The following is a 104,850-nucleotide window of genomic DNA, read 5'->3' as shown; positions in this document are numbered from 1 at the left end:
ACATATTTATTCCCTTTCGCAGGTTGCAAGTCTGAAGTCAAGGGCTATGCTCTTTCTGAAGGCTCTAAGGAAGATTTCTTTCTTTTTTTAATATTTATTTATTTTTTTAACATCTTTATTGGAGTATAATTGCTTTACAATGGTGTGTTAGTTTCTCCTTTATAGCAAAGTGAATCAGTTATACATATACATACATCCCCCTGGAGCTCCATTGGCGCAATCGGTTAGCGCGCGGTACTTATATAACATACATCCCCATATCTCCTCCCTCTTGCGTCTCCCTCCCACCCTCCCTATCCCACCCCTCTAGGTGGTCACAAAGCACCGAGCTGATCTCCCTGTGCTATGTGGCTGCTTCCCACTAGCTATCTATTTTACATTTGGTAGTGTATATATGTCCATGCCACTCTCTCACTTTGTCCCAGCTTACCCTTCCTGCTCCCCATATCCTCAAGTCCATTCTCTAGTAGGTCTGCATCTTTATTCCCGTCTTGCCCCTAGGTTCTTCATGACCTTTTTTTTTTCTTTTTTTTTTTAGATTCCACGTATATGTGTTAGCATACAGTATTTGTTTTTCTCTTTCTGACTTACTTCATTCTGTATGACAGACTCTAGGTCTATCCACCTCACTACAAATAACTCAATATCGTTTCTTTTTATGGCTGAGTAATATTCCCTTGTATATAAGTGCCACATCTTCTTTCTTGTCTCTCCCAGGTCTGGTGGATGCCGGTAGTCCTCGGCATTCTTCCGCTTGTAGACGCATCTCTCCAATCCCTGCCTTTGTCTTCACATGGCATTCTTCCCTGTGTGTGTACATCTTACAAAGGATACGAGTCATTGGATTAGGGCCCAACCCAATCCAGTGTGACCTCTTCTTAACTACCGAAAAGGTCCTACTTCCAAATAAGGTTACATTCTGAAATTTAACCCAGTACACCTTCTTTTTCTGTTTTTCTTCCTTCCCTTTCCCCCTCTATTATTTCTGATACTCTGCTAGGGATCCTATTTTGTTAGTTTAAAAAATAGTTTTAGGGCTTCCCTGGTGGCGCAGTGGTTGAGAGTCTGCCTGCCGATGCAGGGGACATGGGTTCGTGCCCCGGTCCGGGAAGATCCCACATGCCGCGGAGCAGCTGGGCCCATGAGCCATGGCCGCTGAGCCTGCGCGTCCTGAGCCTGTGCTCCGCAAAGGGAGAGGCCACAACAGTGAGAGGCCCGCGTACCGCAAAAAAAAAAAAAGTTTTATTATCCTAGGCATAATAAATGCTCATGCAAGAATATCCAAGCAGAATAAAAGAGTATGAGATGAACAAAATCCTCACACCATTCTTATCCTTCTTCAGGCTGGGGCAGCTACAGATGGTTTCTTGTGTACCCTTTCAGATTTTAAGAAAGCGCATATATCTCTCTATCCTTCTTAAAACATAAATATGATCATGTTAATTGTACTGCTTTGCAGCCTGCTTTTGTTAACATCAATGTGTTTAGGGTATCCTTTCACATCGTATATATAAATAGAGCTGACAAGATTTTACTGGTATGGGGAAACCTAAACATATTGTAGAGTTTATGGTTAATATTAGTAAATTAGTTTGGGGCATGTTAAGTTTGAGATGCCTGTTAGAAACCTCAGTGGTGTCATCAAATGGGCAGTGGGATGAACTAGTCGTGAAGTTCAGAGGAGCAGTCTAGGCTAGAGATATGAATTTGAGAGCCCTTCAGCTCTATTATTTTAAGGTATTGTTGGTCATTTTTATGTACCTTTTAGGTTCAGGCATCATTTGGGGGGGGATTGTTTCCAAAGTAATTAAATAAACTTGTATTGCTTATTAAAAAAATTTGAGGGCCTTCATCAAATAAATGCTATAAAAAGCCACAAAACTAGATGAGATCATCAAGGGAGATAGAAAAAAAAGTAAACAGGTCCAAGGACTGGAGCTTTGGTTACTTTAATATTTAGAATTTAGGGAGTTGAGGAGGAAGCATAAAGAAAGCTTAGAAGGAGCCAGAGAGATAAGAGGAAATCTGGGAGAGTGTGGTATCCTGGCAACCAAGTGAAGGAGGAGGGAGGGATCTATAGTAAATGGAATAAGAAGAGCTAGAATGAAGACCGAGATGAGTCATTAAATTCAGTAATGTGGATGCCACTGTGACCTTGTTAAAGGCAGTTCTGGTGGTTGGGTGGAAGCAAATTCTGATTGGGGTGGCATGAGAAAATAGAAGCAAAGGAATTAGAGTTTTGCTGAAATGGGAAGATTTGTGGTGAGAAAGTTGAAAAAGAAGTGGGATCAGAAATCTCTTTTAATAAAATGGGAGGGAAAGCCTCCTGCTTCTGTGCTGACTGAAATTACCTAATAGAGAAGGGACATCCACGATTCAGAAAAGAGAGGGGAGCATGGCTGGAGCAATGTCCTTGACTGGAGAGACGACGGGGTCTCGTGCACAAGTGAACAGTTTCACTTAGGACACAGATCGTTCTTCCACAATAAAAGGAAGAAGAGGGTACGGGGTCCAGACACGAGTAGGTGGAAAGATGTGATGGTGGGAGCCAGTGGGAGTTATCTTCTTTTTGATTTAATTTAATTTAATTTATTTTGGCTGCACCGGGTCTTAGTTGCGGCATGCGAATTCTTAGTTGCAGCACACATGCGGGATCTAGTTCCCCAGCCAGGGATCGAACCCAGGCCCCCTGAATTGCGAGTGCGGAGTCTTACCCACTGGACCACCAGGGAAGTCCCAGGAGTTATCTTCTGATTGCTTCTCTATTCCCCATGAAATAGGAAGTAAAGTTATCAGCTAAGAGTGGGATAGGGGAAGAGGTGTTGACGGCTTGAGGATGGAGGTGTGTGTATGACATATTCATATAGGAAAGCAGTAGAGTTAACAACTAGGGAAATGCAACATAATCACCAGGCAGTGTTAGAGGCCTGCCTGGGGTTAGTGATCATGAATTTAAAGTGAGACCATTGTGCATAGTTTTGCATGTTTTCCAGGTACCTTCGGTGGCTTGGGTGCAGGTTCAGAAGAGGTGGAGAGTTGGATTTATTCAACTTTGTGGGTTAGTCAAACACACTCAGAGAAGTGAGGGTCAGATAGGAAAGCTGAGCATGTCTACAAGAAACGGACTCTGATGACTGACCGTGGGAATGTAAGCTGAGTAAGGAGGGAAGTAGGGCCACGAGTTGAAAAACTGGAGTGACAGTGAAAAGGAATTGAGATCAATGGGAAAAAAATAAGATTCATGGATTATCCTGGTGGGGCTCTAAGGTTTGTTGGAATTGGAACATCAGAAGAAGCCAATGGGAAAACATAGGAGATGACGATTGGAAATGAGGTTGCTTGAAATTAAGATCATGGAGTAGTTCAGTTACTGGTTATGACAAGGTCTACTAGGGTATGACCACAGGAATTAATGGCTAAGGTAGAGCAGACAACAAGGTGGTGAGAGGAGAGGTCAAGAAACTGAGCAGCAAAGATACTGTTCGGTGTTTTGTTTTGTTTTGTTTTTTGATTTTTGAGGTTATTTTTGGCTGAGCTGCCAGCATGTAGGATCTTAATTCCCTGACCGGGTATCAAACCCATGCCCCCTGCAGTAGAAGCTTGTAGTCCTAACCACTGGACCACCAGAGAATTTCCGAACAGCAAGGATATCGGATGGATCATCTGAGTGGTTATTAGAACCATCAAGAATTAGAGCAGGGGAAGAGTTGGTGAGAAACATCGAGCCGGAAGCTAAAATCTGCAAGGAAAGAGGTGGTAGGACCCAGGAGTCGGCAGTAGGTAGTACTGAGATGGTGGGTAATAGAGTCTTATGACATTAGACTCAAATATGGGGCATTTTCAACAACGAGGAGCAAGGAGTATATTGTTCCACTTTAGGACCAGTGATACATGTTTGTGGCAGAAAACATCTGCCTCATTTTTATGTCCTTTAACAGTTTTAAAGTTTCCATGATGTAGATCTTGAATACTTCTCATTTTTTTATTCCTATGTTTATTATTGTTGTGTTACAATTATAAACTGGACCTTTCTTTTGGACTCTTCCTAAATTCTTTATACCTCCCCCCCTTAAACCCTGAACCTGAGGAAGCCAGTCCAGTGAGTCTCTGAGAGCTACTTCATCCGCTCTGTACCTCCTGCCCATCTCCACAGCCACGGCCTTAGTTTAGATTCTCACCATCTTTCACTCTGACTGTTGCAAACGAACTCCCTGCGTTCAGCCTCCCATTGGGAATCCATCCCCTACTCTGCTGCTTCAAGGAACTGTCGTATATTTGTTCAAACCCCATTTAGTAAGTAACCGCCAAGTGCCAGACACTGAGCTACACGCTTGTCTCTGATGTTCAAACCTGATCATGTCACTCGCCTACTTAAAAATGATAATGGCTTCTCAATTCCTAGAGGAAGTGCATACGAGTATCACCGTAGATCATGTGTGCCTCTCCCAGATCTTCTCCATTACCCCCCCTCTCACCCCATCCCTCTGGCCATCTACCTCCCACCGCCAAGCTGCCTTTTTTCTTTCACGTGTGGTGCTCTCTCTACTTCTGCACCTTAGCTCTTGCCATTCTCCACTTCCTTTTCCTGAAGTGCCCTCTCCCTTCCGTTCTCCACCTGCCAGGATTCCGTGCAGATCAGTGATGAGTGAAGCCCTCCCTGACTCTCCCAGGCCACTTGATTTATTCCCCTACCGTACAATTTAACATGTGATGTTTAAATTATTTCCTCCGTGATTAGCTTCCCCATGAGCTCCAAGTTCCCCTTAGGGAGCTGGAACTTATATCTGACTCATCTTTGAACCCTGGGTGCCCGACATAATGTGTAGCATAGCAGTTATTGTGAACTTACTATTGGCAGGGCTGTTCTAGGTGCTTTTCTCATTTAATTCTCCTAATAACCCAATAAATAGGTACTGTTACTACCCTCATTTTACAGATGGCGAGATGTAGGCACTGGGTGGTTAAGTGACTTGCCCAAAGTTACTTAAGTGGCTACTACATGGAGGATCCAGGATTTAAACTCAGGCTGACCATACACCGTGTGCCTGGTATACCACCTCTCTGTGAAAGACCTGCATCTGAGGATAGCAGAAGGCAGATTCCCCTGCCCCCACCCCACCGTTCTTATGCATAATTCATAATTCTAGTAACAGAATGACTTCTACAAGCACATGGCTGAGTGTAATCCACTGAGACCTCCAGATCTTTTTCTACCATTCTGTTTTCAGTTCCGAAATCCCATCGTACCTGGTACCTATCAGTATTAAACCTGCTGCTCTTTCCATTTGCTCATTTCTATAATTCCTGGACCTTTTGCAGTTTCAGGGAAGTCAGAAATGAACTCTGTTTTTTATCACTCTTTGTCTCAATTTCCCAGCCTCAGCCTCTCTCTCTCTCTCTCCCCCTCTCCCCCCTCCCTCTCCCTCTCTCTCTCTCTACGTGAGCATAAAATTCACAAAGGAAGAGACCAATTAAGATCTTCAAATCCCCTGCATCCAACAGAGGATGTCTCATTTTTCAATTAAAGAGAAATATTCCCGTGCCTCTAATGATTTACATTCAGAGGGAAATGTTTTTGCATTAAATACATATGTGAAAGGTTCTCCCCCTTACGTCACTGAGTCTTTAGTCTCTGTGTTCTTTGAGTTGCTACTTGTGTTCATAGATTTATTTGTATTCACCTTGAGTACTGGACCTATCTCCAGTGTCTTTCGGGACCCCTCTGCCCTGGAGTCCTTCTTTCCACTGCTCTACATTGAGCTTTGATTTTCTACACCATAAGGGGCTCCGTTTAACCGACATATCCTGGAGCTCCATTCCTGGGAGTGAAGATGACTCCAAGGTCTCTCTGGGCTTCCATGGTCTGACCTGGAAAAGCCAGCATCATTGTGACCGCATTCCCATCTACACATGTAGAGAAGTCATTATTCTGACAAGTCACGAGAACCTATTCTTCTTCTTCCTTCCATTCATGTGTCTCTCTCCTTTCCCCATAGCTTTTCTTCCATGTCTCTCTTTCTCCTTCCATCTTCCCTACCCCCATCCTGCTGCCTGTTTATTTTAAAGCCTTACCTCCTAGGTCCTGATTGCAAGGCTCATAAATATTCAACATTTCCTAGAAGCAACCTCTGAATGTTATTTCACCACTCAGTGTTGTTACCACATCCAATCAGAAATGGAGCTAGACTTTACTCAGGGTCACTTGCCTCCACCCCCTGAGCCCTGCACTATCGGCATGGGGTCCTTATTTTCCTCTCCAAGATCTTAATCATAAAGGGATGGCCCACTGTGACTTTGGAGCACTTTATGGATTCCAACCTTGACAAGTGCTGAGACCCCCATCCCAAATGTGAGAATTCCCAAATATTCCATCATGAGAGGGTTTACCTATTCCAGAGCAATAACCCTGGCATTAAAAGAGGAGAAGGATGGGCTTCCCTGGTGGTGCAGTGGTTGAGAGTCCGCCTGCCGATGCAGGGGACACAGGTTGGTGCCCCGGTCCGGGAAGATCCCACAGGCCGCAGAGCGGCTGGACCCGTGAGCCATGGCCACTGAGCCTGCGCGTCCGGAGCCTGTGCTCCGCAACGGGAGAGGCCACAACAGTGAAAGGCCTGCGTAGCGCCAAAAAAAAAAGAGGAGAAGGAAAGATAGGAACAGGTCTGGAGTTATAATCCAGGTAGAAAAACTATAAGCACTCTGCCTGATGCACAGAAGACATTCAGTAAATACTTTAGTTGTGTTGAGTGATTTCTAAGCATACGATAAAAGAAAAAAAGGAAAGAAAAATAAACCAAAATCTAAGCAATGGTTGGTTAGTTATGAGGGACTATATGCAATTTTTTCACCTTTCCTCCATTTAAAAATATTTTGATAATAATGGAAAATACAAAATTATCATTTTAAAGGTTTAAATAGAGGCAGGAGGGCAGGCAGATTACAGGCCGAGGACTCTCCTCAGGACAAAGTGTTCCTGCCTCGATGGGCACCCAAGCCCAGGCAGCAGCCAATCTCTTCTTTCCTCCATTGGTTTGGAAAAAGGGTCAGCAAACCCACAGCTCTTTATATTGGAGGGAAGGAAGGAAGAGAGATGTACGGGCAGGAAGCAAGTGCAGGGAATCAGAGAATGGTAGGTCCCTTTGCAAATATCCTCGCCAAACCTTTCTTCTCATCCAGGCTTGGCTTGAATCCTTCCAGATACAGGGAGCTCAAAACCTGGTGGGATGCCTAGGACAAGATGGGCAGCTCCAACAGAGAGAACGGCTCTGGTCTGTAGATACCCTCACCTTTGGGGCTTGGTTCTAGTTCTGCCTCTAAAGAATTGGTTGGGAAGTGGGTAGGAAGAAAAGTAGGATCAAAAACAGAGTTGGAGTCCAAGAATTAAGGAAGAGAAAATCACTTGGTGAGATTCCAACATTAGTCGAGTCATTGGAGACTGAAGGCCAAGCTCATCTTTCAACACAGTCCTGAGCCATCTCTGCCCAAAACCCACACGGGGACTTAGGTTGGCAGAGGTTGGGGGTAGAGTGGGCGGCAATGACTTGTGCCAGCATCCAAAGAAACAGCTTTCCAGCTCCCATTTCAGCACAGCTTAGGTGGGAGATGGAAGTGGGGAATATTCCATGGGGCTATTTCAAAAGGCCAGGGCTGCTGTCAGAGGAAGCTGTAAAAGTGTGTGTGTGTGTGTGTGTGTGTGTGTGTGTATGAGGGGGAGGGTCGGTGTGGGGACAGGGCCCATGTGTTTTGGGCTCTATTAACTAACTCCCTCCCATCCATCACAGCCTCCCCCTGGGCCTCCGAAGCCCTGGCAGCTGGGTCACCCCGGGGAGGCTGGGCTGAGGGTCCCTAAAGGGAACCAGGCTTCGGGCAGAGCAGCGGAGACACATGTGTGCCTGGCTGGGTTGGGGCTGGCGCCTCATTGAGAAGGGGGCTCTCCAAGCTGGGCTTCATTAGGGCAGTGGCACTAATAGGGGAGGGGGTGCAGGGGGCCGGGCTGACAGCCAATTACTTGCTCGTCTGCATTATGGATTAACCCATCTGGGTCTGGGAGATTGGCTCCAAAAGGGGCACAAAAGGGGGGGGCGTGACCACAATCACACACTGAATTATCCAGTCTGAGCACAATTGTCCACCAACAAACAGGGCCTCAGAATGGGTGACCCCCTTGGGTTCTCTCCATCCTCCACCCCTCGCCCCACAGGAAGAGCCAGAGATAAACCGCTGCCTGGTTAAAAGGCAGGGTGTGGGATGAAGAGAACAAGGATATGCCATTCCAGAGAGGCGGGGAATTCAGGGAACAGGGGCTGGATTTGAGGTTAAGCCAGAGAAGTCAGGAGCCAAGCAAAAGTTCTCCCAACAGACTTTTTAACTTCAGTTCCCTCTACTTCAGAGGCAAAACATGACTTAAACGTGCCCATCTGAAATACCGGACAGAGTCAGAGAGCAGAGGGTCTCAGCTGAGTCTAGGGGAAAGGAATGGAAGGACTCTCAGAATCGGGTGTCTCACACGTCACCCATCACCCTTTCTGAGGTTAATTGATTCCAGAAGTGAATAAGGGGCTTTCAGATGGGGTCCTGGAGGACCCCTGCCCTGCTCTGGCATCTCTGATGCTCTCCCAGTGGGAGTGCCCTGCACCCTCCCCCATAACTCCTCCTCTAGGAATAAGCCCACCGTGCAGGGTGATGGAGGAAGAATGGGAGGGGGAGGCAGGCAGGGGGCTTCTCTCCTCTGGCTAATCCCCTCATTACCATCTCATAATCAGAATCACGCTTTCAATGTAAATGGGGCTGTTAAATATTGGTTTCTCTAGACACAAGCTCCTTTGGAGAAAATTATTGATGCTCCCTCTTCTGCCATCCCTGGCTGGCTCCCACAGTGAGGGTGGGTGGTATGAAGTGTCAGTGAGGGCTGGGGGCTTCAGAGGCTGGTTGGTGGGGAAGGTGAAGGTGCCTGACAAGCAGGGGCAGACTCATTTGTTTTTAGTTGGCCCGGGCAGCCTCAATGTCCCTGGTTCAGCAGAAGAAACTCATCTGGCTCATTTTGAAGTCAAGAACTTCTTGACTGCAAGAAGTCAAGCAGATTGGCTTCTGGTACCAAATCACTTTAGACTGGAGAGCAACATGGAGCTGTAGATCCCAAAGTGAGATTCCTGGGAGAAGGGAGGTGTATTCATTGGGCAGCTCTGGCATCTCGCCCTTTGCCCATTGCTAGAAAGCCCTGGCGCGCCCCAGGGCAGTGACCTGGACTCCCTGGCCAGCCATTTCTAGATACAAAGCGCAACGTAAAGTTACGATGACTCTTCGCATGCGAAGCTTCATGCTTGTCCTGCTGTAGCAGGTCCTGCGAGACAGCTATGGTGGTTATCATCCCAACCGGCAGATGAAGCTCAGGCTCGTCAAGTGACTCACCAGGTCCACGTGGCTCGTCAACGGCAGATTCATATTGGAACGTGGTTCTTCCGAGTCCAAACTCAGCCCCATCCCTTTGTGCCAAGCTCTGCCCTTTAAAATCGAGGCTGCTACTCCTATGCCACTGTGCGGACATGGAGACCATTTGGTGTGTCTGTAGTATGACCGCAGAGGTGTGTGCCTTGAGAGGTGGGTATGCAGAGCAGAGCAGGTCATTTTCTGCTCTGTTCTCCCACTATGGTTAAGACCCAAGGCTGCAGACTGTTGGCGAGGTCACCACACCCCCTGTTGTCTCTCTCTGTTCAGGGGCCACATCCTTCCCAGCCATGTCTCGACCCTGGGTCCAAAACTGGGTATGAAAATAATAATAATAACGACAACAACAACAGTGGCTTCTCACATTTGCTTAGCATTTAACAGTTTACAAAGTCTTTTTCATGTGTTATATGATTAAATCCTCACAACCACCTTGCAAACTAGCACTGTTGCTTACTGCTAAGGACATGAGCTCTGGAATCACACCGTAGGTTGACGTCCCAGCACCCCTTAGTAGCTGGGTGGCCTTGGGTAAGTTACCTCACGTTCCCTGCTTCTATGTCCTTCTCTATGGAGTAAAGATGGTAAGAATAAAGCCTGCCTCCTAGAGTTTTGGGGAGCAATTAAGGAGATTATACATGCCAGCTGCTTACAGGAGTGTCTGGTACATATCAGTCAACCTTAGCCATTTTGAGGTGGGGTAAGGACTATGATCCCATTTTACAGATGCAGAAACTGAGGCTTAAAGGACTAAGTAACCTGTCTAAGTTTAGTCGGTTGGTAACGACAGAGCTGGTTATTAATTCGGGTCGGCAATGAAATCTGCAGGGGGGTCTGGGACTCCTGCCCGACAATGAAGAAGGCGGTCTCCTGAGGTCCTTTGTTGGGTTTTAGACGGGAAGGGCAGGTTCTTTCTCTGTTTAGCGAGTTTGGGCACACACGGAGGAAGGAGAAGCAAGTTCTCCACGGCGGCGAGTGTGAGGCGACCCCTCTTCTCCCCGGCCGGAGGCAGCTTAGTGGAAGCCCGGGCACCACGTGGCTCGCGCAGAGCCTTGGCTGAAAAGAGAGGGCGGGAGATGCCTTCGGAGGCCCCTCCCCCCCAGGGCCTGAGAGTGCTTCCGCTGCTCGGCTCCCTCCGTTTAGCTTTCTCCTCATTAACTCCCCGGCCTCATTAATCAGCCGCGATGAAATGCGCCCCCGGGAGCACTGCCCGCCCGCTCCGCCGTTTGGCGCTTTAATTATCGTCCCAGCGGGAAGAGGAGGGGTGGGCGACGTGCGCGCGCGTACACACACACACACACACACACACACACACACACACACACGTGTCCTCGGATGGACAAGACCAAGCCGGGCCCGGGTCGTGGCTCAGCCAGGGCAGCAGACACAGGCTTGGTCCCCAAGATGCTGCATCAGCCCCAGGCAACCCTAGCCAATACTTGGCATCTGTCAGTGAGTTTACTGTAGTGGTGTCATTTGCATCAAGCCCCCTCCCTACAACGGAAGGGAGGACTTCCTTCTGTCCAAAAAAGTCCACAAAGCTTCATCTCTCTGGTCTAATTTCATTTACTAACCAAAATCCTCGCTGACCCGCCTACTGTGTGCTGCGCTTCTAGGTGTTGGAGATACAGACATGGCACCTGTCAGGCCCCAGGAAGCTCCCACATTGTCCAGGTGGGAGACAAGTGGACGAGAAAAACGAACCTAACTTGAAAAAGAGAATACAAGAACAAAAACCCACACAGGAGGCCACAGAAGTGAAGAACAGAGCAGGGAATGCAGCCAGGGCCTGCCCAAAGCAGTTTTCCTAAGAAGATCAAAGCTTGAAGGGGACTTAAACTATAAGTGAGAGTTAGCTGGGGAAGGAGTGGGTGCTTAAAGAAGCAAATAGAAAGTACAGAGGACAAAATATAGACAGCACTGTGTGTGCAGAGTCCTGTGGGTAATTCAGTCTGGCTGGAGGACAAGCTCATGACAAGGGGACAGCATGTGGTAAGACGCAGGTCATGGGGAGCCTTGTCTGACGTGCAAAGGAGGCTGACTTAGATCTAACCTAAAGGCAATGAGAAGTTACTGACAGATTTTTAAGCCAGAGAGTGACATGATTAGACTTACGGTTTGGAACACCTCTTTTTGATGAGCAGGATGAATTGGAGGGGACAGGAATGGAGGCAGGGAGGCTAATTAGCAAGTAGGTGACTGATTGGGTGTAGAAGGCAAGAAAGAGAGAGAGGAATTTGGGATAGCCTCAAGTTTCCTCTGCAAAGTGTGTTTTGGGAACTGGGAGGAAGGTTGTCTTGAGGTGTTTCAAGGTCTCTGACTCAGCTCAAATTAAAGGTAAGGCAGAGTCCAGCTGGTTCTCTCCTCTGAGGAGGCGACCAGGAGACTTGTCTTCTAGTCCCAGGTAGGTAAATTACTTCACCAGTTCTCTCATCTGTAAGATGAAATACAGATTGAATCTGGTTTACGAACTCACACCTGCAGTGTCCAGGGAGGTAACAGAAAAGATCTGAGCAGACCAGGAGAAGAATATATGTCCACTAACAAGGGCAGTGCCCTTCAACAGCAGACTGCTCTAGCCATGTTGGAAAAGGGCTCAGGATTGCCAGATCATCTGCAGGAGAAACCAGAACTCAGAATTTTTAATATGGTGCCTCCTAATTTAACAATACCCATGTAATCCAAACATGCTTGGTGTGAAACGTATCTAATGTATTTAAATCCATGAGTTCATAATGATTTTTTTTTTTTTTTTTTTTTTTTGCGGTACGCAGGCCTCTCACTGTTGTGGCCTCTCCCGTTGCAGAGCACAGGCTCCGGACGCGCAGGCTCAGCGGCCATGGCTCACGGGCCCAGCTGCTCCGCGGCATGTGGGATCTTCCCGGACCGGGGCACGAACCCGTGTCCCCTGCATCGGCAGGCGGACTCTCAACCACTGCGCCACCAGGAAAGCCCCCATAATGATTTTTTTTTTTTTAAAAATCATTGCTTACCTTTAGAGGATGCTACGGAATTGGTTCATTATTTTGAGAAATAATAGGTAAAGGAAAAGAATCAAGCCTTTATCCTACCTTTTCTACTTGGATGTACCGAAGTGTAAACAAATAGTTGATGACAGGTTTTCTTTAGAAAAGTATTCCAGCTAATAAATGAAGATGGAGTCACAGAATTAGAATGCCACAATTTGGCAATCCCTAATGAAGTAATGGATCCAGGCAACAATCTTTACTGGAAACTGGATGCTGATATAACAACAACAAAAAACAGACAAGCAGACATTACTCCTGATACGATTACACAGTATTGCCTATGAAGTACTCTTGCAAAAAAAATATCAAGCATTCATTGATCAAGCCTTTATATCTAACAACCAATTTACAGGAAATATAGGGGCAGAAGAACGTGTTAGATGACACCGTGGGGATACATTCAACAAAATTCAGACTGTGGAAAATTCTACAGAACAAATGACCCAGTTTTGTCACTTGCAAAGAAAAAAAAAAGAGAAAGATTAGAGGGGAACATCCAGTTAACAGAGACATTGCACTGTACAGATTCATCTGGATCCTAATCTGAACAACAAGAAGGAAGAAAAATCATTGAAACAACTGGGGAAGTTTGAATATTGATTATGTATTGGGAGATATACTTTAGGCGTGACAATGTTATTACTCTTATTATGTTATTTAATGAGACCTTAACTTTTAGGACTACTTTGAAATATTTCCAGAAGAAATATGATTTCTGACATTTGCTTCAAAATCACGAGGGGAGAGAGGTGGGGACCGATGAAGGAAGATTGTTTTTGAATGGACACGTGCTGAAGCTGAGTGACGGATCCATGGGGCTCCTTCTATTACTCTAATTTTGTATATGTTTATTATCCAGAATATGCTATTATCCATAATAGAATGCTTAAAAATACTTAACGGGCCAAAATGTGTCTGTCGCCTGGATTTGGTCCACGAGCTGCCAGATTCTGGTGAGCTTCAGCTTCCACTCAACGCTACCCCCCCACCCCCACCCCCGTGAGTCCAAACCCTCAGTGGTGGGCGCTTTATCTCTAGACCTCGCTGTCCCTTTTCAGGTCCTTTCCCAGAGGTGCCCATTTCCCAGGGAACGTAAGAGTGTGGCAAAGAGGAGCATGAAACAAATCCATAAAGACCAGCGCGAGTTCCCTGGGACAGAAGACACCCCAGGATTAGGGAGCAGGGAGCTGGGTGTCAGGGGCCGTCACAACCTAGCACACTTCCTTTAGTTCCCTCCCTCCTCTATCCAAGTCTTCTACCTCAACGTCAAAAGTACACACACCTGTCCAGATGTCCCAGCTTTTATCTCAGCATTCCAAAGCCCAGACAAAGGCTTCCACTGCCCAGGAAAATAAAATAAAATAAAAAGGGGGCATCTCTCCCGGAACAGTTCGGGCTAGAGAAGAGAGTCGTCAACCTGGGGAGACGAAGCATTTGGGGCGCGGGAGGGGAGCGAGTGAAAGTCCCGTGATCCCCAGGCACGAGTGAGGGACGGTGTTGGAGGCCGGCTACTGCTTTTCTGTGCAGCCTCTGTTTCCTGCCTCCCCTTCTTCTCCTCCCCCCAGGCTCCCTCCTTGAAAGACCCTTTCCCCGGCACGCGCCGGCGGCGCTAGCTGCTCTTTTCGAACGGACGGGGCCAGCAGGGAGAAGGAGTTAACGCCAGGCGAGCGCGCGGGGCGGCGGCCGGGCTCCGGGCGTGGAGGGGACGTGGACAATAGGCAATCAGCAGCCCAGCAGGGCGCGCGCTCCCCGGGCGCCGCCCGTCCCTCCCCAGCCCCCTTAGGCCTCTTGTTGTTCCCTGGCTCCTCCTCCCGCCCGGCCTTGGGGGCCCAGATTGGCCCGGGCGTTGGGGGTTTGGCGAGGCTCGGAGCTCGGCCGCAACTGGACCTGTGTCCGCGGTGCAGGCCTCGCCCCTCCGCCCTCGCGCGCTCCGGCTCCGGGGTCTGCGCGCAGCGATCTGGCGGCCGGCCCTCCCCCTCTCCCCTATCCTTCAACACCCGCTCCCCGGCCCATCGGGGTAATGAGCCGCCCTCGGCCAGGCCCCGGCCCCATTGTGTGCACGTAGGGAACGAAACCGGGTCTCCGCGGTGCGATGGAGAGTGACCGCGCGCGCGGCTGCGACCCCCGCTTCACACCTGCTCCCCGCCCCCAGCCCGGGGCGGGCGCGGGTGTGTCCTCTCCCTCCCCGCGGGAGGGGTCTCAGCTGGGGCTGCACTTGGTAAAGAGGCCGTGGAGAGGCCGGCGGCCGCCCGAGGAGGAGCTATAAATTTGGAGCAGATGCGGCCTGACAGGCCCCGAGCCCGGGGAGGTGGGGGTAAGGCTCCGTTCCCGGCCCAGGCCCCATCTTCCCGTCTGCAGCGGAGTTAGACGGACTCCGGGCGGGGTGACCCGGGGCTTTGGATGTACAGAGCCCGTCCCCCCCACTGCCACCTCCGCTTCGGCTCTTTGTGTACCCACGCGTGGGGAGGAGGACTGGAAGGCAGGGAGGCGCCGGAATAAGCTTATTGCTTTCCCCTTAAAAAGAGTGGTTTCTTTGGAAGAGACTGGCAAAGTCTGAGCCCCTGGCTCTGGCCTGACACTTCTGGGCAGCAGCTAGAGAAAAAAAAAAAAAGCAGATAGTAGAAGCATGGTTCGGCCGTTCATTCCACACCATTTAAATGCCCATTTTGTGCTAAAAATGCAAGGTAGGGAGACACAGGCAGACGGGATGGGGGGAGGATGGGAACGGGTGACAGAAAAATACTAAGGAATAATGCCTGCCATGCTGTAAGTACTATAGGTGCTGCGATACTGTACATTTAAATAGCATTTCCCTTTAGTAAGTACAGTCCTCCCTGGGTATCCTCTGGGGATTGGTTCCAGGACCCCCATACCAAAAATCGGATACTCAAGTCCCTTATCTAAAATGTCCTAGTATTTGCATATAACCTATGCACATCCTCTTATATACTTTAAATCATCTCTAGATTACTTAAAACTCCTAATACAGTGTAAACACTATGTAAGTACATAGTTGCTCTCCCTCAGCAAATTCAAGTTCTGCTTTCTGGAATTTTTTTTTTCCTCAGTATTTTCGATCCACAACTGGTGGAATCTGTGATTGCAGAACCAACGGACCCAGAGGGCCCACTGTAGTATTCTCTCCGTCCAACAGAAGAGGGAGCAAGGTGCTGAGTGCTGCCAGGGGTTTGATGGTAACTCAAACCATCAAACCATTCAATCCAGGTATCCCAACCCCAAGTGGGAGGAGGTGGGAGGGTGTGCTAAGGGGGCTTTCCAATACACTACACTGCCAAGGAGGTGAGGCGGGCCTGTCATGGATCTGGAAGGGAGTGGAGAGGGTTGAAACTGAGTGTCGGTAGCAGTTAACACAGCCCTGATTGACCTTACCTGGATTCGACACTGTGCAGCTACTTCTCTGGAGTGGCACGAATTGAAGGCTGAGTCCGTGTCCCAAGTCTGAAGGTCGTGGTACGGTCACCATTCTAACCTAGGGCGAACTGGGGGGTTAGTGTCTACAACACTGGTGCCAAGCTGAGTTCGCAAAATCCACTGTGTGCAGTGTCATCTCCGTTTACAGCTGTTCTCTGCTTCCTCTGCTTCTAACACGCCACGGGGCTAACCAGATTGGCCTGCAGGAACCATTGCTTCTTCCCTTCCCTTCGCTTCCATTCCTACCAGTCTCCCTGGTCCATACCCACATAGTTTTGTAGACTAATGGTTCTCAAACTTTGGCAAGCATCAAAATTGCCTGGAGGGCTTGTTAAAAACACTCCCAGGGTTTCTGATGTATTTAGTCTGGGAAGTCGTAGGGCCTGAGAATTTGCATTTCTAAAAGTTTCCCAAGTGATGGCGGTGCTGAGGCCACAATTTGAGAGAGCTGACCTAGATGGAAGGAGAAATAAGGGCTGGTGAAAGAGGAAAGAACTGATGTGTGTGCAGTGCTGGAGAAGGTTATTGGAAGTTCAAGCTCCCCAGTGTCCTGGGGTATCTTCACTCTCTGTGAGGGATAGATAGGCTATATCCCCAAGCAACTGTGGGCATATTCCAGAATTAGCCTAGTGTGTGTGTTTCTTGTCTGGTGACTTAGCAGTCCCCCTAATGGACTCAGACGATTCTGCGCTCTCCTCAGCCTCCTAATGGAAACAAGAATTACCCTAATTTATTTTCCCAACCTATCTTGGTCATCCATTCATCTCTTTGTCACTAAAGGTGCAGGGATGTTGTCTTACACATTTCTGTTTGCAAATTCATTAGCATGTTTTTTTTCAAGGAAAGGCATTTTATTCTGATTAGCATGGTTTTGGGTGCTCAATGGTGACTCCGTGAATGAATGAATGCTTTCCTTCTTCTTTAGGAGAACCCTAACACCTACCAGTCCCCTCTTCCTCACCTTTGCTTCTCCCAGCTGCTCTAAAATACTCTACAGGTGATTTAAGATCCAGATATTTGCTGAAAAATTCTCCTCGACATGTCAGCATCATTATCACCAGTTACAAGACTTTGGCTGGGGGCAGGCAAGCCCAAGTCAGAGGCTGAGGATGGGTTTTGTAAAAATGTGACCAAAAAAAATATATATATATATAGCAAAAGATTAGATGAGAAAAGCAGGTGGAATTTTATTTCCTACCACCAGGTGGCAGACCTTGCCCCATTAATGAGAATTAACCCTGGACTTGAAGCCTGGCCTAAACTACTTTTTTCAAATCAGACAGAGGACAAAAGGCTGTTTCTCTACTTAAATGACTTGGGAGTTGAGGCAGGGAGAGCAGTTACTTGAAAATACCTTTGTAACTGCTGCTACTCAAGGTACTTGAGTAGATCCCTTGAGTTTCCTCAAGGGCTTGCTGAGACATGCTCGTTTTTCCTTCCGGAAAAGAGGTTCACCCTCTTGTAGATGGAAGAAAATGGGTTACTTAACTAAGAAAAATACCAAAAATGTAACTTCAAACCAGAGGTTTCTGGCGCCGCATACACACGTGGCAGCCCTGAACGGCTTTAAGCCCCAGTGCTTGGCTTCTTTTTCCCAGCCCCCATCTGGCAGTCAACCTCTATTTCCTACCACCCGACAGTTCTTTGTTCTCTTGCTTATACTGAATCTTCCTCAAACTAAAAATGAATGCTTTATTTTAACTCTAGAGTCCACTCCAGGGCCTTCTTACTGAATTCCAGTTTGCAGTCTAATGGGCACATGGATGGTCTCTAATCTACCCCTCCCTCAGAGGATCCTCAGTATGTTACAAAACCTAAATCATACAACAACTTGGGCAAGAGTTACAGGCTCACAGCAATAATATACATACATATGTGTTTGTGTGAAAAAAAATATATGTATATATATAATGTCTTACAGGAAGGCTCAATGAATGTTTTGGGAGACAAGCAGGTGAAGATTCGGTTTTATGCACCTTTTTCTATCTCAGTTGTATGTGCAACAGATATTGAGAATAGAGTAGTATCCACCACAGTGCCAGGGTCAGAGCAGATCTATACCTTACATAGAAAACAGGAAGTTGTCTATACCATTGTCAAGGGTCTCTAACACAGGTGAGCCATTACCTGTGCTCATCGGCTTGCAGCTTCCTCCCTCCCTTGGGGATGTGCAAATCTCAGGTAATACTGACCATCTTAGACTAAGTAAAACTCACAGCCCGGAGCGCTTCACTGGGCAGTTCCCTACCACTGCAGCAGGTCCCTACCACTGCAGCAGGTCCCTTGGTGGCCTAAAATGTTTATAGATATCTGTGCTAAAGACAGAGACTATGAGAAAAAAAATAATTGAAACAGTACATATTTGGTTGTTTTGGGTTTTTTTTCTATGTGGATTGTTAACAGAGTCAGTCAAAACATATTTACGGCATGCCTGCAGGGCACATAGCATGGTACGTCACCCCTCATTGAAAATCCATTAAAACAATTACCAGGCCATGCTAGGAAACTTTTCTTCACAAAGGAATTTGCTTTAGTTGCTGGATTAGCAGGAACTAATTTGAGATGCAAAACTAACAACCCCCTTTGTACTAGGAAGCCCTTATGTAAACTGTCACATACTACAAATAATATATGTGTATTTATTCGTACCTGTGTCTGAGTATATGGACTTAAAAGCTACAAACCTAATGGGATAGTGATATAAGGGGAAAATAATTTTAAAAGTTAGTGAATCATCTACTAATGCTGCAAAGTTAAATGTTTACCTGGGAGGTTGTGCCCTGGTTATAGGCCATTAACGACCATCAAAAAATAAAACCATGTTCATATCTATCACACTTACGGAATGTCATATTGTCTTGACTCTCATACGAAGAAGCTAGGTTCAAAAAACCCCACTTTTATTGAGATACTGTTGATCAATGCAAATAGTGAGACTCATTCAAACCAACATTTGGTCTTTGAAATTAATTTATAAACATAAGGAGATTTCATAAGTTTGTTTATTGCTTTTCCCCACTACTAACTGTAACAACCTTTATTAGCATATTACATACACACAGTTGGTTCTGTCTTCTTTCAAGTATTTGTTCAACAAGGAATTTTCATTACCTACTTAAGGCACTGAAACAGAACGTACCCCATATCTTGCAAAGCCCAAGTTATCTAGTAGAGAGATGCAGTTTGAGGGAGTTGCGGCATCTTGTTAATGGTGCCCAGTTGTAGTGGGAGCCCCACCATTGCTACTCCTGTCCCATGTTTCCAGTTCCAAATCTTCTCTGCAACCAGTGTCCAACCCAAGACCCTCTACTGAATCCCCTACCTACTTTAGGACAGAAGGAGAGAGAAAGAGTAGACTTGGGCAGAGGGCCTTACTCTTAAGAGAAGAACACACTTTCCATCAAATGGTAGAACTGTGGTGACTGACACAAGGAAAGTAATATAGGTTTAAAGCATAAGCTGAGGTCATACAGTCCCAGCATCAAAGTTTAGATTCATCATTTACCAGTGATCAGGTTTTGGGAAAGTAACTTAACTGCTCTGAGCTAAGGCTAAACATCTCACTTATAACGTGACAATAAGATAATGCATGTAAAATGCTTAGTATAGTGTCTACCAGAATGCGTCAGTGAATGGAAGTTCTTGGTATCCACCAAAGCTCTGTGAGAGTAGAAAACTACTTCACCTCTGATGCTTCAGGTGGCTTCTGGCCGACCTTCACCTGTGAGCAAGAGAGTATGTACGGGGAATTCCCTGGTGGTCCAGTGGTTAGGACTTGGCGCTTTCATTGCTAGGGCCTGGGTTCAGTCCCTGGTCAGGGAACTAAGATCCTGCAAGCTGCGTGGCCAAATTAAAAAATAATAATAAAATGTAAAAAGAGAGTGAGAGAGAGAGAGAGAATGTATGCACTTGCAGTACAGCAGAAAGCTCACTGATCTGTCAGTAAGCCAGGGAACTGCATCATGGGAACATTCGATTTCGGGAAAAGCTCTGTTTGGGGCTAGGAGTCATAGATGAGCAAGACTCTTTTCTTTTTTTCTAATTATTTTTCTAATTATTGGTAGGTTAGTTTGGAACTTCCAGAGATAGACGCTGAGACGAGGATTAGAGTGCAAGGAGTTTACCTGGGGAAGAGGACCACCAGTAGGGAAATAGAGAACATTCGATTTCGGGAAAAGCTCTGTTTGGGGCTAGGAGTCATAGATGAGCAAGACTCTTTTCTTTTTTTCTAATTATTTTTCTAATTATTGGTAGGTTAGTTTGGAACTTCCAGAGATAGACGCTGAGACGAGGATTAGAGTGCAAGGAGTTTACCTGGGGAAGAGGACCACCAGTAGGGAAATAGAGGTGTTTAAAAAAAAGGAAGGAGGGCAATAAAGGGTGAGCGTGGGCAACTGGGGTTTAATCCCGTCAGGGAGCCCTGGGAGATGGTGTAGGACACACCTCAGAGCTACCCCACAGGGAAGAGCAAGGATGTTGGGATATTTATTTACCAACTCTCCATCATCGGTTAAGATCTGCTTCTGGGAACATTAACTGTTACAGGCACAGCCATGCAGCAGAACCCTGGAGGTCTACACTACAGTTTTCCCAGTGGAGCTTGCAAAAACTCTACATGGCATATACATGTACAACTAACACCACTAGCACCAAGGAATCTACTGGTCATAGGGCCAGGCAGCAAGGCCACTTAAACGGTACCCAGAACCTGCTACAGAGTTTGCCCTTGCTCTGGCCCCCCTCATAATGTGTGACCTTTAAAGTCACTAATACATAGATTGGGGTGGTATTCCCTAACGTGGTATATGCTGTCTCCAAAATCCCAAGAACCCTACCAGATCTACACCTCCGTGTGGTAGGTGGAGCAAGGTACAGGAACTTGTCCTCAAGCTTGGAGTGGACCTCTTGGGCATGCCCCAGACAACCGGACCCTAATAGCTACCAGGCAGCCCCCCAATCATTTTAGGGTGTATATCCTCCCTGCTGGTATTCAAGTGATCCAATTAACTCAATGCTATCAAAATAGGGGAACTTTTTTTTTTTTTTGCGATACGTGGACCTCTCACTGTTGTGGCCTCTCCCGTTGCGGAGCACAGGCTCCGGACGCGCAGGCTCAGCGGCCATGGCTCACGGACCCAGCCGTTCCGCGGCAATGTGGGATCTTCCCGGACCGGCGCACGAACCCGCGTCCCTGCATCGGCAGGCGGACTCTCAACCACTGCGCCACCAGGGAAGCCCAAAATAGGGGAACTTTGTGGTGTTTCGTGTCACGTATACCAAGACAATCAAGGTCTCTGGGGGCAATAATTTGGAGCTACTGCGGGAAAGCATCCTGAAGATTCTCAGAAGCCCTTGCTGAGAGTCCTTTAGGCATTTACCTTAAATCATTCAGGAGTCTTACAAAGGTTCTCACAGCCACACCCTTGATTTGATTTTTGGCCTTGGACTCTTTCAATGCTGAGAAATATTAATGAGCTGGGAAAACAGGGGATAAGAGACAGTTATATCAGCCAAACCAGCAAATCCTTGTGCTTCTGCATCCCCTCCAGATTCTGCTTGTAAATTGCATGGTGCCTTCTTTCGCTCACCCTTCTCTTCCTGTGCGTTATTATGCTCCGTCAGAAGAAACCAAAGGGCACTTTCAACATTCTGTCTGGAGATCTCTTTATCGTATATTTTAAAGTTTATTACGTACACTTCTTATCTTTCAAGTTTCCACAGGCAACATTTTGGCAATTATTCCATCATACATAACACGTGTTGTCCTTTCTCCAGCCTCTAATAACTATTTTCTTACTGCTTTCTCAGCCTCCAGCAACTGTTTGTTCACCATTCCTCCAGGCTTTGCTAACAGCGTCTTTGGTGTTTTTCCAGCTTCTAACCACCAACTGGTCCAAGGGCAGAATTCCAAGAGCATGAGAGGTTAGGCTCTGGAACCCTTCTGCTACATTTTATTGCAAGCAAGCCCCAGGGCAATTCCAGATTCAAAGAGTGGGGAAAACAGATTCATCTCTTAATGGAAAGCATTGTAAAATATTGTGACAGTGTTTTTCAATATACAGCAGACATCTTTACACTAACCAGTGGATACATTTTTAGAATAAATTCCTAAAAGTGAACTTGCTGAGTCAAATGCAAATATGCATTTGTAAAATGTTGCCAAGCCCCCTTCACAGAGGTTATACCAATTTTGAATCTCCCCAGCAACATAAGAGGATGCCAGATGAGGTTTCCCCAGATCTCACAGCACCATGTGTTATCCAAATTTTTTTCTCTGCCAATCTGACAGGTAAATATGACATCTTCTTGTCGTTTTAATTTGTATTTTGCATATTATGAGTGAGACTGGGAATATTTTATTTGCTTAAGAGCCAATTGTATTTTTTTTCTTGAAACTGACTGTTCGTATGTTTGCCATTTTCCATTTGCTTTGTAGGCTTGGCTTACCATCTTTCAATGCACTCAAGAACTTTCATATGTTAGTAGTGTGATACAATTCTGGGACAGGCTCTCTCAAGTCTCTGAACTGAAAGTTTCCTTACCTACCTAATTTTGGTCTTTCTGAGAGTAATGAATTCTCTCCTCCCCTGGGAAAGGCCAATAGTATGAGACCATTATGAGCTCTAAGGGAATATGTGGTTCTCTAACTGGCGAAGACCTGGGTTTCTAGAGATTTTCCCCCAAATTTCACTGCCCCCAAAGAAGAAAGTCACATATGTGGAAGAGGATCCTGAGTCCTAAGTCTGGAGGAACCCAGTTGCCTTTAATTTCCTAACAAGGGCTTAGGCAGAACTGATCAGAAAGATACCCCTGCTTACGTGTTATAATTGACTTCTGTAGTTTGTGGGTGCTACTATAAAGAGTTCTGTGTTGAAGTAGAACACCTGTGTTTGAGTCTAGTGACCTTGGGCAAGTGTCTCCCCTTCACTTCAGTTTCTTTGCTTCTAAAAGGAAGATGATATTACCTGTTTAGAAACTCAGATTTGAAATTTGCCAAGGTAAGTTGTACAAATATGTGGTGTTATGATGTTCACCTAGAGCCACTGGGTACCATCCAGGATCTAATGCAGGCTGTGGAAACTCAGTAGTTCTAAACCATCATTGCCTGCGGGACACCACTATTTCTCGCAACCTGAGATACTAGATATTGTTGCCTAAATTCTTCTAATGCTACTGTTAGAGCCAACCGAGGTTAAGAGCACAGACCTCCAGACTGCCAAGTGTGCCTGAGACTAGGCACCAACTGCAAGTTCAGGGATCCCTAGGGCCACCCTTACTTCAGACCAGCTGGCTACAAATTAGGAAGCTTCCATGACCACCTTCAGGTTTCATCCTTTGCTACAATGACTCAACGGACTCAGGAAGTAGTTTTGTTACAATAAAAGGATACAAATTAGAACCAGTCAAAGGAAGAGATACATATGGCAGAATGTAGAACTGAGAGGGTTCCAAATGCAAACGTTTGTGTCCTCAAGAATGAGTTTCTCTCATGGCTTCAATGTGTGGTAATATGCAGAATATTGCCAACATAAGAAGCTCATCCACACCAGTCCCTCCCATCAGGAAGCTTGCACAAGCCTCTTAGATAGCCTCATCCACCAGAGGGCAGACAGCAGAAGCAAGAAGAACTACAATTCTGCAGCCTGTGGAAGGGAAACCACATTCACAGAAAGACAGACAAAATGAAAAGGCAGAGACTTTGTACCAGATGAAGGAACAAGATAAAACCCCAGAAAAACAACTAAATGAAGCGGAGATAGGCAACCTTCCAGAAAAATAATTCAGAATAATGATAGTGAAGATGATCCAGGACCTCAGAAAACGAATGGAGGCAAAGATCGAGAAGATGCAAGAAATGTTTAACAAAGACCTACTAGAATTAAAGAACAAACAAATAGACATGAACAATACAATAACTGAAATGAAAAATACACTAGAAGGAATCAATAGCAGAATAACTGAGGCAGAAGAACGATAAGTGACCTGGAAGACAGAATGGTGGAATTCACTGCCACGGAACAGAATAAAGAAAAAAGAATGAAAAGAAATGAAGGCAGCCTAAGAGACCTCTGGGACAACATTAAATGCAGCAACATTTGCATTTATAGGGGTCCCAGACAGAGGAGAGAGAGAGAGAGAAAGGACCTGAGAAAATATTTGAAGAGATTATAGTCGAAAACTTCCCTAACATGGGAAAGGAAATAGCCACCCAAGTCCAGGAAGTACAGAGAGACCCAGGCAGGATAAACCCAAGGAGAAACACGCCAAGAGACATAGTAATCAAATCGACAAAAATTAAAGACAAAGAAAAATTATTGTAAGCAACAAGGGAAAAACGACAAATAACATACAAGGGAACTCCCATAAGGTTAACAGCTGATTTCTCAGCAGAAACTCTACAAGCCAGAAGGGAGTGGCATGATATATTTAAAGTGATGAAAGGGAAGAACCTACAACCAAGATTACTCTACCTGGCAAGGATTTCATTCAGATGTGATGTAGAAATCAAAAGCTTTACAGACAAGCAAAAGCTAAGAGAATTCAGCACCACCAAACCAGCTCTACAACAAATGCTAAAGGAACTTCTCTAAGTGGGAAACACAAGAGAAGAAAAGGGCCTACAAAATAAACCCATAAAATTAAGAAAATGGTAATAGGAACATACATATTGATAATTACTTTTAACATGAATGGATTAAATTCTCCAACCAAAAGACACAGGCTCACTGAATGGATACAAAAACAAGACCTATATATATATGCTGTCTACAAGAGACCAACTTCAGACCTAGTGACACATACAGACTGAAAGTGAGGGGATGGAAAAAGATATTCCATGCAAATGGAAATCAAGAGAAAGTTGGAGTAGCAATACTCATATCAGATAAAATAGGCTTTAACATAAAGAATGTTACAATAGACAAGGAAGGACACTACATAATGATCAAGGGATCAATCCAAGAAGAAGATATAACAATTATAAATATATATGTACCCAACATAGGAACACCTCAATACATAGGGCAACTGCTAACAGCTATAAAAGAGGTAATCGACAGTAACATAATAATAGTGGGGGACTTTAACACCTCACTTACACCAATGGACAGATCATCCAAAATGAAAAAAAATAAGGAAACAGAAGCTTTAAATGACACAATAGACCAGATAGATTTAATTGATATTTATAGGACATTCCATCCAAAAACAGCAGATTACACTTTCTTCTTAAGTGCGCACGGAACATTCTCCAGGATAGATCACTTCTTGTGTCACAAATCAAGCCTCAGTAAATTTAAGAAAATTGAAATCATATCTAGCATCTTTTCTGACCACAATGCTATGAGATTAGAAATCAATTACTGGGGAAAAAATGTAAAAAACACAAACACATGGAGGCTAAACAATAACTAAATAACCAACAGATCACTGAAGAAATCGAAGAGGAAATCAAAAAATACCTACAGACAAATTATAATGAAAACACGACGATCCAAACCTATGGGATGCAGCAAAAGCAGTTCTAAGAGGGAAGTTTATAGCAGTACAAGCCTACCTCAAGAAACAAGAAAAATCTCAAATAAACAATCTAACCTTAAACCTAAAGGAGCTAGAGAAAAGAGAACAAACAAAACCCAAAGTTAGTAGAAGGAAAGAAATCATAAAGATCAGAGCAGAAATAAATGAAATAGATACAAAGAAAACAATAGCAAAGATCAATAAAATTAAAAGCTGGTTCTTTGAGAATAAACAAAATTGATAAAACTTTAGCCAGACTCATCAAGAAAAAGAGGAAGAGGACTGAAATCAATAAAATTAGAAATGAAAAAGGAGAAGTTACAATGGACACCACAGAAATACAAAGCATCCTAAGAGACTACTACAAGCAACTGTATGCCAACAAAATGGACAACGTGGGCTTCCCTGGTGGCGCAGTGGTTGAGAGTCCACCTGCCAATGCAGGGGACATGGGTTCATGCCCCGGTCCGGGAAGATCCCACATACCGCGGAGCGGCTAGGCCTGTGAGCTACGGCCGCTGAGCCTGCGCGTCCGGAGCCTGTGCTCCACAACGGGAGAGGCCACAACAGCGAGAGGCCCGCGTACCGCAAAAAAAGGAAAAAAAAAAAAAAAAAAGGACAACCTGAAAGAAATAGACAAATTGGTATAAACTTCCAAGACTGAACCAGGAAGAAACAGAAAATATGAACAGACCAATCACAAGTAATGAAATTGAAACTGTAATTTAAAATCTTCCAACAAACAAAAGTCCAGGACCAGATGACTTCACAGGTGAATTCTATCAAACATTTAGAGAAAAGCTAACACCCATCTTTCTCAAACTCTTCCAAAAAATTGCAGAGGAAGGAACACTCCCAAACTAAATCTATGAGGCCACCATCACCCTGATACCAATACCAGACAAAGATACTACAAAAAAAGAAAATTACAGACCAATATCACTGATGAATATAGATGCAAAAATCCTCAACAAAATACTAGCAAACAGAATCCAACAACGCATTAAAAGGATGATACACCATGATCAAGTGGGATTTATCCCAGGGATGCAAGGATTCTTCAATTTATGCAATTCAATTAATATGATGCACCATATTAACAAATTGAAGAATAAAAACCATATGATCGGGCTTCCCTGGTGGCGCAGTGGTTAAGAATGTGCCTGCCAATGCAGGAGACAAGGGTTTGAACCCTGATCCGGGAAGATCCCACATGCCTCAGAGCAACTAAGCCCGTGCCCCACAACTATTGAGCCTGTGCTCTAGAGCCCTCGAGCCACAACTACTGAGCCCATGTGCTACAACTACTGACGCCTGTGTGCCTAGAGCCCATGCTCCTCAACAAGAGAAGCCACCGCAATGAGAAGCCTGTGTACCACAAACGAAGAGTAGCCCCCCACTTGCAGCAACTAGAGAAAAGCCTGCGAGCAGCAGCGAAGACCCAATGCAGCCAAAAATAAATAAATAAATTTATTTAAAAAAAAATACAGGGCTTCCCTGGTGGCGCAGTGGTTGGGAGTCTGCCTGCCGATGCGGGGGACGTGGGTTCGTGCCCCGGTCCGGGGGGATCCCACGTGCCGCAGAGCGGCTGGGCCCATGAGCCATGGCCACTGGGCCTGCGCGTCCGGAGCCTGTGCTCCGCATCGGGAGAGGCCGTGGCAGTGAGAGGCCCGCGTACCGCAAAAAAACAAAAACAAAAACATATGATCATCTCAATAGATGCAGAAAAAGCTTTTGACAAAATTCAACACCCATTTACAATAAAAACTCTCCAGAAAGTGGTCATAGAGGGAAACTACCTCTACATAATAATGGCCATATATGACAAACCCACCGCAAACATCATTCTCAATGGTGAAAAACTGAAAGCATTTCCTTTAAGTTCAGGAACAAGACAAGGATGTCCACTCTCGCCACTATTATTCAAAATACTTTTGGAAGTCCTAGCCATGGCAATCAGAGAAGAAAAAGAAATAAAAGGAATACAAATTGGAAAAGAAGAAGTAAAACTGTCACTGTTTTACTATACATGGAGAATGACATGATACTATACATAGAGAATCCTAAAGATGTCACCAGAAAATTACTAGAGCTAATCAATGAATTTGGTAAAGTTGCAGGTTACAAAATTAATGCACAGAAATCTCTTGCATTCCTATACACTAATGATGAAAAATCTGAAAGAGAAATTAAGGAAGCACTCCCATTTACCATTGCAACAAAAAGAATAAAATACCTAGGAATAAACCTACCTAAGGAGACAAAAGACCTGTATGCAGAAAACTATAAGACACTATGAAAGAAATTAAAGATGAAAGCAACAGATGGAGAGATATACCAACAGATGGAGAGATATACCATGTTCTTGGATGGGAAGAATCAATATTGTGAAAATGAGTGTACTACCCAAAGCAATCTACAGATTCAATGCAATCACTATCAAATTACCAATGGCATTTTTTACAGAACTAGAACAAAAAATCTTAAAAATTGTATGGAGACACAAAAGACCCCGAATAGCCAAAGCAGTCTTGAGGGAAAAAAATGGAGCTGGAGGAATCAGACTCCCTGACTTCAGACTATATTACAAAGCTACAGTAATCAAGACAATATGGTACTGGCACAAAAACAGAAATATAGATCAATGGAACAGGATAGATAGCCCAGAGATAAAACTACACACCTATGCTCAACTAATCTACAACAAAGGAGGCAAGGATATACAATGGATAAAAGACAGTCTCTTCAATAAGTTGTGCTGGGAAAACTGAACAGCTACATGTAAAAGAACGAAATTAGAACACTCCCTAACACCATACACAAAAATAAACTCAAAATGGATTAGGGGCCTAAATATAAGACTGGACACTGTAAAACTCTGAGTGGAAAACATAGGAAGAACACTCTTTGACATAAATCACAGCAAGATCTTTTTTGATCCACCTCCTAGAGTAATGGAAATAAAAACAAAAATAAACAAATGGGACCTAATGAAACTTAAAACCTTTTGCAAAGCAAAGGAAACTAGAAACAAGATGAAAAGACAACCCTCAGAATAGGAAAAAATATTTGCAAATGAATCAATGGACAAAGGATTGATCTCCAAAATATATAAACAGCTCATGCAGCTCAATATTAAAAAAACAAACAACCCAATCCAAAAATGGGCAGAAGACCTAAATAGACATTTCTCCAAAGAAGACATACAGATGGCTAAGAAGCACATGAAAAGATGCTCAACATCACTAATTATTAGAGAAATGCAAATCAAAACTACAATGAGGTATCACCTCACACCAGTTAGAATGGGCATCATCAGAAAATCTACAAACAGCAAATGCTGGAGAGGGTGTGGAGAAAAGGGAACTCTCCTGCACTGTTGGTGGGAATGTAAATTGATACAGCCACTATGGAGAACAGTATGGAGGTTCCTTAAATAACTAAAAATAGAATTACCATATGACCCAGCAATCCCACTACTAGGCTTATACCCAGAGAAAACCATAATTCAAAAAGACACATGCACCCCAATGTTCATTGCAGCACTGTTTAAAATAGCCAGGTCATGGAAGCAACCTAAATGCCCATCGACAGACAAATGGATAAAGAAGATGTGGTACATATATACAATGGACTATTACTCAGCCATAAAGAGGAACAAAATTGGGTAATTTTTAGAGATATGGATGGATCTAGAGACTGTCATACAGAGTGAAGTAAGTCAGAAAGAGAAAAACAAATATCGTATATTAATGCATATATGTGGAATCTAGAAAAATGGTACAGATGAACTGGTTTGCAAGCAGAAACAGTGACATAGATGTAGAGAACAAACATATGGACACCAAGGGGGGAAAGGCGGGGGGATGAACTGGGAGATTGGGATTGACATATACACACTAATATGTATAAAATAGATAACTAATAAGAACCTGCTGTATAAAAAAATGAATAAAATAAAATTCAAAAAAACATTCAAACAAAAATAGAAGTTCATCCACATGCTTTGTATATTCAAGAAACAGGAATAAGGCTGGTGTGACCGGAGCTGGGAGCAGCAATAGGAGATGAGGTCAGAGAGGTAACTGGATGGAAGCAGGAAGACCACTTAAGCAGTTCTCTAAATAATCTAGGCAAGAGATAATGATGACTTGGAACTAATACTACTGATATATTATTTCACTAAACTCCGTAGTTTACATTAGAATTGGTTCTTTGTGCTGTAGAGTTGTATGGGTATTGACAAATGTATAATGTCACGTATGCATGTGTGTATGTCAGTATCATACAGAATCGTTTCACTGCCCTAAAAATCCCCCCTGCTCTATGTATTCTTCCTCCTTCCCTTCCCGCCCAACCTCTGGCTGCCACTGATTTTTTTTTTTTTTTTTACTGCTTCCATAGTTTTTCCTTTTCCAAAATATCATATAGTTGGAATCACACAGTATGTAGCCTTTCTGATTGGCTTCTCTCACTTAGCAATATGCATTCCTCCATGCCTTTTCATGGCCTTTATTCGTTGAATAGTATTCCATTGCATGGATGTACCACAGTTTGTTTTTCCATTAACCTGTCGAAGGACTTTCTGGGTGCTTCCTGTTTTTGACAATTATGAATAAAGCTATTATAAACATTCATTTGCAGGTTTTTGTGTGGACATAAGCACTATTGCTGGATTGTGTGGTAAGACTATGTTTAGCTTTGTAAGTGGTTGAACCATTTTGCATTCCCACCAGCAATGAGTCAGAGTTCCTGTTGCCCCACAGCCTTGTAAGCATTTGACCTTGTCAGTGTTTTAGATTTTAGCCATTTTAATAGTTGTGTGGTGGTATGTCATTGTTGTTTCAATTTGCAATTCCTCAATAACATATGACATTAAGCATATTTTAATATACATATTTCCATCCATATATCTTCTGTAGTGAAGTGTCCATTCAGATCATTTGTCTTTTTTTGTTTGTTTGTTTTTTCGGTACGCGGGCCTCTCACTGTTGTGGCCTCTCCCGTTGCGGAGCACAGGCTCCGGACGCGCAGGCTCAGCGGCCATGGCTCACGGGCCCAGCCGCTCCGCGGCATGTGGGATCTTCTCGGACCGGGGCATGAACCCGTGTCCCCTGCATCGGCAGGCGGACTCTCAACCACTGCGCCACCAGGGAAGCCCAGAGCATCTCGTTTTTGACTGGACTCAGACTTAGAAGTAGAAGCTGTCAGGGCGGACAGCCTCTGTCTCACGACAATCTGTTCCTGGCGTTTTTCTTCGGGCTCCTTCATTCTTTAGGCCAAAAGTTTAGCATATTCTGTAGCCTCTTCCTTATTCTTCTTAGTATGCTGTTTCTTCAGAGCAATACACCTGTGTTTATGTTGCAGAACACGTGGAGTAACAAGACGCTGAATTTTAGGTGCTTTGGTCCTAGGTTTCTTACCTTCTTTGTTTAGGGGCTTTCTCAAAACGTACGGATGGACATCATGCTCTTTAGAGAGATTGAAAAGTTTGCAGATTCTCCAAGTTCTTTTGGGCCCCAGGCGACGAGGCACAGTAGTATCAGTGAGTCCAAGAATATCCTTCTCCCCTTTTTTTACGCTGACCAAATTGAGAACACTCAGATTGGCATCCACAATGCAACCCCGTACAGATTTGTGCTTTCTTTCTCCAGTCCTCCTCGGTCTGTAACAGGAATGCCCCTTATTCAGTGGCAGGCAGACTCGGCCATTGGTCAAGACACACTGCTTCATGGGGGAAGCTTGTTTGTCGTTCCCCCCACTGATTCGGACCACATAACCCTTCCATTCTTCACCGAGAGCGTCAGCAGCAACTTCCGTGGCCATATGTTTCTCATAAAAGGTATGAAGTTTTCGTTCATCATCCACTTCAATGAGCTTCCGGCAGTCAGTGGCCGGGAAAGAGATGTTCAGCTTCATCCTGAAGCAGCCGACTGCCTCCAAGGTGCCACAAAAAGAGCAGTCTATTATTCTTGATTAACAAAAAATAGTGTAAACATCTCTCGAAGTTAATTCATTTACTACATCATTTTTCTTGTCAGAATAATATTTCATGGAATGAATATAACAGTGTTCATTTAACCGGTATCTTACTGCTGGGTTTATAGATCCATTCTAATTGTTGGTATTGCACACGGTGTAGAGGTGAACCATCTTGTAACTGAATCTTTGTGTGCAATCTTATTTTCTCAGTATACATTTCTAGAAGTGGAATAGCTAGATCAAGGAGTTCTTATGTTTTTTGAAGATTTTGTTATTTATTAAAATTGTTCTACAGAAAATTTCTCCCAGTTTACATTCTGATTAGCAGTACAGAGAAAGCATCTATTTCCCCAATCTCTTGAGTAGGTATTATAAAATGCTTTAGAAATGGAAATAGCTTTCTTTTTTCTTCTGAATACAAAAATAACTCATGCTTATGCTATCATTTAAAGCTGTTTGCAGATTGAAAGGTTAAAAACAATATTTCGTTCTTTTAATTTGTATTTCTTCGATTGTTAATGAAGTTAAACACTTTGTCAAGAAAAATAACTTTAGTCCCGTTTAAATAACATTAATATAATGGCTATGTAATAAATGTGCCATGATAGTATTCATAAAACATCATTTGAATATTTGGTATTCACATAGTACTTTGCTGGGTATTACCTAAATATGTATAGAAGAGTCAATCTCTAACCACTAAGAAATCACAGTCCAAGAAAATCAACAGTCAACAAATGTTTATTGAGTGTCTACTATTTGCCTGGAACTATGTTTTTTTATAACAACTTTACTGAGATATAATTAACATACAATGAACTGTACATAGTTAAGTGTACGATTTGATAATCTCTAACATATGCATGTACCTGTGAAACCATCACCACAATCACCTTGTTTCCTATCTCTTAGGTTCATTCTTCTTTGTTTTCTGATGTCCTTTGTCTTGAATACCACTGTTTCATATATTTTGTCTGGTTTTCTAGTTATTCAAGGGAGGAGGGTATATCTAGTCCCTACTGCTGCATCTTGGTTGATGATGAAAGCATGCCTGGACTATTCTAAGTACTGGATCTAGTAGAGGGAACAAAATGGACAAAATCCTTGGCTTCAAACAGCCTACATTCTAGAGGGGGGTGGCAGACAATAAACATATGAAAAAACTTAATTTGCATAAATAAATGATTTCAGAAAATGTGTGTCAATAAAATAAGATGGTAATGTGATAGAGATGCAGTAAAGGCATCTCTGGGGAGGTGACATTTGAGGAGATGACTTATGAGAAAGGGGCTGTCACTTGAAGAGCTAAGATAAGAGTGCTCCAAGATAAGGATATATGACAAGTCCAAGGGCCCCCAAACAGAAATAAGCTTGACTTACTTGATAGGACAGATACAAGGCCAGTGCAGTTGGAATGTATCTGAGACGGGAGATGAAGTTGGTGTCTTGTAGGTCAGTGCTCCAGTTACCAACTGCTGCATAGCACAGAACAACAACAATCGTGAACCATGCTCATGAAGCTGGGGGTGCCTGGGGTGAGCTAGGCGGCCCTTGCTAAGGGTCTTGTGTGGTTGCAGTCAGGTGGTGGCTCGGGCTGGGGTCATCTCAAAGCTTCTTCATCCCCCTGTCGAGAGCCTGGGCTGTTTAGACAAATAACTGGAGGATGGAACATTCCTGGCTCCTGGGCACCCTCTCTCTCTCTCTCTCTCTCTCTCTCTCTCTCTCTCTCTCTGGTATCTCCACATGGACTTAGGGTAGCCCAATTTTGTACATGGTGGCTAAAGGTTTTGAGAGCAAGTATATCAACAGAAACTGGAAGAAGCTTCAGGGTATTTCCAAACCTAGCTTTGAAGTCACACAATGTCACTCCCACCACATTTGGTTCATCGAGGTAGTCACAAAGATTCACCCAGGTCCAAGGGGAAGGAACATAAATTCTTCTTATTGGAAGAGCATCACATAATGTGTGGATATGTTCTTAAATCACCACACTCATGACAAAGAGTTTGGATTATATTTTTACAGTGGGAAGCCATTGGTGGGTTTTTAACGAGGGAATGATACGCAATGATTTACAATTTTAAAAGACCAATCTGTCAGGATTATTTAGATGCAAAATCAGCATTCAAGCATCGATTGCATTATTATATACCAGCAAAAACAATTAGAAAATAAAATATGAAAACATAATACCATTTACAAGAGTGTTTTAAAAATACCAACTACCTAGGAATAAATCCAACAAAAAAATGTGTAAGACCTTTATGCAGAAAACTACAAACATTTTTTGAGAGAAACTAAAGACTAAATAAATGGATATACTATTTTCCAGGATTGTAAGACCAATTACTATAAAGATGTCAGTTTTTCTCAAATTGGTCCATAGTTTCAATGCAATAGCAATCAAAATACCCACAGCTTTTTCTGTAGAATTTGACAAGCTAATTCTAAAATGTATATGGAAATGTGAAGGATTAAGAATAGCAAGCCACTCTTGAAGAAGGAGGAGGAAGAAAGAAAGAGGAGGAGGGACTTTCTGTACTTGATATAGACTTATCATAAAGCCAGTGTGACCCACTATTAAGGCAGTGTGATATTGCCACAAGGAACACAAATAGAAAAATGGATACATGGACCAATGTAACAGAAGAGCCCAGAAATAGACCCATGCACATATGGACACTTGATTTATGTCAAAGAGACATAAATGCCTTTTTTTGGCATTGCAAAAAAAGGAAGGAAAGGATGGTCTTTTCAGTAAATGGAGTTGGAGTAATTGTGTATCCACATGGAAAGGAGGAAGGAAAGAAGGGAGGGGGAGGCATATACTCCACAGAAGTACTTGCACATATGCACTGGGAGACATGTACAAGAATGTTTGTAGCAGCGTTATTCATAACATCCTAATTTAGAGACAACCCAAAGATTCAACAGTAGGATGGATAAATAAAATGTGATATGTTCATAAAACAGATTATTTTACAGCAACAAAAATGAATAAACTGCAGCCTCATAGAGAATAGATGAATCTTAGTTAAAAACATAATATTGAATGAAAGAAGCCAGACACAGAATACATGTGATTTCATTTCCAAAAAATTCAAAACCAGGGAAAACTTTTAGCGATGTATAATCAAGTGATAAAACTATAAAGAAAGGCAAGTCAGGATAGTGACTTTACGAGGGAGATAGGGGTTAACATTGGGAAGGGATTGTAAGGTAGGTCTTCTAACGTGCTGGCTATATTCTATTTCCTGTCTTGGGTGGTGATTATATAGTATTTGTTTCATAATTCATATAGTAGTTGTACACGTACGTTTTATGTACTCCCCTATATGCACGTTATATTGCACAAGAAAAAAGTTTTAAAATACCAAGTTCACTCTGGCTACTGTGTAAGCAGGCAAGTATGCAAGTGGGAAGTCCAGTTGTCCAGTAAAGACATGATGGAGGCTTGGACCAGGGTTGAGAAGTAGTCAGATTTAGGAAATAGTTTAGAGGTACAGGTAACGGGACTTGATATGGAATTTGAAGGGCAAAAAGATAAAGCAACAAACACACTGACAGTCATAAAACACAGCAAGAGAGTATGCAACAGAATTAACTAAGCTTCTGAAACAGAGAACATTAATGTGAAGTGCTAAGTCGTGTGAATGGGTATTAGATGGAGGACTTCTGTCCAACAGATTAGGGAAGGCTTCATAGAAAAGCTGGGAAAACAAACACTTGACTCAGATTGTGGAGGAAACGGATAAGGGGTGATACGGTTAAAGGGAGTAGCGTATATTTACAGGTGGAAGATTTGTATTGTTGTGCACTCTTTGGCCCATTATTATATTTTTGAGACGTTTCATATATTATCTCTCAAATAAGATTTTATCTACTTATGACTACCATTTAGATCCACAATAAAAGGTGTAGCATATTACTTCAATCAGGACTCATTCCATAAGTCCTGATTTTATCTACTTATGACTACCATTTAGATCCACAATAAAAGGTGTAGCATATTACTTCAATCAGGACTCATTCCATAAGTCCTGATTAAACCATGAAGTCTTGAACAAGTATATCGCACAACTTCTGGAACCCAGGAGCGGCCACAGGAAGCCAACACGATGATCACATGGTCCTGGTGGACTATATAGCAGTGCCTCTGTACTATGGAACACATATTAATAGCTTTTACATTATTGGCTTCGTTTGAACTTCAGGGTGTTAACGGAAATTTTATTATTTTATTTTTAAAATATTTTTTAATAGATTTATTTTTGGCTGCGTTGGGTTTTCGTTGCTGTGCACGGGCTTTCTCTAGTTGCGGCGAGCGGGGGCTACTCTTCGTTGTGGTGCGCGGGCTTCCCATTGCAGTGGCTTCTCTTGTCGCGGAGCACGGGCTCTAGGCGCGTGGGCTTCAGTAGTTGTGGCACGCAGGCTCAGTAGTTGTGGCTCGCGGGCTTAGTTGCTCGGCAGCATGTGGGATCTTCCCGGACCAGGGTTGGAACCCTTGTCCCCTGCACTGGCAGGCGGATTCTCAACCACTGCACCACCAGGGAAGCCCAGAAATTTTATTCTTTTTATTTTTATTTATTTATTTTTTTTGTGGTACCTGGGCCTCTCACTGTTGTGGCCTCTCCCGTTGCGGAGCACAGGTTCCAGACGCGCAGGCTCAGTGGCCATGGCTCACAGACCCAGCCGCTCCGCGGCATGTGGGATCCTCCCAGACCGGGGCACGAACCCATGTCCCCTGCATCGGCAGGCGGACTCTCAACCACTGCGCCACCAGGGAAGCCCAGAAATTTTATTTTTGATACAAGATTTTCTCATTGGATAGACTGATGGGTGTGGGAATAAAGGTGGGGTATATAGAAATAATGTCTAGAAACAGAAGTTTGTGGGAAGGGAGACTTCTCAGTCAACCCACTTCATCTAGGAAGGCTTCCTGAATGAGTCAGAGTTGATTTGAGAATCATCCAGAATTAACAGTAGAAGGAGGGAGGATTTTTTTTTCAGGCTTGTGGTAAAATGAGAGCGGGAGAAGCAATGATTTTAAAACTCCTTGCAGTTTCTGATTTCATTATGATTCTAGGCATGTCACTCCCGTTCATACACCTTATGACATTAAAAAACTTACTGTTGGGCTGAATGATAGTGAATTTTGCTTTGATAGGTGTTTGAGCTTCCACTAGAGCCCTTAAGAGAATTGGAAATGAGAACACTGAACCAGAAGTGGAGAGAAAGCGACAAAGGTAAGATTCTATTAATGAGAGTACAGGCAAAGTGAGATGACACTCACTTTGTGTGTGACACTCACAAAGTGAGATGAGCTAATGTTCATACATGTTTATGTGAACCAGGCACCATTCTAAGGGTTTTATCTGTATTAACACATTTATTCTCATGACAATACTGTGAGGTCATCCTTATTTTACAGATGAAGAAACCAAGGCCCTGAGAGGTTAGGCACATAAGTTGGCTGAGGTTGCAGAATTGGAATTTGAAGCCAGGTATTCTGACTCTAGATTTCATACACTTAACTGAGGTGCTAGACTATATCTTTTATTTAGTTATTTATTTTTGGAAGGATGTGAAATATTTATTTTTTAAATTTTTATTGGAGTATAGTTGCTTTACACTGTTGTGTTAGTTTTAGGTGTACAGCAAAGTGAATCAGTTATACATATACTATATATTTTTCTTAGAAAAAGAGGAAGAGATAGCATAAATGTTGGAATTTCTTTGTTTCTTCATATTGCTAACATAAACTACAGTGACATTTTAATATGACATACGGAGACAATTATCTCCTCTACTTCAACCCTATTGCTTATTCCTTTGGCTTTCCAATGACAACCATGTCATTCTCTGGAGTGATTCTGAGTTTAAAATGTAGCTGACCTTAGCTCTATTTAAAAAAAAAAACCTAAAATATATTTGCTATTTAAAAAAACATTGCATACCTTATTCATATTTGAACAAAAAAATCAGCTGGGGCCTTCAAGTTAAAGCTCCAAGATAAACAATTAGATTTTTGGCTTTGAAGAATATTGAAATACCTTACAGTGATGTATTGGACTTAGGGTGTTAATGTTCATTAAACTGCAGCATGTTATGGAGGTCCAGGCGCGCTTACCACTAATTACCGGAGGTCACAACAGCTGTCATAATTGACAGTTTTCATTTTAGCCTCCTTACACTTGAGAGCATGAAACACTGTGGCAAAAACATGCAACTTCCAAATTAGGGCGGATGGATAATGGTATTGTAAAGTAACTTTTCTGCTGAGCTCGGGAGTTCCTACCTATTTAAGTTGTAGACAAACCGTGCAAGCGCAATAAAGACATCTAACTATTCTACAAATCGTCACACCCACCCAGATTAACTAGAAAATAGATCAGAACTGGAATCAGAGTTGCTCTTCAAATAATGCGCTTGGATTTCTTGAAAAGCTACGCCGCAGGAACTCTAACCCTGGTCCCCAAATGCTTTTTAAAGTCTTCCCCAGAAACCCTCCCCCTGCAGCCTCGGCGCCTTCCTAGCTGTGCCCTGACGCAGGGCTCCCCAGCCTCCGCCCTGGACGTCAGCCTCTGCACCCCGAGGCCAGTTCCGAGTGGGGAGCGGCAGAGCGGAGGGAGAGGCGAGCGAGCGAGCGAAATGGTCAAGTCCTCCTTAACTCCGGGCCCCCTCGCGGGCCTCACCCCTCCTCCCAGGGGCTGAGATTGGAGAGGAAGTGGGAAGGCTTCAATCGGTTCCTCACACCAGCGCCCTCATGCCCCCACCCTACTCTTCGTCTCGGGGCTTCGGCGCGCCTCACCGCCGCCCCTCGCCCCGGGAGAGGAGCGGGCGGCGCGGCCGGGCTCGCGGTGAGAGGCCTGGGGCGGCAAGCGGCCTCCGTGGGGCCGCCAGAGCCCGCAGCCGTCCGCCCGCTGGAGAGCCAGGCCCGAGGGCAGCCCCGGAGTCCGCGGAGGCCGGATGCGCGGGCGCGTCACTTCCGGGCGGTGCAGCGGCGGCCGCTTGGAAGATGGCTGCGCCCTGTGGCTCGGAGCTGCCCGCCAACTCGCCGCTAAAAATCCCGAAGATGGAGGTGCTCTCCCCGGCTTCTCCTGGTGGCCTAAGCGACGGAAATCCATCGCTCTCCGACCCTTCCACGCCTCGGGGTGCCTCCCCGCTCGGGCCGGGCAGTGCGGCGGGCTCGGGGGCAGCGGCGTCCGGGGGTCTCGGGCTGGGGCTGGGGGGCCGCAGCGCCGCCTCGTCCTCGGTCTCCTTCTCCCCTGGTGGCGGCGGTGGCGGGGCTGCGGCAGCCGCCGCCGCCGCCTGCCGAGGCATGTCGTGGACGCCGGCCGAGACGAACGCGCTCATCGCAGTGTGGGGCAACGAGCGGCTGGTGGAGGCGCGGTACCAGCAGCTGGAGGGAGCCGGCACGGTGTTCGGCAGCAAGGCCCCCGGGCCAGCCATGTACGAGCGCGTGTCCCGGGCCCTGGCAGAGCTGGGCTACGAGCGGACCCCGTCCCAGTGCCGGGAGCGCATCAAGGTAACCGGCCGCCCGGCCTGGGGCAGCGAACCAGAGGCAGAGAGAAGGCGGGGAAGCGGGCCTCGGGGGCGGGGGCCGGTCTGAGCGCAGGGCTCCCCTCCGGGGCCCGGTGGGCGATTCGCATCTCCTCCGCCTTTTTCTTCTCTCCCTGGGAAGGGGGCTTTTTTCCAGATGGCCGCCAGCCCGTAGGTTTCCTGAGTTTGAAGTTGGGCGTGCCTGCCGCCGCCCCTCTTTCTTGCCAATTGAGGATGTTCTTGCGGTCTGAAGTTGGTAGTTTCTCATTGTGCGGCGGGCGGCGGTCCCCGTGCTGCCCGCGCCTCTCGCCCCCACCGCCGGGGCCCCTCGCTTTGTTCTAGGCCGGGGGCTCCTAGGCAGAGGCTTACCGGCCGGGGCGGGATGGAGCAAGGGTAGAAGAGCGGGGCCGCTGAGCCCCCAGTTTAGGAATTTTCAAGTGAGTGGCAGGGGCAGAGCCGTACGAAAGGCGCCTTCGGACGATGGCCTTTGTGTCAGTCGTCTTGTTTCCGACTTGAGCTTGCTTCTAACTCGAAGGGCGACCAAGTCTTGAGATGCTTTGGAGAATTGGAAAGGCTCGGTTGTAGCCAGATAGTGTATTGCTTTCGTGGAGTTAGGAGCACACAGTTAGCCTGGCTGGTAGTTGGTCTGGAATTTGGAGTGTGATGCCTGCAGAGTTAGGTTGGTTTGAGGCCCTGCTATGTTTCTGACTAAACTCCTTGAAAGCCCGTTTTCCCCTGCTTTAGCTGTTGTGCCGGCTGCGGTGACAAGTAAAGTTCTCACTGTGCATTTGGCCATCCTTGTGTACCTGAATGTTTAAATACAGAGGCTTAATTTAGGCTAGAAATTTCACCTCCAGCCGGGTTATCGTTTTGCTCTTGCTACTGACTTTTAATCTAGGAGTTCAGATTTGTAGGCTTGGCAGATACGGAGTTGTTTTTTAGGTAAGCTGGTTCCCTCTTCACAGTGTCTGCTAAAAGATTCTGGTAGGATTCTTGCTCCCAGTTTTCACGGAACTCCTTCTTGTTCAGAGTTATAGTATCTGTGTGCTTCTGGCAGGGATGACACTTTTTGGGGAACTCCTTGGGGGGTAGAAACCCAGTAAGAACTATCATGCTCACACTAGAAAAGGACATTGCTCCAAAGTTCCAGAGATCTTGGCTCAAGTAGTGTTCATCTGAGGACATTGTTGCTTAGAAAATTTGGTCCAGAGACCAAGATATTTCAAACCTATTAACTTGTTCAGGGAATTTGACACCCATTTCTCAATTACAAAATTAAATTGGTTTACCTGATAACATGTACCTCTGGGTTCCGTCCCCCCCTCCCCGCCTTTTTTGAACAAGGATGTTATTAAAGTGATAGTTAATAGGTAGGATTAAAGTAGTAGCTAATAGTAGCCACTGTTCTCTGAATCTCACTTGTTGTTCTGTTCAAGGTTAAATTTGGGGGAGAGTTTTTGCATTGTACTGTTTAGCATCTATCCATGAACTTTTCTTGAGTTTAGAAGTGCACTTTAGGTATTTGTAATTTTTCTAGCTTTATTGATTTTTGTCCATAGAAATTTCCCAATCAAAAGGAAACAGTGTCTTATCCAAAACTCACTACTTATAAATCTCACTGATTATAAAATTGTTTCTCAAATAACCAGGAGATCTTTAGTTGGGTTGCATCTTTGTCCGGTTATGAGAAACATAACCTAAAGCAAGGAAAGGAGATAAAGTGTCTCTGAAGAATTTTTAAAAGAGGGTTGTCTTATCTGTCTCCAAAAAGATAAGATCAAATTGACCTCAAGCTCTTAGACTATTTTGAGACCATATAGATGATGGTGATGGGTTCTCTGATCCACAGCAGCAGTTGGCAAGGAGGGTAGATAACTGTTTTTTTGTTTTCTTTTTTAAGTGCTCTACTCCTTAAGTCTGATTTCAGCCAAGGAACCAGACTTCTTCATTAACAATGTAGGTCTTTCCTGCCGGAATTATAAGCTCCGTAAGGACAAGTTCTGGTCTCTCTTATTCACAACAGTATTTCCAGTGCCTAGCACATAGTAGGCACTGGATACATATTTGTTAAGTTCACCAAATAAACTAAGTCTAGAAGGAGAATTTTGGAAAGTATAGAAATCTAGAGCAGTGTTACTCAAACTTTAACCCCAAAACATAGACTTTGAAACCCAGTTTGAAAAAACTGCATTAAAAACTAAGCCCTGTCCCTCTAGGAGGCTTAATATGAATGTAATCTTAAGCATAGAGGGACACGTAGTCACTGAAATCATAGCTTTACACAATTATGAGGTGGATGTCCAAGTACTCCAGATTACATTTATGAAAATAAAAACACAACCTTAGAAAATTCTCAGAGAATCCCAAACCCCTGAAACAAATCTTTCTATCCTAGTTTCAGAAATGCCAATTTAGAACAAGTAATTCAGAAATCTCCTTCACTTTATCGTGTTAATGAGAACTGCAAAAAGAAATTAAGTAATCCTTTTTGCTTTAGAATTTGAAAAATAGAAACAAAGTAGTGCAGTAAGATATGGACCTGGAAACACATCTTGTTTAGGCTAATGTAGCTCACTTAAGTGTGAACTCATGTCAGAGGCTCCCAGGGAAGGAACACCATGTGCGTCAATTACATTTCTGGTCAAATGTATTTAAATATCTATCAAAATTCAATTATGAAGACCCAGTAAATAATTTCTTCTAAATTTGAAAGGAAGCATGATACATAGTAACTTCAGTTTTTCCCTGAAACTTTCCCTTAATCATAGTTTCAATATATTGATGTAGCAGCCTTCACCTCATCATGTGAAGGCAACAGCAAGCTGAGTCCTGTCGCAGCCTCTTCGCAGACCACCTTCCTGAGTAACCTTAAAGCACGTCACTTCCAGTCTCTGGACTGTGCCTCAGTCCTCTTATCTATACAGAGAAAGTATTAAAGTTTTAAATATTGAAATTGAATTAATGACTCTTGGATTTTGCTACCAAAGTACTATTTTTAAATACTCTCCAAGCGAATATGTATATTTCTAAGCACACAGAATTTTAACTTAGAGTCAGATATAAACTTTTTTTTATTGCTGCAAAGACTTTCATTTTGAAGTCTGACATGTCCTGTTATTGGTATTTGTTCAGCCATTTGGATAAAATGGATGTGTTTGAGACTGCCTTGCTACACATGTTATTGTTTGGTTCTAAAGTTTTGTTGCTTTTTGTTCGTTTGCCAGAAGAAATTTAGTCTGCTAGCAATTTCAGCCTAATTTTGGAGTCAGATTAACAAATAGGTGGTTTTCTGTTCTTTTCTGTAGACCTTGTCTTCATATCTCCATTCGCCAAATCTTGAGTGTTTACTGTCTACTAGATGTTAGGACGAAGAAAAGAACTGTAATGTACAGTCCGAGAGCTTACAGTGCAGTTGAAGTCTGTAAACACACAACCAAAGTTAAAAAGCTGTACAAGACAACACAGGGGATAGTATGCAGTGCAGTACTTGATTGAGTGTCGAATGACAGAAGCAGACAATAAGTGTGATAACTGCAAAGGAGGGAGAGATCTCAGCACAGTCCATACTGTAGTAGTTGAAAGACCTATCTAGACTTGGAATTCATGAAAGCATTCACTTCTGAGCCAGATGCTGTATTCACACTTCAGTCAGCTGATCTGATGCACTGCAAAACCCATTCTCAAGTCCCATATTTTTGGGTGTTCTCCAAAAATTTGCCTCTTGAGGTTTGGCTTTATGTCTTTGAAACAGATGTGTACTTTTAGCTCTCCCTCAAGTTGAAATGCAAGGTGATTGTATGACCTGAAAAACTTGTTTTTGCTGGATCAATGCTGGTTGCCCATCAGGTAAATTTAAAAGTGGTAGAGAGTCTTCTGCCTAGCAAACAAGATGATTAATCTTTTAGGGACTTTGCTTAGATCTGTTCATCATAATTCATCATAATCTTTGGAACAAATATTGTACTTTAGCAGACAAATCACAGTATAGTATATGTGGTCTTCATTTTAGCTATCAAGACTTGTCATTATTTGTCTGTGAGAACCAATAGGGCAAAGATAACTTGGAGCCCAAAGATACCATTGTCCCTGTTTAAGCATTTTAAGACTGTGTATCTCTGAGGACTCTTCTCTGGTGTTTGCAGACAAGACTTTCCTTCTGCATTATCGTTGAAAGATTTTCCAGAAATACGGTATACCACTCAGAGAGTTGGTAAGATTTAGTGAGATTTGTCTCCTTCCATTTCTGTTGTTCTAAAGTCATTGCCACCCGAAAGCTTGTGCGTTCCAGTGTTTTTGTCTGCTTGTGAATCTGACAAAGGCTTGATATGTATCCTAAAAGAATAGACCGTCCTAGACTCCTAGCCATACATTTATATTTAGGCTTTCAGTTTTGGAGGCAAGGGATCTAGTAAGCACATGTTAAAACTGTGCATGAACAGGCAGGCATCTGAGTTTATTTCCTGGAGTTTTGGGAAGTCTACTGAAGAGTGGAGTGAAATATTCTGGATCCTTCATTAAGAGGATATATAAAAGGAAAAAAAATTAGAAAATCCATAGTACAAAACAGTGTAGTTCAGTAAAACTTTCTGTAATGGTGGAAATGTTCTGTATTTGCTGCAGTTCGGTGTGATAGCCACCAGCCACATGTGGCTGTTGAGCTTTTGGAATGTGGCTAGTGTGCTTGAGGAACTGAATTTTAAATTATATTTCATTTTAATTAATTAATTTTTAAATTATAAATAACTACATGTGGCTGCTAGTGGCTACCATATTGAACAATGTAGGTAAAAAGTTATTATTCAGAATATTAAAGAAGTCTTTATTTTATGAAAGGATTCTCTTGGCTACACACTCAAACCTCCAAAAGGAGCTCAAAGGTTCTTCTTCTTGCCCTCCCTGTCTCTTTACCCCTGAGTAGGAGGAACCTCGTAGAAGTCAAGAGATACGGTCCACCATCACAGGAAGAGGAACTTTTCCTGTAAGGAATAAAGTATTATAACCTGAGTTGGCTGGAGCAAACCATGTCATATTCTTGGTTCTCTAGGACAGTGCTGTCCAATAGAACCTTCTGTGGTGATTTGAGTGTTCCGTATCTACACTCTCCAGCAGCCACTGTGCAGTAGCCACTGGCCACAGGTGGTGATTGAACACTTGAAATGTGACTGTGAAACCAAATTTTTAATCTCAATTAATTTAAATTTAAATAGCCATATGTGGCTAGCTAGTGGCAATTACATTGGCCAGAACAGCTTTGGAATGATGGTGATCAAACTTTTTTGCTTATGTACTCCCCAAAGAGTTTTGAAATCCGTGCACTCTTGAACATTTTAAAGCTGACATTAAAATTTTTTCATCATATGTTTGAAAGTTTATGGGAAATTAACAGGATATAGGACATATTAAATCTAGTATAAGATGAGTAAGATGAGAATTGGCTGTAAAATTTATTGAATAATGTACCCTGAATCTGAAAGATTCACTCCAATTCTTATCTATAGGTTTTATGAAATATACCTTGAAAATGTTGATGATCAGACAGTATTCCACTTAAATTTAAAAATAAACAATATCACTAACCTATATTCCTTTGGCTATTCTAAATTCAGCAGCCAAGCTTCATGCCTGAAAAATACATGCAAGACTGAGAATGACAGGAATCCCTAAGGTTTAAGGTGCCTTGATCAGTCATTAAAAAAGGCATATAGGTACCACAATTAAAGACCACTGCTTTAGAACTTTGAGCGTCTTTTCGATATCCTTCTTGGTAGATGTAGAGGGCCTGGGCCCTCGAATTCCACTGTCCATAGGAAACAGGAGAGAGGTGTGGAGCTTAATGGTTGGCTGAAGTCCAAGCACCTGGGGGAGGATTTGGAAATCTTACCCATTCCCTGTCATCAGACTCATCTGACAGATTCATCACAGGGTTTCTTTAAATACTAAGGTCTGAAATAAGGACTTCATTTCTTTTTATTATTCACCAGCAGATACTCGAGTGCCTCCTGTGGGAGGCCCTGGAAATACAGCAGTGTACCATTTACTGCCAAGGCGTCCGCCTTCCAGGGCAGGAGTCAGGCTGCTAAAGCGCCAGTACTGTGACCACGGCCCGGGTATTGTGTGGACGTTAGGCTCATGGTGCTGCAGGCACACACAGGGAGGGCATGTCAATTTAGGCTTTCAGGAAGTGGATCGCGAGGGTGAGGGGGGACTACACTGGGCAGAAGAGAATAGAGATGGATCACTAGTTGGGGTAAAAGCCCAGAGGCAGCATGGCCTAGAGTGGTGCCAACTGCAGATACGGTGAAATCTATTTTGTCCAAGAATCCAAAGTTGGAAGCATCCAAATAATGCAGTTCCAAACATTTTAAGTGATCAGCTATTTAAAAAGTCATGCCTTTCCGTTGAAGAACAGTTTGCCGTAGCGCATGAAGGTATGCTGTAGACACCATGAGTGACTGTTTGGTGGTGTCATCAAGGACCTTGTCAAAGGGTGGAGCCGATAGTTTTGGGATAACCGCGGACATACCAATTCTAGAAATTTATATGTTTTGATAAATAACTTTTATAGTTTGAATTGCAGTTATGCAAATACCCATTATCTAGCTCATTCCTTAATTTATATACTAGAAAGAAAAACCAAAGCAATGCATCATTTTGAACATACAACAAGAAGAAATATATTTTACCCTGTGGCCTAGTACTCACGTAACATACATATATGTGCATAAATATATACATGTATATGTATAACTGAAACAAATTTCACAAAACAATAATGCTTATATAGCATTTACTATGTGTCATCCACTGTTCTTAGTGCTTTACAAATATTAACTTATTTAACCCACATAATGACACTATACTTAACTGTGCAGTAGTACTCTCTGGTATGTTCCACCCTATTTGAATGCAGATCTTCTAGCCCCAGCGCCTCTTGAGTAACATAAGTCTGCAGTGCAGCATGTGCCGGCACCTGGCAGGGCCTCTTTCTCCAGCTCCCCCCCACCCCCCCGCCAGTGCTTTTCAGCATTGACTCCCCTGGCACCCCGGCCCCTCTGGTACGTCATCTTTCCTCTACCCCAGCCGCACTCTCAGTGTCTCCGGAAGTTCCTTCACCTAAAACAGGTGCAAAGAAGACCTGGGAGGATGGGGGCGACCGCACCCACTGGTATTGGGCAGCGGACTTACTCCTTGGGGACTGGCAGCTCAGGGTCACGTTGGTCCCCACGTGGGGCATGCCCCGGAGGCGGCAGGATGGAGGAGCTGGAGGAACTGGGGGAGGGGAGACAGGTTAAAAACTCACATCCGGGGGCCAGCGGCTCCCCTCCCCCGCTCCCACACACGGACCCCCGTCACTCTGTTTGCCCCTCCCCCAACCTTCACACGCAGTCGCTTGGGGGAGAGACCTGCCCGACCTCACATGGGTGCCTCTCACTTACCCAGCACACTGAGTTCTAAAGCCTTGCTGCTGTGACCTCAAACAGTGCCTTGACTATCTTGCAAGTTCACAGAACAGAGGTAGGGTCCGGAGTCTTTCTCCTGGAGGTCCTGCAGCCGCAGTGACACATTCCGGGAGGGCATGGGGTAGACCAGGGATGCTCCAGGTTTGCTTGATGTGACCCCACTGATGTGCGCCAACACCTGGTGGGTGGGCGTCACACCTCCCCATTATTACTTGTCTGCTCTGTGCCCAGGGCTCAGCTAGTCCCCCTCCCCCAAATTGGGGGTCTTCAAATGCCCCTCACCTGCACCACCCCCTCTAACCTCTACCAGTTCTCCATTCACCCCTGTCTCTCTAGCTACCGTCTCACCGCCCCGGGTGCTCTGCACCAGAACAGGTCCTGTTCCCCTGGGCGCTGTCTCTTCATCTCCCACTTGGGGTGTTTAGAAAGGTGCCCACAACTCATTAAAATTGCCCAACGTACTGATGGGCCAGAACCTGCAGTTAGATAAGAGAGGAATGGAAGAGAATGAGGTGAGATCAAGTTGAGAGATCATTGTGCTACTGTAGACTTAAGGTATCAAAACTCCAGAAACATCATTAATTTGGAACAGGTCATGTCCCAGATATTCTGGTGAAATATTTTATACTGTGTAGTTCTAGACAGCTGGAGCCTAGGGTTTGAGGGAAAGGGTGAAAGGAGGTGGGAAGCAGTAAGAAATGAGACAGGAGACATAAACACGAGGTCAGATGATGGGCTAAGGAGTTTGGACTTTATCCTAAATTATCAAAGAATTTTCAGCTGGGGAGTGGCATGGTTCATCTTAGGTTCCAGAACTGGCTGTAAGGCGGAAAATGAATTGGAAAGGGTGAGACTGGAAGCACAGAGACCATTTAGAGGCTCCTTGCAGTGAGCTAGACAGGAGGTGAAAATAAAGCAGTGGCAGTGAAAATGAAGAGAAGAGAACAGATTTCAGATATACCAAAACTAGTGGAGCTGTTTCGGAGAATCTGAAAATTCTAATTTATCGGATTTATTAGATCTTAACCTGGCATACAACTCACTATGTACTTCTCTACCAACTCACCCAGAGGATTCTTAGTTGTAGTCCTCAGAGATCATCACAGTACCTCATAGCCGAAGTTTTAAGAATTGGTTCTTTTTTTTTTTAGCCTTGCCACATGGCACATGGGATCTTAGTTCCCCGACTAGGGATCAAACCTGTGCCCCCTGCAGTGGAAGCGCAGAGTCCTAACCACTGGACCTCAAGGGAATTCCCTAGAGTTGGTTCTAGAACCCAATGAGATCCAACTAAAGCACTGTTTTAGGGCAGTCCTGTCTGTGTTACATCCAGGCTATATACAGACTCTCTTGATTCAGATCTAAAATTTCAAATGTTAATTGTCATGCAGGCACTCTGAAGTCTGCTCATATCACTAGGATGAGGTGGAATAGCAGTCCCCTGTCCCCTACCCTTTGGATGGTTGTATCTGTGTAATGTTTACAAAATGTTAAAAAAAAAATGGGAGAAAAAACTTCTTGAGTTTCAAAAACAAAGACCAGTGCCATAAAAAGCTCTAGATTTTAGACAGTTGTTAGGATTGCCCATTGATTATTAGGTAGTCTTTAATTTTATTTCTGTTGTGGGGATTATGCAATGTGTTCTTCTGCCTGCTGTTTACCATTGCAAAAACTCCCTTCAGTGTTCAAAATGAATGCTTAATGACTCTGTACCTCGTGTGCTGCATATGTTACAAATTATCTGGGGTTTGTAATCTAAGTGGCGTCTCCCCCTTATTGTTCTGAATAATTGAAAAATGTCTTCATATTGGAATAAGGCATGTATTTAAATCTGTATAATTCTTACCTATTCATAGTTGAGAGAGTCCTTGAGAGCCAATGGAAATACTTTTTTTTCTTGGCACCAATCAAGTGAGTGTTACCTTGTCACTTAGTGGGTGGGATGTGGTGTTATTTCTTAGTAAAATACAGACCTGTGTTTATTCTCAGACATCTTAGGAATAACAGCCATCATCTTATTTTTATATATGTGTTCTTGGCTGTATTCATAAATTACATTTTTTGAGCTACCAAATAATACTTCATTCAATATAAAGTGATACAGTAGAATGGAAGTTATTTACCTAGATATGTTTTCTAGTTGCATTTTCTCAGCCTGTGTAAGATGACTTTGTTGTAATAGCCTGAATTTTTGAAACTCACAATGTTGTTTCTCTACTATCTACCTTCAGATTACTTCATTTATCCAAAAAGTCAATTATGTTTGTACTTGATATTAATAAAACCAGAATAAAGTTCATACCTACCAAAACCTGCTTTTATCATTATTATTTAAAATTTACAAATACTTTTCTCTAAATGGATAGAGCTGGTTTATGATTTAGAAAGAAGAGTGTGATAGGTCAAAAAGTACCTTGACCTTATATTTGACCTCTCAACTGCCACATACAGTCTTAAGGAGTTTTCATTTATTCATTCATTTAGCGAAAATCTATTGAGCCACTTCTGGGTGCCAGGTACTGGGAATACTTCAATGAATAAAACTGAAAAAAAACCCCACCTGTCTTCAAAGAGCTTATATTCTGGTAGAAAACAGTATATTTTAAATATGTTAATTCAAAACAACACAATTAGAAAACCGCTCAAATATGATATTCCTTTATATCAGCCTCATTGACCTTAGAAAGTTTGAGCTCTCTACCTTTCATTATGCATAAGAAATAGAAATTCATTTGCCTTGGCTTTATTCAGAATGATTTACATGATTTCATATTACACCTTCTTATTGTGATACGTTCAGTTGTCACTTTTACCCCTCCAAGCAGCAAAGTGCCATATTGTTGGTATTCATGCAGTCATTGGATAATAAGCACGTCTGTGCTGGTCCTGAAGGTGCAGTTTTCAGCAGAAATAGGTAACGTTCCTTCTCTTTTGTGCAAACTAGGAAACATGGTTAATAGTTGGGCTTGAGAAATTAGAGTTGTGCCAATTTTAGAACAATATAAAATATTTTTAATATAAATTACGTAAACCACATTACAAAATTAAGAGAAAAAGGCAAGGGAAGAATTTTACCCTCTCCACTATAGCATAACTACGTATCTGTGAAGTGCTATTTTTCAAGAAGTGGTGAATCTGATTTTAATTCCAGTAAAATTTCCATGCACCAAAAATGAGAGGTCTACATGCTTTTTGTTTTATTGAACTCCAAGAAAATATAAAGGTCATTCATACTTCTTATTTGATTCATGCCTGCTACCTGCTTCTTGCAAACAGGTTGCCCAGTGAGTGAGACCAAATCCTCACTCTGGATGGGTAGTTAGGATTCCTTTTTTCTCCCTTGTTTATGTATCAGTGTGTTAGTCACCATATTCTTGCTAAGACTATAAACCTTTGAAAATGGTTAAATGATTGGCTTTTAACTATAAATGAATAAAGATGAAGTTGAAGCTGTGATGACAAAGCCAGGTGTTTATGAAACTTGAATAATGTGTGGCAAAAACATGTTTGTATAACAATGTTACTTAACATGTAACAAACCTAAATCTAAACTTTTACTTATAGATTTCACATGTTATTAAACAAAACCAACTTTATACTATACTTTTTAAGTACTAATAAAACTAAAAAACAGAAAAATCAAGTGAGCATTCTTTTAATACTGGATGGTGTAGTTCAGCTGAAATTTACTTGCTTTTCCAAACAAGGTTCTGATACTGACTGCTGCAGTAAGGTTCTTTTGAGTTTGTTATTCTTACCATGTGCTTAGTGATAAAACTTTGCTGCTACTTTTTCTCTACTTGAACTGACCTTTACATAAGGCACCTTGGTCTCCAAATGGTCGGACTATCATTTTTGTAATAATAACAAATAGTTAACATTTACTGAGTACAGGCTATTAAGCAAACACTGTTTTAAATGCTCTGCTTGAATTTTTTCATTTAACACAACAAATCTATGATGGAGGTACTGTTTTTAGCTCCACTTTACAGATGGAGAAATTGAGGCAGAGAGAGATTAATTTGTCTAATGTCACAAAGCTAGCAGGTGGTGAAGCCAGACTAAGGAGTGTGACTCCATGCTCTTAACCACTTGATTATACTGTCACCTTGTGAACTATCAGCCCACCTTTATTAAAATTTGACAGTTGAACTAATATTTTGGCAACAATGAAATCATAAAGTCATAAATGCCAAAAATACCAAAATCACATAGCAACACCCAGATGGACATCATTGTGCTCATACATGCTTCTTGTCATGGAAATGAAAACACAGATTTAAAAAATTCTTGCAGATAATTCATGGTGTCCTAAGATTGTAAACACAGTGAGAAACATTGATTTGGAAGTCCCAAGGAAGAATTTAAAACAAATGTTGAAACATAAGACTTTTATTGTAGAAGGCTCATTCAGTCATTCATTCAAGCCTTTATGTACGTGATGGTATTTATTGGACTACCAACTGCTCTTAAAGGAAGTAAGTTTGACATTATAGAAGGAGAAACATTTACAAAGTAGAATTACTTTTTGACAGTAAAAGTGGGTAAGGATGTGGCTTACCAAAGGAGGCCACGGAGTGTCCATTATTTTATGCCTGCCATTGTTCACCTGATGTGTAAATGATTTGGATACTCTTCTTAGAGATGATGAGGATGAGACACTGTCTTGTATAATATAGATATACGAAGAAGGGAATATGCATATGAAGAAAGCTAAAAATAGAATCAGAAAATGAGAAATCAGAGTACAGGGAGTATAGCAGGTAAATATGGTTACTTCAGCTAAATAGTAAAACGAGCTATGAACTTCCCGGCAACCATGGCAAAAAGGTAAATACGGTGACTTTCTGTACTTTTCAATGTCTGCAGGAGAGAAGCATACCAGGTCCTAGTTTTGCAAGCTAAGATGAATTTGCATTAAGGACACTCTGATAGTGACCTTGGATAAGCTCTTACCTTTCTCTTAGTTCTCTTTTCTTTTACATAGCGATGCATCACATATCTTCTGTGATATGTAATATACTGCCCGGACCCCTCCTCCAGGAATGAGACACTGGTGCATCTCCACCAGCTGCCTGGAGCACTGATTGGTGATGGCTTCTGGTTGGATTTCTCCCAGGACTTTCCCGTTGCCCAAGGTTAGGCTCCCTCTCCAGTGGCATCCAGGACCCAGTGATTGGTCAGTGCTGAAATACAAAGGTACAGCCTCCTTGCCTCAATCCAGGGCAACTCTGAAGGGTCATCCAGGTTCCATACTTCACTTTAGGATTAACCGAGGCCTCTGCTGCAACCGTGAGTTACTTCAACTCGTCTCTCTACCCCATCCTGCTCCTCGTTTGCTCACAAGTGCTGTTCTGAAGAGCCCTCCGCTCTAAGCCTCCTGCACGGTCTCCTCAGTGTCTGTTTCCTGGGACCCTCTCTTTTAGCCTTATTGTAAAAATTAGAAATAATAAGTGTAAACTGCTTACCCCAAATCTCAGCACATGGTAGGCACTGAGAAAATGGTAGTTATGGTTTACTTTCATTGCATGGGACATTGAGCCACCTGTGGAAATGTTTTGATTTTTGTAGAAGGTACAGACATTTTTTCATACGGTGATTGCTTTTAGCAGTCCTCATAAAGGTAAGAGTAAAATATAAAAATGCTACTAAATGAGCTATAAAAAGTGTTATGATTACCTGAATTTCTTTCTAACAACTTCCTAAATAAGTTCAGGTTGCCCAAGGACAGGCGCCTAAACTTAAAACAGGCTTATTTTCAGATTTTTCATAGAAAGTTTATATGTCAGGATGTGAAGATGTATTCTTTTCATGCATTTATGACCTATAGTTTATACCATGTAAATGCAAAAAAAAATTTTTTTAAACCCTTTTAAAGTAAGTTAATATTTACCAGGTTTTAACAGTCGACTGAATCTTGACTTAATGCTTGTACCCAGATATCTTGATGGAGGATTTCTAATAACCTTACTTTTTAGATGATTTTATCTTAGATGTCCAAATTACTTTTTTTTATAACCAAATACATAAAACTTACTAATGGGAAAAAATCTGTATTGTAAGTTATCTTTGCATCATAGATGGTAGTTTTTAGTAACAAAATAACTACAAAACAGAGAATCACATGGTCACCATATGAAAGGAATCAAGTGACCTGTTTCAGGGGTGAGCCTGCTCTGCATAAACATTGGTCTCATGAGTATAAGAAAGTACCTTTGTGTTTGGGAAGCCATACAATATTGTAATGATAAAGGTCCGTGAGGATTTTTGGAATGTGTGTGTATGTGTGCACGTGTAACGCCTAACCTTTAGACACCGCTGATTACAGAACAGTCATTGCGTGATGCACGGTGTTTGTATGGCAGGACTTTAAAGATGAATGGCTGTCACTGCTGTCCTAGATATATTTTAGGTAATTCTCTTGAGTGTGTTTTCTAGTTCTCACATACTAATAAAAGTTACCATTTTAATATCATCCGAATACTACTTCTAGGTGGTGCCGTGGGATGGGAAGTACTGAGAAAAGATTCAACAGAGATGCTAATGTAGCAACGTCAGAGGTAATATAGGAGGTCAGATGAAAATAACCTCTAATTCAAGTCAGTGCTTTACCAAACAACTGATTTCTTTTCCCTTTTAGGTGGGAAGTTCTAGATACATAGTGTTATCTGACTATGTTTGATGACTGACTACCTGCTGCTTTTGTCTGAAATAGTTAAGTAGTTCAGTAAACCGTAATATTTTTACCTGTCTTGTTCTAAATGGAGAAGCCCTTGAAGATGTCTAGAAGGGTTCTTGTATCCCAAAGAAGCCCTTAAACATGACCATACATACTAGGTATAGATTATCTAGTATTGCTGCCAATATGAGATTTTGTATGAGTATCTGTATGATTTACATACAGAGTAGAATTAAAAGCTTTATGGCCATATGAGTATAGTTCCTTGAGCAACGAAAGGTATTTGGTTCTGACAATTAGTATTGTCCTCCTTGAGGGCTTTTTTCTTCATAATCTGAATGGATTACGACCCTCAGCTCCTAGCATGGAGGAAGCTAGAAAGCTTAGGAGTTGATACTCAATGAGAACAAAACTTCCTGAATGATTTGTTCTATGCAAGTATTTCTCCCTCATGAAGACATACTGACCAGTTATAGACACAAAAGTGAGTCGTTGATAGGCAGATTCGGGATGAAGTGCAGCTGATAGAATTCAATCCTGGACAGTTCCCCACAAAGACTAAGGCTCCAGAGAGGCAGGAGCTCTTGGTTTCTGGTGGTCATTCTTCTGTCTGACCCTGTTAAAATCCAGGAAGCAATTGAATCCTTTTTCCTTTTCTGTCTTTGACAGAACTACTGTCAAAGAATATTATATTCTTGAATATTTTATTTAATTTGTAAGGCATAAGAAATAATAAAATTTGGACAGGGTTACAGAGCTCCATTTGGCAGGTAATCCCGCCCGCCCCCCCAAAGAAAGTGTAACATGGTAGATATTTAAAAATAGCCTTGCCCTCTGTTGTTAGTCCTTCTTTGTTACAAAGAAATTAATTTGCTTTGCTAATTATAACTGTAACTGTTTTATACCCTTTAGGGCTCCTACTTTTTTCAAAAGGTTTTAGGAGTCCTACCTACCTTGGATTTATTGATTTTTATAAATATAATCCATCGTTGTGGTTAACCAATGAGTTTCCTGATTTTCTTTGCTAAAAAATGTTTGATCTTCTTGGTAGTGATTTACTACTTTAAAATTACCTCAATTCATTTAATAAATATATATTGAACAATCCTTATGTGATAGGCACTATTCTGGGCTCCGGGAAACAGCGAACTAGGTAGACATAACCCCTACCTCATGGAATTTACAATCTAGTGGAATAGCTTTCTTAGGGTACAGTAACATTTTGTGAGTGGCATTTGGTAATTTTTCTATGCAAATCCCTTTTGAAGGAATACTCACTTGTCTTGGGGCCTCCACTCCGCATTTGTTAATTAGACCTAGATGATCTCTAAAGTTCTTTTCCATTCAAAACTTCTCTAATGTTTTGGAGGTTGGAACCTGGTTTGCTATCAGAGCGTTGGGCAGCTCCACCTGCTCTCTGTCAATCAGTGTATTACAGAAAGTTTTAGAAAAGAGGCACTTGGCAAGGATGGTGACACAGATAGGTAATTAATAGTATTAAGTGCTGCAGGAAAGTCAGATGAGTTAAGGACAAAGTTTGAGGACCGTTGTTCTTAGTAATTAAGAAGGCATTGCTGACCATGACAGTTTCAGTGGAATAATGGATCAGATTTTGATCCCATTGAGTTAAGGATTGAATTAGTGTAGACACTGCCTATTCCTTTGAGTCCCTTTAGTCTTCAGGCAGTGTTAAAATGGGGAAATGTTAAGGCTTAGCCATTATCCACTAAGGAAGGTAGTCAAGACTTACTTTCCTATACTTGTTTCTAGGTGTGTGCATTTCCCTAAGTTGTTACCTTAGGTAATTTATCTAGCATCTCTATTGATAAGTTAATCAGATAGTGAATGATCAAGTACTATGTGCTACAACTGGAACAGGTGATCAACATATTATGAATCATTTATTATTGTTTAATTGCCACTTCAGAAAAAACATTTCTTCCCCAGCAGGTAGAAAAAAAGCGCTATATTTTTGTGAAGAGTAAGTTGATATCCTTGTATGCTTTTACTGATAGAAATTGTTTCTTTCAAGAAATGGCAATTTTGCTAATTTACCTCTTAAAGGAAATATTAATGCTGCTTTATCTAAATGAGCAGGATACTGAGGAAACTGGAGAAGTTATTCTTGAACTGGCCCCAGTCTCCAGACTCTCTTGTAAAACCTATGACACACACTAAGTCTACCTCGTTTTAGGGTTTCTGACTAATACCTATTATATTTTTTTACGGAAGAAACAACCACATGGCGTAGAGCTGAGTTTCTTAACCGAAGGTTCTTGTATGAGCTCTTCAGAGAGTCCATGTTCCCCATGACATTGTGTGGAACAGTTTTGTATGTGTGTTCTTCTGGGGAGGGAATCCAGGACTCAAAAAAGTTAAGAACCTCTGCTCTGGAGTGGAAAAGGAAAAGGAAATCTTAAGAATAAAAAGGTTTCTCACTTGCCAAAACTTCTGTAGCACTAATAACCGGGGAGTGTGAAACAAGTGCTGTGTTTTTGGTTTTGGTTTTCCTCTTGGGGTCTTTGGTTGGTTGGTTTTAAAGGATTAGGTGATTGGCAAGTCAGTTTGCCAAATTTTAATGTACAGAAAACCTAGTAAAGCAGGTAGTAAAGCTGCTACTGGCCCCAGATGGATTTTACCTTAAGTGACTTCCTCATCATTAGTTACAGCTCTGTGTCAAAAATATATATAGCAATTTATACTATGTCCTTAATATCCCTCTTACTGTACAGAAATGTTTTTACAGTTGTCTGCCATTTCAGGGTTTTTTTTCCCCCTGCATTTGTGCTCACAGAAAATAAAACTTAAGAAATCTTGAGTCTTTCTTAGAGATATTGAAATAAACTCAGTATTGTTCTGTTGCCTCAGTTAACTAAGAGCAACTAATTGCAACACAGTAAAGCAGTAGCTTTAGTTTAAAGGAAGAGGATAGATCTATTTCACAAAGGCTTCTTTTGCTTTGCAGTACACATCTGCTTAGGCTGAGGTACTGTTCTTAACACTTAGAAACAGTCACTGGAGATTTGCTCCCAGTGTAATTTCCCCTATCTCTTGTGGAATATAGTATGTGATTTTTAAGATTTTGTTTGCAAATAAGTATATTCTTTATTTAATCATTTGGGTTAAAGAATTTTAAATTTAATCATACTTAGTTGGCAGAGGGTTAAGATAAACTATAATATGTAAGTCATTTCTCGTATGGCCAGTTTGACAACTACATTTGAAAATCTGTTTCACTGCTTGTTTTTTCTTATAACACTGTTTCCTGCTGTTATAACTAAGCTGTCCTCCCTGCAGTATGACTGTTTTCATCTGACATCTTAGACTGATCATGCCGGTGTTTTCTAAACAACACGTTTATATGGCAGTTATGCCTTATTTCTGTTCCTCCCTGTTATATATCCTGTTCCATCGACAGACAGTTCTGTTAGAACAGTGGTTTTGTCATGGTGATGATTTTATGATTGTATGAAATGGGGCACATTTTGAGAAAATGATTGAGCCAGTAGCAGAATTGGTTGGCATGTGCTCATATGATTTATTTAGCTTGCTTCCTACTTTGCCATACCAGGGAGGAATTCTATTCTCCCCACTTCTTGAAAGTCAAAGGAGGGATTGGAGGACACTGAAACAAAAGAAACCTTATTTGTATCCCCAAAGTAGCTTATATAATATCAGGAAGGGCTTTGATGAAACCACTGGCCCTACTTAAAGATCTTATTTTCCAAGCCTTTCATTATTTTATTTGCCCTTTTCTGAACTCTACAATTTCCCTCTCTTGTAGCTGGTTCGATGCCCAGAACTGAATGCTGTGCTCCAGCTGTGGCCTCACCGGTGCTGAATAGAGAGGAAGAGCCACCTTCATAGCTTACATGTGATTCCTCTGCTTATACAACCCAATACTGGATTTACTTACTTTGGCAAGATAGTTGCATTGTGCACTGTATTTAATGTTACGTGTACTGTAACCCTGGGTCTTTCTCTGCATTGCTGCCGTTAAACCCCCAATCCTGCCAATCTAAAACTCCTGCCTTTGTTTCCCTGCCCCATCCCCTACCTCCAGACTCCCCTTACGTTCATCCACAATGAATGTCATCTTTATTCTCTCATTTTCTTTCACTGTAATCTTAAACTTTGGCAAAACTTTCCCTCTGTCTATAAATTGTCAGTTGTCAGCCATCTGATTTTTCTCCCTGCTTTGGTAATGGGACGTCCTTCACGTCTTTCCTGTGGTACTTTTCCTTTCCTAGTCATTGAACACTTGGCACGGTGGATTTACCAAGCATTCACTTGGCATTTCTTCTACATCAAATACCTTTGGACTTCTCTGATCTGACCACGTGGTCAGGTTGTTTCCTATACTTTAGTTCTTCTGTTCAGATTTTTTTGACTTCTCCTGCCCTCTATCCTTATAACTTCACTCAGGATATAGTATTATCTCATAGCTCTTGTCCCAGGGAGGAGACAGTAACACTGATTTACCATGGACATTCCTAACAATAAGGAAAGTGTTCTTCTTCACTGTGACTAGAATAGTCTTTAATAATTTCAAGCAAATTCTTTCCCTTCTGAGATCTTAATTTTTAAAAAAATGCTAGAGCTAAGTGACTATAAATTTCTAAGATGAGTGAGGTAAAGGAAGAAGGAAGAGAAACAAGGTTTTTGTGTTGAACAGGAAATGGTTCTCCAAGGAAGCTGAATTGAGGTTCTTGTTGGGTTTGGTACAGCTGTCCAAAATGGGAGGCAAGACTCCGTTTTTCCTAGATTCCAGAGCATTATCTTAATCTAAGATTTACAGTAGGTGTTAAGTTGGTTTATTTAGGACTGTTGACAGAGACACACAATCACTTAGTTATATGCTTTGGTTAATCATGTAGAGTGTGGAAAGTGTAACCTTTTCTGATTTATTATGGATGATAAGGATTGGAAGGTCTCCATATGTCCTTTTTATCCATTTCCAAAGTCCCTCTCGTTTATCTAAATACCAGTGTTTCTTATAGTAGCAGTCAAGCTGATGTTTAAGTTCCTGCTTTTTTTTCTTAGTTGATATGTGCTATTTAAACAGCCTCTCCTTGGATCTGTGGTCTTTACTGAATCCAGAAGATACGTCTTTTGCATATTTACGTCTTGAGAGAGTTAAAGTCAATTTGGAAATCTTTCAACACATCAGATGCCTATCATATGGCATCTGATTTTGCATTCAGACCCCTAATAGATATTTTACATATCAGCATATTGCACTATTAAAGTGTATTTCAAAAGTACACTACAAAGTAAGAGGGGGCAAGATCTGTTAGGCTTTTTTGATGAAATATAAAATATATCATCTGACTATTCTTCCATATCTAGAATGCTTAGATATTTCTAGTTTCCTTATTCATAATTACACAAGCCAAGTGAAATTTTAAGCTCGATTCGGTGGTTTCAGAGAAAGTAAATCTTTTCTGTGGTTTCCCACCATATATAGTGTCAAAGATTGGTGGCTTTGCTTACGCCTAGGTCACATCCTAAGTGTGGCCCCTTCCTTCAAAGGAATGTTAGTTTTATTCCCTGACTTCTGAAATAACCCTCCATGACAGATCCAGCTGGGCTCTTTTGTGTGCTGAATGCCTTTCTCTAGGCGGCCAGTAAATAGTGAGCAGTGGCATGGTTTCCATCTCCATTTATGGCCTTGGAAGGGTGACAGGGACATGGCTGGGACTCTCCATTTACGGTCCTTGCAGGAGCTGAGAAGAGTGGCTGGGGTGTTCTTGGAGGGCAGAAAGTAGACATTGTGAGATAAAAATAAATAGGAGATGTTTGCAATTCAAATTCCAGTCCCTGGGGGGAGGGCAGAGGGCACCGGGAAGGGGAGTGTGTAGGAAGTCAGATGAGATCTGCTGCAGGCATTTGTCTCCTTCCATTGGAAGGGTTGCTCATCACACGTTTCCCAGGTTCATTTCTGATTTGTTCCAGAAAGTTGTGTGTTACGTACTTGTGACTCTCCTTTACAAAGAGAGAGGAGGAACACTAATTAAAGTGTGGCAGAAACCTAACTTCTTTAAGGCATCATTTGAGGCACCAGAAGAAATCTCCAGAAAGGGAGAATGAGGCAGGGGATAGGCTGGCTGGTTTTAGGACGGGGTGACTCTAGTCACTCCTCTGCTTTTGTCAGAGGGAGATCATCATCCGTGTCTTAGGTTTATTATTCCTTTTGCCCGTCTGGATTTCTGGCCTCGAGGGACAGATCTGCAAAGTATTTGACAGAGTGTCTTCCTGTAGCTTATCAACTGCGATTTAAAGGTACTGAACTTCCGAGGAGGCCCGATACAGATTATTCAGAGTTGTTTTTGTTTGGCGAGAATAGAGGACGTATTGGCTTATGGAGAGTCATCTCACATTCAGGAGAAGTTTATGGTCCGGCTCATGTGTGTAAAGTAAGCCTGAGGTGAGCTTGTTTGTCACAGCTGAGTTAGAAAGTATTTGGAGCCACCAGAGAAAAAGGGTCTTGTCTGTCACGAAAATCCTCAGAGTAAAACCTAGTAGAGTGGAGAGGAGAGTAGAAGGAACAAAAGGAGACAGCGATGGGACAGAGGACGAATGTAACTAAACTAAATTTGGAACTAAGGCACAAGGACTGGGACTAAGTCCTTGATTTATCTTTTGAAATGTCGTGTAAGATAGCATAAGATGTACCGTGAAACGAAGGAAATCCTCAGAAATATGCGTTAGAAGACCACGAAGCAAGTTGAAGCGTTGTGCAAGATAATAAAACTATCCGGGTTTCATCTGTGGATTTGCATAATGATATTTGCTGTGTGCCACAAAAAAGAAGTGAAATAACACCCTTCCACCTCACTTCCCCCGCAAAAGGAAATCATGGGCTTCGTTTGTTGGTGTGTTTGGCTGGCGGTTTGAGTTGGTAGAATAGACTAGTGTTGTCACTCGCTAATTTTTAGATGTAGGTATTAGTGTCTTTCTTGATAATTGATGTCTGAGACTGGGAATCTGTAGCATTATTGATTTGATCTCTTTTAAATTTTAGCAACTTCCCCAAAGACAGAGTGAGTTAGTAAAGATTATGGACTATGTAAGTAACAAGTTTTACCAGCTGATTTGTTTAGGCAATTGTTTTTACCCTGTGTTCCTTCTTATCAAGGGTAAGGAAGGTTATATTCTTTGCTTTGGGAAATTCTTCTTTCTGTCCTCCCTCCCCTCACTTTTTCCAAATTCTGGGCACAAATAGCAGCTCTTTCTTTTCTGTGGCAGGTGTGCATCCTATTGGCTGGCTGGTATTTCTTATTTTCCTTTTTTTTTTTTTCTTACTCTTTTAAAATGGGGGTGGGGGTGTACAAATACGTGTATGGGACACATGCAATAATGTTGTAATGTTTCTTGTTGTTTAATGGATAATTAATTGCAAAGTAATTGTTTGAATTATAACATGTTTGAGTAAATGCTAAATTAGTATTTTTTTCTAATATAATCATGAATTTAAAATCTAGCATTCCTGTAACAATGTGTCTGTGTTTGTCTGTCTGTGTCTGTCTAATAGTAATTAATATCTGTGGTCCGTACCTGGAAGAGGAAGTACAGCTTTAAAGGAATAACAAAAGACTTTGTGTCTTAGACCCTTCGCAGGTGTTACAGTCGGGTGAAAGAACATGGTGTTGGGAAAAGAAAGAGCAGTTACACATTTGAACAGTTGGAACAGGTGTTTGGTCAGGGAGGATGGGATGCTCAGCCCTGCCAGCCTGTACTTATTAACAGTAGTGGCTTGTACCAGGAGCTGGAGTCAGATGGCAGCACTATGGAGGAGTATTCACAGGAGGACTGGGGAAACCACAGTCAGGATCTCCACGGCTATCCAACAGATCAGGAATTGGGTAAGAGAGCCAGTATCTATGTTACTTCTGTGTGTGTGCATGCGCATGCGCGTGCACGTGCATATGCATATCTTTATATGTGCACAGGTACTTCATATCTGTAATATCTTCTTATACCATTCCCACTGACAGCACAACGCATATAGCCAGTCTATTTGGGGCAATTTGGGCATCCTTAAACTACCAGCCTAGAGTTTAGTGACTTGGGTTCCACAAAATTCCTAAAGACAGAAGAATTCCTAATTCTGAGCTGCACAAGGAAGCTCAGTGACAGGCTATGCAATTAAAAATATCCTGCACCTCTTAGTTCTAAGATGACTGCTAAGAGTGTTGACTCTTGGCTCGACTGGTATAGATATAACTGTCTTTTCCTTCCTTTATCCCCAATACTTTTATTTTTCCTGACTGTGATTTGCAAAAGGTCCCTTTCCAGGCTTCAGTCTGAACAATCAATGAAGGGAAGCCTTGGTTTGAAAGGAGCTGATATTTGAACATTATCAGGGATCATACTCCTTCAAACTCTGTAAAGGATCCCATCCCAACAGTAGCTGGAATGATTTATTCCCAGTCTTCACATTAAAAATGGAAAACAAAACTCCTGGCCATCAAATCTAAACTTGTGTGGACTAATTAAGAGGGTATATGTAGTTGTTTTTCTTTTTTCTTTTCCGTAAATGCTCCAATTTTAGTTTTCATAATTTGCAAGTACTAATCAAGTTTCTGCTGCAACCTTTGTACATTCATAGCAAGTTGTGTAATGAGTGCTTACTTATAAGTAAATGTTCTCGCTCTCCAGTGAAACTCAGGTAGCCCCCAAGGAAGGATAAGTAGAGTTGGTACTATAAATGTGCCTCCCTAGCTTAAGACAAAAGCCAATGGGCACTATGTTATAGAACTCCTGATGACAGAGAAATGCCTAATTTGAAAGAAAAAGGATTAAATGTTAATATTTCTTGTGAATGCTATATCTAAAGGAATCTCTCAAATATCAGAAGAGAGAGGGAGCGAAGAGGTTATAAAACTGTAAGACTAACACAATGTAAGAGAGAGAATTGATGACTAGAAGAATAAGAAGGGCAGATGCTAAGTGATCACTACCTCTTAATTTCAAAACGGTACTAAGATCTAAATTACTTTGGCATCCTCTAACTCTGGTTTTGCTGGAGAGAGTTAAGTCACCTAAACCTTTGGGGAAAAAAATGACATGCATAGTATATATTGATCCTGATATTAGGGGAATAATTGCTCTCTAAAACCTACATAGAAAGTCTAAATAGAACAGAATTATTTTCATTCTCGTTCCTTTAAAAATCATGTTTGCCATGAAATTAAGCTTTAAGCTCCTAGCTAGAAATCCACGGGTGACCTTGAAGAATTTTATACTTGTAGAGCTGGTTTCTGATCTTGCATATAAATGTATGCATCTCATTATGTAAGAGTTATATTTATAAATCTGGCATTGGACAGTGTTTGACACTAGAATTAAGTTCTCGCATTGGAAAGCATGGAACAAACAGTAGACATATAGCTGCTCAGCTACATAAATGTATGCCACCACTTAGGAAAATATAACTTTTTTCAAAACCTCTGTTTTTCAGATGAAATACCTGTCACAAAGAGAACATTAAAAATAAAACAAGAGTCTTCTGAAGAAGCACAGTAAGTAGATGTTCCACCTTTCTACAAAGTGTATTTACCTAAGTTTAATGACAAAAGTCTTGCTGTAATGAAGCATGCTATGAGAGTTACAGCCATGCCACTGAGAGAGCATGTCTAGTTGTTCTTCCTCATCTTTTTAGCCTAAGTTTTCCAGTGGTTAATCCAAAATGTTGAGAATGTTGTATACAACAAGAAGAAATAAATATATGAAAATAAGCGTGTTTATGGTATTTTTCTGTGTGTGCATGTGGTATTTGGATGTTTAAATATGATACAGAGATAAGTCACAGGGCCCAGAGTTTGTCTGGGGTTAAGTGAAGTGATAGGAGGGCCAGAGGGACACTTAAACTCCTTATAATATTCCATTTTGGGACTCAAAAAGCAAGTGCTTAGGAACTACAGGGGAGGCCCAATTGACGTAACTAGGGATGAACTCAAGCTTCACAGAATTGGTGTCACCAGTCTCAGACCCCCTGAACTTTTCCCACGGTTGGAACTTCAGAAATACAACAGACAGTTCTCAGGAACTGTTTCAATAACTGGATGTAGTTCTCATTGTGCTCCATAGCTGTGAATAGCTCATCTGAGGCTTGAGCCCAGGGAGCTTCAGGCTGAGATCAGATCAGTGGGGCAGGAAACTGACAGGCTCTGCAGAAATGTCCTGTGTGGCTGCCTCTACTCCAGGTTTCAGCTCACAGGGTGAGAGGGTTCTAAGAGGCAATTCATTTCCCAATGCAACAGTTTCCTCAGAACTGTTCCTTATTGATGATTTAGGGCTATGACAGTGCTGAATAAAATAACTTCATTTGGGCACGGGATCTTTTCACTCTGGGTTTAGGTGGGATTAGCCTGAACTAGCTGATATAGCCTGTAGTCAGATACACCATCCTTCACCCACGAAGAAGAGTCACCACTTATTTATCAAACACCTACTGTATGTCAGGCATAGGAGTACAGCAGTGAGCAAAACAGACAAAAAGCTCTGCTGTCCATCCCACCTCCTGAGCCGAGTCCTCCTTGAGATCAGTGAAATATTTTAAAAGAGGACAGGAAGAATGGTAGCTATGAAAGATAATTTTTCTTTAAAGCATTGACCCATGCAGAAACATGGTCCTATGTCTTAGCCTCACAAGCACCACAATCTAAATATTAGAAAAGTGATCGAGTGCCTTTGTGTACTCTGAGAAGAGAAGCAATCTCCAGAAATGCAGTGATTTCATCCTGATGGCCACTTAGATACTTGAGTAGCTTTCAAGACAAACTAAAGTGTGGAGGATAAGTCCAGGGCAGTCTTTGGTTCAAGAAGCAACTGATAACAAAACATTAGCTCTTTGCCATCTTGAAAAGAAAATCAAGGAAAGTAAGAGAGAATGACTATGTGGAAGGTTCCCCAGTTTGTTCCAAAAGCTCTTCCAGAAGGTATGAGCATTTAAGAATAAAGTTTCCAGGATCTGTCGCCTTCCAAGAAGCTGTTAGCAAACCACCATTACACCCTCTTTTCTTGCCTGTGTTTGATTGTATGTGAGTGTGGTAGTTGAGTATTTTTGTAGCTTAAACCTGTGATTGATGTCGAGTGTAATTGTTTGTTGCTAAGTTGATACTTAACAAACCTCAGTCTTCCAACATCAAAGTTGTACCCTACCTGAGAAATATCCTCATATAAATGTACAAATCATCATGAAGTATCCGTTGGAATTACATGAATTAAGCAGCACGTGAAACAAGAATTTCCCTGTACTTTGTCTTCTTCTGTTAACTGTCCAAATCAAAATTGAAATAATTTCTATACTTTTGCTTCCCTTTATAAAATATATTTTAGAAAAATCTCAATTCATTATCTGGAATTTTTTTTCTCTTAAAACTGAAGCTTAATAATGGAACTTTTTCATCTGAATTCTCAGATCTTAATTCTGTGCTAAACTGACAGTTCTTTTAAATTTGAGAATAGTAATGTATTTCAGACAAATAGAAGAAAATGTCCTTTTTTCATGTTTTTGTATCAGATCAATAGTCATAATCAGTTGTATCTTTTCCTATGGCCAGCATGTATGGGCCAAACTTATTGAACTTTCAGAATTTCCAAGTTAGAAATTAATGTGTTCATTCTTTTAAGTGATACCTACTGGTTACTTTTCTGAATACAGCATCCTTCACCTGCTTTTGGTAGTTAGGTCTGAAGGTCATCATATGCACTATACTAGCCACTTTAAAAAGTACATGATCCTTGGTTTCTGAAATCCTAGGGTCTTATGTATCAATAATTACTAAGTGGAATACAGCCAGACTTTAGAAGTAATGGAAAGCAGTTTTTCACTAGTTCCTAGGAACTTCCTAAGGGTGAGCATGTCTCAGATTTTTAATACTATGATTATCTAGACTTGCACAGTCCAATATGGTAGCCACTAGTCACCTATGGCTATTTAAATGTAATTTAAAATTAATTAAAAACTTAATACCTCACTCACACTAGCCACATCTTAAGTGCAATGGCTAACATATTGGACAGCACAGACACAGGACATTTCCACCATTGCAGAAACTTCTACTGGACAGTGCTCATCTAGACACCTGAAGAATCTGACTTTCATTTCTCTTTCCAGGAAAAGAGACATCATGCAGAATATCATACAGATTTTGGAATCAGTACAGTTGAAATGGGAACTGTTTCAGAGCTGGACAGACTTTTCAAGGCTTCATCTCTCTAATAAACTGGCCATTTTTGGAATTGGTTATAACACCCGTTGGAAAGAGGATATCCGTTACCATTATGCTGAGATCAGCTCCCAGGTGCCCCTTGGCAAGCGACTCCGGGAGTACTTCAATTCTGAGAAGCCTGAGGGACGGATCATCATGACCCGAGTGCAGAAAATGAACTGGAAAAACGTTTACTACAAGTTTTTGGAGATCACTATTAGTGAAGCGCGGTGCCTGGAGCTGCACATGGAAGTTGACTGGATACCCATTGCCCACTCCAAACCAACCGGTGGGAACGTTGTTCAGTATTTATTGCCGGGAGGCATTCCCAAAAGCCCAGGCCTTTATGCCATTGGCTACGAAGAGTGTATTGAGAGGCCCCCCTCACCCCATATGGAGCGACATTCCCTGGACCCAGGAAAGGAGGGCCGGGTTGACTTGGAAACCCTTTCAGCACAAGCCTCACTACAGGTGGAAATAGAACCTACCCGAATTATCTATTGCTACCTCGGGATCGCTGAGGTCAGGACTCTGCAGCAATGCTTATTTTTACATTTCCAAGCAAATACCAAAACCTTCAGCAAAGATTGGGTCGGTATTAATGGGTTCTTGTCTCAGAACTGTATTGTGGATCCTGGCGTTTCCCCCAAATCCATCTATATCAAATTTGTAGAAGTAGAGAGGGATTTTCTTTCCGCTGGCTCTTTAGTTGAGTGCCTGGAAAAAGCCATTGGCTACCCCTTAAAATTTAACAACTGAATGTCATCCTTCATAAGGATTTGGGCTCTTACCTCTCTCCTCTCTACTCACATCCTGTTACCCAGACTGTCCCTCATCCGGATGCTGCCATCAGACTTCATGGAAACTCTTTCCACGATCGGGCCAGTACAACTAAGAAATCATAGTAGACTTTGGGCAGAAAAAACAGACCTCACCTGAAAATGCTCATTTTGAGCCAGCAAGCTATACAGCGGACTTGCATGGTGGGTCAGTTGTTTCTTTTTTAAAAACAAAAATCAATTTTTAAATGGATTTTAGAGCCCTGATGTAAACAAATGTAGGTACATTCCATATTGGACAAAACTTATACTTTGAGTTTCATATGAAATTGAAAAATTGTATTTTTTTCACGATGTTTCATTTTTACACATCTCTATGTCTCTATATAAGTATTATTTACAACCTTGAATAAATAAGCAATAGATAATGGCAAGTTAAATCTTGAGTCACAGTAAATAAGACTGTTTTTCAATATTACCCTTAGCTACTATTGTATATAATTTAGAGTTTCATTTTTTTCACCAATCAAGTGTTTTGCTATTCCCAATCAGTGTTGCCTGCAAAGACCTTTGTTTCTGTGATGTACCAACTTTATGGTTGTGCTGCCATTTAAACTTTTTTTAAAAAAATCATTAAAGTAATTCCTGGCCTCTTGGCGTACTAGTGGAGCTTTTTGTAGCAGAGTGTGGTCGCACTGGCAGTGGGACTGTGCTCTGACTTTACTGCTAGGGATGAACACAACAGAGTAGGGCAGCTTCACTTCCTTTCACTCTCTGTACCCCACTGACCAATGTCATTATCTCTTGTCAGAGTAACAAAGGTCATTGGACATTTCATTTTGTGCTACTTTTTAAAAAGCTACAAAAGGATATTCCTTTCGGCCCTACGTACATGAATTTGTAAGAGACTCTCATTCCTCATCTTTACAATCAGTAATCAGGGGCAGCTCGCTCAGGAGCACAGGTGGAGAATTGATGTCATCATGCTTCCTGTAAAAAAGGAGGGAAGATCTAATAGAAACATCCAAACAAAAATTTTAAGTGATCCATAGGATAGGAAACTGTAAGGTATCAGTCCATTAGGAGGGTAACTATCACATTTAGATCTTTCAGTGATTTCTGTGGGTCAACTAGCACTCCAGTTGGAGGTTAGTACTCTTGGCTAAGAACTACCTTACTAGTGGAGTAGTCAAGGGTCACTTTGGTCTCATGACAGGGACTTGTTAGATTGGTTATTTATCTTTAATGATTCCCCCAGCATCTCTCGGGTACTCTACTTTAAATGGACTGCAAATCCAGGTAAGAGCTATAATTCTCCCCGTTTTTCTGTACTATTGAAGATAAAATTGCATATTGATTTAAAAAATGTTCTTTCCTGCAACCTGAGTTGTCTTAAATCAGTGGTTTTTCTCATTCTGACACCTCTTGGTTGGTTGATGCTTATTTATTTTTCTAGTGACTAGAGAGCTTATAACCAATGGGATGACTTTTATTAATGTCATTTGAGTCTAGGTTTATGGAGTTGGCTGTTTCCTGATGTGAGCTGCTAAAAGTGGGTGCTAGTTCATGGAGAGTATAAATAAATATCCTGGAATATTTGAGTGCAGCACCTCTTCTGCCTGGGCACAGGCTGTAGGTATGGGCTTTAGGAAATTCTCATGAGTTTGCTCTTCTTTGGAACTTGGAATTATAGTCCTAAAGGCCGAGGCTTCATTGACCATTTTGTAGCAATAATCTCATAATATTAGTGCCAAGTGCTGCAGGAAAAAGCATTATCACCAGGAGTAGTACATGGCATCCCCCAAACTTTGCCACTGATCAGCCCTAAAACTAACATTATGCTTCATTCATTTCTTTCCCCTATCCCGCTTTTCACTGCTGTTAGTTACTTAGCAGGGGCAGAACATTTGGGAACATTTAGTGAGGATGTCTGAGATCTACCTAACGTTACTGAGAATAGGGCATTGCTAGACCACTGTGAGCAGCACAGAGTGTATGGCAAAGCCTGATCCAATATGTGTTTTCACCATGTGGCTTGGGATGGGTGAGGGGTAGGGGCAAGAGGACAAAGCTGGGCACTGGAAAATGGCGACTTGGAAAGAAAGTACCTTCCTGATACTGAATATCCATTCTCTTTGGCCAGGACAATCTAGAAAAGAGGACAGCAGGGTGTCGGATAACTATATCAGCATTTCTAAAAACAAAAAGACTATTTAGACCTTAATGAAGCCTTATAACTGATTCCAGGAGGATGGAGACACTACATTCAAATGTAAGAATCAGCATTAAAAAATACTGTAGAGATAAAAGATGAGGTATGACTGGGAGAAACACTAGTGAGCTGCAAGTCTCTTAACATATGAAACTATGAACTTAGCTCTTGCACACAACCTGTTTATTCAGGTCACTCACAGATCTTCCGCACTAACCTTCCCATTTTACACAAGGGTAGAGAGCAATGTTCACCCTAAACTTCTTCTCAGTAAAAACTTCCAGAAAGTAATAGAACTGCTCTGCTAACTTCTACCACTTGACTGCCTCAGGGTCAGCAGAAAAGAAGTGGCTGGAGTAGGAGATAGTATAGAAAATTCTTTGATTGGGTGAGAGCAGTGGAAGAGTCCTGAAGGGACTGGCACTGCCTACAAATCTTTATTTGTATCTTTACTTCTGATGTTGTAAATTATCTGGGGTGCAAATTCTGGAATGTTAGCTACTGAGAGTGAATGTTGAGGCCCTCCCTGCCTTACGTAGCACTTGATAGGGATGAGCACAGCCTCTGTAATCAGATGCTTTGGTGCTCCTGGGATACAACCAAGAGCACTGTACTGCTGTTTTTGGAAGGAATTACTTATTTGGGGTAACCTAGGCCTGACCTGGAAATAAAGGAGGGATGTTTACAAGAGGTGCTTTGCAGTGAAGACCAAAGTAAAAAAAAAAAAGAAAAAAGTGTGTGATAGACTAGACAAACCAAACCAACAGCACCCTCCCCCATATATATATATATATACACACACACACACACACACACACACACAATCTACTTGACAATTCCAAGTTTGTAGGTCCCTGCGTAAGGATATGAGACTAGCAGTTACCTATTCCTGTTGCCTTTGCTGTCACTGAGCCGCCAAATACTAGATTCCAGGGATTGCATGAGCAGTCTAGTGTTTGCATAGCCATTTCTCAAAGCCACTGCATGGCAGGTATTTAAAGAGCAGCCAGGCAGGTCACACTAGGAAGAAGCAGCTGAGAGGGTCTACGGGGCGCTGTGTAGAAAAAGACCTTGGGCAGCGCAGGCTCAAAGACCACATTCAGTGTTAAAACAGAGCAGGGCCGTGTGGAGTAAATGGAATCCAGGAGGCCTGGCTGCTTTTCTATCCAGTCAACTGTCACCTAGAGCAGGCAGCGCCAGGGATTCGTTGTTATGCTTTCTGTCCTCGGTGACCTTTGCTCTGTGGTTGAGCCGTGCCGGGATGTTTGAAGCATCTTTATTTTGGCTGTCCGACCGAGAAGCCAGAACGGGTGCGTGCCCTTCTGTAAGAGAGCTGCGGCCGCCAGAGGGCGCAGAGGTGCCTGTGACCGGCTGGCGCGGGGAGGGACGGTTAAATTAAATTTCACCCCGAACATGATCTAGTCCCGGGAATTAAAGGATCAGAGCGGGCCTGAGGAGGGATGGGAGGCAGCGAAGACATGGGGATAAATAAATGGAGGGACTTGGTCCAGTCTACCTTCCCGCAGCTGCCCCCTCCTCCCCAGTTTGCATAAGGCAAAAGCCTTTATGAGTTAAGCGGGGAACCGGGATCTTGTTTCCTCAGTTTCCTGCTCAGCTCCTGGGGTTTCCTTGCGCCAGTCACCTCCCTGCTCGGGTTTGCGGCGCAAGCTCCGGGTGACCCTCGGGCCTTGGTTTTAGGGAGTCTCCGAGAACCTGCTGAGAGGCCCCGTATTCTCCGGTCACAGGTGAACACGGTCCTCGGGTCCGCCGCCTGCGCATCCTCCACCGCAGCCTCGGGGCCACGCGGCACGTGCAGGGGTGGGCGTGGCCGCCTCCCTTCCTGAGCCTCTCTCCCTGCCCGCTCCCGCGGCCCAACCCGCCCCTGGCCCTGGGAAATTGGTAGTTTCGGGCAGCAGAACCGGGCCCGCGCGGCCGGCACTCTGGACCTTTCCTGCCGCCTCAAGCCCCACACTGCGGAGCCCCAGTGGCCCCGGGAAAACGCGGCTCCCCTCCTCCCCGCTTAGGCTGAGAACGCGTTACCCCCAAGCTCGGAGCCGGTTGGTCGGGCGGGAGCCCCGGCCGCTTAGGGTGTCGGGTACGGGTGGCCCCTAGACGTCGGATAATCCCCAAACCTCCCTTCCTTCCTGGCCCTCCTTCCTACCCCACTTAGCGGAGGGGTAAGGCTATGGCGTAGTCTGAGAGTTAGCGCTCTTGTCTTCTGCCCTTGCCCCCGGCCGGCTGTGAGGGCGCCACGACTCACCCGACCCCACCCTGCGTCCTGACTCGGTGGAGGCCGCGGGAGCCGGCCGTCGGAGCGCGAGGAGCGTCCCCCTGCGGCGGGTCACCCTCGAGCCCCGCCCGCGAGGACGGCGACCTCTCCGCCCCCTCGAATGCCCCGCCCCCAGTCCCCGTCGGTCCCCACCCCACCATCGGCACACGCACGCAGACTCTGGCCAGAGCCGCCCTTGGTGTCAGTGGCCCGGCTCCCGCCTCCGCTCCGCGGCCCCAGCACCTGTCGCTTGGTGTGTCCCGGAGCCGGCGACCCTGACTCCGTCGGGGCCAGGGAAGGCCATGGTTTCCCTGCCCGGGTCCCCTGCGACCAGCTTGCTGCGGGTTTTGTTCCTGGGGCTGACTGCTCTCGGTGAGTGAAACCCTGGACCTGGAGGGGACATGAGATGGGAGAGATGGGGTGAATCGGACCCTGAGGGAGGTGCTTTTGGGCACTGATGAGGAACTGGGTGGGACAGGACTCCCGTCTCTGACTCTTTCCCTCCCCGCCCTTATACTTCCCCCCACGCAGGGCATCACTCGTGTCCCCGCTGCGTTGGGGAACAGCTCCCACTTTGGGTGCGGTGTGTTTGTAGTCGGGGAGAGGGTTAGGGCACTGCCTGGGGTGAGTTGTTGGAACCATTCCTCACCCCCACTCCCCACCTCCACCCAGCAGAGCCGGATGAGCTGAGCTGCTGGATGAGACACTGGCTAAAGAGCTTAAGGACTTAACTCCAGCCCCCCTCCCGACCCCCACCCCACCACAAACTGATGTGCAAGAGCCCCTGGGGAATTCCCTGGTTCCCGGGCTTGACACACGCACTTCACCTCAATTCCCCAGCCCAGATCCTCCCACTTGCCCCCTCCTCCTGCTTCCTGGCCTGGGAATCAAGGGAGGTGCCCCCAAAGCACGACCGTGAGGTCATTTGGGACACAGGAAATGGAGGAGGGCTTTGAATGCCTAGAGGAGCAGAATTGTGACCCCCCCCAAGAGGTCCACCACCCCCATTGGCTCCTAGAGCCAAAAGGACAAAGGAAATAGAGAAGAGGGCCTTTGAGTCAGAGAGGAAGGGCCCCTCCTTGGAGCAAGTGCTTGAGGAGTGTTTGAAGGGCTCCAGGAGCGCCCAGGAGCTGGGGTGGCCCAGTGCAATATCTGGGAGCAAAGGACCCACAGGAACTAAGCTCATTATAAGCTGTTTCACATGCTGCCTCCCAGGCTTTCTTGCCATCTTTCTTCAAGGATCCCGAATGAGGGTGAAGGGTGGGTTTGTCCAGGTCAGCTTTAACTCCTCATTTCTCTCAGGTTGGAAGTCGCCAGGGCAAGTAAGACTTGGAAAGATGTAGAGTGAAATTCAACCACAGTGATGGGGCCCACCTAACTTTTACCCGTGTCTCCTTTAGCCCAGTCTGTGCTGCAAGGGTGTTGGGGCATGAAGTATTATTAGGGTCCCCAGACAAAGTGGGGCTCAAGACCAGACCACCAGCCCCTTGGTGGGGCTGCTCCAGGATCCCTTGACTTCTCAGGCCCTCTGTCCCAGCTTCAACATCAACACCTCTTTCCCTTCTGTATTCTACCCCCAACTTCCCCATCCCCCTTCCTGCTGGGGATCTCTGAAGAAAGGGAGAAAAATTCAAGTTAGCAGCTAGGGTGTCTCAGGCAGCTCTCCGGCAACCCGTCCTCTTTCTAGCCTAACTCTGAGCCTCAGATTTCATACTGAAGACCCAGGCTTCAGCATCCCTACCTGGCCACCCCCGGGGGGCCACTGAGGGTTAAATGGCCCTCGGGATGGTCAGCACTTTGGGTGGCACAGGCTCTATTGGGCTCTGCCCGACAGGGTTCTCCGCCGAGGCCCTTCTGCTCCCTTGCTCCTCGGTGGCTCAGCGATGCTGCCCCTGGGGCGTGAGAAGCCCGCGGGGGGAGTTTCTCAGAGAAAGAGGGAGACTAAAAATAGTAGCCCTGGGGAGCAGGCCCATTTTCCTTCTCCTGTGCTCTAGCCTGCCCCACGCTCTGGTCTGGCGTGGGCCAGAAGGGTCCCTTTCCTGGGCGGCTCCCGTCTCCTTCACTCAGACCCAACCACCCCCTTTGCCTCTCCCTGTGGCTCCTGGGAGCAGAAAGGGCCGAAGAGTTGAGGGGCTTCTGCTCCAGCGGACGCCCCGGACCAGGGCAGCGAAGCCTGGGGCCCTCTCCAGCTCCTAGCTGGCCTTTGCCCAGACCCCAATGTGTCCGCATTACTATTGATTTACCACCCCTCTACCTTTGGCAAAGTGACCTCGTAAATGCAGGACCTGAGGGAGGTCGCGGGGGGCCCAGGGAGGAGGCGGCTCATCCCTCTCCCAGGACCGCGGCCGCTTTCTGGCGGGAACTGTGTCTGGCCGCTGGGGGTGAGCGGCAGAAAGGCTGGGCCAGAGCCTGCACCACCCGTAGGCCTCTCCGCGTCCCAGCCGGCGGGCTGGTCCTGAGCGGGTGTCAGGCTCCTTGAGGCAGAGGTTGTTTTTGCCTGCAGAGCCTCCGGTCCAGCGGCGCCCTCCTCATTGTCTTCTGGCTTATCACCGGGCACAAGTTTCCTGCTTGGCCCACAGGGACCTGCCAGGAAATGGGGAGGGGGGGGCTAAGAAGGCCAAGGAATCGGGCTGGGGGTTCTGTAAAGACACGCAGCCAGGAAGCCATGGGGGCGGTGTGCATCCTGGCCGGATCCACTCCTGGGCCCTTAGAGGCCTTCAGCCGGCCTCTAGCAGGGTGGAGAGCCGGACCCGGGCGCGGCCGCTGTCCGAGCGGTGGCCCCCTGATCACCACGTGGAGGTGGCATCTCAGACTCCAGGGCAGAGTGTTGAGGCCGAGGACTCAGGGCCTCAGTGAGAGCAGGGCTTAGGAACTAGGGCGGCCAACATCCTCAGGCCTGGCCACGGACAAGCCCAAGCTTATTCCCCCAAAGGGCTTTTGACTGGCTGCTCCGTTGCCTCTCCAAAGGGCAATAAGTGAGTGTTCCTGGGCGCCATGATGCAAGCTTTGATTCGACAGCCCCCTCCTTGAAACCAACACCCCAGGCCACCTCCTGAAGGTCAGTCACAGGCAGAGGCAAGCTCTGTACTTGATTGCTTTGTACTTGATTGTCAGGGGACCTTCATTCTCCTCTAGCTCTGCCAGGATTCCCTGCGACCCGCCCAGATCCCCTGGGCCCCAAAAGGGCCCTTGGGAACTTTCCTGGGGAAGCCCACGTGTGGGAACCTAGCGGGAGGCCAAGGAGCACGGGCAGTCACTGGGCCGGGTTAGGCGCTGGGCCACTCCAGATTCCCTGGCTCGGAGTAGTTCAGAAGGAGCCGCGGAGTTAATCGGTAACCGATTAACCGTCCCACCCCCCCTCCGCACATCTGTTTGAGAACGCAGGAGATGGGAACGCTCTTGATCCCGACCGGCGCCTTTCCGCCCAGGAAAATTGGGGGAGCAAGTGGCCTACGTAGAGGGTAGATTAAAAAGTATTAACTCTTCCCTTCCTCTTGGATGTCTTTCCCTTCTCGCTGGAAATCTCCCCTCCTCCTCTTGGTGCGCGGAAATCTGTGCCTCTGGGTACAAATAAATGCGTAGACACAGGTCCCTATCCCTGCTGCAAGCCAGCGGGCTGAGGTTGGGGAGAAGAAGCGCTGATGAAATTGACAATGGGATCCCAGGCCAGCGGGCCCTGGGCAGTCTTCGAGGCCTACGGTGGCGGGACCCCGCGAGGTTCGTCCTCTCCTGCCGCCGCGCTGAGCTGGGTCCTTGGGCTCCGCGCTCACCCTCCTCGCTCTCATCCCCAGCGCCCTCCTCGCGGGCCCAAGTGGAGCTGCACGTGCCCGCCGGCCTCACCAAGTTGCGGGCGGTAGAGGGAGAGGAAGTGGTGCTCCCGGCGTGGTACACCCTGCAAGGGGACCAAGCTTCGACCAAGCCCAAGCCTTGGGAGGTGCCCACCGTGATATGGTTCTTACTGGAAGGGAAGAATATGAATATGAGCCAGGTGAGGGAAATCATCTCGGCCGGAGGCTCGCTACGCCGGAGGCGGGGCGGGGCCGGGGGCGGGGTGGGGAGCGGGGAAGAGCGGGCAACGGTGGGAGGGGTGGCCAGGGGATGGCTGACTCGAAGGAGTGTCAGGGAAAAGCAAGGTCCACCTCACCGGTTCAATTTTTGTTTTGATATTGGAGGCTTCCCCAAAGAATTCTCCTTTTCCCAGGTTTCCCTGGAACTCGAGCACACCAAACACTGACAATTGGAGAGGCATTTTACTTTGCCGGGCAAGGGGGAAAGTGAGGATTGAGGGTATAGGAAACAGGAAGGGTTAGAGCATGTATCACACAACTTTTAAAAGTTGAGCGTCTTCCTGCTTTCACATTATCTGTGCTTTGGACATTGTCACAGGCCGCTTCTCTTTCCAAATGATTATCTGTCCCGCGGCTCCCATATAACCTCCTTGAGAGGCAAGGGTACATGTCCTCCTACAATCTCTCACCTATCTTCCTTCCTGACATCAGACGAAGACTCAGAGGCAAATTTACCCAGAAGCCAAGGAAACGTCATTTTCAGAGCTGCTTATTTGCCGGACTCCTTGCAAGGTCCTAGAAAGTGTGTTCAGGAGGTCATTTGATAAGTAGGGGGTATGTATGAAAGAAACTTAGATTGCAGGGGTAGGGCATGGGCTTATACACTGGGGGGGGGTGGGGATCTTCAAGAAAAATTAAAAGGATATTTTTTCTCTTGGCTCTACCCCTGCAGTCTAAGTTTCTTTCATACGTTACCCCCTATTTACATTATCCCCCAACCATTTTACCACTTTCTAAACACCCCAAGTGGGAGATGAAGAGACAGCGCCCAGGGGAACAGGACCTGTTCTGGTGCAGAGCACCCGGGTTGGTAAGACGGTAGCTAGAGAGACAGGGGTGAATGGAGAACTGGTAGAGGTTAGAGGGGGTGGTGCAGGTGAGGGGCATTTGAAGACCCCCAGTTTGGGGGAGGGGGACTAGCTGAGCCCTGGGCACAGAGCAGACAAGTAATAATGGGGAGGTGTGACTCCCGCCCACCAGGTGTTGGCGCACATCAGTGGGGTCACATCAAGCAAACCTGGAGCATCCCTGGTCTACCCCATGCCCTCCCGGAATGTGTCACTGCGGCTGCAGGACCTCCAGGAGAAAGACTCCGGACCCTACCTCTGTTCCGTGAACTTGCAAGACAGTCAAGGCACTGTTCGAGGTCACAGCAGCAAGACTTTAGAACTCACTGTGCTGGGTAAGTGAGAGGCACCCGTGGGAGGTCGGGCAGGTCTCTTCCCCAAGCGACTGCGTGTGAAGGTTGGGGGAGGGGCAAACAGAGTGACGGGGGGTCCGTGTGTGGGAGCGGGGGAGGGGAGCCGCTGGCCCCCGGATGTGAGTTTTTAACCTGTCTCCCCTCCCCCAGTTCCTCCAGCTCCTCCATCCTGCCGCCTCCGGGGCGTGCCCCACGTGGGGACCAACGTGACCTTGAGCTGCCAGTCCCCAAGGAGTAAGCCCGCTGCCCAATACCAGTGGGTGCGGTCGCCCCCATCCTCCCAGGTCTTCTTTGCACCTGTTTTAGGTGAGGGAACTTCCGGAGACACTGAGAGTGCGGCTGGGGTAGAGGAAAGATGACGTACCAGAGGGGCCGGGGTGCCAGGGGAGTCAATGCTGAAAAGCACTGGCGGGGGTGGGGGGGGCGGGGGAGGGGCTGGAGAAAGAGGCCCTGCTAGGTGTCGGCACGTGCTGCAGACTTAGGTTACTCAAGAGGCGCTGGGGCTAGAAGATCTGCATTCACCAGGTGTGTGACTTTGTGACTCTGTTTCCTCATCTGTAAAATGGGGATATCAATAGCCCTGATTTGAACACACCAGCTATAAAAAACATTTGGGGGCAATTGGAACTTTTTTTTTTCAATTTGACTGAGATAATCGATGGAACAATTTTAAAATGGAGTACTAGATGCTCTTGCAGAATTAGTCTTAATTTATCAGGTGTGGTAATGGTATTGTGGTTATGTAGATACTGTCCTTCCTTATTTTTGGAGTTTCATGCTGAAGTATTTACTTTAAAATGTCTCAGAAGAAAGAGAAATGAAAGAAGTGTAGCAAAATGTTAGCAACTGTTGAATCTAGGTTGTGGGTATATGGATTTTTATTTCGTCCCTCTTTCTACTTTTCATTTGACCATTTTTATAATAAAAGTTTTAAAATTATTTTTACATAGAGCTTATCTCATAGGTTTGTTGTGAAACTTTTCTAAGTTAGTACATGTAAAGAGCTTAGTCTCTGGTGCAGAGTAAGCAGCCAATAAACTTTAACTGTTAAAATCATTAGATTACTTCATATATTCCTTTCAACACAATCAAGTAGGTCGTATTACCCCCATTTTACAGATGAAGAAATTGGGACCCAGAGATAGCAGGTCACTTTCTTAAAGTCAATTGACCAGTCTTCCCAAGGAGAAGACTGGTCAATTCTGGATCCTAGGTTTTCTAATTCCTCACTCAATGTCCTTTCTCTCTCACTCTCCGCCATTCAGAAATAAAAGTGAAAATTGGATTTTGGTTTTTCTGGGCATCACTTCCTCTTTAGCCTCCTTTCAGATATCACTTGGGGACACTGAGTGGTGGAAATGGAGAGGGGTATTGAGCCAGCAGTTAGGCAACTGGGAGCAGAACCCAGCACACTGGCTGTCACACCTCTCCCTTCCCTCAGGGAACGGATAGCCAGGGAGTCTGTCCCAGGGAGTCAAAGAGGACATTCCAGAGGAGGGGCAGGATGTTTTTTATGGGAAAGAGGATCCCTGGACTGACGGCTAAATTGTGTCCACAGATGCCATCCATGGGTCTTTAAACCTCAAAAACCTTTCTACTTCCATGTCTGGAGTGTATATCTGCAAGGCCCACAATGAGGTGGGCAGTGCCCAGTGCAATGTGACCCTGAAAGTGAGCACAGGTCAGTGAGGGGTAAGTGTGGTTAGGGAGAAGATTGGTCAATGGGGGGGTGGGGTGGGTTTGCAAGAGAGGGGAGGAGGCCTTTCATTATAACAGGGCAAGGAGCTTGTCTTGGTCAAATGTTCATGCAGGTGCTTGGTCAGTGACCACTTTCTTCTTGACAGTCACCTTCTTCTTAACAAAGAGAGAAAATGTGTATGGTGGTGGTAGGGCAGTGGGGCAGTGGGGTTGGAAAGGGCCAGGGAATAAGCTGAGAGTCCCCCTCTGACGGCAAGGTTTTTCCAGGGCCTGAGGCTACGGTGGTTGCTGGAGCTGTCGTGGGCACCGTGGTTGGATTGGGGCTCCTGGTTGGGCTGGTCTTGTTGTACCAACGCCGGGGCAAGGCCCTAGAGGAGCCGGCCAACGATATCAAGTAAGTGTCCCTGGTCTGTGCCAAGATGAGGGCTTTCCTTGGGAATTCGGGCAGCTCTCATCTAACGGATGAGGTTGGGCAGTGGCTGAACCATCCTTCCTGTGGGCAGATTTTAAGGAGAGTTGAAGAAGAGGGGAGGTGAGAGTAAGACAAAGCACGTGGGAACTCTCCCCCTTCCCCCTTCCGGCTTCTGACCTCTTATCGCTTCTTTGATGACTAGGGAGGACGCCATCGCTCCCAGGACCCTGCCCTGGCCCAAGGGCTCAGACACAATCTCCAAGAATGGGACCCTCTCCTCTGTTACCTCGGCACGAGCCCTTCGGCCACCCCAAGGCCCTCCCAGGCCTGGTGCATTGAGCCCCACACCCAGCCTCTCCAGTCAGGTCCTGCCCTCACCAAGGCTTCCCAGAACAGATGGGGCCCGCCCTCAGCCAATATCCCCCAGCGCTGGGGGGGTCTCTTCCTCTGCTCTGAGCCGCATGGGTGCTGTCCCTGTGATGGTTCCCGCCCGGAGTCAGGCTGGGTCTCTGGTGTGATGGCCCAGCCACTCGCTGGCTGGGTGTCCGGCTTCTCCTTCCTACAGGGGTCACCCCTAGCACAGAGGCCTGAGCCTTGGGAGGGTGGCCGCCTTCCAGACCTCTGGTCCTCTGCCCCCACCTTTCTTTACTATGGGCAAACTGAGTCTCAGTTAAGACCCAAACTTCGAGGAGGTAGAAGAAGAGGACGTGGACCTAGGATTAGGAAGGCCTCCGCCCTGGGCTCTCTGTAAGACTGCAGTGGGATGCTGCTGAGATTGCTACCTCTGCCTCTCACCCTCATCCCCCAGGGCCTGGTAGGGACTGCCAGTCAACCAGTCCTCCAGGCCCCCTTGGTCTGTACCCCGTCCCACCTAACCTCATCCTTCACTCCCCCTCCAGCTCCCAGCGTTAATATAACCTGTCCTGCTGGTTTGGTTGGGTTTTGTTGGGGCAGGGGATAAGGAAGATATTTTTTATACTAACTTGAAATGCATGGTTCTGTTTTGATTTTGCAAACTTCAATAAAGATACATTGTGTTTGTGTGGAAAGTGAGAGTCAAATCACCTTTTCAAGCTTGGAATTCCCAGGAGAAGCTGAGTCTCAGGATGATGCAAAAAGGACCCTGCCCAGGCGGTGGACCCAGAAGGGCTTCTCCGCACAGCCTCCAGCTTGGCTTGCTGGCTCGGGATAGCTCTTCTAGAGTCTTTAAAAGGGTCGTTTGCTGTCAGGCAGTGGTGCAGAGGCACAAAGAGCTTGGGGCTGGGAGACCCTCACTCACTCTGAGCAGCAAGGGGATAAAATTGGTGACTCTCTGCGGGAGCTTGAGCGCTCACAGCTCAGGTGTGCGTGCGCTTATCTCCTGTTTCCTCCTCAAGAGCAGAGGAGAAGAACCTGGCTTCTGCTCCTCTCCCAGACCACTGAATGCTTACCTGTCTTTTTGCCCGTCCAGCAGTGACCCCCCTCATGCTGGGGGGGAGCCAGGCACAGGATGTGGTGGCGGTGTGTCCACCCCAGTCCTGCCACACCTTTTCCTACCAAGGGTAGGGGCTCCTCCAGACCTCAGTTTCTCTGCCCGTGAAATGGGGTGGCTCTGGGAGGGGGGAGGGCTTGTAGTTTCCACGGAGACTCCTGCCTCAGCAAGTGGTGATAAAGGTGCCAAAGAAGGGATCTCAGAGGAGTACCTGGAAGAGGGGCTGAGGGGCTCAGAAGGAGCAAGACTCTGAAGAGGGTGGTAGGGCCCTGGCCTGGGGCTCAAGCTCACAGTGTGAGACCCCAAAGTGGTGACATCATTTGCCAGCTCCCAGGTTATCAGAATGCCTCCCTCTTCCTCCTGCGTCACTCTTTCCCTACAGAGCACCAGTTCTGATCTCTCTCCTGTCCTGAAGTACCCACCCCAGGCCCAGCCCTTTCCCCAGAGCCTGACTGCTTCAGAAATTGGGGGGAGGGGGACAAAAGAAGGAAGTAGGGCTAGAATGATTCCTGTACTGGGGCCTGGAGGAGGGAGAAGCACTTCCTTACCTGAGGGCCAGGCCTCTCCCCTTGTTTGCTCTGAGATAGCCAGTCTCACTGGGGCCCGGCACCAGGAGGCTGCCGTGTGGGCACTCGCTACCTTCTCCCAGAGCCAGACACCCAGACGGACCAAGAGCCGGCAGGACGCGGCCATGGCCTGGCTCCAGGGGCCCTTCCTCTGCGGAGCCCTGCTGGGCTGGGTCTGCTTGAGTGGTAAGGAGGGGGCCAGCGAATGGCGGTGGGAGGGGGCGGGGCCAGAGCCCGGGAGAAGACGTCGAAGGCCGCTGGGAGGGTGGAGGACAGAGGAGGCCGCTGGGCCAGCAGACAAGTTGGGCCTCTCGGGAGGGTGTAACCACCACCCGACTTTTGTTTTCCTTTCCCCGACAAGCACACCCTCAGACCGGGCCCAGTCTTGGCCCTTTCAGGTCCTTCCACCCGAAGAGCCGGTGGTGTGTGGGCTCCTCCCTCCTGGAAACCTCAGGCTTCAGGAAGGGAGGGATGGAGCGGAGGGAGTTGAGCCCCAGGGGAAGAAGGGCACCCCGGCCGCGTCACCTGAGCGCTTCTCCCGCCGGCCTTTCGGCCACTGCAGCCCCCGGGCTGGCCGTGGAGGTGAAGGTGCCCACCGAGCCCCTGAGCGCGCCGGTGGGCAAGACCGCCGAGCTGACGTGCAGCTACAGCACGTCGGTGGGAGACAACTTCGCCCTGGAGTGGAGCTTCGTGCAGCCTGGGAGGCCCGTCTCCTCGTCCCAACCCGTGAGCTGAGGGCACCCGCGCGGAATGGGGGGGCCCTCCTGCCTTTGGCGGGCTTGGCCAAGAGAGGCAGGAACAGGGGACCCACCCAGCGATGAGGGCGAGGGGGTCGGAGAGGGCGCATTTGTGGATCAGTATGCTTGGATGAAAAAGATCTTTCTAGATCTTCTTAGGAACGCAGTCTCCGTGAGGCTATATCACACATACAGCCCTGTGTATCCAGCCGCCTCCCCGAGTTCCTCCATGCAACCCCTGTACGTTAGTGCCGCTCCAGTGTCAGTTCATAAACCCACCAAGGCTAAGCGGTTGTGATTAAAAGCAGGATAAAAATGCTGCCCCCTCCGGGAATATTTGCTTCCCCTCCCCCCAGATTGAGAGCATGCTTAGCGGAAAGCAATGACTCTAGTTCATTCAGCACCTGGGAAGGGATGGTATTTGGCGACAGATAGACCTCCCTGGTTCTGGCTGCAGAGTATCAGCTTCCCTGGCGGCCATAGGGAGGGGCTTCTAATACCCGCGTTGAAGAAAGACTACAGAGTTGACGCCAGGTGGCAAAAAGCACATATGTGTCTTCTGCTTCTCCCCAGATCCTGTACTTCACCAACGGCCAGCTGTATCCAACTGGTTCTAAGGCAGAGAGGGCCAGCCTGCTTCAGAACCCCCCCACAGGAGGAGTGGCCACCCTGAAACTGACTGATGTCCACCCCTCGGACACTGGAACCTACCTCTGTCACGTTAACAACCCGCCCGATTTCTACAGCAATGGGTTGGGGTTAATCAACCTCACTGTGCTGGGTGAGGCAGGCTGGGGACCCACCAGCCACCCACATAACCCGAAAGATTGCACTGGCCCTGCTCAATCCTCCCCTATCCTGATTTCCAGCCCAAGGGCACAACTGCACTGGGGACCCCGAAGGAAAATGCCTCCTTCCCAAAGTCCTCCAATCCTACCCCTGCTCCACCCTCCACAAAGAACGCCTCCTCCCTCAGTCGCTCCCACAGATAGGGATCTGAGTCATGCCCCCAACAGCTCCATCTTTGGGGGAACCTCCCATTTGTAGCTAGGTTTCTGTCCCTCTCTAGGTCAGTAGCAGAGAGGGGGAGTGCCCATCAAAGGAAAAAGGGCCCCTGTCACTAAGCACTAACTTTGTGTTCAGATCACCCATCTCACCCCAAACTAGAGCCTGCTTGGAGATGAGCAAACAGAAGAAACTATTAAAGGGGCTGGAGATGTTTAGATGGAAGAGAGAAGACTTAGGAGGTGGTGTATGACAGCAGCATTCAAATATCTGAAGGGCTGTCCTGGGGAGGAGAGTTTTTTTCATTTCTCTTTGTGGGCCCAGAGGGCAGGTATTGAGACCAACTGGGATATTACTAACACAGATTTTGGTTCAACATGAAGAAGAATTTTCTTAACAATCAGAATTTCCAATAGTGGAAATCATTTCCCTGGGATGCAGTGGTACGTGAATAGAGTTGGACCGCTACGTGGTAGGAGGTATTGAAGCAGGAAACCTAGCACTTCATGGGGGTGGGCTTAGAAGATGGCTAAGGTACTTCCTGTGATTTTTGCAGTGCCTCCCAATAGCCCCTCGTGCAGTCAGAGTGGTCAAACCTCCGTGGGGGGCTCTACTGCATTGAGATGCAGCTCTTCCGAGGGAGCCCCCAGGCCAGTGTACAACTGGATCCGCCTTGGATCTTCTCCTACACCACCTCCCGGCAGCATGGTACAAGGTAAGGGCCCACACCACCTTCTTCAAGGAAGAAGGGACTCAGAACCTGGGCAAATCTGACCTCTAAACTCCACACGCCCACAGTACGAGTTCCAAGCTTGCAGGTATGAGACACACTGCTATACCTTTCCCCTGCTTCTTCCCTGGCTTCTGTTATTGTTCCCTCCTGTCTTCCTGTACAGTCTGTGGCTGCGTGGTCCCCGGAGCATTACTCAAGCTAAATGTACTTCTGATATCCTGGAAGAGAGTGGAAGGCAGGGGCATTCTATGATTCCCACTTGCCTATTTTGGGGGTTGGGATTCCTTTTAGATTTCTTGAGGGTCATGAATCATTTCCAAACTTCCTAGAGAGGAAGCCGAGGAAGAGTAGCATGGACTGGCTTGAATCATTTAGCCAGTTTCTTCAAGGAACCATGTGACTGTCTAAGAGCCTTGGCTTCCCAGCCTCCTCATGCTGGCTCCAGTGCCCTGGTTCTCCTCCCAGCCCCAGCAAGTCCCTTTATCAATCCAGAGAGCCCCCCAGATCACCTCCCAATGTGTGCTCTTCCTTCTAAAGGGAAGGTAAGAAGCAGCTTAGAAGAGCATTTGGGTCAGCTGAGAGCCACCCAGAGGGCACAGTTTCCAGCAATCAAGCCCTTTTCCCCCAACCAAGAACCTGACATCAGCCAGTAGACACCCCACCCCGATTCCACTGTGGTTTCTGAACCCTTCATGTGTGTGCTGTCTCCCCCTTCCCTGAAAAGGCAGCTGTGTAGTGTGGGAAGAGCACAGAAGTTGCAGTGGTTTTGACACTTCCTCTCTGGGTCGCCTTGGACAATTACTTTCCTTCTCTGAGCCAGTTTCCCCACTAATAGAATGAGGTTAGTCCCTTCCTGACAGGATTATTGTAAGATGAAATGAAATATGCTTTTGTCATAGTATAGCTCACTGTGAGTTGAATGAATGATGGAACACTTCCTCTTTACCCTCTAGATGAGGTGTCCGGCCAGCTCATTCTCACCAATCTCTCCCTGGCTTCCTCGGGCACCTACCGCTGTGTGGCCACCAACCAGATGGGCAGCGCATCCTGTGAGCTGACCCTCTCTGTGACTGGTAGGGGATGCTGGGCAAAGGCTGGGCTGGCAGGCCTGGGTTGGGGGTCTGCATGAAGCTATCTGAGGCACCAAGGAAGGTCTGCAGCTCTGAGGATCCTGTGTCTCCTAGAGCCTTCCAAAGGCCGAGTGGCCGGGGCTGTGATCGGGGTGCTGCTGGGCGTGCTCTTCCTGTCAGTTGCTGTGTTCTGCCTGATACGGTTCCAGAAAGACAGGAGGAAGAAGCCCAAGGAGACATACGGGGGTAGTGACCTACGGTGAGCAGGAGGGCTGAGGGCCGGTGCCGAGTGGGAAGAAAGGGCTTGGGTTAAGAGTTGGTGACTTCAGGGCTTCCCTGGTGGCGCAGTGGTTGAGAGTCCACCCGCCGATGCAGGGGACGCGGGTTCGTGCCCCAGTCCGGGAAGATCCCACATGTCGCGGAGCGGCTGGGCCCGTGAGCCATGGCCGCTGAGCCTGCGTGTCCGGAGCCTGTGCTCCGCAACGGGAGAGGCCACAGCAGTGAGAGGCCCGCGTATCGCAAAAAACAAAACAAAACAAAAAAGAGTTGGTGATTTCAGCCCTCAAACTCTGACACCTTTGTGGGGGGGCGGTCAGGGCACGGGGTGCTGCTCAGCCCTGGGCTTCTGTGGTAGGAGTGGCAGTACAGCCCGTGTAGTTGAGCGTGTGAGCGAAGTGTGCGGGGTGGAGGGCTTGGTTCATGAGCTGCCCTCACCTCCTCACACTTAGAAGAATTTTTACTTTTCACTATTTAAGGCCTTTTATACACATCGACAGGATGTGGAGGCCAGTTGTCTGTCCTGAGCACTCAGCTGAGTTTAGTCCTTGTGTGGGGGTTAGTAAGGAAAGGAGGGGCAAAAGCCGCCTGTCATCAACTTCAGCTGTCAGTCATGGGGTCCAGAATAGGGATCAGAGCAATATTTCTCCAAGTGTGGTCCTCAGATTACTCGAACAGAAGTCACCGGGAGCTTGTTAAACATGCAGATTCAAGCCACTTCCTATTCCTCCTGAAGCAGAATCTGTGTGTGTGTGTGTGTGTGTGTGTGTGTGTGTTGGGGTGATGGGGCCTGAAATCTTCATTTCACCAAAGTTCCACCATGATTCCTATGCAGAGTGAAAATTAGAAGTCCCTGGGTTAGAGGATGATGGTGCTCTGAGGGAGGCTTCCAGCCTTCACTAAGAATTGCCTATGTTTATCAGGGAGGATGCCACCGCACCTGGGATTTCTGAGCAAACTTCTGTGAGGGCCGATTCTAACAGTGGGCTCCTGGAGAGGCCCTCGTCTGCCAGCACTGTGACGACCACCAAGTCTAAGCTCCCTATGCTTGTCTGATTTCTCTCCCGATCCCTGAGGGGGGAATATCAAGAAGTAAAGCCTTTGGGTACCATATTGTCTCCTTCTTTCTGCCGGTATAGCAAATTCCTCTAGGCGGCCCAGAGGGTGTTACCGGTAAGGGAAGGAGCGGGCTTGAAGTCCCAGAAGGGATGCTGTAGGCGGGAAGTCTGGTTGGTTCCGAAGGTACGTTCTAACCTAGGTTCCTCTCCTCCCTTCCCCCTCTCCACCTCCACTTTTTGGTTCGGTCAAAGGAGATTGTTCAAAATTTCGAACGGTGGCCTTGTGCACCCAAACTCCCTCCCCCCCGGCACCCTCTGAACACTTGGACATTCCTCTTTATTGTTCACATTCCAACCCAGCACGGTCACATGCACACACGGAGATAAAAACCCTCCCGGCCACAGCCCCAGGAGCCCGTGGGGGCGGGGCCAGCAGGAGCAGGGGCGGGGCCGCGGAAGACTCCTCCTACCGAGCCTCCCCCACACTCGGCCTTTGCAGAAACAAGCAGAGAGCTGGAGAGGCGGCTCTCGGGGTGCGCTGGGGAGAGGGGAGGGCAGATTACAGGCAGGTGTGGGGTTGGGGTGTGAAATGGGGACTTCCGATCACAGCAAGGGGTATCCGACACCATAAAAACCCTCCTGCCCTATCCAAAGTTCTGGGACTAAGCTGGGACGTGAACAGCGCAGAGAGGCACGGCGCCCCCTTTAGCTGCGCAGAGATCGAAAGGACTTTTTTTTGGAGTGTTTTTGGGCAACGGTTAGGGCGCCCTCCGCAGAGCGCGAAGGGAAGCGCACCGAGGCTGCGGAGGCAGAGCAGCATGCTGGGTGCGGGGAGAGGTGGGCGAGAAGCTAAAGAAGGAAGATTTGGGAGCGCGGAGATTGGGGTTAGGGTCGAAGGGAGGGCAAATGGGGACCATACTAGACTGGAGAACTAACTAAAAGGGCACGGCCTTGGTGAGTCCTCGACGGAGTCTGCCTCGGTGAGGGAGTCTCTGAGGACGCAGAGAGGGCTCCTGAAGCTGGCAGGTTGGTGGGAAGGAGAGGATCACAAACACGGCAGGGAAGTCTCGTCACTGCGAAGGGGACGTGGCATCCATCTCTCTTCGGGAACTGAGGAGAGAGAAGGTCTGAGCACCTGCCCTCTCCCAGTACTTCCTCTCCCCTCTCCTTCCTGAACCAGGAACCAGGGCGGGGAGCACCAGGGTGCCCCGGTCACCCGGAACTGCCCACTGAGTCACTGAGCTGAAATGAGCCCGCGGCCGGTACGTGTGAGACGCTGGGTGTTTATGGCCCCCGGCCGGGCTGGTCAAACGCGGGTGACTGGGTATCTGTGTCGGTCCAGGTGCGTCCCCGTCGCAGTCTCAGGCGTCTCCAAGTGTCAGAAAGCCTGCAGGCGCAGGTGCATTTTCCCTGGCTGGGAGGAGGTGAGGGCGGGCGGAGGGAAGGGCTGGGGATTTGGTCCTTTCCTCCCACTCAGGGGTCCCACCCCGCTGCTTCGGAGTCGTATTCATTACCTTCGAAAATGCTCAGTTCTTTGGTCCGGGGCGGGGCAGCAGGCCGGGTGGAGAGAGAGAAACAGGTGAGCGCTCCAACCCGCGGCGTCCTCAGCCTCCTCCCACCCCCCGCACGTCTCAGATTTCTAGGTCCCCATCCTTCCACACCCCTCTCCACCCCCCAGCCGCCCTTAGTCTTCCTTGCTCCTTCGGAGGAGGGGGTCCGGGGTCGGGAAGGAGAGCCTGTGGCCCGCCTCACCTGGCCTAGTCTCCGCTGGGGCCGCCGCCCGCGCCTCCCCGGGCGCCCCCAGCTCCGCCAGGACCCCCGGGGCCCGGGCCCTTCCGGCCGCGCTCTCCGCTCTTTATCTTCTTCCGCGCCATGTGGCCCCGGAAACTCGCCTGGATTTTGGCAGCGGCCGCGTTGGCACCCGGATCGTCCAGCGGGATGTCTAGAATGTCGTCGTCCGGCTTGGAGCAGGCGCTCTCCTGGGGGGTGGGGGGGGGCGTCCTTGTGGGGTGACCGGGCCGAGGCCCCCCGAGGGTGGGGTAGGAGGACAGTGTTGGGGGATTGAGACGAGGGCGACGCGGGAGTGGAAAGTGCAGAGAAGGGCTAAGGCAGGGCCTGTGTGTGTGTGTGTGTGTGTGTGTGTCTTCTGGGCAGCGGCAGGCAAAAAGGAAGGTTCAGGGTCAGGTGGACACAGTTGTGTTCCCAACTCAGGAAAGAGAAGTGCACGGTAGATGGGATACAAGACAGCCGGGTAGCCCTGAGTGAGCGAAGGCCCCTTGCCAGCAGCCGAGTTAGGGGAGCTGCCCAGCTGACCGGAGGGTGGGTTTGGAGGAGCACAGTAAACCACAGCAGGGACTCCTGGATGTGGCTGCCTTTCCCCCGTCCTCACAGGGTGCCTCCAGCTCAGAAGGGTCCCTTCTGAGTCCAGGATTCCCTGGGAGAGGGTTCAGAAGAATCAGCAGGCCAGTCCCTTCGCTAAGTAGAATCACACCAGAGCTCAAAGCTGGAGTTAGGGTGAGGATGGGGCTTACCCCTCAGCGACGCAGCCTCCCTCCACCCAGGGCTAGAGGCCAGAGACTGTTTTCCCATTGCCTCTCCATTTTGCACTGCGCCTCAGGATGTACTCAAACAGAAGAGAGGAGATGGTCTGGAAGAAGCTACAGAGAAAAGGCTTCACTCCAAAAAAGGACAAAAGGAAAAGAGCAGGAGCAAGAAGCCCTTTCCATGATGTGCTCAAGAGAAAGAAAAGAATTATGACAATAGCTACCATTTAAGCCCTGCCCTGGTTCCCGGCACAGCATCACGGAGTTTTACAGATGTTATTTTATTTAGTCTTGGCAACAACTCTATGACGTACCTTTTATTGTTATCCCAGTTTACCCCTGATAAAACTGATTAGAGTGTGGAAACCATACCTGAGGTCATACAGGTATTTATCAGTGGACCAAAGAGTCAATCCTTTGTATGTCAGAGTCCAGAGTATATTTTTAACCCCTACGCTGCAGGTAAGCAAAGGCATTCAAGAAAAGGAACCAAGCTCCACCACTTGCTAACTGAGTGGTCTTGGGCAATTTTTCTAAGCTTTTCCTAACTCAGTTCCTTCATCTGCAATCAGATAATAATATCTACCTCTGGGCTGTGGGGAAGAATAAACAATGTGATATGCAGAAAGCTTCTGGCATGATCTAGTTGGTCGATTAATGGTAGCTATTATGATTCCTTTAAATGATAGTGAGTTGATGTGAAAGAGCTGTTTTTGTAGGCTAAAGTGGTCATATAAAAACAATTTCATAGGGATCAACCTAAAAATAATGAGACCCACCCACAGGCTCCAGGTTTCTGTTTCCCCAGCAGCCTGCCCTAGCTGAGAATAGAAAGGGTTAGGGAATTGATGGGACTGATTTCAGAGTCGAGGCTCTGGAACGGAGAGGGCCTCAGCGCCCCCGCCCCCAGCCTGCCTCTCGCTTAGCGTTACTCACAGTGATGACGTGGGGTAGGAAGCAGAAGGGTACTGTGGAGTTAGAAGGGCATTTCTTCTTTGAACTGACCCTCTGGCTTCTAGGAATTTGCTTTTTTTTTTTCGCCTGGGGACTTCCACTGCTTTCCCTGTACTTTGCTTCTCCGCAGAGGTCTCACACAGTAGTAGTAATTCAGTTCTATTCCTTTCCCCTCGCTCTATCGCCCATCCGGTTCACAGAATTGGGATGGGTGTGCGTGGGGCCTCAGTGATCACTGCCCCAGCCCGGTCCTGTCCTAGGAGGCACAGATTTACATCCCAGATGCCCTAAGCCCAGGTTTACAAATGGCTTCCTCTCATATGGTTCCCAAGGCTGTCTTCATTTCCTGGGCTTCAGAGTTCCTCAGTTTGTGCTCAAGATGTCCACAATTGATTCAGCTTCGGTTAAGAGGAGTTATCAAGGGCCGGTGTGGTTGTGGCGGGGTCTGACACACTCTTTTTGTCTTTTCTGGGTCTAGTGCTCGCCCCTCGACATCTTATCCCCCACTTAGAAACAGAAACAACCCTTTTTGGATCCTTGATTCTCAGAGCTCAAGCCTTTCTTGGGATGTCTCAGGGAATAGGGATGCTTCTTCTCAAAAGAGGACGATGATCAAGAAAACATTCCTGAGCCCCTCTCCTGGGCCAGCAGCTGTAGAGGTTGAGCGGAGGAAGGGGTACCTTCCCCCAAACATGCTAAGGCCCACCTGCGGTCACCACCCACCCAGCTGGACCCAGAACAACAGACAGAGCCACCCTCAGCACGCTGCTCCTCCCCGGAATCAGCCCCCTCTCCCTCCAGCTGAATTCTCAGGGCAGAGCTGGAGGCACAGAAATAGAGGGACAGTAAAAGGAATCCGGGAAGGGTCATGGTGCCTGGGTTGGTGCCTTCCAAAGCCAAGATCTGATGGTGTATGCCTGAGAGCTCTGCATGAACTGGGGGGTTTGTAGGAGGGGGAGGGGGAGGGGGACAAAGGTGGGCAAAACACGAGCCATGGTTTCTGGTCCCAAATGGTCCCATCACTTCACCTCTGAGGGTCTCAATATCTTCAGCCACAACTAGAACTTGGCCTAGATGAATAGAGTCTCCTTCAGCTCCCAAATCCTAAAAGCTTTAAGAACGATCCCTGCCTACTGCTTGTTATATGCTGGGCCCTGTGTTAAGCGCTTTGCACACATTACCTCATTTAATTCCCATTTTACAGGTAAAGACACATCCTCAGAGACATTTTGTAACTTACCCAAGGTCACAGAGCTGACAAATAGTGATGGGATTCAGAAACCTGTGCTGTTAACCACTACCTCAGGGCAGGTAATTATGCGTTCAGCTGGACCAAGTCAACTAGACCAAGCAAAAAATGGGTCCAAAAAAATGTTTCTTTGCCTTTTTATATTAAGTGACTTCAGGAAAGTCAGATATAAAGTCAGACTATGTAAATGGCAACTGATACATCTGAATCAACAGCTCTTGCTCTTATAAAAAAAAAAGCGGATCTGTTTTCTTCTTCTCATTTCTGTTTGCGCCTCCTTACAAAGGAGAAAGAAGAAAATAAAGCAGGACACCAGGCTGGATGGTCAGCAAGGACAGCCCCAGAATGGAAGGTGAAGAGGGACCGGTCCCCACCCCCCAGATGTGCTCTGCTCTCTATGCATGTCCCAGCTGCTTCCCAGCGCTGAGCCCAGCCCTCCACAGAATGGGGTTGGGTAGGAAGATGCTCAGTGCCAGCCCTGCCCCTATGCTCTGCCCCGTTACCTCTTCTTGGCCACCACGCCACCCCTCCCCGCCCCCGCCACAGCCTGACAATGGTGTTGTCTCTTGCTCAGTTCTTTAGCCCTGCAGACCCAGGACAGGGCCTGAAAGGGGAAGGCTCCTGTGTAGAGAATGTGCTGGAGGAGGTGACCCAGGGTGCTGGGCCACTGGGATAATTGTGCATTTGCCTCTTCTGTGCTGTTTGGGTGGGCAGCTTCTCCTTTTTTTAGGGGACACTTATTCCAACCACGTCTACCAATCCCTCAGTATGGCCTTGTGGGCACCCAGGAGCATGGTCCAGGGCAGACCAGAGCCTACAGGCAGGGACACGACATCCTACTCTAATTAGTCCTGCAGGTACCAGGGGAGACAATTTACATTCCTTCCCTGGCTTCTTGGAGTCTTTGCTCTCTCACCTCCTTCCACTGACCATTCTTCCTACCTTCCCTTCCCCATCATTCTTACCATCTTGGCAGTATTTCCTCTCCCTTACATGTGTATCCAGATCCCACCATCCATTTATTTTCTCTGTTTTGTAAAATACTGCTGGGGGTGAGGAGCCCAGGAACCTCCATTAAGAGCCCATTCCTCCTTTCACAACCAAAAACTGCTTCCTGGGGAATAACAAACAGAGGAGAAAGCCTGGAAGAAAATATGTTATTAGAGCTTTCTCCAGGGGGTGGGATTGTAGATGATTGATGTGTTTCTTTTTTATACTTTTCTTTAGTTTTTAAATTTTTTTGTTATGACCATATTACCTTTATAATGAGGAAATATAGTAAATGTTTATAGGAGAGGTTAAATTACAGCTATTGGAATCAGACAAGGCTAGTGTCCCACCTCCACACTTAGAAGCAGTGCCTCCTTGGGCAAATCATTTAATCTTTCTAAACATCAGTTTGCACATCTGTAATATGGGGAAAATATCTACTTCACAGGGTTGTTGTGATGATTAAACATAAAATGTTAGGTACATGGTAAGCATTCACAAATTGACAACTATTATTTGTATTAATAAGAGTTAAACATCATAACAACAACCACAACCACTTGTCCCTAAGTTCTTTCTGCCTCTTGGCACCCAGACATAGGGAAGTCTCACCTCTTCTAAACTGGTCTATTCTTTCCTTCCAAACCTCACTTTTTTCCCTTTTCTAAGCAGGCAAAGTGATAACCTCTTGTATCATTAGCTGGGTTGACCAAACGGCTGAGAATACAAGACTTTGGAGTAGGACTTTCTCCATATGTAGGGGCTAAAAAAAAATAAAATATCAAATAAATGAACAAATAAATTGTATACATGCATGATCACTGCACTCCTCGACTGTGCCAGCAGCCTGGTCCTGTACCAGGCGCTTTCATACCAGAGTACTTTAACAGCAACCCGCTCTGGCATTAGGTCTCCGTGTGGGCGCTGACAAATTGCAGACACTTCCTTCCCTCGCCAGCAGGGCTCTCTCGCGGTCACTTCACCCAGCCCCCTCCAGGGCTAGAAGGCATTGGAGGTCTGGCCAGTCCCTCCCCAGAACCACACGGACTAGGCTCTTTGCAACCCATCATCGCTACTAAGCTAACCAATAATAATTGACTATCTCACCGGCGCTGTACAGGGCGCGAGGGTCACGAGAGTCAACCTGTCAGCCCACCGACGGCGGTGGCAGTGGGATGGGGAATGGGGTGGGGGATGAAAGCCAGGGGAAAGGAGTCGCGGTAGCTTCGCTAGGAGACGGTTTCCAGCGTCACTCTGGGGGAAGTTCCTCTTCTCGTCTAACCTGCAGCTTCCCTGTTGCAGAGCCTTGCCGAGCTCCCAGACCAACCTAGACTGCCTGGCGGATGCGCGCCCAGACGCCCCCACGAGTTGGGGGACATTCTTCCTAGGGCTTTCAAGTCAGGCGGGCGCCTTCCACCACCCACCACCCACGTCTCAGCAGGCACCCTTACTGCTGCTAGGTCTTCTGCACCCACTTCCATCCCTCACTCGCCCTCCAGGGGCTTCTCGGGTGCCCCTTCCCCCAGGCCAAGCTGAGTGCCCGTCCCCCAGGCCCTCTAACTTACGGTGCAGCAGTCCATGCTGGTGTTGGGGGCCCTTGTCTGGGACGGAGGCTGGCGCAGGGTGTCGGTGCGGTGCCGGGTGGGGACTCGGGCAGTGGGGAGGCAGCCGACCGGGGCCAAACCAGCCGCTCAGCTCTCGGGTCCTCTCTCCCGCGCTCGGCCCTGCGGGAGAAAGTAACCTGAGCCCTGCGGTCGAGAAGCCAATCAGGAGAAGCCTTCGGCAGGGTGGGCGGGGAGATTGGAGGGGGACCACGCCCCCTCCCGGCTCCCTCCGGCTCGCTCCCTCTCCTGCCCCAACCCCTCTGCCTACACACTTCCATCCATTCCTCCTACACACCCCATCCTCCCAAACTCACCGCCCCTGCTGCCGAGGCGGCAGACTGCCAGGCAGATGTATGCTGGCGCAGGCAGAAGGAGGACCCCGACATCCCGGGCACGAATACGCTCGCATCTGTGCACAGCATCCCTCCCACCCACATAGAGAAAAGCATGCACCCCTCACCCACCTCCCCACACTTCCACAACCTAGCTAGAGTCCCAAATATGGCTCCCTCCACCTTCCCTCCCCCTCAGTCCTCAAAGAAATGCCCCCTAAGACGTGCGGTTTAAAGGTATCGTCATCACTCTGCTGTGGAATGGAGAAGGTGGGCACACATAAACACAAAAGCTCACGCCTGTGCCCCACATGCCCATATATGATACTCCCCAGGCTCACTAAAACGTGCATTTCTTCAACATTCAGACACTACAGACACAGCCTGCAGAAATAACTACACAGACCTGGTACACACACTGAGCAGATACATGCAGATTCCCCGTTATGTGCACACACACGCACACATATCCACAGGCAATCACACTACCTGAACTGTCTGCATTACGTATCTATCCATCCATCCATCTAAATGCCCTGCACTAAACAGACAAAATCATACATGCACAACACCCCTTGTATGTATTTATATATGGATGTGGGCACTCTTCCTTCCCACTCACTGAACCACACTCTCCCTCACCTCTTAATCTACTGTTTCTGAATACGACAAAAGCTGACCACTCTCACCCTTGCTCCTGGGAGGAAAACAATACTCTCAACCCAGTGTAGGGAAATATCAGAAGTCATCAGTTCTTTAGGTCCACGATGGAGGAAGGATGTGGGCTTTGTCAGAGGCCTGGGAAGGGGAGATAGGGGAGGAGGCTCGTGGAGGAGCAGCCTGCCACTTTCGTGGTCGCCAGCCTCCCCAGACCAGTCAGGGTACGAGAGCTGACAGTGTGGCATGTTAGTGAAGAGAGTGGGCCACCTCTGAGAAAACTAGAAAGTCTTTCTCAGCTGAGGTCGCAGAGGAGGGAAGGAAGAAAGGAAGGCTGCCCTTCGGGCCTGTTGACTGAAGCAGAGGGAGGAGGGGGAAAATGCCCTGTGGCTCTGGTCGGGACAGGGGATCCTGCAACAGCACTGCTGTGAACCAACAGCCCCTGGCCAGTCCTAGCATGGCTGTCACACGCTTCCTTCTTACCTGAATATTTGGGCCACGGGCTTTGCTTGCCAAAGGGAAGATGAGCGGAAGGGAAATTCCAGTGGCCACTCTGGCTGGGGACAGGGTTAGCCAGCTTGGGGCCCCAAGCTGAGCTGGATGCTGGCTGGGATTCCAGAGCTTGGGGTGTAGGGGTGTCTCTCCCAGCATGTTTGGGACCCACCCACCCTTGTAACTGAAAATCTGTTCCCCAATCTGTCTCTGGCACATCCTCCATCCCCCCCCCTCCACCAAATGACAGGATGTCCTGGGAACTCGAGCCCTTGCCTAAATGATGCGCACATCTAGGGCATTGGTTTGTGCCAGCTCCCGTTGGATTTCAACTCCAGATTCCAGAGGAGAGAGGGAAGGAGGACACTGGGGGCAGACTGGATATCAGGCTTGGACTCCGTGCTTCTCTCTTCCCAAATTAGAGCTGAGGAATTCAGGATTTAGTGAGTTTGCAGTAAAGTCTCCCAAGTTGCTAGGCAACATCCCTCTGCAGACTGCGCTGCCTCTAGGCCCTTCTTCCTGCTGGTCAGAGCTGAAGAGGGGCTATCTTTAAAATGTGCCCCCCCCCAACAAACCCCCTCACAGGCAGCACAGCCCTTTCGTCTTCCTAAAAGACACCTTTGTGTGGGGTGAGGGTGTCTCTGAACACCAGTGAGCCCAAGGGAGAACAGGTACACGCGCTTATCAGTTCCATGGGCAAAACAACCATCTCAGCGACAGCCCACTTGAGGCGCCTACGCAGAACTGGCCGCAGTGCTTGTCCTGGGGGATGGGCAGGCCCCGAGGTGAGGAAAAGGGAGACAGACAGGAAGGCAGAGACTGGGATAGGAAGACAGACACCCACAGACTCAAATCTCCAGAGGATGGCCCCATTTAATGACACCTACACGCAGACACACACAAGGTCCACACATCCACAGAGACACATACTGTGGGCACCTTGCCACACACTCACATCCAAAGACACGCACGGAAGTGGACCCCTTCACTAGCACACATCAAGGGCATGCACTTCCCCTGGTAAGGGGTTCCTCATCTGGACTAAGTGGCCAGAGTTTGTCAGCAAGTCCGGCTGGGTGGAACTCTGAGCCTCTGATTCTCGAACCAATGAGAAGGAAAGGGGACAGGAGCAGTGTGGAATGCCGGGTCTGGCTGGTTTAAGGAGCAGGCTGCCTCACCCTGCGTCTCACCTGGGGCCAAGGTCAGCCTTTGGAGTGTTACCTAGTAATCTGCTGGGCTTGGGCCCTACAGTTATCCTCCTTGACTCTTGAAATCTCGAGATTTCAAAAACTCTCCTCTATCTTTGCCCCCCCTTCCCCCCCCCCTCCCCAGCTATTGAAGGAGAAGGACTGCAGGCCTGGATAGGAGAAGAACTCCGGAAGGGCCCGGTTAGAGAGGGAGCTGGGACGTGTGGGTGCAGGGTCTGGACCCAGCATGGAGCGTGGAGGAGGAGGGCACAGAATAGAAGGCAAGGCTGGCAGAGGAGGAGATGGTTCAAAAAAAGAGAGGATAAAAGATGGATTAGTGGGAAGCTTCTGGGGTCCGATACAGATCCTTCTTGGGACAGATGGAGGGGGATTTGGAGAGAGTTGGTCCTTGTGAGCTGAGAGAAAAGCCAAACCACATGGCAAGCTATTTGCCAATTCTTGCGGCTTCCCCTCCCGGGAGTGGGCACTTTCTGAACATAACATCCTGGCTCAAGCCCACAGAGGGACTCCATGATAAGACGAGGGTGGGAAGTAGGAGGCTGTGCCTTTGGTGGAGCTGATTTGGGGGCTTCTTAGGTCAGGATTTTACTCATTTGAGCGGAGGGGGTGAGGGTGGCAGGAAATTCAGTTTTCTCGGCAAATATTCCAGCTTTTGCTGTAGTAGTATTTTTAGCAACTTGGCTGGCAGAGGGGGAGCCCGGGTACAGCTTTAAAGGGGCCTCTGCTTGACGGGAGGCCTCCTCCCACCCTCACCCCACAGGTCATAAAGGAGAGGGGGAGAAAGCACGCGGCTCTAGGGGTGCGTTCCAATTTAAAAGTCAGGCTTGCTGGGCGCTGGACGACCCTTAAGTCATCTTCACCGATAGTCGATAGTCGTTATCTGTTATCATCGACATCGTTCTCACTAGCAGCTTTATCGAGAAGAGTAAATATTCCTCGGACTTCTGCTGTGTGCAAGGTACTGTCAGGGACACGATACAGAAGGCTTAACAGGACACACTTGGTGAGACGAGGGAAGGAACCAAGGCTTCTGAGTGAGTGCTGGGTGTTGTGTGTCGTACTAGCCACGTTATATATGTGATTTCATATGTGATTTAATTCTTACAACAACTCTGCAAGTTGGGCATTATCTTTCCTGTTTTACAGGTGAGGAAGTGAAGGATTTTAGGGGCTGAAGAATTTACCCAAGGTTACACCGTCATGAAATGGAAGAGTCCGGATTAAAACTCAGAACAGCATAATAATGTTATCCTACATCCGAAGAGTGATTTACAAGGTGCTTCCACATCCATGATTTAATTTGTTGCTTTTGAGAACTGTGTGAGGAGGTGTTAGTATTTTTAGCCGCATTTTCTGAGGAGGAAGTGAGGCCTAGAGAGGTTAATTAAGTGACTTGTGCCTTGTTGGAATTAGACCTCTAGTGAACTGAGGTACTAGGGCTAAAACGCAGGAGTTCTAGCTTTGAATTCTGTGTGTGTTCACCTCTTTGGCTCCCAGCACGTGCATTGGGCTCGAAGGAATGGGTTACAGTGGTTAGCAAATCACTGACAGTCTCTTGTCTCTTGCAGATAAAAGTATATATGTATGGGGCTTCCCTGGTGGCGCAGTAGTTGAGAGTCCGCCTGCTGATGCAGGGGACACAGGTTCGTGTCCCAGTCCAGGACGATCCCACATGCCGCGAAGCAGCTGGGCCCGTGAGCCAAGGGGGCTGAGCCTGCGCGTCCAGAGCCTGTGCTCCGCAACGGGAGAGGCCACAACAGTGAGAGGCCTGAGTACCACACACACACACAAAAAAGTATATATGTATGTATGTGTGTATATATCTATGTGCACATGTATCTTATGTATATATAGATATGGAAGTATATAAATATATACATATCTATATGTACATGTATGGGATATATTTATATTTCCTAAAGTAATACATGATAGATGCCAAATGAATGATGTGGATGGTAAGTATTATGAGAATTGAGATGGGGGAGAAATAATTGAGAATTTGGACGATCCAGGAAAGCTTCCTGGATGAGGATGGTTTGGAGGAAGAATAGGACTCAAAGAAGTAAAGGGGCCTGGGAACAGGCAGGGGGACATTTCAGGCAGGGGCAAAAGTGGTGAGCCATGCACTGCATTTAGTGTCACTGTTAGCTTACACTGTTCCAGTCCGGAAAGGCCCTGAGAACAGCAAACCCCGTCTCCTGCCTCTCATGCAGGGATTTTTGTCTAAAGCTCAGTGCCCTGACTAGATATACCGGAGCAGTTCCGGCCCTCTAAGTCACACCAGCTGTGTGCTCATGCCTGCTCGGCAGCTGCACTGCTCCTCAGAACTCTAACACACACTTGCCTCTTGCTCCTGCCCATGTGCCAGGTGCCTGCTTCCTCCACCTCCGTGCCGTCTCCTCTGGGTCTCAGTGTGGTTCAAAGTCCTGGATGTGGTTTGCTCTTTGTTCCCATATCACCCCAAACATTTACCTGTTCTCTACCCCTCCACTTCCCTTTCCTCAGTTTGCTTCCCCACGCTTCCTTACGAATAAAAGCTAGTGGTGGGGACTTCCCTGGTGGTGCAGTGGTTAAGAATCCGCCTGCCAATGCAGGGCACATGGGTTCGAGCCCTGATCCGGGAAGATCTCACATTCTGCAGAGCAATGAAGCCCGTGCACCACAACTACTGAGGCTGCGCTCTAGAGCCCGCGAGCCACAACTGCTGAGCCCACATGCCGCAACTACTGAAGCCTGCGCACCTAGAGCTTGTGCTCCACAACAAGAGAAGCCACCGCTATGAGAAGCGCACACACTGCAACGGAGAGTAGCCGCAATTAGAGATAGCCCGTGTGCAGCAACGAAGACCCAATGCAGCCAAAATAAAATAAATAAATGTTAAAAAAGCTAGTGATGGCCAGGCAACGTGTGTACCTGCTGGGCCTCACATCCCACCTGCAGACATTGGACCAACACAATCTTTTTTTAATATAAATTTATTCATTTATTTTTGGCTGCATTGGGTCTTCATTGCTGCGCGCAGGCTCTCTCTTCTCTAGTTGTGGCGAGCGGGGGCTACTCTTCCCTGTGGCGTGTGGTCTTACTGCGGTGGCTTTTCTTGCTTGTCTTTTGTGGCTCCAGGCTCACAGGCTTCAGTAGTTGTGGCTCACAGGCTCTAGAGCGCAGGCTCAGTAGTTGTGGTACTCGGACTTCATTGCTCCGCGGCACGTGAGATCTTCCTGGACCAGGGCTCGAACCCATGTCCCCTGCACTGTCAGGCAGATTATTAACCACTGCGCCACCAGGGAGGTCCCACAATCATTTTTATAACAAGGATACAACCATTTTGCTAATATTTTAAACTCTCACACAAACCTGAAAACCACTTCAATTTTGGTCCAGAAAAATGCCTATTTTAATTGGTTTTTTTTTTTTTTTATAAAAAAGGCTTACATGAGGTATGATTTTTCCTTATTCCTTAGTCTGTTTAAAGACCTTTTCTCCTTTTGTGGTTCAGCTGGACAGTCAAATAAAAGAAATTCGTGATTCTTCCAGTAATGTGTGTCATGTGAGGGGCAGGCCATTCTCCCCTGCCATTGTCTACCTTAGGGAAGAAGGGAGAAACTCTTATATAGGAGATAGAGACTCAGAATCATCCAGGCTGAGCACCTCTTGGAGTGTGTGTATATGGCCAGGAACCCAGGTTCACGCTTCTCCACGCTGACACTCTCTATTCTGAGAGCTTGGATGGAGTGGTGGTTTTGATCTGGGTCCATGCGCCATGGCGGTCATTCATTTGGCGTCTAGCGACTATTGCCTTGTATTTATACTTTTAAAAAAATTTTTGTTTTACTGTAGAAAAATTTAAACACATGCAAAAGCAAATAGAGTAGTATATAAGGAACGCCACTGTATCCAGCTGTACGATAATTCTCAGCTCATCACCAAACTTATTTTATCTATATTCCTTATGATTCCCCCATTATCATTTTATTCATAAATATTCAAGTATTTGATTTCCATTGGTATGGAAAGGTTCTTACCTAGACTTCAAAAGGAAGGAGACATTGACAGAATTGTCCTCGCAGACTGTCATCCAATATGGCCAAGACACAGGTGAACAGATGTTAGAACTCAGCCGTTGTAGAGCCTGGGTGGCAGGCCTTCTGCAAGAGAAAGCTTCCTCAAGGGCACCACCCACCATGAAAGTCATGTCACACACCCCTCGGATTGGATCATGACACAGGAATTTGGTCATTCAGTCCTATGTAAAGTGTAAAAATGAGAGAAGTTCTACTCAGATTAACCCTGGCTCTAACCTTGGGAAGTGATGTTTGTTCGGTTTGACTTTTTTTTTTCCTTTTTGTTCATACTGAAGCACTGGAAAGTAAAGGATTATTATCTATAAGCTTTTGTTATTCTGCAGCTTGGGTGGAGTGTTTGCATTTAACGAGGTAAGAACTGATGGTTATTTGGGTTGATATACTTTTGTTATTTTTGCTTTGCCTGCCGTGGGATCGTGTGTTGGAGTGGGGTGAGGGTGGGGAGTGCTGGAACATGAGCTGTTTTTGGATTGTGTTGTTAGTGGAAACGTTCCTGCTGCTTAGACAGAAAGTATGTTAGGTAAAGCCACTCTGTCCCTTTGACCCTGAAGCCTTAAGGTATTTAATCTTTCCACGGGTGTTCAATGTTCACACGTACCTGGGAGACCGAGTCTCTGTACAGTAGGCACAATCCTATAGCAAATGTTCCTCAGAAGTGAAAGAGTATAAAGCTTGGTTCATTTTTTTAAAATTTATTTTATTGAAGTACAGTTGATTTACAATGTTGTTAGTTTCTGATGTACAGTAAAGTGATTCAGATATATATATGCACACATATATAGACACACACACACATATATATGTATACACACATTCTTTTTCATATTCTTTTCCATTATGATTTATTACAGGATATTGAATATAGTTCCCTGTGCTATACAGTAGGACCTTGTTGTTTATCCATCCTCTATATACTAGTTTGCATCTGCTAATCCCAAACTCCCAATCCATCCCTCCCCCCCCCCGCCCTCCCCCTTGGCAACCACAAGTCTGTTCTCTATGTTTGTGAGTCTGCTTCTGTTTTATAGATAAGTCCATTTGTGTCAATTTTAAATTCCACATATAAGTGATATCATATGGTATTTGTCTTTCTCTTTCTGACTTACTTCACTTAGTATGATAATCTCTAGGTCCATCCATGTTGCTGCAAATGGCATTATTTCATTCTTTTTATGGCTGAGTAGTATTCCATTGTATATATGTACCACATCTTCTTTATCCAGTCATCTGTCGATGGACATTTAGGTTGTTTCCATGTCTTGGCTATTGTGAATAGTGCTGCTATGAACGTAGGGGTGCATGTATTTTTTTGAATTATAGTTTTGTCCAGATATATTCCCAGGAGTTGGATTGCTAGATCATATGGTAGCTCTATTTTCAGTTTTTTGAAGAAACTCCATACTGTTTTCCATCGTGGCTGCACCAATTTACATTCTCACCAACAGTGTACAAAGATTCCGTTTTCTCCACACCCTCTCCAGCATTTATTGTTTGTGGACATTTTAATGATGGCCATTCTGACTGGTGTGAGGTGATACCTCACTGCAGTTTTGATTTGCATTCCTCTAATAATTTAAAGCTTGGCTCTTAAAGAAGAGAGAGCACTTTCTGTTCTACTGGGAACAGGATGGTGGAGCTGAGCTATGTTATAATTTGCTAAACATATGTCAGATCATAACAACGGGAAAGTTCCGTGTTTGGGATACCGTGTGAGGATGTGTAGATCTTAATAAAACCATCATGGCAGACACTGTTGGTTACCTAGCCAACATCCATGCATTCCCCCCACTTGCTTCCTAACAGAACTGCAGTTTTGTTGGAGCCTGTCATGGGTCCGGGCGTGAGAATGTGTCATCATCAGTCTAAGCGTGTTTCCACTTTCTCAGCTTTTATGGCAGCTAGGGCTGATCACACGGCCCAGATATGACCAATAAGACAGAAGCAGATTTCTGCTGAGAAATCTTCTGGGAAGCTCTTGCTCTCCAGATAGGAGGAGGCAAAGGCAGCTGGCGCCACCAGTCCCTCTTCTCTCTGCCTTGAATACAAACCTGAAGTTTAGAGCTGCATCAGCTGTCTTTTGACCAGAGGCAACAACTCAAATGCTAAAATCATGAAGAAACAACCTCCTATATATTTAAGCCAGTATCATTCAGGCTTTCTGTAAGATTTACACGAAGGAATCCCTCATATGCCATAATAATACAAGAGATGTTGGAGTGCCTCAGATCAATGTACCCAGCATTGTGACAGGACGGGGGCAGCATGTGCAAGTTATTTCCAGGGATTCTTTGATGACAGACCCTGAAAATTCTAAGTTTGAACAGCTAGCATTTCTGACATGAGTTTATGCGATCTCGTGCAGCTTGGCCTCATAATTGGTTGTCCTAGATTGGCTCTGCTTAGTTGAGGAACCATTGTAGGATTCTGGGTGACCATTTATAGTTCCTGTAGTCACACTCAGAGCCTTGGTCCCCTGGTCTCTCTCAGCATTTCTTTCTTTCCTCTATTTTTTTTTTAAATAAATTTATTTATTTATTTTTTATTTTGGGCTGCATTGGGTCTTTGTTGCTGCGTGGGGGTTTTCTCTAGTCGCGGCGAGCGGGGCCTACTATTCGTTGCGGTGCACAGGCTTCTCATTGCGGTGGCTTCTCTTGTTGTGGAGCATGGACTCTAGGTGTGTGGGCTTCAGTAGTTGTGGCACACAGGCTCAGTAGTTGTGGCTTGCGGGCTCTAGAGCACAGGCTCAGTAGTTGTGGTGCACGGGCTTAGTTGCATGTGGGATCTTCCCGGACCAGGGATCGAACACGTGTCCCCTGCATTGCCAGGCAGATTAACCACTGCGCCACCAGGGAAGTCCCTCTCTCAGCATTTCTATCACATCAACCCCTCACCCTTGTCCCATGTCTGGTGTGTGGGCTTGCTATACTTAGACTTACTGGCGAGGAAGGAAAATTCCTTTAAGACAGAGAAGAGAGCCCAGAGATAGATGAGGACTGGGTGGATCTGGGCATTTTTTTCTCTAGTCAGATGGCTGATCCTTATTGTTTTTAAAAAAGTGACAGGTGGGAGACCCGTACTTCCTTATAACTGGCAGTGACAGGATGGTCTTTATCCCCCCGACAGACCTGGTAGAGAGAAGTCATTAACATACAAACTTTTTCAAATTGGGATCAACCATATCAGACTACCCAGTGAAGAAACTTCCCACCTCTTTTACTAAAAATAAAACCCTGCAAGGTTAACACTGGAAGGAGACAGATTCAAGCAGAGCAGATATTCATCCCGAATCTCTTGTTTGTAGAGCCTTTAAGAGCTCCTTCAGGGCACGTCTCCTCTCCCCCACCACTCCTGAGGACAGTACGTCCACATGCAGTTGTCAGTCTAGTTGGGCTGATATTTTTTTGTTTTGAATTGTATTTAATTTAATTTATTTTTTTATACAGCAGGTTCTTACTAGTTATCTATTTTATACATATTAGTGTATCTATGTCGATCTGTGCTGATATTCTGAAGGGTTAATCAGATGTCCTTAGGACAAGTATTCCTTACCAGTTCTTTGGGTAAAGTACACTCGTCTCCTTTAAAATAGGCATTACTTTTAAGCACTACATGGGAATGGCTTGTACCTATAAGCAGAAATCTCTGGGACACTGGGACGGCACTTGTTAGTAGACATTATTATTGTTGTAAACACATGTGTATATACAAGGACTTCTGAATTTACCTTAAACTAAAGTAAAAATTTCATAAGTCTGAAAGATCTCAAACCGTTTTCCTGGGAGCACTTTCAAATATGCCAAATGTTTACTGTGAGCATTTATTATGTGCCATCTGCCTTACATTAGGGGCATCACACATTGTATTGATCAAGAGTCTCTTGGTTGTAAGGGATAGAAACCTGACTTACATCAACATAAGCATCAATGCACTGCAGGGGCAGAGGAGGAGCTTCACAACCAGATCCAGGAATACAAAATCTTTTTTTTTTTTTGCGGTACACGGGCCTCTCACTGTTGTGGCCTCTCCCGTTGCGGAGCACAGGCTCCGGACGCGCAGGCCCAGCGGCCATGGCTCACGGGCCCAGCCGCTCCGCGGCATGTGGGATCTTCCCGGACCGGGGCATGAACCTGCGTCCCCTGCATCGGCAGGCGGACTCTCAACCACTGCCCCACCAGGGAAGCCCCAGGAATACAAAATCTTAACCAAAACTCTCTTCTTGCCTTTTTAATCTCTCGCCTCTGCTTCCTTCTGCTTAATGCTGCCATCCCCATAATACTAGAATTGTGGCTGTAGGTATCACTGAACTTAAACCATTATAGCCTTGGGAAAAAAGAGGAAATGTCTTTCTTCAATAGCAGCTTCATTAATAATATTTTTTAAATTCCCAGGAGTGGTCTCTGATAAACCTGACTTGGGTCGCCTGCCCATCCCTGCACCAATCCCTGTGGCTAGAAAGATTAAAGTATTATAAGTAACCCAGCCTGTGGCACAACCGTGTCGCCAGCTGGATTGTATGATTGGCAGTGCCCTCCAGAACCATTTGGTTAGAGTGTGGGAAGAGCAGTTCCCCGAAAGAAAGGGGGTTGTTCCGGACCGGGCTGACTGAGTGATGCATGTGCGTTCTCAGTACACTATGTCCTATAATGCTCACAGTTCTCCAATGACGCAAATATTATCCATGTTTTACCAGCAAGGGACATGTGGGGAAAAAGAGAGGTTAGATAACTTGAACAAAGTCACACAGCTGGTAGGCAGCAGAGTTGGGATTCCACTCAAGTCTGTTTAACCCCAAAGCTCCTCCGTTACCTTGCCACTTCTGCTGCCTAGACGAATTTCTCCTCAATCCCTGTATCTCAGTAGAGACAAATGACACTAAATGTGCACGTTAGGTAGCCACCTTCTGCTCCACTCTAGGAAAAGGGTCTTGGTGTTGAGGGCTCTTGTCAGGCTTCTGCTTCCTTCTGGAATTCCTAGTTGAAACAAAACCAAGAATTTCTTGGGCCACTTAACTGGGTTGGCATGGCTGGACCCAGGGGCTTAGAATTGTGTTGCCAGGTCTCTGTCTCCCTTGCTATTTTCAGCAGTGCTTCCCTCAGAGTCTCTCTGTATTAGATTTACCCTCGCGTTGGTGAGAAGGCTGCAGCTAGGCCCAAACTGAAAAAAAAAAAAGAGAGAGAGAGACCATCTCTCTGTATGTACCCATATACCACATTTTTTTTTTTTTTTTTTTTTTTTTTTTTGCGGTATGCGGGCCTCTTACTGTTGTGGTCTCTCCCATTGCGGAGCACAGGCTCCGGATGCGCAGGCTCAGCGGCCATGGCTCACGGGCCCAGCCGCTCCACGGCATGTGGGATCTTCCCGGACCGGGGCACGAACCCATGTCCCCTGCATCGGCAGGCGGACTCTCAACCACTGCGCCACCAGGGAAGCCCCATATACCACATTTTGGAAAGTGTTCTGCTCAGCCCACATTACTGACAAACACTCCAGGACGACACAGACCGGTCCAAGCCTAGGACGGGATGCTGGCAGCCATAAACGCATCCAACCAACCCCTACCAAGGCAGAATCACAGAGTGAAGAGCTGTGGTCAGCCTCCTCCTTCTCAATATTCTGCTAGCACTTTATTAGCAGTTACAACCCTGCCTAGTAATTGTTTACATCTTATCTTCCTCACTAGGCTGTGTATGCCTGTGGAGCCAGGATCTGGTCTTTCATTGTGACATCTCAGCATCTAGCATAGTGCCTGACATATAGGAACTCAATAAATATTTATCAAATGAATGAATATAATACAGGATAATGCTATGGTTTGCAATGCTATGGTTAAGAAAACAAACATTCTCCAGAGGTCTGGCGGGCACCACAATAATAAAAGCT

At 46.0% G+C, this 104,850-nt stretch overlaps 5 protein-coding genes across 11 annotated transcripts; 3 read left to right on the top strand and 2 right to left on the bottom strand.

The window, feature by feature from the left end:
* Positions 1-30,293: 30,293 nt before the first annotated feature.
* LOC101274788 (40S ribosomal protein S6-like) lies at positions 30,294-31,340 on the bottom strand. The gene has a single exon (XM_033407464.2). It carries the CDS (start codon positions 31,338-31,340, stop codon positions 30,696-30,698), a length of 645 nt encoding a protein of 214 aa, XP_033263355.1. The 3' UTR covers positions 30,294-30,695.
* Positions 31,341-38,055: 6,715 nt separating this feature from the next.
* Positions 38,056-66,732, top strand: MSANTD2 (Myb/SANT DNA binding domain containing 2). Of its 6 annotated transcripts, XM_033407390.2 has the most exons (5): positions 49,367-52,965; positions 56,869-56,958; positions 60,850-60,949; positions 62,548-62,608; positions 65,209-66,732. In XM_033407390.2, the coding sequence occupies exons 3-5, from the start codon at positions 60,874-60,876 to the stop codon at positions 66,059-66,061; spliced, it is 990 nt and encodes a 329-aa protein (XP_033263281.1). In that variant the 5' UTR covers positions 49,367-52,965; positions 56,869-56,958; positions 60,850-60,873; the 3' UTR covers positions 66,062-66,732. The 6 variants fall into 6 exon arrangements, with proteins under 6 accessions (XP_033263282.2, XP_049569891.1, XP_033263283.2 ...); XM_004280707.4 differs by lacking the exons at positions 49,367-52,965; positions 56,869-56,958 and adding an exon at positions 38,102-38,931; XM_004280706.4 differs by lacking the exons at positions 49,367-52,965; positions 56,869-56,958 and adding an exon at positions 38,103-38,931 and having other exon boundaries at positions 60,694-60,949.
* Positions 66,733-70,725: 3,993 nt separating this feature from the next.
* ESAM (endothelial cell adhesion molecule) lies at positions 70,726-78,989 on the top strand. The gene is made up of 7 exons (XM_012537072.2): positions 70,726-70,934; positions 74,354-74,550; positions 75,611-75,812; positions 75,981-76,136; positions 77,389-77,511; positions 77,796-77,922; positions 78,143-78,989. The coding sequence occupies exons 1-7, from the start codon at positions 70,865-70,867 to the stop codon at positions 78,456-78,458; spliced, it is 1,191 nt and encodes a 396-aa protein (XP_012392526.1). The 5' UTR covers positions 70,726-70,864; the 3' UTR covers positions 78,459-78,989.
* Positions 78,990-79,427: 438 nt separating this feature from the next.
* On the top strand, positions 79,428-84,907 carry VSIG2 (V-set and immunoglobulin domain containing 2). The gene is made up of 7 exons (XM_004280704.4): positions 79,428-80,163; positions 80,540-80,703; positions 81,288-81,495; positions 82,276-82,434; positions 83,406-83,525; positions 83,637-83,781; positions 84,722-84,907. Exons 1-7 carry the CDS (start codon positions 79,755-79,757, stop codon positions 84,852-84,854), a joined length of 1,338 nt encoding a protein of 445 aa, XP_004280752.2. The 5' UTR covers positions 79,428-79,754; the 3' UTR covers positions 84,855-84,907.
* A 269-nt stretch (positions 84,908-85,176) lies between these two features.
* Positions 85,177-92,316, bottom strand: NRGN (neurogranin). Of its 2 annotated transcripts, XM_033407388.2 has the most exons (4): positions 92,158-92,316; positions 86,609-86,835; positions 86,371-86,388; positions 85,177-85,966 (listed from the first exon to the last, which is right to left on the bottom strand). In XM_033407388.2, exons 1-2 carry the CDS (start codon positions 92,170-92,172, stop codon positions 86,614-86,616), a joined length of 237 nt encoding a protein of 78 aa, XP_033263279.1. In that variant the 5' UTR covers positions 92,173-92,316; the 3' UTR covers positions 85,177-85,966; positions 86,371-86,388; positions 86,609-86,613. The 2 variants fall into 2 exon arrangements, with proteins under 2 accessions (XP_033263279.1, XP_049569899.1); XM_049713942.1 differs by lacking the exon at positions 86,371-86,388 and having other exon boundaries at positions 85,177-85,983.
* Between the last annotated feature and the right edge of the window lie 12,534 nt (positions 92,317-104,850).

The sequence above is a fragment of the Orcinus orca genome, chromosome 8, assembly GCF_937001465.1.
Source record: "Orcinus orca chromosome 8, mOrcOrc1.1, whole genome shotgun sequence".
Classification (NCBI taxonomy): Eukaryota; Metazoa; Chordata; class Mammalia; order Artiodactyla; family Delphinidae; genus Orcinus; species Orcinus orca.
This window is presented reverse-complemented; position numbering and strand designations above follow the sequence as displayed.

Excerpts from the sequence above, each read along its gene's own strand:
- VSIG2 (XM_004280704.4), top strand. The coding sequence starts at position 79,755 with ATGCCTCCCTCTTCCTCCTGCGTCACTCTTTCCCTACAGAGCACCAGT. Across the intron at positions 80,164-80,539 it reads GGGCTGGGTCTGCTTGAGTG|CCCCCGGGCTGGCCGTGGAG; the intron begins GTAAGGAGGGGG and ends CGGCCACTGCAG. Across the intron at positions 83,782-84,721 it reads TACGGGGGTAGTGACCTACG|GGAGGATGCCACCGCACCTG; the intron begins GTGAGCAGGAGG and ends TATGTTTATCAG.
- ESAM (XM_012537072.2), top strand. The coding sequence starts at position 70,865 with ATGGTTTCCCTGCCCGGGTCCCCTGCGACCAGCTTGCTGCGGGTTTTG. Across the intron at positions 70,935-74,353 it reads CCTGGGGCTGACTGCTCTCG|CGCCCTCCTCGCGGGCCCAA; the intron begins GTGAGTGAAACC and ends TCTCATCCCCAG. Across the intron at positions 77,512-77,795 it reads GACCCTGAAAGTGAGCACAG|GGCCTGAGGCTACGGTGGTT; the intron begins GTCAGTGAGGGG and ends AGGTTTTTCCAG.
- MSANTD2 (XM_004280706.4), top strand. The coding sequence starts at position 38,170 with ATGCCCCCACCCTACTCTTCGTCTCGGGGCTTCGGCGCGCCTCACCGC. Across the intron at positions 38,932-60,693 it reads AGTGCCGGGAGCGCATCAAG|ACCCTTCGCAGGTGTTACAG; the intron begins GTAACCGGCCGC and ends TTTGTGTCTTAG. Across the intron at positions 62,609-65,208 it reads GAGTCTTCTGAAGAAGCACA|GAAAAGAGACATCATGCAGA; the intron begins GTAAGTAGATGT and ends TTCTCTTTCCAG.
- LOC101274788 (XM_033407464.2), bottom strand. The coding sequence starts at position 31,340 with ATGAAGCTGAACATCTCTTTCCCGGCCACTGACTGCCGGAAGCTCATT.